The following is a 141851-nucleotide window of genomic DNA, read 5'->3' on the forward strand; positions in this document are numbered from 1 at the left end:
TACTGCCTCTTTTGCAACTATTTCACTCCGCTTTTGTGGCAGGAAAGCAACCATGTATCACATGTAGACAACAGGGCATGGCCGTGTTCCAGTAAAAGTTTATTAACAAAAAGAGGCAACCAGACCACACATAGTAGTTTCCCGACCCCTGTGTTAAATGTATGGATGAATACTTAAGTATGTACTGAGCACCTACTATGTGCAAGGCACTGGAGACACAGCTATGGACAGAGACAAAAATTCCCACCCTGACATTCCAGTGGGGGAAGTAGGCATTAAAGTAAATATATAAAAGCTATTATAGGTCAGAGGGCAGTGTGTGCTACAGAGAAAAACAAAGCAAAGCAGAGAGTGGGAAGCATGATGGGGTGCAGTTTTACATATGGAAACCAGAGAAGAGCTGCCTGATAAAAGACCTGAAGGAGGTAAGAAAACAATCCTGATGCATATATGGGAGGAGAAGGATCCATGGGGAGAGACAGTAAGTGCAAAGGCCCTGAGGCTGGACTGTGCCAGGTGAGTTCTAGGAACAGTGAGGAGGCTGGTGTGGCTACAGTAGAGTGAATGAGGTGGGGAGAGGGAGGAGATAAGGGCAGGGAGGGGGGCCAGATGCATGAGTCTGTGAGACAGCAGAGTAAAGTAAGTCTTCTTCTCCATGGGCAATGAGGAGCAAGAGAGCATCTTCTGAAAAAGCCCTGGAGGAAGCTTGGAAAGGAACATTTCTAGCAGAAATGTTCAGAACAGAAGGGGATGGAAAGGAAGGCACAGCATCAAATATTGACCTCCCAGACTTCCATCTCTGTTAGCTCTTCCTCATTGGTAGGCATGTCGAGGTGAGGTATTCCACCCAACCCTAACCGGCTTAGCTGAGATCTGCTCCCACCAGCCCTCCCCGTCCTAAGTGAATCTCTCCCTATATCCTTGATCCTGGCCCTCCATGTCCCAAGGACATTTTCCTCCAAGCCAGCTCCCTTCAGACCTGGCATTGGGTCCTGAAGTTCTGCGTTACTGACTGTTCTAAGTTCATCCTATCTGTTCCCTTTGCCAGCCCGTGGGTCTTTGTAAAGCAGAGCCATACCTCCATTCCCTGGTCCACCCAAACCAGGCTGTGATGTGAGCAAGAAGTACTCTCCTTGTCATTGAAGTGATGCTGTTTGTTACAGCAACTGACATCACACACCCTGACTGATACCATGTCTTACAGGCAACTCAGACTCCATGAAATCAGACGCACAAGCCCAATAACTCCTGTTCATTTATGACTTGCTCTATGTAATCAACACGATAGAAACTTAGCTTGTCATGTTTAAATCTCACGCAACACTGAAACTGCTATCGACAACCCCGTTTTACAGATAAGACACCAGGGCTCAGATAAGTTAAGTAATTTTTTTTTCTCCAAGATCACAAATCTAATAAGTACCCGACTCAAAATTCCAATGAACCTAATAGATAAAGAACTCCTAAAAGTCTATACAGACAAAGTCAACAATCCTAGAAGGAGGAAAAAAAACAGTGGACAAATGATCCGAACAGTTATTACTTCACAGAGAGAAAATCAAAATAGCTGACAAGCATAAAGAGGCTCAACCTCACTCAGAGTAAGATAAATGTAAATGAAGCCACCAGGAGCTCCATCCATCACCCATCCAGTTTGCAAATCTCCAAAGGTTTGACAACCCAACAGTCTGCTGGAAGCAGTGGAGAAACAAATGCTTCCCTGCATTGCTGGCTAAAGCATAATTGGAAAATCCATATGGGAATGTTCCCCAAAGGAGAACAATTGGCAATCTATCCAAAATCTATCTATAAGAAATATATCAATTGATCAAAATCACAAATGCACATCCACTTTGACCCAGCAATCCTATTTCTGAGATTTTCTTCTATGCACATACATGCTCATGTGCAAAAGAGTGATAATAAATATGATACCAATTGCCACACTTGCATGTAGCCAGGCACTATTCTAGGTTCTTTATTTTCATTAATTTGCCCTTCACCACATTAGTTTAAGATAGGAGTTTATGATTCCCGTTTTACAGATTAGGAAATTGTAAAAGCACAGAGAGGTTAAGTAATATATACAAGGTCACACAGTGGGGAGCCAAAAAAATATTTATGGACAAGGCGATTGCTTACAGAAAGCTTGTCATAACAAAAGCCTGGAGCACCCAAGGGTCTATCAGTAGAGGAGTGATAAACTAAATGATGGTCCAGTACACAATGGAACCAAGAAGGCAGTTTAGAATAATTATCGAGAGTGTGGACTCTGGGACCAAGCTACCTGTGTTCAAATCCCGACCCTTCCACTTAGGAGCTGGGTCACCTGGGGCAAGTTACTTAAGTTCTCTGTGTCTCAATTATAGGATCAACTTCATAGGTCATAATGGGGTTAAATGAACTGACATATAGAAAGCATTTAGACCAGTGATCAGTACATTTTTCTATATAAAGGTCCAGATAATAAATACGTTCAACGTCTCAGGCAGGTCAATCTCTGTAGCAACTACTCAATTCTGCAGATACCACAAAAACAGCCAAGGAAAATACATAAATGAATGGGCCTGTCTGTTTGCCAATAAAACCTTATTTACAGAAACAGACAGCAGCTGTATTTGACCCTCTGGCTATTAGTTTAACAAACCTCGGTTTAGACTAAGGCCTGGGACGTGGCACAATATAAATGCTTGCTAAATAAATGGAGTATCATGCAGCTATTTTTAAAAAAAAAAAGAAAGAGAGAGGAAAAAAAAATAAGGATGGAATCTATGTACAGGTTTGGAAAGATTCCCAATACGGTTATTAAGTGAGAATGCTGGAGTAGTGTGTGCCAGCGTCTGTGTTAAGGAAAGGTGGTGTGAAAAAGGACCTATATTCCTCTTTGCTTGTGTTTGCATAAAAGAAATTCTGGAAAGATAGATGGTGAACTTTAAAAGAAAAAAGCGGGGGCTAGCTATCTTTGGGGGGAGGTGGAAACTGGGTAGTTGAGGGATGGGATTAGGACTTAAATTTTTCTGTGGACACCTTTTTATATGTTTTTGTAATCGAGTCACAACGGATAAACATTGCAAAGACTCCACTTGGTTCTCTGATCCCCAGCCCAGGGTTTCCCACCCCAGCACGATTGAAATCTGGTATTGATTCATTCTCGGTGTGGTGGGAAGAGGGGGCATCTTGTGCATTGTAGGATGGCCTCCACCCACCAGACGCCAGGAGCACATCTCTCACTCCCCCCCACCCCAGTCCCCGTGTGACAACAAAAATGTCTCCAGACATTGTCAAGTGCCCCCTGGGGGGGGGCAGAATCACCGCAGCCGAGAACTACTTCCCTAGCACTAACTCCAATCTGCTGTGTATGCCACCCAACCTCCTGAAACCCACATCCTTCCTAAAAAGGCATTTTATAAGAGTTTATAAGGTGGCAGGCACTTGTGCTAAGCAGTATCGAAACAACACAACAGCCCTCCAAAGGGGCCTCTTACATCCATGGTTCACAGATGGGGAAACTGAGGCTCAGAGGGGTGAAGTTAGGAAGTGGGATTGCCCTATCCAAGCCAAAGCCTCACCCCATCCCATTCGACCCCCATTTCTCTAGCTATCCCACCTTCTCTCTTCTCTACCTCTGCCTCTGGTACCAATTCACTGGGACTGAGAACCCCAGCGCCGTTCCCTGCCCCACACCTAATCAGCCCCCACGTCCTAGCAAATGGTTCCCACAATGACTCTCACGTCATCCCTTCCTCTCCACCCTCATGGCCAGCTCTGAAGCCCAGTGTTTGGACTCCCAGACGGCCCTGGAGGGGAGCTGGGCATTTGAGCATTTGCTGGATGTTATCCTCTTTGCAAGGCCGCTCTCAGAGGGGCAGAGAGCTGCTCCTACCTCAGGGCCTTTGCAGCTACAGTCTCTCCTGCCAGCAGCACTTTCTCCAGATCCCCAAGGCTCATTCCCTGACTTTCCCTGGGTTTCTACTCAAATGTCACCTTATCAATCAGCAAAGCCTCCCTGGCACACCTGTTCAAAATGCTATCCACACACACACTTTCCAGATCCCCTTTCCTGCTGCGTTTTCTCCAAAGCATGTACTACCTCCTGACATTTTGTACATCATATTACCCAGCACCGAGCTCCCCTGCTACAATACAGGTGCCTTGACAGCAGGGCCAGGATGTGTCTTGGTCACACTGCCCTTCGCACCAAGAACAAGGCATGGCACATGTTAGATATGAATGAATGAAGTCCCAGGGAAAGTATGTATGAATGAATGAATATGCTCCTCCCACCCTGGGAGCAACTGAGCTTCCAGGAGAGCTTCTATGAAGATGGAACAAGAGAAACTGGAAGTGTTCTAATTCCGGCCTCCACTCTTGGCCCCTACACATCCAATGGGCGATTCTTGGCACAGCTTAGCTGTAGCTCACAGAAGTCATTCCTGTGGCCCCTCCCTTCTGGCTGATTGTGACAATCTTTTAGTTCCTTCATACATCCCCATTGTGGACACAGCATAAGACTAAGCTTCAAAGGGAGAGAAAAATGGGCAGGGCCAGGAAGGCACAGAGCTCCCAAATGGAAAGGGTTGATATACATCTCTGCCTAGCCTGGAACCTGACAAAGCTAGCCTCAGGAAATCAGAACAATGAGGAACCTCCTATGTATATGTCAAAACCCAGCAAAAATGTTCCCTCTTGCATAAAGGTTGACTCTCCCCAGCAATGGCCTGCCCATACCCAGGGGTTCCTCTCTCTGCCCCAGTCTTGACCAGGCAGGTTCTGCCTCCCCCAGCCTGGGAGCACCTCTCGGGAGTACAGCTGCTTCCCTGTACTGATGCACCCTTGCCGTCTGTCAGAGAAAAAGCTTTAGGCAAGACATACACAAGGGTGGAAGTTCATCCTTAAGTCTACCCGCTCTCCTTTTAGCAGCTGCTGTCTGTTGAAGCATCAGGGACCTGATTCTCTCTCATCTTCCAGCCCCTGCCCAGTCTGGAGCTGACAGATCCAACAACTACTTTCTCCTGCCAGAAGTTCCTGCAAATGTAGGGTGGCCTGGAATGGGGCTGTGGTCAGCAAGGCTGGCCAAGGGGCATAGGGGGAGATACTGGTCTCCCTGCCTCCTTACGGGAAGCAGCACCCAAGCCGAGGAGCGGGTAAGTCCTTGGGCGAGGGAACAAAAGAGAAGCCAAGAGCATACACCCACCTCTCCTGCTGAAGGCCCTGCCTTCTGGAAACCCCACCCCCACCCCAGACCCTCAGCAGATTAACTTTCTGGGCTGCAACTGCCCCTTCCCCTCATCATGATTGACATCTCGGGGGGCTTGGGTCAGCTGGCCCCCACCCATAGAAAGCCCTCCCCCACCAATCAGGGCTCCTGGGGATAAGGCCTGACCCCCAGGGCCGTGCCCCCTCAAACCCCCAGAACAGGCCTAGTCCACCAGCCCCCAGCCCCATCCTCTGTCCAGCCCAGCAGCTCCCACCACTTCCACCCTAGCACCCAGTACCAGAGACAGTACTGCAGAGAAAAGACCCAGCTGCACTACCTCCCCCACCCCACCACATTCAAATAGGGATTTGAATGTATTTCCTGAGCCGGGGGCGGCCACAGTCCGATCCACCTCCCCCTGCAGAGATCCCTGCAGAGAAAGAGCGGCTATTTCTAGGCCCCCAAGCCCCAGGGGCTCACTCTCAGGGCCCAGGCTCAGGCCCTGCCTCAATGTCCCCCCTAAATGGATGGACAGACACAAGGAGGAAGCCCAGAATGTGGGGGCTGCAGCCCCAACCCCACCCCACGCTGCCCCAGGCCCAAGCAGGAAGCTAAGGGGAAGGATGATGCGAGGGGAAGGAAGGGGCCCAGGAGGAGGAGACACATGTGCAGGAAGAAGGCGTTGGAGGCCCCTCCCCCAAAGCCTGAATCTTGTGTGTAGTGGGGGGAGGGTGGGGGGACATAGGAATCAAAAAGCTTGGGCAAACTGTGGGCCACCCAGGGGGTCTCCAGGAGCCCTCAGGACCCTCAGGGGATCCTATCTGGGGGTTGAACCCCACTAGAGTTGGCCCAAGGCTTGGGAGCATTAACCCCTGGTTTGCCAGTCTAGATGTGTGCTAACTCAGAGCCAACGTAGGGGTTTAGGGTGAGCCACCCCAGGGCCCATTAACCCCAGGAGGGCCAGCCCAGAATCTCTGAGTGCCACCAGCCCCCATGTGGTCATCCAGACTCGGAAGCACCCCCAGGCTTGGGAGCATCCCCAATTCTTTGCCCAACCAGAGGCACAGGGCACAAACCCTGTTTGTGTGTGCCCGCCCAGAGGCACAGAGCCCTGCCAGCAGCTCACCTGGGACATCTGGGGGCGCAGGTTGACCTCGCGCAGGTTGATGGCATGGGGCAGCAGGTTGTTGAGCAGCTGGCAGAGCAGGACACCGTCCCGGAGCGCCTGGGCCAGCTCGCACACCTGAGCCCCCTCCCAGGTGACGCGGTGGCTGGGGGGCAGCACGCGGCATTGGATTAGCCAGTGGGTGCATTGTCGCCACAGCTCCATGGCTGCCCCTCCACGAGCCAGCCAGCACAGCCTCGCGGCCTCTACCACCCGCCTGCCGGGGAGCCACAGCTAGTCCTACCACTTCCTCTTCTCTGCCTGTAACTGTCACCCCCAAGGGGGGGTGAAGGAGGAGGAGCTGTGGGGGCAGGGAGGGGGGGAGCACCTGCGGCCCAGCCCGGCCCTGCCCCTTGCACATGGGATCCTCTCTTTTCCCATCCTTTCCCCAGCCCTTCCGCACCTGCCGGGCAAGACCAATTAGACGGGGGGGTCCACTGGCCCCCTCCACATCCAACGCATTGGCAAAAGGATCCATGCCACCTCTGAAGCAGGCCCAGAATCTGCCCACTTCTCACCACCTCTGCTGCCCCTACTCCGGTCCAGCCCCCAGCATCACCTCCCACCCAGGTCACCCTCATCCCCTTTCCCACCCCATCTCCCAGTCTGTCCTCCCTGCAGCGTGAGAGGGTGCCTGTGACCACCTGAGTCATGGGCCCTCCTCTGCCGACAGCCCTCCATGGCTCCCATCTAACCCAGGAGTAGAATCCCAACTCCTCCCAGCAGCTCCCCCAAGCCCTGTCCACCCTGCCCCATCCCCTCCCTGCCCTCCCTTCCTCCAATCGCCCCCTCCCCTCGTTCCCTCTGCTGTAGCTACATGGGCCTCCTTGCTGCTCCTCCAACCCGCCAGGCCTACCTCAGGACCTTTGCACCAGCTGTGTGGCCTCTGCCTTGGGCAACTTTACGCTAGCTCAATTCTTTTACCGCCTACAAGTTGTTATTCAAATGTCAACTCCCCTTGAGGTCTTCCCAAATCTCCCCATTTCAGATCTCAGCTCCTTTTCCTACCCCATCACACGCTAACCCGCTTTCCTACTTTAAATCCAGGTTACCATCTGCCAAGCCTGATATTTTATTAGATTTATTTCATTATTGTCCATTTCTGACATCAGAATGTTAACCCCATGAGAGCAGGAATTTGAGGCTCTTTTATTCACTGCTGGCATCCGTGGAATAAATGAATAGATGACTGAAGATTTTATTGGCTCTATCTCTGACATTTATCCCCAATCCATCCATTTGTCACCATTGTCATGGCAAAGCTAAGCCACCATCTCTCCTATAGACCGCAATGTCATCTTTCATTCATTCATTCACTTAACAAGCATTAACTGTCTTGATAGCTTTTATCACTAACTGAGATCATGTTCCTGCTCTCTCTGTCTTCACCCCACCCCCACCCGGCCGTACCCCTCCACTTCATACCGCCCCCCTCCCCAGATTTTCTTTTTTTTAAGTCTTTTAACCACTAGAGGGCACTAGACAACTTCGCTGGCCATGCCCCTACCCTCTGACCATACCAAGATCAGACGGGTGGGGAGATCAAGGCAAAGGTAGGCTGCTACCCCTGAGTCTGGAAACTCTTCCACACTGGCGGGGGGGTGGTTGGGGATGGGAAGTGGGGGGTGGGGAGCCCAGCCTGGAAATCCCCAGCTTTGCAATCCTACAGACACCAAAACCTTTCATCCCCGAGCATCCGTGGCTCTCCGCACCTCAACGCCCCCTTCTATAAAGTAGGTGAGAGTGATCTTCACTGCGCAGAAAATTCTCCCGGAGCTCGGAGATTAAGGGCTGGTAAGATGCAAACGAGGCAGTCGGGACAGCCCTCTAGGACTCCGGGTTGGAATCCCATCTCTACCACTCACAAAGCAGGGTCAACTTGGGCAAACGGCTTAGTCGCCCCTTGCCTCCGTTTCTGCCTCTGTATCGAGTGATAGAAATATTACTTGCCTCCTAAGGCACCTACGGAAATGAAATGCAATGGGATAGATCAAGCAAGCACAAAAGCCCTGGTATACAGCAAATGCTCAATAAATGCAAGCTGCGGCGACTTCTTTCAAGACTATTATTAGGCCTGAATAAACGTGGCTGGAGCTTCCCCTCTCGTGCCTCAGTCCCCACCGTCTCCCCCCCACACACACCTTTCTCATTCCTATCTCCAGGAATTAGGATGGGAACCCCCCCACACACATACACACACATTCTTCTCAACAAGAAAACCACCTGAATGCTTCTTCCCAGGCCCCCCCCAAAGTCCAGCCCAACTCCGTGTTGCTGCCACTGGGGGAGGCTGTCGTGCTTTCCCGCATCTCTCTCCGCAGAACCTGGCACCCAACTGGGGCTCTGTTCCCGGAAACCCCAGGGGGCGGTCTGGGGGCAGCGCGCTCCTCTTAGGTCACAGCGGGCGCCAGCCTCCTGCCAGGCGTGAGAGCAGGTCCGGGAGGCTCGGCCCCCCACCCGGAGCCCTGGAGGGCGGGAAGAGAGACACGCGCTCCCTCGTCCAGGGCGGGGGATGCTTAAGGCCAGCCTGGGTGGGCGCGAAGGAAGGGCCTGGGTTCCTGCGGCCGGGCTGCTAAATTCAAGCTGGTTCTACTTGCCAAAGATACAGAGGGGAGGGAGGGGCTAAGAGAGGCGCGCTGAGTGGGCGGGACCCCTGGTGGGAAAACCTAGCGGAGTTCCCCAAAGGGCGGGTCTAAGGGGAAGGGCGTGGGGTGCAGTTTTTTTAAAAAAAAAAGATTTTAAAGGCGGAGGAGAGGAAACCAGGGGCGGGGTGAGAGCCTGGAGGGGGCGGGGCCGTCGGGGGCGGGGCCAGGTGCCCGGGCGCGGATCCCGCCAGGTGTGGCCGGAGGAGGCGGGGCTTGACCGCGACCCGGAGCGAGCCGCCCGGAACCGCACAGCCTAAGGCTTCGGCCTCGTGGAAGCCCCGCGGGGTCCACTCCAGGTGAGGGGGAAGGGAGAGGCCTGGAAGACCCAGGACCAGAGAATTACTGGGGAGGGCAGTCCTCTTTTTCCGGGTGGGGGCTCGGAGGGAGGATCTGAGTCTGTCCACGCGCGTCCGTGGACGTAGAAGTGGTCGCCGAGGGCGTGAGTGGGTGCCCACGCGTGTTCGCGTACCTGAGAGTGCCCCTCTAAGTACCTTAATTGTGTACCAGGGAAAGCCGCCTTTTTTTTTTTTTTTTCCGTTCTTGCCTGACTGATATTTTTCTACCACAAATCTGTTAGTGCCTCTTCCCCACTTAAAAACCTTTCCATGGCTCCCATTCCCCTGAGATTAAAATGCCGGGTTGCCCACTTCGGGCGTGGTCTCGCCCTTCCCTGCCTTCTTTACCCTCCATTCTGCTCCTTGCTCATTCCATTCCAGCCACACTGATGATCTAAAATGGAAAAAGAGCTCTGGCCCTTTGCACTTGCTGTACCCCCACACCTGGGCTGCTGTTAGTGCAAATCTTTGCATCCCCTGCTTCCTCCTCTTTGTTGAGATTTCAGCCCCAATGCCACTTGTGGGAGAGGACTTCCTGATTTAACGTAGCCTTCCCCCTCCCTCTTTCTCTGTGGCATCCCCCCCCCCCCCCCCCCCCCCCCCCCGTTTTATCACTCTCATCGGTGACTCTTGGAAATTATCTTTTCCAGCCATTGTTTTCCTATTTGTCATCTGTCTTCCCCACCGGGAGGTGAGCTCAGGGAGGGCAGGACGTTTGTCTCACTGTCTCATCACTGCATCTCCAGGATCTAGAACAGAGCCTGGCACCCAGCAATTGTGTGACATAGTCAGTGTTTGCTCAGCGCTGAGTGGGGTCCCAGTCTGTTTCCGTCCATGTGGTCTGGACAGGTAGCTGCTGCCTGCATAAATGTGCACAGACACGTTGTCTAACATGGGGATAAACAGACACGTCCCTTCTTCCTTCCCTTACCCTAGCCCTTCTCCAGATTCTGCCCCTTCCTCTCTCCCCTGCCCAAATATCCAGAAATGATCCCTAAGGACTCAGAGGCAGGGGGATGACTTAGTTGGCCTTTGGCTGATCTGTGCCCACAGATCAAACCTCCCAGAGCCCTACTGGTGACACACCTCTGCCCCCACGGAAAGTTGGGAGCCTAAGACAGGGGCCAGGCCCTGCTCAGGTGACAAAACAGTAAGTACATAGGCACCCAGGAGACACACCTGGTGTTCAGGTATGCAGCAGGCTGAAGCCAGCTCCCTGCCTAGTTCCCCACCCCTAAAGCCACTGTGGGCTGGTGTGGGAACTTCCTGCCCCTTCCAGGCCCTCAGCTGGGCTGACTCAGTAGGCAAGAATCCAACAGACCTGCCAGACTGCGAAAAGCTTTGGGGCAAAAGGGTGGGGAGAGCAAGTTAAGGGGGAAGCAGACCCTATCTTTCTGCCCTTCCAGAGCCATTTTCTCCACTAAACACTTTGGAAATACAAGGCCTAAGGCCTGTGAGCTAATCAGGGCACTACCAAAATGTATGAGACCTAAATTTGATCATCAGAATAATGCAATGTACGGCTTCCAAATATAAGAAGAATCTGCAGGCACAAAATTGTGTTTTACAGACACTTTATTTCTACAAAGTGTGGCCTTCTAACGTGCTTAAAAATGGCATTACATTCGAAAAGCAAAGTATAGGTTAGATTTTCTCATATTCTAAGAACACCTGAGTGTGCACAGAGACTGCTGAGAAACCATGGATATTGATAAATTAGATCCCTGCTGCCTGGAATGTTCTTTTATCCAAAGAGCTGCCTAGCTCATTCCCTCCATATCTTTTCAGTCTTTTATCAATGACCTTCCCTGGCCATCCCACCTAAAATTTTAACTCCATGATCTGTCCCTGTTTTAGTTTTTCCATTTAGCATTTACCCCCCCCCCAATCTACTCCAGCCTCTTATTTATTTCATCATGGTTTCCCCCACTAAAATGTCTGCTCCACAAGGGCATAGATTCTTTTGTTGATACAGTAGGCACACCAGAAATATTGGTTAAGTGTCTACAGAAACACGGTATTATTTCACCTTCATTCATTTTCTCACCGCATAAAAATCACACCTCATTGGAAAGCAATACCTCCGTTACATCTTTTTACTTTCCAAGATCCCAAATGCATGCATGGACAGTTGCCAAGAAATTGCAGCCAGTTCTAAATTATGCAAATTCCTCTTAGCCGGGGTTAGAGGATATAGCTGCATTTTAGGATGTGGGCTGGGAGCTCTGAACCTGAGGATCATGGAAGGGCCAATCCTGGCACTCAGGAAGCTCAGGAAAAAGGAATTATTCCCATTTTACAGATGTGGAAGACAGAGACCTGTTGAAAACACAGAGCTTGACCCTAGCCCTCTCTGCACCCAGGAGCTCCATGCAGGTGCCACAGGATGGAGAAGACCTTGCCCACCAGCCCTGGTACCATGGCCCCCTGTCCCGCCAGGTATTCCCTCCTGCTGAGCCTCTCGCATCCTTCTCCTAGGGATTGGGGCCAAGGTCTTTTGAAAAGTATGACTGGAGGATTTGGCACTGTCTCTCCTTATACTTAAATTCTCACTTACTTTGGGGTGGTATTGCGGATGGTGGCTGAAATGGAAGAGGAGCCTAATGCCTCCCACCAAAAAAAAAAAAAAAAAAAAAAAACCATCCCCTGGCCCTGCCCATCTCTGCCTCCTGGGTCCCTTCTCCCTCCAGGCATTTCCCTGCCAGTCCAAGGGCTCCCACTGCCATCTCCAATTCAGGTATCACCTTCAGGAGTCTTGGGCATTCAATCAAACCATGAGAGGCAGTTATGTCTCAGTGGTTAAAAATCCCAGACCCTGGAGCCAGGCTTCTGAATTCAAATCTCAGCCCTAGAACTTACATTCTCTGTGACCTTCTCTCTGGACCTCAGTTTCTCTGCCTGTAAAATGGGGATAATAGTACCTACAGTCCAACCTTGCTTCGAGGATCACATGAGTTAATACCTTTTACACTTCAAGCAGTGCCTGGCACATGGTGAGAGTTACAGATGTGTCTGCTACATTTATTATTCAATCCCCAGCTCCCATGCCTCTCTCCTGGGTGTCCTGACACAGCCACCACTGCTGGCATGAGTGCCCAAAAATATGTACAAAGGGTGGGTTTAGGGAACACCGTCTGTTTGGAATGATCCAGCTAATGGCTTTTCCTTGAAGCCACATTTGCACCGCAAGTCCAGTGTATTTGTTCAGATTGGACTTGCAGAGGTCAGGGTCAGGCGAGCAGCTGTAACAAACATTCCCAAGGTCTCTCCTGCAAAACACATTAGCCATTTATGGCATCTTCAAATCAGGGTCCCAAGTGTTGGAGGAGGTGGGGAAGCAGAGCTCTGCTCCCGAAACCAGTCAGGACCTGAACCCTTTCCACCTATGACCCCGCCATCCCCTGGGACTTTCGGGCCCCCCGCTGAGGTTATCTGGTCAGCAGCTAAGGGGAAGACCCTCTGAGCCCTGCAGCAGGGTTTGCAGCCCCTCCTGTTTCCCACGGCAAAGCTGTTCACACCCCATTGGCCAGACTTCTACACATGACCCTAACTGCAAGGGAGCCTGGAGATGTAGCCTGGCTGAGTGCCCATGAGGAAAAGGGAAATGGATTGGTGAAAAACCACCCAGGCTCTGCCACGGAAGTTTAAGGGGTGGCTCTTCTTGGGTGGGGCCGGCAGGGCCACCAACAGATAGCTCTGACCCCTCCCCTTAACCTCCTGTCCCCTGCCCCCCACCCCCAGAAGGCTGAGGCTCTCCTTCAGCAAGACGGTGACTTCCTCGTTCGTGCCTCCGGGTCCCGTGGGGGCCGCTCCGTGCTCTCCTGCCGCTGGGGGGGCTCAGCCCTGCACTTCGAGGTGTTCCGTGTTGTCCTGCGCCCCCGGCCCGGCAGGCCCCCGGCCCTCTTTCAGCTGGAAGATGAGCGCTTTCCCAGCCTGCCCGCCCTGGTTCGCAGCTATGTGGCCGGCCGACGCCCACTGTCCCAGGCCACCGGGGCCGTGGCCTCGAGGCCCGTGTCCCGTCAGGGGCCTCTGCGACGCAGCTTTAGTGAGGACACCATCATTGACAGCCCGGCTCAGCTGGAGTGGCCCAGGTACCTGCAGCTTCCTCCACCTCCTCCAGAATCACCACCAGGGTTTTTCAACTGGATAATTCTTTATGGTGGGGGCTGTCCTTGCATTGTAAGATTTTATCAGCACCCTTGGCCCCTGTCTACTAGATGCAAGTAGACTCTACCCACTTCTCCCAGTTATGACAACCAGAAATGTCTCCAGACACTGCCAAGTGTTACCGGGGGTGGGGGGCGGGCAGGTGGACGGCGCAGACGCATGTGATCCGTTGGTCTAGAGAGACTAGGTGCAGGTTTTGGGGGGCATACCCTGTGTGTGTATGGGGGAGCTGCCTTGTTTTTCCTGGGACTGCAGTTCTCCCCCACCTCTGCCCCCCAGGACTAGGAAACGGAGTGACAGCCAGCCTGCAGGACTGGAGCACTTGGGAAAGCCCAAAGAGGACATCTCTGGACAAGGTGAGAGCCTACGGGGAGAACACACATATCAGAGCTTGAACCTGCCACTCACTGCTTGAGTGACCTCGGTCAGTGTTCCAACCTCTCAGAGCCTCACCTTTTCCTTCTGTAAAATGGGGACAGATAGGCTCTCGAAGTTGTCACGGCGAAGTGCCATCACGTGGGAACTTTGCTGATGCTTTAAGAGGCCTTGTGTTTAAAGTCATCCCAAGAAGCCCTGCAGGTCTTGGCCCTATCTGACCTCTCTAACCACAACTATTGCCACATCCCCTCCTTGCTCCAGTCACACAGCCTTCCTCTTGGTTGCTGGAACCTTCCAGCCTTGTTCATGCCGCAGAGCCTTTGCACGTGCTGTTCCCTCTGTTGGAAATCCTGTTCCCCTAGTCTTTTTTTGAATGCCTCCTTTCCACCCAACATCAGTGCAGCTGACCTTGGTCCAGCCTCTTAAAGGAGGACTTCCCCTCCATTGTCCTCATGTCTGTCTTGCCCCCCACCCCCATTCAACAGGAGACCTCAGGTACTGTACTAAGTGCTGAGATAAATCAATCAACAAGAAAGGCAAAGATCTCTGCCTAAGTGGAGGCAACATTCTGATAGAGGAAAATAGTCCATAAATACAAAAATAAGTTATGTATACTATGCTGTAAAAATTAAAAATAAGTCAGAGTAAAGAAGATGTGGCATACAGGGGTGGGGGCAGGTATTACAATTTTAAATAGAGTGGTCAGAAAGGGCCCCACTGTGAAAGGTTTGAAGGAGCTGAGAGAGCAAACCTTAAGGATAACCAGGGGTGAAAGTGTCTGGGCAGGAGGGACAGCCCTGTGCAAAGGCCCTGAGGCCAGAACAAGTGATTAAACTGTTTACTCAACCAAAAGGAGGCCAAGTGTAGCTGAAGCAGGGGGAGCAAGGGGAAAGTCAGGGTGTTGTCCCAGAGCTCAGATTGCGAGTGTCGTGGCCCTTACTCAGTGAGCTGGGAACAGTTGGAAGGTTTTCACCGCCCCCCAGAAGTAAGCCTAACATGGAACAAATGCTCGGTAAATATAAAGGGTCTCGAAAGGATTGGTGACATTTTAAGCTCTAATAACTCCAGTTATAAATAGGCCACAAACTTAACAAAAAAAAGACATCCTCTGAAAGTTTAATAAGTTCAAATTCTTAGACACATGTAATTTTGTGAATTTTGATTAAGGGATTTTATGTATGTGTATATGTATATATTTTTATTAGAAAAGTTATAGGTTTACAGGATAATCATACAGAGAATACAGAGTTCCCATAAACCCCTTTGCATTATCAATAACTTGCATTAGTGCAGGACCTTTGCTATCACTGATGAAAGCATATTATTATAATTGTACTATTAACTGTAGTTCGTGGTTTATATTAGGGTTGTTTGTGTTGTACAGTCCTATGCTGTGGTTGTTTTAAATTGTTATTCTAGTAACATGTACAACCTAAAATTTCCCTTTTCAACCACAGTCAAATATATAATTCAGTGCTGTTAATTACATTCACGATGTCGGGCTACCATCACCACCAGCCATTACCAAAACTCTTCCATCACCCCAAATAGAAAGACTGTCCAATTTAAGCATTAACTCCTGATTCCCTACCCCTGCCTGAGCCTCTGGTGCCCTATATTCTAGTTTATGACTCAATGAATTTGCTTTGAATTATGCCTTTTTAAAATTTTAATTTTGTCATGTCACCGTTTGCCATCTTCAGTCAGAGGGTCACAAAGGTATTATTCAAAATCCATACCAAGTGTCAAAGAAGGTTAGATCGTTTACAAACCATTTGTAAGTGTGTAGTGTTTCTTCTGGCAGAGTTGTTGGAACTCAGAGTTGCACCCAGATTGTCAGGATACCAAAATACAACATCAGTTTCCTAAGGCATGTTGTAACAAAGTGCCACAAACTTGTATGGGGGTGGGGGGGTGGGGGTGGGGCGGAATGTCTTAAAACAACAGAAATTGATTGTCTCATCTTTCTGAAGGCTGGAAACCCAAAATCAAGGGGTCAGCAGGGCCACATTCCCTCTGGAACATGTAGGGAGAATGCTTCTGCCCTCTTCAAGCTTCTACTGGTTGCCAGCACGCCTTGGCATGGCTTGGCTTGTAGCTGCCACACTCTGATCCCTTCCTCCATCCCGTGCCTGAATGAATGGAGGCTGGAGGAGGGTGGTAACCACGACTCCCCCACCTCCCACAACCCTGCTATCTCCCGCTTATATGGCCCTCAGGACCAATGCCCGTATCCTCCCTGCTCCGGACCGGCAGTGACCCCACCCTACTGAAGGCCGGGGCTTCCATTCAGGCCACTGCTGATGGCCTCAGGGCCTCTGACGGGCAGCTGCATGCCAAGGCGCCAGACAAGCCTCCCCGGACACCCTCACTGGTGTTGCCAAATGCCTCTGGACGCCCTGCCACGTACTGTGAGCTGGTGCCCCGCATGCCCAGTGTCCAGGGAACACTTGCTGGCCGAGACTGCCCCGAGCTGGAGACCCCATGGTGGGAAACCCACGAAGAGGAAGACGGGGAGGACTGCAGTTTTAGAAGACCACAGGCTGAGGTCTCTTTCTGCCCCCCTGACAACCCCTCGGGCTTGCTGGGTCTACAGAACAGGCCCCTGGAACCCAGGGTCCTGAGCATTCTCCGCAGCCTGTTCCTGGAGCACCATCCTGGGAGCACGGCCCTCCACCTGCTGCTGGTGGACTGCCAGGTGGGTCTACCTGTATGGGCCTCCCCCACCCCCACCCCCACCCCAAGGCCTGGCCCAATGGCACCTCACCCCCGACATGCTCCCTCTGCTCACCTGACCCTCCCTCCAGGCCGCAGGTCTCCTGGGAGTGACCAGGGCTCAGCGGAAAGCCATGGGGTTCGTCTCGGGCCTGGAGCTGCTCACGCTTCCCCATGGGCATCGCTTGAGGTTGGAACTGCTGGAGAGGTGAGCCAGCTAGCCGCCTGGAACCTAGAGTCGCCAAATCTCTTTCGCCTTCATCACGCCCCCGGGAGGAGAGGTGATGGCAGCCCCACCTCTGATTCCTTCTTGCCCCCAAATTACAAGCCGCCCCACTACCCCCCCTCCCGACCCTTGCTGGCCCTCCACCTCTGCAGGCACGAGGCGCTGGCGCTGGCTGGGGCCCTGGCGGTGCTGGGTTGCGCGGGGCCGCTGGAGGAGCGAGCGGCGGCGCTGAGAGGCCTAGTGGAGCTGGCACTGGCGCTAGGACCAGGAGCGGTGGGGGACCTGCCGGGATTGGCCGCGGTCATGGACGCCCTGCTCATGCCCCAGGTGCGTGGGGAACCAGGATGGAGAGGCGGCCCGGGTGCAAGTGAGGCGGAGGCGGGGAGAGGAGGCAGGCACAGGGCTCCCTCCGCGTGCCCAGGTGTCCCGGTTGGAGCGCACGTGGCGCCAGTTCCGACGGAGCCACACGGAGGCCGCGCTGGTCTTCGAGCAGGAGCTGAAGCCGCTGATGCGGGCGCTGGACGAGGGCGCCAGTGAGTGAGGGTGAGGGACGTGGTAGCGCCGCGTCCCAACTGCGGTCAGGAACCTATTCCAGGCCTAGGCCCCGCCCTTGCTTCTGTCTCATGCCCCGCCCCTGCCACAGGCCCCACCCTCCACCCAAGCCCCGCCCCTGCTTCTGTCCCACGCCCCGCCCCTGCCCAAGGCCCCGCCCTCCACCCCAGGCCCCGTCCAGCCCCTCCCCTTCCGCAGGACCCTGCGAACCCGGCGAGGTGGCGCTGCCGCACGTGGCACCCGCCGTGCGTCTGCTGGAGGGCGAAGACCCACCGGGACCGCTGGGCGAGAGCTGTGAGCGGCTTCTGCGCACCCTACAAGGAGCGCGACAGGTGGCCCGGGACGCGCCCAAATTCCGCGAGGTGGCGGCGCGGCGCTTGCGAGGTGTGTTCCCCTCTGCATGCTCGCTTAGAGGGTCCCGACTTCAGGAACACCCCGCGTGCTCTCACCGAATGCCCCCTCTCCACCCCATCCTGGCCAGGAACCAGCACCTCCCAAACTGGGCCGGCTCCGCCCGCACGGAGAACCCAGCCTCCCCATCGCGGAGACATTTTCCCTTGCACCTGGTCGTCCCGAGCAACCACGAGAATTGACAGATCAGGGCCCTCCATCCCAAAAGGAGCAGCCCCGCCCTCGGGACTTTGTCCACGTAGTCTTACCCCACCTTCCCAGCCTAGTTAGCTCTGCCTTTAAAAGACCCGACTCTCCAAGAACGCCCAGATCCCTCCAAAATGACGCATTCCTTCAAGCCGGTAGACCCGCGCCCCTAGAGCGTTCAGAGCCACACCTCCCTTATGTCCAGTCTCCCCTCCTGCACAGGCAACCTTAGTATTCCCCTCCCTCCAGAGCCTAGCCCAGCTTGACCCCAAGTCATGCCCCTGCATGGGCAGGACAGTCGGGTCCCCCAAATCTCGCCCTCGGGGCAGCCCCACCCCCAGACACTTCCCCTAAGGTGGGGCCCCATTTTGCACCTGGAAAAGCCCGCCCCCACATACCCTGCCAGACACACCTCCAATGAGCCTCAGCCAGCCCTCACCCCCACCCCCCCAACTAACCCTGCTCATTAAGCCCTGCCTACCTAGGGCAGAGTGCCTTCAGATCCCTGTTGGGTCAAAGTCCTTAGAGGGAGGGCAGGTGCAGGCAGGAGCCAGGCGGCCTCCCAGGCTCTGCCGCCAGCCCCTCTGGTCCTTCCCCCAGGATTCCGGCCAAACCCATTGCTGAGGGAGGCCCTGACCACGTGCTTTGTGCAGAGGCTACTCTGGGGGAGTCGGGGTGCTGGGGCCCCACGGGCGGAGCGCCTCGAGAAGTTCCAGCATGTCCTCAGCGCCCTGTCGCAGCGCTTGGAGCCTGATGGCTGAAAATGCAGCCCCTTCACACCTGGGACACCCATGCGTCCAGGAACTCCAATGGGGACCAGGAAGTGGCCCCAGGCCCCTCACACAGCTACGTGTGGTGGGGACCCCACTAATGCCTCGCAAGTGGGGAGGCCAGGCTTGTCCCCTCTAAAAATGCCCAGGGATTCTGGTGAAGCATGAAGCCTCCTCCACCCTAGGAGACCTAGGTGCCTGGAGGCACTGGTTAGCAATACAGGCGTACACACACACACACCTGGGACACCTAAGAAAGCACAAATGGTGAACATGAGGCTTTTAGTGGTAAGAGGACTTGCGGATCTGGCATCAAAGGCCAGAGTTCAGTCTGCTCCCATCCCTTGAAAAGCTGTGTGATTTCTAATAGGTTGCTTGCCCTCTCTGGGCCTGCTTTCACCTTAACAGTGAAACTTTTACAGGTTGTTGTGGGGATTAAAGTTTATTGTTTAAATGAGATCATGAGAGTAGAAAATGCCTGGCACCCAGGAGGTACTCAGTCTGTACCTAACCCATTCTCAGTGAGATGTACCAACATGTCACAGATAAACCTCCACTGACCTTAAGCCAACTCCCAGGAAGGGGCATTGCCCAGGGGTCCAGAGCTGTCCAAACGCACCTCCCCTTCCTCCTTCCCTGTGTGGGCCTGTAGGGAGGGTGGCCACTTTAGCCCCAGTATCTAAATCCGATAATAAAGCACAGACTCCAAGGACTTTATATAATTTTTTTATATATATATATAAAACAAAATGGCCCGAGCCGAGCGGCAGGAAGAAAAGACTTGAAACATGAGTATGTACATCGGTGTTGGAAGGCACAGCGAGTCATTTAGGGTGAGGGGTGGGGGGCTGGGCGGGGGGCAGCAGGTTACACAGGTCTTAGCCGAAGCCACGGGGGCAGAAATAAAGTGCATAGGTCCTGGGGCCCCCCGTGGCCCAGAAGCAGCAGCCAACAGCCCCCAGCCCCCCAACCCTTCCGTCTCTGGCAGGGTTCAGTTGAGGGTGACGCGGAGGTAGGAGGTGGGGACGTAGCCTTCACCCCCCTGTTTCCGGCGGACCCGGGTCCAGCCGTCGCCCTTGTCTTCTTCCATGAGGCTGAGGCTTTCGCCCTCGGCCATGGAGATGGTGCCCTCGCTGGACCCTGCGTGGGGGGGTGGGGGGGTGGAGAGGTGGGATCAAGGTCTGCTTTTGTGAATTGAAGCAGAACCAAAGCAGCTTATGTGCTACCCGCCCCTCCCTGCCCAAACCATTCTCACCTTCAAAGTGATAGATTGCCACACAATGTCCTATGGGGGATGCTAGTTCTTCTTCAAAATCCTCATCAAACTCTGTATAGATGGGTGCTTCCTGACCCTCTTCTAGGGGGGGCTCTTCAGAACTGGATGGGAAGAATATGGCAGGTAAGCCTGACCTCCTGGGGTCCTGGCACCTGCCGCCGGCACCTCCCACTCACCTCTCTCTGTTATCCTGGGAGCTGTTGTCGCTGCTGTCTGGTGGGGCGCTGGCTGGGGGGTCTGGGGGCCTGGTATGCCGGCCCAGGCTGTCCCCCCGGTTGCTCAGTACCCGGCTCTCAGCTTCTGCCAGCCAAGCCTGGGAGTTGGGGGGACCAAACCACACACTCAGTTGCAGAGCAGGGCTCCAGGGTGAGCCCACTCGGGGCCCAGAGGTTTCCTGAGGTTACTCGTGCACACCCAAGGCTGTGATGGGAAACAGCTGGAGCCCTGACACCCCCGTCCCCCACCCCACCCCACACAGACACACACACCCACCAATGACTCAGCCTGGTCCGCTGGCCCCCACCCCTCCCCTGGGGCCCCCCACCGGGCCTCCCCTTACCTCATACTTCTGCACTTCCAATTTCAGCCGCTCGATGTTGCTCAGGGTTTCGGTGATCCGGGGCTCCAAGCTGGCAGGGTCTCCCATCTGGGGTGTCTTCTCGTACACGTCCTTCATTTTCTTTAGGGCTTCTCTAAGGAGTAGACAGGCAACCAAGAGAGAAAAGTCTCATGGGATTTAACAAGGCGAAAATAATGGGCTTCCCTCCATCCAAGCAGGCAAGCAAGGAGCAGGATAGTCGAGTGGCTAAGAGTTCAGAAAAATGCTAAAATGGCTCAAGCACAGACATTTGAATTACAGCAGACCTGGGCTCCACTTTCTTCCAGTCCTAATGCCCGATCCATGTTACGGCTGAGGAAACTGCAGCATGGGGCAAAGCAAGCTGCCTGGGACCACAGGGACAGAGCCGGAGTTAACTCCTACAAAACTGCCTCTGGAACTTTACACCGGTAGAAGCCGTTTGTACAAGAGATTTTATGCAAACGGCAAAATATAATTTGGCTGTCTGTTCACAAGTGGCAAACGTCATCCCTGTTATGTAACCAGACTGGGAAAAGGCTCTTGCTTGGAAAGAGTGAGGGATAAAAGATTTTCTTTTTTTTTTAATCTGGCAGGTTTCTTGTGTTTGATATTTTTAAGTGTTTTATTTAAATAAACAGGATCCCCCTCCCCTTTCTTTTAGCCACCTAATATGGTGAATTAGACATATAGTTTTTGATATTGAACTATCTTTGCATTACTGCGGTGACATCCAACTGATAGTGATACGTTATTTTGTAAAACACCATTAGATTTGCTTGGCTGAGATTTCGCATCCAAGATCGTAAATAAAATAAAACGAGCCCATCATTTTATTCTGTTGAATTCTTGTTAACTGATTTTGGAATCAAGAGTCTACCAGCCTCCTAAACAATCTGGGCAGCTTTCACTCTTTGTTTTCCATTTGCTGGGATGACTTGTCTGTATAAGATGGGAATTAACTCTTTTTTCAAAGTGTGGGAGGAATCACCTGTAAAACTGTCAGGACCTGGGCTTTTGCTGGGGAGAAGAGATCTTTGGGTCCCGTTTACATTTCATTAACTTATTATTCTGCTCTGTTCCTCGCCTGCCTCCCTGACTTTACCTCTGATCAACTTCCTTCTGGAGTTCCCGATTTCGGTCCTCTAGTTGTTGCTGAAGCCGCTTCTTCTGCTGCTCTGGGGGCAAGTGGCTGAAATCCTCGGTCACCACTGTCTGCAAGGTGGGAAGAAGACCCAGACTGGGATCATGGCGTCCAGGCTCTGCGTATTCCTAAGACACGCCAGGCCCACCGTCCTCCCCATCCAGGAGGGCCAGGCCATGCACAGAGCAAAGCAGGTCCAGGTCAGGCAGTGGGCATCAAGGGCCTGGCCGGCAGGCAGGAAGCGAGCCCAGGGTCCCGCCACCCAGCCGCTGGGCAGGCGAGGGCGGCCGCCTCCTCCTCGGAGGCCTCACTTACCCCACGGCTGCCTCGGAAGCTGCGGAAGGATGCTAGCCGCGGTTTGACCGACTTACTGATCTCGCTCAGTATGGACAAGGGGTCGCGGCCGGAGTGGGGGGACGGGGGTCCATTAGGCAATGCCGAGGGCAGGGGGCCCCCCAGCCAGGAGAGGGATAGGGGGCGTGGCTACCGGCGGAGGCCGGGGAGGGGGTGGGGCAGGGGGACGGGTAGGAGGACATAGAGAGAACAAGGACCGGTGGGCGGTCGCAAAGAGAGAGAAGAAAAAACAAAACGGAGAAAGGAAAAACAAAACAAACAACAACAACAAAAAAAACACAGTAAGAAAACCACAACTGGAGGTGCACAATCACACGCGGAGAATGCATGCCAGAGCAACACAAAAATCTAGGAGGGTCTGGGGAGGGTGCTAGACTGTGAGCGAGAAGGCCAGACCCTTCCCTATACCGAATCACCCAAATCCCGTGATTTTGCTATCCCATCCTCACCCCACCCCCACCCCCAGCTTTCTGGGCTCACAGCCTAGAAGGTAGAAGATGTAAATGCAGGAACCAGGGTCTTGCATAGGTGGGGGCACCGGTCAAAGGACAAGCCAAGAGAGGGGTGAAAGGCAGGAAATGAGAGATGTTACAGCTGGGGAGTCAAAGGTTTAAGCTAGGGGGTAGGTAGGATGTGTAAGTTGAGGACGGATATCAAAGTATAAATCGAGAGGGATCAAAAGTATAAACCAGGAACCAAGTAATAAACTGAGGGTGAGGGGCCTTGTCTAAAGTATCAACCCAGAGTGTCAAATGTATGCTCTGATTTTAAAAGCCAAAAAGTCCAAGAAAAAGGGGCCTGAGGATCGGGACCCAGAAACCCACTAATGGGATGGAGAAGAGACTTAGGATGGGGTGGAAGGAGGTTTCCCTGGGGCCAGTCTCTAACCCTCAGTCCAACCCCAAATTCTACAAGCAGGTCCTCTCCCAGTATCCCGTGAAGCAGCAGACAGACAACCGAGTTCCCCCCCTCCCCATCCCATCTCCCCTACCCGGGTCTCAGGGGACTTCCAGGCCAATCCGCCTGCCTGCCTTTTCCTCCAGCCTGGGCCAGCAGCCAAGAGAAAGATTCCTGCCTAGGGCTCAGCGTTCCAGTGGCTGCGGCTGACTCAGTGGGGGCCCCACTGTCCCCACGTACACCCCCCCACCCAAGGGCCCTGGTCCCCACCTTGTTCTTCTTGCCAAAGGGCCAGCGCTTGGCACGGCTGCTGCGTCCTGGGCCGCGGAGCTCAGGTCGTCCGTCCGAGGGGGTGCCCAGGCTGCTGTCCGATGGCACACGGTTCATGGGCTGGCTAAAGTCTTCAAATTCCACATCGCCCGGGCGGGCGAAGCCAGACTTGTGCAGCTCTATGAGGACCTGGGAGTCCTGAGGGAGGGGACAGTGGTGGGCAGTCAGGGGTGAGACCGGGCGCCCTGACTTCAGGGATACACCCACCCCTAGCCTGTGGACCAGGACCCAGCAAGCACGCACATTCTTGGCGTCCACCGCTTCCGCCGCCACCTTCATGCCTTCCAAGCACTTGGCAATAATGGGCACCACCTGCAGCTCAGCCTCTGACAGGAGCCCATATCCGGCTCCCAGGTGGGTCGCCCGACGTTCGTCCATGTCCTGCAGCTTCTGCAGGGTTGGGGGGGCAAAGGGAAAGTTCAGGGGTGCTAGTGGAGGGCACAACAGCGGAATGATTTACTCTGTAAACACCATGGCCGTCTACCGTGGACCCAGCCCCAAGCCCAATCTACTGGAAAAGACAAATGGAGACAGGCATTCCAGCCCATGTGCTTGGAGGAGAGATGCAGGGCTGGGGGATTAGGAAGTCAAGAAAGTCTTCTCAAAAGAGGGGACAATGTAAGCCAAGACTATGTAGACCCAGAACAGTCACTCTCAGCCCTAGGACTGGGACAGGGGATGGAGTATGAGGCTACTGATACAGAAGACGGGAAATTCGAGACTTTTTCAGCAGACAGGTTGTTCAACCGGGCTCAGAAGAATGAATAGGAGTTTCAAAAGAAAAGAAAGGCATCTCATGGAATAAAGAACAGCTTGAGCAAAGGCAGAGATCACTGTGTCGATACATTTCAAATTCCCTTTCAATCTAGGGATTGGGTCATTGCAGCTGGGGTTTTAACAGGTGTGTAGGAGTTGGCTGACTTTTGGGTTCTGGCTGGGAAAGGTGGGGCTGGGGACTTTGAGCACTCACATCAAGTATCTGGGGCATCTGGGAAAAATAGAAATGGGCCTGGTCTCGATTGAAGCGCTGGAGTTGGGCTGCGTACTCGTTTTTGCTTTCCTCTGCCATGTGACTCCGAAGGTGGGCTTGCTGCTTGGCCTGAGGAGTATTGGTCAGAACCAGGGTGGCTGTCAGGCTCTGGCCCTGCCCCACCCCAATCCCCAGGCCTGTCCCAGACCCCACACAAACCTTCTCCACATCCGCCTTGGTGGCATTGATGTCCTGGTCTAGTCGCTCAGCGGTCTGGGCTGCCTTCTCGGCCTCTCGGCAGTCCCGTTCAAACTTACGCTTGCTCTGTGTAGGAGAAAGAACCAGAATAAAGGGGCCCTTCCCCAAGAGAGGTGGGTAGGAAACCAAGATTCAGGGACTGGTGGGATGGTACCTAGCAAGTTGGGGGCAGTGGGCATATCAGGAGGCCACCAGGGAATGGGGGATCCAGGCCAGACATAGGGAGTGGCTCTGTGGATCAGCAAATTTCATGCTGCTCCTTTAGGCTAAAGCCACCCTCCATCCCTGAAAACTCACATTCTCCAGCTGTTTGAAGCCATTTTCCAGCTGCTGCTGGGCCCGGCGTCCTTCTTGGAAATGCTAGGGAAAGAGGGCAAATAAGGCTCAACCCAGTTCCAGCAGGAGCCCATGGGAAGACCCAGGGAGGGGCTCACTCACCATCTTCCTCTCCTGCTTCATCTCCTGCGAGTACTTGGCCAACTCAAGGCACACGCGGACACTGAGGTTCTCAGCCACCAGCTCCCGCTGCCCTGCAAAGTCGTTGACCTCCTGCAGAATCTGTACGAAGGACTGCTGCTGGCTGAACCTGGGGTGGGGTGGGGGCAGGGAGCCAGGAGTCACCCCCACCCCCCACCCCAGGACCCACATCCAAATGGGAAATGGGAAGCCCCAAAACATTCATCCCAGGAGCAATGATAACTCTGGTCCACAATCCCTGGATCAGATGCATTTTGAAACTCAGAATTTTTTTTGGATTTTGGATAGGGGATACGATGCTTTTACCATCTTTTATGGTATAAATGTAGGGTCAGGGGCAACGTCCTGTAATTGATTGCCGTAAATACCTTTGCATAAGAGGTACCATAGTCACACTAAATTGAGATAAAATCAAGAGTAACGGTCATATCAAGTCACTTCACACCAGAGTTTGCTGCCAAGCAAGTTACAAAAAACTCTGGATTTCTAGAGCTTTTTGAATTTCGGGATTGGGGACTCTATTGTAATAAAATCAAATGCTTGCAGAACACTTATTAAAGGCCAGGCAGTATTTTAAACACAAGCCCTTTGGGTTAGGTACGGTCATTCTCAGCCCTATTTCATAGATGAGAAAGACAGAGGCACGAAACTTAAACCACCTGCCCAAAGTCATTCATTAATTGCCTCCACCGTTAGCAAGTGAGCAAAACCGAAGCAGAGAGCATGAGTCACTTGCCCAAATTCCCTAGGCTACCAAGTAGTGGACCCAGAAGTCCATACCCAGCCATGGATTCAGCCTCCATGCCCTTGCCTCGAAGTGGAAACTGAGGGGAGAGGTTGAGTCTGGGGTGGCCCAGCTGACAAAGGAGAACTGACCCCCAAGTCAAGTTTCACATGCTCTCCCCATCCTTACTTGGATTCGGGGTCATCCTTGGCTGGTCTTTTGGGCAGGTATTTTTTCACCAGATTCCTAAAGAGAGAGAAGCAGGAAGGCTGAGCTCTCAGTCCCCACCCCCCACAAGTTCCCCCCCACCCCCAGGCCCAGAGCTGGTCAACCCTAGGTCTCACCGCAGCTGCTTGGCATAAGCCTGCTCCACCTCGGTCCGCTCCTTCACGAACTTCACGTATCTGTCCAGCAGGTCTAGTCCCCATTGCGTGTGACGCTCCAGCACCTCAAACTGATCCTGGCGGATTGGGTTGGGGTGTTCACGATCTTGGGGCCCCCGCGGCCAGGCTGCCAGGGGCCGCCAGAGCCCCAAGGCTCAGAGTTCCGAGGAGGAGTGGCTTCCCGGCCCCGCCCCGGCACGGCGCGGGGGGAGGCAGGAAACCGGCGGGAACCCCCTCCTCTTCCCGGGAAGGGCCGGGGAACAGGGGCGGGGCCCCAGCCGGACGACAGGGTAGTTGTCCCGGGACCGCCAAGAGGGGTGTGGAATGGCGCAGGGCCGCAACCCCTGCCCCGACTCCCCTAATCCCCCCCAGATTCCGGAAAATCCGGCCGGCCCGGCGTGAGTCAGGGCCAGCCGGGCAGGGCTCCTCGCAACTTGGGGGGCCCCAGAATAGCCAGGGAGCAAGCACAAGGTCCACGGGTCGCCATGTTTCTTGAAGACCTCCCCAATGCGTGACTCAGTTTCCCCTACGAACTCAAAAAAAAAAAATCCTAGTTCGGGGGTGGGTGGGCGAGCTGGCTACTCCATTGCATCCAGGAACCCAAGAACGCCACCGCCCCCAGAAAGGGGAGGGGTCAGAGGTCGGGGCCAGGATAGAGGGAAATTTCTGGGGCTTCCAAGGCTGAGGTTAGAGGCAGCCAAGTGACGGCCCCGCCCTGCGCCTGAGGCGGGCTGGGGGAGGGGGCTGGGGCCGAGACTCACAGCCCCTTCCCCCACTCCCCCCAAAGCACGTCCCCAAGCCTCCAGAGTGAATAAAGACGACAGAAAGGGCGGTCCGGACTTCTGGGTCCCACGTGGGGGAGAGGGCGGCCAGAGGGCCCCCTCCCCCGCCCCCAGCCGGACAGGCGGGCGGCGGGCAAGGACCCAGGGGCCGTAAGATAAGCCGCCCGCCGGGCCAGCGAGCTCAAAATAGGTGACCTCTCCCGGCCGCCCCGGCCTGGTCCCAGGACTTCATCTGGCCGCCTCACTGAACCCGGTGCCTCAGTTTCCCCACGCTGCTGCTACAAGATCGCCCGTCCCCCGCACTCCCGCCCCCGACGTCCTGAAGCTAAACTCGGAGAGTGGGCGCAGGGCGGGCACCCAGGGGTCAGTAGACGCGAAGGCGCGGAACCTCCCGCCCCGGCACGGCAGGGGCAAGGGGGGGCTCTAGGAAGGGGGAACTTGGGGCAGGGCCGATCGGACTCACCCACAGCTCGGTGCCCCAATCCATGCTGCTCCCGCCCCGGCCCAGCCGCCGCCTCGCCCGCTCCCCGTAGCCCGCCGCCCGCCGCCCGCCGCCGGGACACTCAGCCTAGGGCCGCTCGCCCGGCCCCGCCCCGCTCAGGCCCCGCCCACTCTAGGTCCGGCCCCGCCCCACCCGTCTCGGCCACGCCCACTGCCCGCGCGAAGCCGAAGCTCAGGCGCCCTGGGGGAGGAGCACCAAGGAGGCGTGGCCCAGCTGAATCCCCGCCCCCTCTTAAAGGAACGTGGCGGCTGAACGCCGTTGGGCCGACCCCTTAAAGCATCCCCACCGTTTTCAAGTCCCCAGGGCCCCTCACCTCCTCTCCCGCGCCCCCTGGCTGGACTGTTCTTTCCCCCTTCCCCCTCAATCATTCCTTAAGGGTCAAGACACCAAAACTCCCACCCAAGAGTTCCGCTCCCCCCACCCTGTTCGCAGGGAGAACCTGAGGTCACCCTACTCTTGCGGACCGGCCCGGCTCCAGAGTCTGCCCTCGTTCCACTAATAGTCTGGTCCCTCCGACCACAGGGCGGATGGGAGAGCTTCGATCCTGCCCGAGATGTGTCTTCGCCAAGGCCGGGTCCATTAGCGCCCCCACCGCATCCTGTCTTCCCTCCCCCAGAGTCTGCGCTGGGAAACTGAGGACGGGCCGTCCTTGGGGCGCCGGGCCCAGGCCTTCCCCGGCGCCTGTACAGCTCGCGCCCGCACCTGCCCGTTTCCAGTCTCATTCATTAAGACTCACGAAAACTTAATTGCCAGTCCTGATCCTGGGATTCCGGCTCCGCCCCTCCCCCAGACCTCCAAGCCTTGGGGCTTGAAAGTTTGTCGCCTCCCCCATAAAAGTCTGTTCACACCTTGTAAAGCCCTTTGAGGCTCTGGGATGAAAGGGGAGAGGCCCCAGAGGCTCCCGCCCCCATCCTCCCCGGCATTTGGCGCTTTTTCTGTATCTACTGAGGTGACAGATGCCCTGCTGGGGCTCGGGTGCTCAGGGAGTGGGGGGGGGGGGGGGTGGGCCCAAGGGGCAGGTCAGACTCGGAGCCGGCAGCTCGCAGTGAGAAGCGATCCCTGGCGCAGAGGAGGAAAGCTCTGGGAATCCGCCCAGGGACAGACGGCTCCGCTGGGACCTGGCCCCACCTGCTGGTAGCTCCTGGGCTAGGAAATCTCAGGTTGCAAACTGGGCTGGGGCGCCAGAACTTGGGGGATCAGACTGAGCTGAGAGGGGGGGAACCCTCCCCCCTTGAGAGAGGGGGAAACCCTCCCCCCCTCCCCCAGGCTGGGTTCTGGATTCAGTGGCTCAGTCCAGCGGAGTTCTGGTCTCAGCTCTATCTAGCCAGAGATTCAAACTGGAATTGGGGTTCAGTCCAGGTCAGCTACAGTTGGGGGCTGAGGACAGAGACTTAGCAGAGGGCTCAGCAGTTTAGTCAGGAGTCGGCAACTCCAACTATGCTCCAATCAGGCCAAGTGGGAGCTCTGCCAGAGAGTGGGGCTCCCTCGGTGTGTGTGTCGCGGGTCAGAAGCGGGGTCTGGGTTTCAGTCCGGAGTCGAGCTCAGCTGCAGTTAGAGGGCCTAGCCTGGGATCAGGATTCAACATACTATCAAGTCCAGCCTGGAAGCAGGGTGGGCTGAGGTTGCATCACTTTGGGGTGAGAGGCGGAGGACTCAGCCTGGGATCATCGGTCAACCGTAAGGTCATGATTTACCCTGGAGCCAGGTTCAGACCTCTTTGCGGACTCAAGGAGACTAGGAGAACTGGACAGGCCGCGGCAGACGCCTGTGTTTACAAGAGCCTGTGCCCTGGCTGGGATCCGCGTCCCGGGGGTAAGAAGGAAGGGGAAATCCGTGCTTGGGCTCCTGGGAAATGTAGTTCTTTTAGTTCCTTGTTGGGCCCGCTGCTCCCGTTGCATTCTGGGAAATGTAGTCTCGGTCTGTCAGTTAAGAGTGGGTGGAGGAATTCCGCTTCTCAGGACCTGCTATCAAGATCCATTACAGTTGGTTAGCTAAAGTGCTTATCAAATTACATCCGGGACAATGTTTCTAATGATTGGAGAATGTGGGGGCGGGGTTAAGTGGTATTAGCACTCCCATTCGGAGCTGGAGGAGTCCATCTAGTGTCCTATGCGGGCGGGTTTGCAAGGAGGCGATCGCTGAATGGTTGAGCAGGCGGGCGCTGCGGAAGGATCGGGCCCCACAGAGCGGCGATTGGCTCGCAGGTGGGCGGGGCTTACGCGTCAGAGGCGGAGTCAGAGGAGGCGGTGGCTCCAGAGATGGCAGTGAGCGACAGGAGGGGGCTCGGCTGCGGGAGCCCCGCGGAGTGGGGACAGCGGCTAGTTCTGCTGTTGCTGTTGAGCGGCTGCTCTGGGCGCATCCACCGGCTGGCGCTGACGGTGAGGCTCTCCGCTCGGCGGTCTGGGGCGGGGCGCAGCTTTGTCCCAGAGAAGCCCAGGGCTTGGAGTGGTCTCGTCCAGCCTCCCCCTCTCCTTGCGCGGGGTGGAGCGGTCCGACGCCCCCCGCTTCCAAGTCCGAAGTGGTCTCATCTCGTACCCCGTAGTCCTCCCGTTGGAATTGCCTGGCCGGCCACGCTGCGATCGGTCCCTCCCATTGGGGGCGGGGCCTCACCTCCAGGCACCCCTCTGAAATTCTCGGGGTACCTTGGGGCCGTCAAAGGGGAGGGGAAGTTGACCCTGGGGGTCCTGGAGCGGGGTCCTCTGGGCGTTCATTGGTATCCTGGGTGCTTATTTGAAATTTCAGCACGGTGGGGGCTCAAGTGACAAGTTTCGGGGAGGTCAGGACCGGATACCACAAGGCGAACAAATCAGCCTTCGGGGTGGGGTCCACTGGTGGAGGGACTTCCACGTGCTCCAGGATTTCTCTTCCTGGACTCGGAACAGTGGCCCGAGGGACCAGTCAGGGGACACAGACCCTTCTGTCACCCCCGTCACCCTCTAAGCCTGGCCTAAAGAACGGGGTCCCAGGGGGATCCTGAGGACCTCGGGGTGGCCTCGTGCCAGAGACCTGGGGTTGGGCTGGTGGGATGGAGAAGTCTGAGCGTCTCTGCCTCCTTGGTCTCCGGCAGGGGGAGAAGCGAGCAGACATCCAGCTGAACAGCTTCGGTTTCTACACCAATGGCTCGTTGGAGGTGGATTTAAGTCTCCTGCGGCTGGGCCTCCAGGGGAAGGAAGAGAAGCCCCCGCTGGTGAGGGGCTTTGAGGAGCTGGTTGGAGGAGGGCCGGGCAGGCAAGCTTCAGAGGCTGCCAGTTAGGGGTTCACATCCCAGTGCGGTCTCTCACCCAGGTCACCTTCAGCAAGTCCCTTGGCCTCTCTAAGGCTGAGTTTCCTCATCTGTAACCTGGGGGGAAACATATCTTGTGGAAAGTGTGCTAGGGGCTGCCTTTAAGAGCTGGAGACACACTGATGAACAAAACAGCCCCAGTTTCAGCGGTCAGAATGAATACCTCACATTAATTGAAGGAAGAACTGGGTACCATGCAAAGCAGTTTCCGTGGGTTCCTTCCCTAATAACCACTGCTCAGGGCTGCCGTGAAAAATCCGCAGAGCCCAGTTCTGCAGGGAAAGATACTGGCCGGGCAGTCTGTGACTTGCTCAGAGTCACACAACCTGGAAATGGTAGCACCTGGGTTCAAATCCAGATGTGCTGAGGTCCAGTGTACAAGCCAGGAAGGAGCACATCACCACTTTTAATGGGGGAGGGGGGCAGGGACAGACTGGGGTGGGTCTGCTTGGAGCAGGTCAGGTCTCCCTGAGGAAGTGACATCCGAATTGAGTGGCTCACAGGATGGTTAGAAGTTAAAGGAAGAGGATGGGGGATCAGGATGGGTTGTGGGAAAACTCAGTGAAAGAATGGGGGTCCTGGTTCATAGTAGGTGCTTCAGAGATGTGAGCTTTCATTTCTGATGCTAGTGGAAGTAGTGGTTGGGGGGTCCCTACTGGAGTCCTCATGTCCTCCCCTTTCTTTCCACCCACCAGGTGGGCTTCAGTCTGAGCCGGGTTCGATCTGGCAGTGCTCGATCCTACTCAGTGAGTGGAGGCCGGGGCGGGTGGGGAGGGGTTGTCTGTTCTCTGCATCCGGGACCTCAGGGCCACTGTTCTTTCCCAGGGGCAAGAAGCAGGGGGAGACCCCACTCTGGGGCAGGTGAATGGTGAGGGAGACGGGGCAAGGCTGGGCCCGTGAGAGAGGCTAATCAGAGCTCCCTCTTGCTGATGCCCAGAGCCGAGATCCCCATGAGTGCCCTCTTCGGAAAAACAGCAGCAACTTCCTGGTTCTCTTTCTCATCAATACCAAGGATCTGCAGTGAGTTGGGGGCCAGAGACTAAAGATCCATCATCCCAGTTTCTTTGGGATACCGGGATACTGTGTCTCTGAGGTGGTCTAAGGTGGGAGGAGAAGCCAGCTGAAAAGAACCCTGAAGCCTTCTGATTAGAGGAAGGGGGAAGAGAGAGGAGGGGTTTTCGGGTAGCATTGGGGGTCACATGGCGGAAACCTGGGTTGCAGAGGGTAGATACTTGTCGAATGCTTCCTCTGTGCCAGGCAGCGGGCCCAGCAGCCTTATGCGTATTAACGCACCTGCTCCTTATACTCCTATTATCCCCATTTTTCAAATGGAAAAACTGAGGCCCAAGAATGGGGATCCCAGCCTAAGCAACCTGGTGCCAGGGTCCACCGATACTCGGGGACTTCTTTCTGTGGAGAAAATATTCTCTTTTTAAGATAACATCCTTGAGTCGAACAAGTGAGCACACATAACAGGAAGGATAGATAGTGGCTAGCACAGGTGCGTAAATGTGGCTGCCATCTTGATGGTGGCAGCCAAATGATGAAATTTGGAGACCAGTAACTCGCCTTCCCTTGTGTGTATTGGGTGGGGGCTGTGGAGGGTGCCCCCAGAGGGCCCTGGGGGGTCCGAGTTCTTGGGCACAGGTTGTGTGCCCAGCCCCGGCCTCCAGCCTCTCACCCTCACCCAGGGTCCAGGTGAGAAAGTATGGGGAGCAAAAGAAACTGTACATCAGCCCCGGGCTCCTCCCTGAAACCCCTTCAAAGCCAGAGCACACAGCCATGCCCACGGTGGACCCCGGTGAGTCAGGCCACCCTTGCAGGCAGGAAGGGGTGAGGGGACAGGGTTGTCCCATGCCCCCTCCTGTTTTTCTTGCCATCCCTGTGTCTGTCCATCTCTGAACTTGTCTCCACCTGGCCTTGGTCTCATCCTACAGGGACCACCGCAGAGAACAAGGACAAGCATTCCGCGGTGTCTCAAGGAAGCCAGCAGGTGACAGGGAGCCAGAGTGGGGGAGTAAACCATATCCTGGGGTCAGCTGGGGACCCCAGCCCTGATGGAGGCGTCTCCCCCGCTCAGGGTGCCAGCGGGAAGGACAAGGAGCTGGTGCTGGGGCTGGGCCACCTCAATAACTCCTACAACTTCAGCGTGAGTGTCCGCAGTGCCCAGGCCCCACTTCCCCTCCCCTCCCCGAGCGGGGGACCCCAAGTTGAGCCCTCTTCTCTCCACCACTCAGTTCCACGTGGTGATCGGCTCGAGGGCCGAGGAAGGTCAGTACAACCTCAACTTCCACAACTGCTACAACTCGGTGCCGGGGCAGGAGCAGCCTTTCGATATCACTGTGAGTGGAACGGAGGGAGGTGGGCTGAGCGGTTGTCCCCGGGTACCCCACCCCAAGTTCAGCTCCTTAAAGTCCTCCCAGCAGCACTGTGAAGGGGGAAGTCTTATTACCCATTGAGGGGGTGGGGCGTGGGAAAGCCAGGGCTTGCCCGGTTAGGAAGTGGGAGGGCTGCAGACAGACTCACAGCTGCCCCGCATCCAGAAGCCAGGGCAGTGCGATCTCCACCTCCCACCAGTGCCCCCTCCCCAGGTAATGATCCGAGAGAAGAACCCCGAGGGCTTCCTGTCAGCGGCGGAAATTCCCCTTTTCAAGCTCTACATGGTCATGTCCGCCTGCTTCCTGGCTGCCGGCATCTTCTGGGTGTCCGTCCTCTGCAGGAACACGTAAGGCCCTGGCCCCTGAGAGACTCCACCTCCCCTCCTCAGTCTCTCCGATCCCTGTCCCCTGCTTGATGCATTACCCGTACCCCTTCTCTCCCCCAACCCACCTCCCAGGTACAGCGTCTTCAAGATCCACTGGCTCATGGCGGCCCTGGCTTTCACCAAGAGCATCTCCCTCCTTTTCCACAGTGTGAGAGCCTTGGGCCGCTGGGGAGCAGGCGGGGAGGGGATGCTGGGGCCTCAGTCCGGGAAGGAGAGATGGCGCAGACCACCCTACCCTCCCCCAGAGCTCTGCAGACCCTGGGCTGGGGAGTTCCATTTGCCTAACTGGCCACACGGCCATCCATTTTATTGTCTGTTACTGTCCCCTTGTGGCCAGCTGTCCGTCCATTCGTCTCACTGTGTGTGCTTCCATCCACCTGTGACTTCCATGGACCGAATGTCCAGCTGTCCATCCATCTATCTATGACTGTCTATCCAAGGTCCCGCTTCTGACTGTCCATCCCTCAGTCTGCCCATCTGTTGTTCCATCTCTGACCGAATTCCCCTTGACCTGTCTGTCCGTTTCTCACTCTGCCGTCCACCCCGGACCCAACTGTGACTGTCCATTTTTGAGTCCGGTGGCCATCCTTCCAATTATAACTGTCCGTCCATTCCCCTCCCTAACCTCCCATCTGGCAGTGATTGTCCCATTTCCCTATAGCACCCCCATCCACCCAGTTGTACCCACTGTCCACCCCCTCACCCATCTGTCTGACTGTCCGTCCATCCGTTCACCTCCAGATCAACTACTACTTCATCAACAGCCAGGGCCACCCCATCGAGGGCCTCGCCGTCATGCACTACATCACGCACCTGTAAGTGCCCTTCTCTGCGGGCAGGTGGCGGGCGGGCGGGGCAGTCGCACCCTCCCCTGACCCCACCCCCTCCCCCTCCCCAGGCTGAAGGGTGCCCTCCTCTTCATCACCATCGCCCTGATTGGCTCCGGCTGGGCCTTTGTCAAGTACGTGCTGTCAGACAAGGAGAAGAAAATCTTTGGGATTGTAATCCCCCTGCAGGTGTGTATAGGTCCCCCTGCCCCTCCAGCGGGTGGGTGGGAAGCCGGCACCCCAGGCAGTGCCCACCAACCCCACCCTACCCCGGCAGGTCCTGGCCAACGTGGCGTACATCGTCATTGAGTCCCGTGAGGAGGGCGCCAGCGACTACGGCCTCTGGAAGGAGATCCTTTTCCTGGTGGACCTCATCTGCTGCGGCGCCATCCTCTTCCCCGTTGTCTGGTGAGGGCTCCCCACCAGGAGGGGCGGGCCAGGCTGGCAAGACCCCCCCACACATGGGCCAAAGTCAGTTTGGCGCTGACCCCAGCTTGTGCCCCCTCCTCTCCTGCCCCAGGTCTATCCGGCATCTCCAGGATGCATCTGGCACCGATGGGAAGGGTGAGAGGCCCTGCTCCTTGGTCCCTGTCCTACTCCTGCTTTCTACCCTCTGGATGCCCCTCCTGGCCTCACTGCACACCCTTGGATACCTCTGTCCAGCCCCTCTGTCTCCCTGGGCCCTGATTCCCCACCACCTTCTCACTCCTTGGTCTCCTGCCCCTGACCCTCACTCTCTGTGTCCACCCTCAGTGGCGGTGAACCTCGCCAAGCTGAAGCTGTTTCGGCATTACTACGTCATGGTAGGAGCCTATGGACTTGGCCCTGGGGGATGGAGCAGGCAGGACACCCAGCCATTGGCACATGCACTCCAGCCCCTCCCTCCTCCACCCCATGCACCCTTCCCTCTGCTGGCGGCCTCTGGGCCCCACCCGGAGCCCCATAAGTCCCAGAGTCCCCACGGCCCTGTGCCCGTGCCCACCCTGTGCTCTGCAGGTCATCTGTTACGTCTACTTCACGCGCATCATCGCCATCCTGCTGCGGGTGGCCGTGCCCTTCCAGTGGCAGTGGCTGTACCAGGTGAGCTGGAGGCCCCAGGCGGGCAAGAGGAGGTGCCAGACCAGGAGGTGCACCTGACGCTTCGTTCTGCTCTCTCCACCCCCAGCTGTTGGTGGAAGGCTCCACCCTGGCCTTCTTCGTGCTCACGGGCTACAAGTTCCAGCCTGCAGGGGACAATCCATACCTGCAGCTGCCCCAGGAGGATGAGGAAGACGTGCAGATGGAGCAAGTGTGAGTGCTCAGGACCCAGGGCCAGGGGATCAGGGCGGTTCTTGGTTCAGGGTCAGGGCAGTTCTGAGCACAGGGTGGATGGGGTCTGGGCAGTTCTAGGGGTGGGAGTGGGCAGGGTCAGGGCAGCTCTCTGAGTATGGGGTAGGCGGGATTAGCGTAGCTCACTGGGTGTGGGTGGGCGGGGACAGGGCAGCTCTGGGGGTGGAGGTGGGCGGGGTCAGGGTAGCTCTGGGGCTGGAGGTGGGCGGGGTCAGGGCAGTCCTGGGACCCGCAGGGGGCAGGGCCAGGAGGTCTAAAGGGCGGGGTAGCTCTGGGATGGAGCCTGTGCTCCCTCCTAGTTCCTGAACGTCCCTCTTGCCGTCCGCCCCGCAGAATGACGGACACTGGGTTCCGGGAAGGCCTATCCAAAGTCAACAAAACATCCAGCGGGCGGGAGCTGTTGTGATCGTCTTTACATCTCCACCTTACCTCCTTTGCCCTCCTCCCTCTTGCCCTGACAAACTCCCCCTCCCTGCTGCTTCTCTTCCAAAGTCTGTGTGTGGGTTGGGGAGGAGAGGGCCGGTGCGGATAGGGCACCCAGCCCCCTGGAACCCAGCTTCCTGGAGCCCTTTCAGAAGCAGACAGAAACCCCTCCCCCTTCTTACCCCCAAGTACTGGACAGCCCTGTCCTCACTCCGGGACCAGCCTCCACTTCCAAGCTGTACAATAATGACCAGTCTGTTTTGCTACCCAGGTTTCTTGCCTTTTTGGAGAGGTTGGGATCTAATGCCAAGGTTACATTTACAATCTAGAAACTTGTATTCACTTGCGGGGGTGGGTGTGCAGTGTCCATTGCTTTTCACAATCAATAAATGTTAACTGAGCACCTGCTGTACGGTGGGCCCTATTCCAGGTCCTGGGGACACACCAGTGACCAAAACTGACCTGGCCTCAACCCTCAAGGGGCTTACAGTCCCCGGGAGGCAGGGAGCAGGAGAACAGGTCACAGGGCAGTTCGATCACAGGGCAGTCAGAGCTGTGAAGGGGGCCACACATACCCTGTCCCAGCCTGGGAGGTCAAAGAAGGTGAATAGAGATGTGAGGAAAGCACACTCCTTGTAGAAACAGCACAGGCTAAGACCAGAGGTGGGGAGGGGGAAATGGTGATTTCATGACCCACAAGTGGCTTAGGCTGAGGGTAAAAATAAGAATAGTAGTTACCAGTCAAGTAGTGTCTATATGCTATAACCTACTGTAAGATCTCTGTGGGCCCCAAGTCATTAAAAAGCCTGTGAGGCACAGAAAAGCTAAGTAACTTGCTCGAGGTCAATAGCTAATAAGTTAGTGGGAGACTCGGGGCTCAAACTTGGGCAGTCTTTTCCAGGGTTGCCCTTAAGCATTGCAGCTAGGCTCCCTGGGACCAAACTTCAACCTCCCCAACATTTGCTGAGTGACCTTGGATAAATGGCTTGAACTCTCTGTTTCCTTGCATGAAAAGTGGGCCCTCCTAGCATTGTTGAGCATCGCGTAACAACAGCCTGCACAATGCCCCAGCCAGACAGCCCCAGCTCTCAGGGATCTGCCCTCAACCTTGGGCTATAACCCAGATTAGAGACCCACCTGCACGCACATACCATGGGAAGGCTCCCAAGTCTACCCCTCCCTCACCTAGAACCCCTTTTGGATCTCTGAGAAACTCTTGAGGCCCCAAGCAGGGGACAGGGGCAGGGAGCTGGGCTTCGGGTAAGGTTTCCTGCAGGCGGAAGCAAGTGTGGCTGGGGCCCAATGAATTAATAAGACCTTTCAGACAAAGAAGGAAGTGAGGAGGCATTGCAGACCCAGGAAGTTGTGCGAGTCAGACAGGGAAGCCTAGAATAGCCTGGCTTGTGCAAATCCCACTGCAGGACTGGCTGGGGGCAGAGGAAGGGCAAGAGTAGCTGGCTGCAGCCTGAAGATTGGGGCAGACACACTTGAATTTCAAACTGGGGCCCACAAGACCCAGGGAGGGACATGGTCCTACAGGGGTTGAAGTTCTATGCCATATATATGCTGTGGTTGGCTGAATAAAGACGCCCCAAAGATGTTCACATCCTAATCTCCAAAACTTGTATATGGCACCTTACATGGCTAAAGGGACTTTGCAGGCTCGTGAGATGGGTGGTGGAGGGACCCTGGCGGGCTCATTACAATCACAAGCATTCTAATAAGAGGAAGCCTGTGGGTCAGAGAAGGAGATGTGACAAGAGAAGCAGGGGTCAGAGTGATGGAGGGCAGGGGCCACAAAGCCCAGGAATACAGGTGGACTCTAGAAGCTGGAAGTGGCAAGGAAACAGATTCTCCCCCAAAGCCTTCAAAAGAAATAGCCCTACCATCACCTTGATTCCAGAAATGCAAAATAGTAAGTTTGGGATGGTTGAACACCGAAGTTCATGGTCGTTCATTTCAGGAGCCATAAGAGATCCATCCAGTTTAGGAACACAAACTCTGGATTCAAGTCCAGCTCTTTACCGGCCAGAGGACCTTGGGCAAGTGACCAAAAGCCCTCTCTCCACTCTACCTTCTGTGACACAGAGATGGCTCTAGCACCTCTGGCATGTGAAATAAGTTCAAACCTGCACACTAGGTAAGATGCAGGATGCTGTCAGTAGCCCATGTTCAGATACATCATAAGGAAATGCAAAGTTTGTTCTAGAGAGTCCGTCCCACCCCCCAGCCACAGTGGAAAGGGACTGGAAGGAGTGAGGCTACAGGATGGGAGGCCGGGGGCACAGGATGGAGAGAAGGGATGGGTTGGGTGATCATATAAAAAATATATATATCGTTCAAGCCCATTGAGTGCTCACGATGTATAAGGCATGGGGCTAACTGTCCTGTTTGCATGCTGCCCTGGGGTGTCACCCCAAGGCGAGGAGGGACTTCTCTTCCTGTGCGTCTCGGATTTACAGACTAAGAACTGTGGCTGGCAGGGACCCTGGCAAAGCTGGGATCAAAACCGTGCCGAAGGGGAAAATGGCACAAAAAAGAAAAGAGCCTAAGGAGATGTATATATCCATCAGGGTGGTTGCAATGATATCAGATAAGGAAAGCATAACCTTTGAAGACCTGCATTATCTTTTACTGTTAAAAAAAAAGTTAACCCCGTGGCTCAGTATATACCTGGAGGAACTGAGTGTGGGGACAGTGTGGACATTTGCACACCGGTGTTTGTGGCGGCAGTGTTCTGGATTCACAGTGGATGCAAGTGGCCTAAGAGTACAGCGATGGGAGTGGAAGGGGGAACTCTGGTGTGTACATCCAATGGACCACTGAGCAGCTTCAAGAAGCTTCAAGAGCTGTGCAAGTAGGTGAATGAACTTTAAGGACTATGTTGAATGAAATATCAGAAACAAAAATACAAATATTATCATACCTCATTCGTATGGACTGACTACAATATAATAATAAAAACTCGGTGAAATGAAGTCAGGAACACGGGGTATCAGGTTGGGTCCAATTGGGAAGCCCAATGTAAGCTCTTACAGCAGTCGCATATATTCAGGAGTTGTAACTGTTATTTCTAAATTCTGAGCTACTGAGCTATTTGTATATAACCTGGTTGTTCCCAGAAACTTCAGGTATTTTTTAAATACCTGAGACAGAGTCAGAGCTCTGAAGCTGTGGAAGTCAGCACTACCCCTGTTCAAAAAGTTGGAAAAGGGATCAAGCTTCAATTAGAGATATGAATGACGCTGATCTGGATAGGACTGGGGTAGGTCAGAATACAGAGTAAAGGTTGATATCATTGCAGTTTAAAACTTCAACTTCTGTGAGAGACCAAAGGGAAAGATGTTTATTTGTTGTGAAATTTATATTTGAGTAGTGTGTTACATAATTTAACTTGTATTGTTAGTTTAGTTGAACACCATTAAGTACATGGAATCTTGAATAGAGTGTGAGGTTTTATTGGTTTTTACAGGTTAATGTGATGCCCCAGTATATTCCAGAGTAATTTGGGCAATGAATAAAGAAGTATTTGTGAAGTCCCCTTGAGGGACTGGGGAGACAGGGGGAAATAGTCAACTTCCCCATTTGGGGAATTCCTGATATTCTCGCGAGCAGTGGGGACAACCAAATCAATAGGCTGAGCCCTTGATCTTGGGGTTCACCCCTATGAAACCTATTCCTGCAAAGGAGAAGCTAAGCCTACTTAAAATTAGGCCTGAGAGTCACCTCCAGTGAACCTCTTTTTTTGCTCAGATGTGGCCTCTCAATCTCTAAGCAACTTGGCAAATGAACTCACTGCCCTCCCCCTACATGCGACATGATTCCCTGGCAACATGGAATAGAACTCCTGGGATGAGCCAGGACTCAGCATTGAGGGGTTGAGGAAACCTTCTTGATCGAAAAGGAGAAGAGAGAAATAAGACAAAACTAAATGTCATTGGCTGAGATTTCAGAGTTGAGAGGTTATCCTGGAGGTTATTCTTATGCGTTATATAGATATCTCTTTTCAGTTTATGATGTATCGGAGTGGCTTGAGGAAAGTACCTGGAACTGTTGACCTGTGTTCCAGTAGCTTTGATTCTTGAAGATGAGTGTATACTATACATCTTTTCAATGTGACTGTGTGGTTGTGAAAACCTTGTGTCTGATGCTCCTTTTATCCAGGGTATGGACAGATGAGTAAAAACTATGGCTAATAAATAAATAAATAAATAACAAGGGGGATAAAGCGTAAAATAAATTGGGTAAATGGAAATACTAGTGGTCAGTGAGAGGGAGGGGTAAGGGATATGGTATGCATGAGTTTTTTCTTTTCTCTTTTTATTTCTTTTTCTGCAGTGATGCAAATGTTCTAAAAATGATCATGGTGGTGAATACACAACTATGCGATGATATTGTGAGCTATGGACTATAAACCATGTATGGAATGTATGTATGTGAAGATCTGCCAATAAAAATATTTTAAAAATTAAAAAAAAAGTTGATTTGGATTCAGATAGATCTGTACTGATGAGAAAAATTCAAATCTATTAATAATTGCTGTCAACAAAGTCACAGAGCTGTGGCCATCACAATGTTGGATGATCATGTGTGTGTTATTACAAGCACCGTGTCAGTGACTTCAAACCAACCAAAAATGCAATATCACAAAAACAGAAAAGCAAGAAATTTGGAAGTATTATAAAAAGAACAAAACAGAGAACTTACATTAATTTTTTTTCACTTAATTCAGTTTCAGAATTTCTCAAGGACAGCATTCCATTTCTTTCACATGAAAATTACGTTCTTACGGCAGAAGAACTCCATGACTTCTCGTCCCCTCGTTGCAATAGATGTCCCCACCAAATTCCTCAAAAAAAAAAAAAAATTAACACTCAGAAATGTGCTTTCATTTTTGAAACTCACCGGCTATGCTTTCATGCTCTAATGGCTTTGAATTCTGCTCATTGTGTCGAGTCCCCTTCAATAAGGAAATGGATAAATGTTGACACCATAGGGGAAAAAGCAGCTTCAAATTCTCTTTATGAAGAATTTGGTACCCTGAATGTTAAAAACAAAAAAAAGCCCTCTACCCCCACCCCCATCCCACCCCTGGTGTCCTTGCCTCCGCTGAGGGGGTGGGGAGAAAGGCTAGTGTCCTAGGGCCCATCGATTCAGCCAGGTCAAGGTAACCTAGGAGTTAATGAGTAATGGGAGGTGGGGGTGGCCTGTTGGTCCTGGAGAGGAGTTCTTGGAAGGCAGTGTTGCCGGCACTCCTTCCTGGATCAGGGGGTGGGGGGTGGGGGACCCCACTGCCTCTGGGAAGAGGGATAGGAATGAAGAATGGGGTACCCCCGCCCCAGAAATATCCCACCTCCTTCCCCTCATTTTCTCCCTTCACCTCTGCTGGGGTTCCCAGGTAAAATGCAGGATGTCCAGTTAACTTTGAATTTCTGATAAACAGCGAGAAAAAAATTTTGGGTATGAGGTTAGCCCAAACATCCCACTTGCTGTGCACCCGGGCAGCCTCATTCTCTCTCCTTGGTGCTGGGAATGCAGGGTTGTGTGTGCAGCCTGCTAACTGGAATTCCACCCAGGCCTCCTTTATCCTTCCCCGACTATTGTGTGGGACATTCTACTACTAAAAAAAAAAAAAAAAAATTATCCACTATTTATTGGAATTTCAAATTTTACTGGGTGTCTTGCATTTCTGTTTCTAATTCTGGCAACTCTGACAGCTCAATTGCATTATACAGGGCAAAGCTCCATCCTGGGAAGGGTTCCTGGCATTCCCAGGGTCTTCTGGAGAGTCAAGGAATTGTTTATTGCCTTCCCTTCCCTTGCACCCTCTAGCCTCACCTGCACTGATCACACCGCCTGCATTCCCTGGCTTGCACCCTGTTGGCATGTCCCACGCACCACCTCCTTTCAGCCCCAGGACAAAACAAGAGTGACAGGTGGGGTCTATTCTTGTCTCCATCCTACAGGTGTGGAAACTGCGGCCAAGCAATGAAGACCCAAAATGCTGGGGTCAGGATTCAAACCTGAGGGTGTCTGGTTCCAGATTCTGGGCAACGAACTATTACACTGGACTGCATTTGGGGAGGAAAACTGGGCTGGGGTTGGGGTGGGGCCTGGGGGAGATGGAGCCAAGGGTCAACGACCCACCCAAGCTATCTCTTCTTGGCTGCACCACTCACCACCTACCATTCGGCTAAGCAGCCTCACTCTCCCTCCCACCGAGCCTGGAAAGCTGGGCTGGATGAGCCTGCTAAAGGGAATTGTTCCCACGCCTCCTCTCCAACCCTTGCTGGCGTCTCTTGCTCATCACCCCCCTTCCCAAGCTTCTGCACACAAATGCACACCCCCAGGACAAAGTCAGGACAGCTGAGGAGCTCCATCTCTTCTCCCCAGCCCAGGTCTTCCTTCTGGTACAGTGGGCCTTTTTCCACTCTCGCCTCCACCCCTCTCACTTTCCCTGCAGTCCCCCTGTAGTCACTTCCTAGAGTTCAGGTCCTAGATCCTTCCCAGACCTTGGCCACTATGGGCAACAGTGATGACAGCCACCTTTTTTTTTTTTTTTTTAACTTTTTTCTTTCTGTTTTTTTAATCCTTCCCTCCGCGCCAAGGACGTCCAGGCATCATCGCATTAATTGTCCCAACAGCCAGTGGTATATTCATTCCCATTGCTCAGAGGGGTAAACTGAGGCTTTGAGAAAGGAGGAAGGAAGCCATGCAGGAAGGCAGAGACGGAACAGGAATTCCTTTTCGAGGCTATTCTGCCACAGAGCCTGAATGCCCAAGGATGTAACCAAATTAGGAAAGAGGCTGGCTAGGGGTGGGGGTTGGAAGAAATTGAGGAAAGAAATGGAGGATTTGGGGACCCCAGCAGGCACCCCCACCCCAGTTTCAGCTTTCAGAAGGTGCAGCCAGAGTCAGGAGGGCCAGCAGGTGTTTGCACCCTCCCTCCTCCTGTTCTAAACGAGGATGTTGCAATCCCAGCAGACAGAGCCAGGTTTGTTCTGCTTCTCCACGCCAACAACCCCCCTCTCTGGACACAGCGTCACTTACAGGAAATCAGAGCAAGTTCCCCTTTGGCCCCAGCAAAGGGGCTCTGGAAACCAGCCCTCAGCGACCAGGATCCCCGCCCCACGCCGATCCCCAGCCTCTTATGGGGGTCTTCCCACCTCCACCCCCATCATGGGGGATGCTCAACCTTGTTCAGAATCAGAGAAAGGCAAATTAAAACAACATGGAACTTCTGGTTTTCACCCCCGAAGCCATGGCCCACAAAAATCCAAAAGCTTGCCAACAGGCTCTGATAGGAGGCAGTGGGGAAATCATTTCATACAGTGCTGGTGGTTGTGTAAACTGATACAACTCCATGGAGTGGAATTCAGCAACATGTGGCAAGATCACTAATGCACGTAGACTTTGACCTGGCCAGCCTGCTTACACACTTGCATGTGTGCAAAATTATAACATTCACGATGAAGACAGCAACAGACAACTTTAAAGCACTCACGACCCGGGCACTGTTCCTCCAAGTTAACTTCTCTAGTCCTAATATCAGCCCTATGTGGGAGGGGGCGTTGTCATAACCCCCATTTTGCAGATGGGGAAACTGAGGCACAGAGGGGTTATCAGTTACTGGTCCAAAGGTCACAGCTAATAAGTGTCAGAGCTGGAAAATAAGCCGGCTCAAGGAAACTCCCTGCAGGGCAAGTAACCTAAAGACGGGACAAAGACCATAGGTCTGCAGGAGGCTGGTTACTTTCCCATAAAGTAATGCTAACATTTGTCTGCCAAAATAAGGAAGTTTTTCGTGTGCTGATAAGGAAAATCTTCAAGGGATATTTTTATCAGGAAAAGCAAGGCATAAATTGGAAAACCAGGCAGAATGTTGCATAGGCTATGCTAACATATGTACACTAGTAATGCAAGATAATGCTAGAAAAAAAAAACAAAACAAGATTTAGCCACAGTGTTGCTTTTGGATGAAGGTCTGGATGACTGGCCACAGGGGTAGGGGAAGTCTGCCTTTTTGCTGCATGCCCACTTGTGTCTTTTAGATTTTGAACCATATAAATATATTACCTATTCACGGATTAAAAAATAAATGCAATGTAAAATAATAATATCGTAAAGGGAAGTTAATGTGAAACAGAACACAAACTTGACATGGCAGCTTTCTTCAACGAAGGCTTTTTTAAGTGCCATAACCACTCAGATGCTTGGAGTGCCGACACTCAGAGAGAACAGATGTCTAGGTGGGCGTTTGGAGATTCAGAGCCCTGGCAAGGAAGGATGAATGGAGTCCCAGGCCCCTCTTTCCACAGAAAACATGTTCACCTGGATGATGAACTCGGTTTAGGTTTAGTAATGCTGCTGGAATGCAATATACCAGAAAAGGAATGGCTTTCATAAAGGGAATTTATTAAGTTACAAGTTTACAATTCTAAGCCCACAAAAATGTCCAAACTTAGGCATCCAGAAAAAGATACCTTGATTCAAGGAAGGCCAATGTCTGTCACAAGGGAGGGCACTTGGCTGGTGTCTGCTGGTCCTCGTTCTCAGTTCCATCATCTCCAGCTTCTGATCCAGTGGTTTCCTCTCTAAGTATCTGTGGGCCTTCACGTAGCTCCTCTGGAGCAAAACTCTGAGTCCTGGCTTGGTTAGCATCTCGTGGGAAGGCACATGGCAACATCTGCTGGGCTCTGAATCTCCAAAAGACCTGTGTCTAGGCGTCTGCTCTCTCTGTCGGTACTCCAAGCATGTCCAAATGTCTGTGTCTCTGTGGGCTCTGAAGCAACTATTCTCCAAGTGTCTGCATCTGAAGTTTCTCCAGATGTTTCCCCTTTTAAAGGACTCCAGTAAACTAATCAAGACCAACCTTGAACGGGCAGAGTCAAATCTCCATCTAACCAAAAGGTCACACCCACAACTGGGTGTGTTATATCTCCATGGAAGTAATCTAATCAAAAGATCACACCCACAATTGAACGGGTCAAGCTCCATGGAAACCATCTCATCAAAGGTATGGACCCATAAGATTGGATCAGGATTAGAATATGGCTTTTCTAGGGTATATAATAGTTTCAAACCAGCACATTCCACCCTCTGGACCCCCAAAAGACATGTTCTTTCCATATAGAAAATACATTAATTTCATCACAATATCACAAAGTCTTAAACAATTTCAGAAACAATACTAATGCAATACAAAAGTCAAAAATAGTACAAAATCTCATCAAAGTCAGTTACAGGCATGGTCTGTCCTAAGGTAAAAAAATATCCCTCTGGCTGTTGACCTGTGAAACTCAGAACAAGTTATCCGCTTCCAATATACAAAGGAGGGACAGTCATGGGATAAATGATCCCATAGCCAGAGGGAGAAATTGGAAGGAAAAAGGGCTCACCACATCCAAACAGTTCTGAAAACCTGCAGGGCATACTCCATTGGATGTCAAAGTTAGAGAGTCATTTACTGAATAATGTTTCATCCTCTGAGTTTCAGACAGCAGCAGTCCCATCCTCTCTAAGGGTTTATGCAGCACCCCTATTGTCTCCAAATAGCAGTGTGAGGGCTGCAACATTGGGGTGCACTGAGGAAGCCACCTTTCTCTCAGCTCCTCCCTCTCCAAGCATCAGGGCAGCATCCAGCCTCTCTACCATCTCCAGGGCACACACTCAACCCCTCCAGAACAAAGGGATGATCACCAGACTCCCCTTAATGTGCTCCACCCTCTCTGAGGCCTGGAGCACCTAAACTATTTCTGAATTCGGGGCAGAAGACCCACCCTCTACTACTGGGGCAAACTCTCCCTCTCCACATGCATGGATGAGTCCACTCTCCTGGTCTGAGATTTTTTGCCTCCAGACCTTAGCGTCCAAGGATCTGTCTTTGAAGTCATTTTTCCCTTAATCTGTCCCTTTTCTCTCCCTTTAGTCCCTTTTAGCCATGGTTCCATTCATACAGATCTCATAAGAAATTTGTAGGTTTTCCATGCAGTACACAGGAATCATAGCCATCAGACAATAGGACTTTCCACAAATCCTTTCTAGATAACTCCATTTCCAATCCTGGCTGTTTCTGAAAAGACTGACTTATTCCGTGTTTGGTTAAATCTTCATGTGAGGCCATATTCTCTGGGGTCTCACTTTCTGGAAGCCCAGAATTTTACAGACCATCAATTTCTGATTTCTTGGCACTCAAGAGTGTAGTTCTCATCTTATTTCTTTCCTGCCATATTTCACATTTTAACTGCAAGGAGCAGCAAGGCTGCATTTTCTACAATTAGTTTGGAATTTTCTTCAGCTAAGTGCCCCGACTCATCACTTTTAAATTCTTCCTTCCATTCAACATTAGTAGCCAATTTTGCCCAATTCTCTGCCGCTTTAAAACAAGGGTGGCCTTCCTTCTAGTCTGCAATAACACATGCATTATTTCTGTCTAAGGCCTTATCTGAAATATCTTTAGAGTTCATGTAAACTAATTAAGGCCCACTCTGAATGGGCAGAGTTATATTTCCATCTAACCAAAAGGCTGCACCCAGAATTAGTTGTGCCACAACTCCATGAATGTAATCTAATCAAAAGGCCACACCCACAATTGAGTGGGTCAAGCTCTATGGAAACCATCTAGTCAAAGGTTCTACCCTAAACAGTAGATATGGCTCCACAAGATTGGATCAGGATTAGAGCATGCCTTTTCTGGGATACATAATAGTTTCAAACTGGCACAAACTCCTACACATCCTTCAAAGCCCAGCTGAAATGTCCTCTCCTTCAAGAAGCCTTCCCTGACCCTCTAAGAAGCAGAGTCCGTCTCCACTGGGAAAGACACTCCATGGGACAGGAGTATCTCTGTTGGACTCTGTCCCTCATCCCTCCACTCCCCACCCCAGGATGAAAGTTTATAGAAATGTGGCCTGGGGCTCTAGCTTCTAGCGCTAAAATGGACTCGTAGAAAGTGTTTCATTAATAAAATGCACGGCCAAAAGCAGAATGGGCACCAGGCCCAGAGATCCAAGGGAAGCCTTCTTTGGGCCTCAGTGTTTTTGTACTATCAAGTGGATATAACTAGGGAAGGTTCTTGTTCAAAAGCTTGTCCTGACCCACAGGGAGGTTAGAGCAGGGGGCAGGTTTACTCATGATAGAGAGGACATGACCTCCAGCTAGTGGTACTGGGAGGTGTTGGCACCAGGAATTGAAAATACCTAGGAAATGGTATTGAGAAATCTGGGGCAGTCCCAGGGAGGGAAGAGGCCAGAGGAGGAGCGGGGGAGAGGGGGGGTAGGAAGGGGGGCAGGAGCCAGATAAGAGGCAGCCTCCAGCAGCCTCCGCTCACTCCTCTCTGTCCTCTCCCTCTGTCCCTCAGTCCCTCTGTCCCTCTGTCCCTCCACTTTCCCTGCAACATGGGACCTACCTCAGGTTCCAGCCTGCTGCTGCTGCTGCTGACCAGCCTCCCCCTGGCCCTGGGGGATCCTTTGTGAGTAGTCATGGCAACCCTCCACCCCCCCTCAAAAAAAAACAGGCTGCCTCTAGGATTTGTGGATATAGGTTCCTGTAGAATTCAGGGTGCATTGAGCTGTTCATGGACACAGGGCTTAGTGGTTTGGAATCTTTATAAATTTTGGCTGCCCGTGGGTTTGGGTATTTGCAGAATTCAGGAATTGTGGGATTAGGCTGTTTGGGGGGTTGGATGGTTATAGAATTGGGGGCCTGTAGGTTTAGGAGATTAGGGATCTGGGTGGATATGAGGTTGAGGTGAGTGTGTGGTTGGGACAATTTGCAGGTTTAGGGGTGTGCAGGTTTGGACTTTACAGAATTTGAGTTTGCACTTTCAGGGTTTCAGGGTATGTAGGCTTAGGGGGTTGGTGCTTTGAGTTTATGTAGGCTTGGGTGTATAGATTCGGTTATTTATAGGAGTGGAGTCTTAGAGGCTTAGGTTTGGGGTATTCAGAGAGTTAGGAGTTTAGGGTTTGGGTGCATGTAGGGTTTGGAAGTCTCTAGACTTGGGAGGGTTGCTGGTCCTGGGGTTGAGGGTGTGCGGTTGGTTGATCCTGTCGTTCACAAGCAGGGCAGAGCTGGGTGAGGGTGACAGCCAAGGTGGTCCTGCTCAGGTGGGCGAGGAGGTGGCGGTTCTCAGGGAGGAAATGTGATCTGGAGGCTGGCGCTGGAGCCCCAGCAGTGCCATTGGATCTGCTCCAGGACTGGGAGCTGGTCCAGTATCCAGAAGTGGAGACCGGCTGGGCGCTGACCCCTGCAGCGAGCTGGAGTGTGGGGGCCCTGGCATGAGAGCCCCACCCCGGTGCCCCTCTCCGATAGGTACTCCGTCATCACCCCCAATGTCCTGCGGCTGGAGAACGAGGAGATGGTGGTGCTGGAAGCCCATGAGGTGAACGGAAACGTTCCCGTCACGGTCACCATCCACGACTTCCCTGGCAAGAAGCAGGTGCTGTCCAGCGAGAACACCGTGCTGACCGATGCCAACGGCCACCTGGCCACCGTCACCGTCAAGGTGGGCACAGAATGGAGTGGGGGGCTGCCAACATCCAGAGCCCCTCCCCCTTGTGGCCCATCTCCCCTCTAAGCCCCCCACATCTCTGAGCCCCCTTCTCCCTCTGGGCTCCCTTCCCCTCTCTGAGTCCCTTCCTTCTCTGCAAACCCCTCCACCTTCTCAGTGTCCTCACCTCTCTGAAAGCCTCTCCCTCGAGCCCCCTCCCCCTCTGAGTCCCTCTCTGGTCCCTGCCCCCCTCTGAACCCCTTGGAGACAGAGACCCAGAGTGCTGGGCAGGCTCTGCAGAGCTGAGGGGCAGGTGAGGGCCTAGAGGTTGGACGTGGGCATGGGGCCCTGAGGATATTTTTGCACCACACCTAGATCCCGGCCCACAAAGAGTTCCAGTCAGCGAAGGGGAAGAAGTTCGTGATCGTCCAGGCGTCCTTTGGTGGTGTCCAGGTGGAGAAGGTGATCTTGGTGAGCCTGCAGACCGGATACCTCTTCATCCAGACGGACAAGACCATTTACACGCCGAGCTCCACAGGTGAGGGGCGGGGGTGTCTGGAGACCGGCGCGCGGGGGTGCAGAGGGACCGCTCCCGGCAGCTTCTCACTTTCTCTTCCCACCTCCGCCCAGTCCTTTACCGCGTCTTCTCCGTGGACCAGAACCTGCTCCCCGTCGGCCGGACCGTTGTCGTCACCATCGAGGTACCTGGGGCCCCAGGGACAACTGGGCAGAGACTCGGGGAAGGCAAAGAGGTAGAGGGAGTCGGGGACACTGACCCCAGATGCAGGCTCCAGAAAGAGCTCAGAGGTGGAGACCCAGAGACAGCAACAGAGAGAGGCCCGGAGACGCAGGGAGATGTGTGGAGCGGGGCTGGTGCTGGATTCCGGCTGCAGACACCCCCCCCCCCCCCCGTGACTGTGTGACCCTGGACAGGTCATTTCACCTTGCTGAGCTGGGGCTACAGAGAGATAATAATTCTAGGTAGCCTGTCCTTCTCACGGCGGCCAGAGGGCGCCGGTGAGACCCGAGTCCACCGGCAGCCTTCGGGGCTCTCCCCGGGCTCATTTGGGACAGCCTGCTCTGTCCCTTCCCTGCCCTCCCCTCCTCCTTCTCTCTCCCTCCTTTACTTCCCCCAAGCACAAGGGCCTCCGCCTCTCGGGATAGACCACGTGAGGTCACAGGGAGGAGACAAGTCACATATTTGAAGGTGGAGAGCTGCTTTAGGGAGAGGAGGGGTCTATGGGGAAGAGAGAGCACAGACCTCAAAAGCACAGCCAGCGCCCTGCTTGGTACATGTACTGCTGTAGCAAATACCGTGGCACCATCCACAGAACTGCCCCATTTCCAAAGAAGCCAGAAAACCACTTTTGTATGATGCCATCTGATGTTTGACTGTTAGGAAATAATGAAATCACATGTGTATTAAGTTGAACCACCCACAATTGCTGTTCTTTGTAGGTAAAAAAGCAATAGGCAGATACCTGTGATTTAGTTTAATCAAATACTTAACCCAGGGTCTAGCACTAAAACAGTGTGTAACAAACGCAATTATAATTAATAGCCAGAGAGGCACTGCTGAGAATGAGCTCATGCTTATATTAACTCTGCTGCAAGCCAAGGAGGAAGGTGCTACTATTTTCTACTTTTTACAGAAAGGCAAACAGTACAGAGAGGGAAAGGAATTGGCTCAAGGCCACACAGCTTGTGAGGATTTGGACATGGGTTACCGAGGCAGGTCCATGCTCTCCCTACTGCCCCAGTAGATGTGGTGCAGAGAGGGGGTGCAGACACAAAGGGCCCCCTCATCTGACCTGCCTCCCTGTCTCCCACAGACCCCTGAAGGCATTCCCATCAAGCGGAACTCCCTATCTTCTCAAAATCAGTTGGGCATCTTGACCTTGTCCTGGAACATTCCGGAGCTGGTCAAGTACGTGAGGCCCTCCGGGAGGGGGTCCCTGGCTCCCTGATGCCAGGAGCTGATGTGGGTGGGGGGAGGGGGCCTGGCAGGGCCACTCACCGGGCCTTTCCCGCAGCATGGGGCAGTGGAAAATCCGAGCCCACTATGAAGATTCCCCGCAGCAGGTCTTCTCTTCCGAGTTTGAGGTGAAGGAGTACGGTAAGAGGGGGCGGGTCCCCCCGCCCTCTCCCGCCCTCCCCCGCCCTCCTGGAGCGCTGGCCCAGCGCCCGCCCCCAGCTGACACTGTCCCTCCTTGCAGTGCTGCCCAGCTTCGAGGTCCTGGTGGAGCCTGTAGAGAAATACTACTACGTCGATGACCCCAAGGGGCTGGCGGTCACCATCACAGCCAGGTGAGCTGGGGGAGGGGCCAGTGAGAGGTCGGGGGTGGAGCCCGGGGCGGGGCCAGAGAACAGGGCCTGGCTCTGGTTCCTTTGCCACAGCAAGTGGAAGGTGGGGGAGACTCAGCTTCCCAGGAGGGAGGGTCTGAGGCCCGCGACACCTCACAGGTTCTTATATGGGAAGAACGTGGATGGAACTGCCTTCGTCATCTTTGGCGTGCAGGATGGAGACCAGAGGATTTCGCTGTCCCAGTCCCTCACTCGCGTTGTGGTACCTGACGGAGGCCCCTCTCTCTGATCCCCTTGCCCCTCCCCTGCCTAAGCCCCTCTCCAGCTGAGCCCCTCCCCCTCTGAGACCCCTCCCCCTGAGCACCATGGCTAAGTCCCTTCCCAGCCCAGCCCGTCCCTCTCTGAGACCCCTCCCCCTGAGCGCCATGGCTTTGTCTCTTCCCAGCTGAGCCCCTCCCCTGAGACCCCTCCCCCTGAGCACCATGGCTAAGTCCCTTCCCAGCCCAGCCCGTCCCTCTCTGAGACCCCTCCCCTTGAGCGCCATGGCTAAGTCTCTTTCCAGTTGAGCCCCTCCCCCTCTGAGTCCCCTCTCCCAGAGCCCCTCCCCTGCCTAAGCCCCTCTTCAGCTGAGGCCTTCCCCTCTCTGGGTGCCCTTTCCTCTGAGACCCCTCCCCCTTGGAGACCTCTCCCCCCTGAACCCCCTTCGGCGAGCCCCGCCCCTTTCTGCACCCCTTCTCCTCCCCCAGGTGGAAGATGGCACCGCGGAGGCCCTGCTCCGCCGGCAGGTCCTTCTGGATGGGGTGCAGCCCTCCCGAGCCGAGGCCCTGGTTGGGAAGTCATTGTATGTGTCGGTCACCGTCATCCTGCACTCAGGTGAGCCGGAAGGAGCAGGCTGGTCCGAGGGCGGAGGCCCAATACCGCCACGTGGTCCAGTCTGAGAGCCGAGGCGCTGACAGAGGACGAAGCCCAGTCGGAGGGTCTGGCCTTGTCCCGGGGTTGGCCTGGTGAGGGGGGAGGACGGTACAGTGTGAGGGTGGAAGCCCCATGGAACTGGTGTCCGGTCTGATGGGGGAGGCCTGACCCTCCTGAATGGCCTCTTCAGGCAGCGACATGGTGGAGGCGGAGCGCAGCGGGATCCCCATCGTCACCTCCCCCTACCAGATCCACTTCACCAAGACGCCCAAGTACTTCAAACCAGCCATGCCCTTCGACCTCATGGTGAGACCCAGGCGGGGCTCCGCCATCACGAGCCCCTGCCCCCTAGTGCCGGCCACGCCTCTGAGCCTGTGTGAACCCCTCCGCCTGCCCTTGCCCCCACAGGTGTACGTGACCAATCCCGATGGCTCTCCGGCCCGCCGGGTCCCCGTCAGGAACCAGAACTCTGACGTGGAGTCTTTAACCCAGGATGACGGTGTGGCCAAATTGAGCATCAATACCCCTAACACCCGGCAGCCCCTCAGCATCACGGTGAGTCATGCCAGCCATCCGGAAGTTGGGACTTTGCACAGTGGGGTCCTGACCTTCACATAGAAGAGTCCTGCACTTGCATAGAGGGGTCCTAATGTTTGCATACTTAGATCCTTCCATGCAAATAGCATATAAATGTGTTCTGCGTTAGATAGAGATGTCTTCATGTTTTGGTTTGCTAAAGCTGCTGGGATGCAATATATCAGAAATGGAACAGCTTTTATAAAGAAAGGCTGATGCTGTGTGGAACACCTCTGTCAACTGGGAAGGCATGTGGCTGGCATCTGCTGGTCCTTGTTCCGGGTTCTGTTGTTTCCAGCTTCTGATGCCAGTGGTTTCCTCTCTAAGCATCTGTGGGCCTTCAGTTAGCTCCTCTGGGACACAACTCTGGGTTCTGGCTTTCTTAACACCTCATGTGAAGGCACATGGGGACGTCTGCTGGACTCTGCTCATGTCTAGACATCTGCTCTCTCTCTCACTGCTCCAAGCATTTCCAAACGTCTAAACCTCTGTCAGCTCTGAAGCAACTGTTCTCCAAAAGTCTGCAACTGAGGTTTCTCCAAAATGTTTCCCTTTTTAAAGGACTCTAGAAAACTAATCAGGACCCACCTTCAATGAGCTGAGTCACATCTCCATCTAATTAAAAGGTCACACCCACAATAGGGTCTGCCACATATCCATGGAAACAATTCCGTAAAAGGGTTTCCACTCAGTATTTAAAAAATGGCTGCACTTCATTTCCTGGTGCCTGCACCCCACCCCCCTCCAAAAAGGCTGCCCCCGCAAGATTGGATCAGGATTAAATATCACCTTTCATTTGCTTGGTGGCCTTATATTTGCACAGCAGGACCCCCGCATTTGCATAGAATAGTTCTCATTGCTCAATGGGATCCTACCATTTGCATGGAGGGATTCTTATTTGCACAGTGGGCTCCTTCATTTGCATAAAGGGGTACTTCTGTTTGAATAGTGATGTTTCCATTTGCATCAAGGGGCACTCCACTTGCTCAATGGGATCCTGCCATTTGCAAGTAAGGGTTCCCATTCGCACAGTGAGTTCCTGCTATTTGCATAGGAGGATTCTCTACTTGCAAAGTAGGTACCTGTCATTTGCACAGTGGGGTCACATATTTGCATACAGTGGTCCTGCATTGGCACAGTGGTCTCCTTCCATTTGCATGAAAGGGTCCCACCAGCTACCTAGAAAGGTTCACATTTAGATAAAGGGGCCTCTTTCAAGTACATGTCATAGTCCTCCATTGGCATGGAGAAATCTCACATGTAGTCCTACCTTTCAGATAGAGTGAATCTTACAAGGACAGTGTGATGGTTTGCTAAAGCTGCTAGAATCCAAAATACCAGAAATGGATTGGTTTGTTTTGTTTTGTTTTATCGCATGGGCAGACACCGGGGATCAAACCCGGGTCTCCGGCTGGATTGGTTTTTACAAAGGGGTTTATAAAGTTACAAGTTAAAATTCTAAGGCTATGAAAATGTCCACATTAAGGCACCAATAAGTGGTTAACTTCACTCAAGAAAGGTCAATCAAGTCCAGGGTTTCTCTGTCACATGGGAAGGCACATGGCATCGTCTGCGGTATTTCTCTCTGGCCTTCTGGTTTCAAACGGCTCTCTCAGCATCTCCAAGCACCTGTGTCTAGGTGTCGCTTCATTGTAGTGGCTCTGGGCTCTTTCTCTCTCCATGAGCTCCTTTAATAACTCCAGTAAACTAATTAAGACCCACCTTGAATGGACAGGGACACAACTCTACAGAAACAACCCGATCAAAAGGTCCCACCTGCACAATAGGTCTGCCCCCACAAGATTGGATTATGTTAAAAGAACATGGCTTTTCTGGGGTACATAACAGTTTCAAACCAGCACAGAGGGGCTCTCTCTGCAGTTTATGATTTGCATGATGGGATCTGTTCTCCTGGCTTCCATGTGGCACTTCATGATTTGCATGATGGGATCTGTTCTCCTGGCTTCCATGTGGCACTTCACATGTGGTCGGTACAGCCTGTGCACCTCTGCAGGTGTCCATGGGAATCCTTGTCCTGCACCTCGTCTTTTTTGGGGGGGAGGGGGAGAAGGGGTTAAACAATGGGAATTTATTCGCCCATGGTTTTGAGGCAATGCTTTCTTCCTGAAGACCTGTGCCAACGATCTTTGGCTCCTCTGCCACATGGCAAGGCACATGGTGGCCTCTGCTGGCCTCTCCCTTCTCTCCTCATTGCTTTCAGTGTCGTGCTTCTGTGGCTCTCTCTCTGTCTGAATTTCATTCTATTATTCCAGTAGTAGGATTATGACCTACCCTAACTGAGGTGGGATCCTCCTTAACCAAAGTAACCTCATGAAAAAGTCTTTCATACAATGAGTTTCCACCCTTGGGAATGGATTGGATTTAAGAACATATCTTTCTGGGGTACATGCAGCTTCAAGCCACCCTACTCCACCCTCTGGTCCCCCAAAAGAAGTGTTCTTTCCATATGCAAAATACAATTGTTCCATTACGATATGGGCAGCCCTTCTTGCTGGCAGACCTGCCTCAAAGTGCTTAATATATGAATTAGTCTTCTATTGCTGCTATAACAAATTACAAAAAAAAAAAATGGCAACCTAAAAAGAATTCAGATGTACTATCTTACAGTTCTGGTGGTCATAATTCCAAATCCGGACTCAATGGATTAAAATCAAGGTGTCAGTGGGGCAATGTTCCGTCTGGAGGCTCTAGGGTAGAAGTCATTCCCTTGCCTTCTCCAGCTTCCAGAAGCCACCTTGCATTCCTTGGCTCAGGGTTCCTTCATCCAGCTCCAAAACCCTCAGCTTGGCATCCTCAAATCTCTCTCCCTGACTCTCCTGCCTCCCTCACATAAGGCACCTGGTGATGCCATTGGGCCCACCTGCGTAATCCAGGATAATTTCCCCATCTCATGATCCTTACTTTAATTGCATCTGCAAAGCCCCTTTTGCCATGTCAAGGACCATATTCCCAAATTCAAGGGATTAGGACTTGGGCATCTTTGGGAACCACTGTTCAGCCCAGCTCAGCGTGCATCCCTCTGTCCTGCCCAGGTGATCACAAAGAAGGAGGGTATCCCGGAGGCACGGCAGGCCACCAGGACGATGCAGGCTATCCCCTATACCACCATGGGCAACTCCAACAACTACCTGCATCTCTCCGTGTCCCGCGTGGAGCTCAGGCCAGGGGAGAACCTCAATGTCAATTTGCACCTGCGAACCAATCCTGGCCTGGACGCCAAGATCCACTACTACACCTATCTGGTCCGTGGCCGTCCCCAGGCTCCTAGATCCCTCCAGCCCCTCCTCCTCATTTCTCCAGCACCACCCAGACCCTCCCCTAGCCCTGATTCCCCCTCCTCCCTCTCTGTCCCCCCAGATCATGAATAAGGGGAAGCTGTTGAAGGCAGGGCGCCAGGCACGAGAGCCAGGCCAGGACCTGGTGGTTCTGCCTTTGGCCATCACCTCGGATTTCATCCCTTCCTTCCGCTTGGTGGCCTATTACACACTGATGGGCAGCAACGGTCAGAGGGAGGTGGTGGCCGACTCCGTGTGGGTGGACGTCAAGGACTCGTGTGTGGGCACGGTGAGTTCCCTGGATCTCTTTGTGCCTGTCTTGGACATCTCAGCCCCTTCTCTACTCCCTCTGCCTCTGCCTCTACCTCTCTCCAGCCCTTTGAACCTGTGTTTCTCCAGCTCTCTGAACCCATTTCTCTCCAGCTTGCAGGATTCTTGCCCATCTCTTCATCGTGTCCATCTTGATCTTTCCCCTCCCCCATGTTTCAGGCTTCGTGTCTCTCCTGCACCCTCGTTCCTCTCTCCTTGCCTTTCTCTCTGCTGCTGCTGCTGTGGTCAACTCTGCCCACCACTCTCTTCTCCTGTCTCCACCTTTCTCTTGTCTTCAGTCCAGTTCAGGGCCTTCTCTGCCCTTGGCTGCCCGAGGCTGGGTCCTCACCAAGCTGACTTCTCCCTCGTGACTTTCATGGTCTCCACAGCTGGTGGTGAAAGGTGGTGGAAAGGAGGAGAAGCAGCATTTGCCAGGGCAGCAGATGACCCTCAAGATTGAAGGTGACCGTGGGGCCAGAGTGGGGCTGGTGGCCGTGGACAAGGGTGTGTTTGTGTTGAACAAGAAGAACCGGCTAACTCAGAGCAAGGTATGCACGTGGGTGACTGAGGGGGGAAGTCCATGGGGTGGTGACGGGATGGGGTTGTATTTGGGGCTGAACATGGATGGACAAGGTTTAAAGTTGGAATGTCATGGGAATGGGTAGTTTCACCTTATTGCACAATGGCAGTGGCCATACCAGCAGATTGTGGAATTGTCCAATGTGGGTGGCCTGAGGATGTGGACGAGGGCAGAGATGGGGTTAGAAATCTCTAACCCCAACAGAATGAGGAGAGGCGGAATGGGTTGGGAATGAGGATAGGAACGCAACGGGGTGCAGTTGGGGGTGGGGTTCTGGAAGGGATTCGGTGAGGGTGGGTGTTCTAGTTTGCTAGCTGCCGGAATGCAACACACCAGAGATGGATTGGCTTTTAATAAAAGGGGATTTATTTTGTTAGTTCTTCAGAGGAAAGACAGCCAACTTTCCACTGAGGTTCTTATGTGGGATCGCACAAGATGATCTCTGCTGGTCTTCTCTCCAGGCCTCTGGGTTCCAACAACTTTCCCCGGGGTGACTTCTTTCTGCATCTCCAAAGTCTGAGCTGTGAGTGCTGAGATGAGGAATGCCGAGCTGCTTGGGCTGTGCTGCGTTGTGCCCTCTCATTTAAGCACTAGCCAATTAAGTCAAATGTCATTCATTGCAGCAGGCATGCCTCCTAGCCGACTGCAGATGTAATCAGCAATAGATGAGGTTCACTTACCATTGGCTCATGTCTGCAGCAAAAAAACTAGGTGCCTTCACCTGGCCAAGTTGACAACTGAATCTAACTACTGAATCTAACTACCAAGGCGGGTTTGGTGGGGTGGGGGACAGGCAGGCAGACAAAGGTGGTAGTGGTTTGGCAGCAGCACTGCTGTCCTGGACTCACCCATCCTGGGCTCCCTCTTCCCACAGATCTGGGATGTGGTGGAGAAGGCAGACATCGGCTGCACTCCGGGCAGTGGAAAGGACTTTGCAGGTGTCTTTAAGGATGCAGGCCTGGTCTTCCAGACCAACAAGGATCTGCCGAGCACTGACAGGGCAGGTGAGGACGCAGCCCATGCCCCATCCAAGGAGGGAAGCTTCTCAGAGTCTCAGACGCAGGGTCAGGGGAGCTCAGTGGTTAAAGCAGGTGCCTGGACTCAGGAGGACCTGGCTTTGGGTCCTGCTTCCCCCACCGACTAGCAAATCACTTCTCTCTGGGCTCATTTTCCTCATCCGCCAAATGGGAACAATGATGCCAGGAACCTGCAGCAGGCCCCCCTAATCACCCTGTCCCCCTGCCCCTCAGAGCTCGAGTGCCCGAAGCCAGCCACCCGCCGCCGTCGCTCCGTGCAGCTCATGGAGAAGAGGATGGACAAAGGTGGGAACCCTCAGCTGACCCTTACCCACCCCCACGCCACGCCCGAGCTTCATCCGTGGGGGATCCCATCCTGACCCTTTAAAGAGTAAAAGAGGGAGAAGGGGAGGGCCTGTCCTTGGGGAAGTTCTCCCTGGAGTCTGCCCCGAGTCTGTCCTGCTTTGACACACGCTGATGAGGGTCTGATATGGCGGGCTCTGCTCCAACAGTGGGACAGTACACGGACAAGCTCCTACGTAAGTGCTGTGAAGGCGGCATGCGGGAGAACCCGATGAAGTTCTCGTGTGAGCACAGGATCAAGTATGTCTCGGACGAGGGGTGCAAGAAGGCTTTCCTCGACTGCTGCCTGTACATCACCCAGGAGCGGGTGAAGCACACCCGGGTCGGTCTTCTGGGCCTGGCCAGGAGTGAGTCTGATGGTGGGATCCCCGTGGTAGGTGCGGGCAGGCCTGGAGGAAAGTGTCTCTGAGAAAGAGGAATGTCCCTACCCGAAGGGGGAGGAGGAACTTTTAATATGTCTTACTTAGAGAAGGATGCTTCTGCCAGAATGGGCATCATCAAAACTGAAAGCACGGATACTACACTTCAAGTGACTCTGCCTTTTCTGCAGATCCACTCTGCAAATTCATAGTTCATTTTCACCTGTTCACATTTCCCTGTTTAATGATTTTATGTGGAGCAGTCACTACCCTGACAGTGGTTCTAACCACTGACAGTGGTTCTAACCACTGACAGTGGTTCTAACCACTTGAAATTTTATTTTGCATCTCTTGTCTTTTCTATGGGGGACTGGAAATCCAGTGATCTATGGGGTGGGGAGAGCAAAAGCCAGTGTGAATGGCTCTTGAAATTGTGGGAAACTGCTCTACATTAGTTGCATGATGCCAAGTAATGAAAGACAATACCTTTGCTTAAAATTTAAGGAAAAAGAAAATACATAGAGGTTCTCAATGTATCTTTTTGCAAATTACAGTAATCTGGACGACCTGGTCTCTATACCACCACCTTCGAGAGTTATGACCGAGGAAAAGGCTTTCTTTTGCAAAGAGGAGATAATCTGAAATTTACTAGGATATTAGACAGATCCCATTATCAACTGGGAAATTGTTTACTTGCACAGCGATGGTTTTTTCCCAGCATTATGTAATTTCTTTAGCCTATTGGGGATTGGACAGAAGATTGTTTAACCGTTCCTACGCCAAAAGCTCTGTGATGGATTATTCCAGGGTCTGGGTGGATGTAGACATCTGTGGAGTTCCACCTACTTTGTTGTTATGGGGACCCGGAGATGAATTGAAATCTGCACATCACTTTTTGTCTGTTTGTTTTTTCTTTTTTAAAAAATTTTACTTGTTTTTGTACTCCAATAAGACTTTAAAAGTTCTATCAGTATTTTTGAGGAAAGCCCAGCAGGGTTGATTTCTATGTCAGTCCAGTTTTATTTATTTGCTAGTGATGCCAAGCTGGCTTTTACAGGCCATCACTTCTTCCGTGGCTTTGGTTAGGTTTGGGAAGCAGTGTTGTATCCGTTGGGCACAATAGACAGTGCCCTGGGCCCACAGTAATTTCAGGGGTCCATGAAAATGTTTGCATTTCTTTGACACCCAGAAGGAATAAATGGCAATCCAGCTTGAATTATACTCATCTTTATGCCAACGCCATCATAAAATTTAATTTAGCAAAGCAGAAGTATGTTGGGTCCCTAAAAGTCATAATGGGGCCCTGAGTTGGTTTTGCTGCTGGGAATCTCTCCAGAACTGCAGGAACTGGGGATGAAAGGAGCAGGTTGCAGGGGGCGGGGGAGGGTCTGTTCTAATCCCAGATGGTCCATCAGGTGATTTGGATGAGGAAATAATCCCAGAAGAAGACATCATTTCCCGGAGCCAGTTCCCTGAGAGCTGGCTGTGGACCATCGAGGAGATGAAAGAACCAGAGAAAAACGGGTACGGCTGGGACCCCTCCACGTCAACCCCCAGCAGGGTCACATCAGACCCCTCCCCTTAACTTGGAGACCCCAACCCTTCACCCCCCTTCCCTTTCCTGGAGTCACAGCACAACCTGGAAAATCAGCATTTGGGCTGCCCACATGTGCCTTTCTCCCTGGAGACTTCTCAGCCCCCTCCAGTGGGTCCCTTAGGGCCCTGCCCACCAGCCCCCTCCCCATCCCCGTCTTCTCCTAATGCCCCTGCCTCCCCTGCACCCAGAATCTCCACGAAGACCGTGAACGTGTTCTTGAAGGACTCCATCACCACCTGGGAGATTCTGGCCGTGAGCTTGTCTGACAAGAAAGGTGAGCAGAGTGGCGGCCCCACCCTGGGGAGCCAGGGACCCCAGGACCCCTGGAGTCTCCTCATCCCATCCTGACACATCTGTCTTGGTGGCTCGCACCTGTGCCCTGGTTACTACAGAGGAGACACGGGTGGCCCATGGGGGATACGTGCTCTAAAGCCGGTGCTGTTGCAAGCACAGAAACCATTGAGGGGCAGTGTCGACACCACAGGGGGGAAGATGAGGAAGAAAAGAGGCACAGGGGAAGCAGTGTGAAATGCCTGATTGAAACATCGGTAGTCAGATGGTGACAGGGGACAAGGTGGACAGAGGGCGCTCTCTGGGCCTCACGCCTGCTCCTCCACCAACAAACTGCCCGTGTGGGCACCTGGCCAGCCCTGGCAAAGGGGGCTACTTTATGGCTGGGCTGGGACTAGGGCGAGGAGTGCAGGATTTAAGGCGGTGCCGAAATGGAGATAAATAACATCTTAATACACCTTTCTAAAAATCAGAATGGATGAAAGAAATCCATTTTGTACCAAAATATTAAAAATTTGGATAAAAACTCCTTCATGCAGAGCCAAATTGGAATCTGAGGCCAAAGGAAAAGTATGTGCTCCTTATGCAGGTTTTATGTATTTTTTAAGAGTATGCTTTTTTTCTCCCCAGAATAGAGCAGTTGAAAAAATAGTAAAACATTAAAATCGCATTAAAAAGTTCTCTGCATTAACTGTAACTATCTTATTTATTCCCAAATCAAAATTTGTTATAATTTTACTTTCCTGTTTCTAAGGAAAGCTATGACATCAATAATATTTTCAAATTCTGCTGCTTTGCTTTTTTCATCTTCAACTGAATTATCCTCTTTGGCAGTTTCTCCTGAACAAGGGGCACCCTCAAATAACAAGTATATCAGATGCATATTTTCTCTTTTGCCTCAAGCTCCAATATGGCTTGCCACGACCCTGGTTTCTAAGTCCATCCAGGAGTTAAATCAGAATATCTTTGCTTTACCTGTCATACATTTTCACATATCGAGGTCTTTTGTAAGACTTTGTTCTAATGTAAAGTTCCTGCAACTGGGAAACAAATGGAAAACTGCAGGTTGCATCCATGCTGCTCACAGTGGGACCCTGGCCCTGAGCCAGCAGCTTCTGCCTTTTCCAGGATCTGTTAGGAAGTTACCCGGATCCCCGGGGACCTGGAAGGGCATGAATATTTGAGCAGCTCTGCTTTAAATCCCGGTCCTCAGCCTCAGCAGTACTGACCTTCTGTGCTGGACAAATCTCTGAGTGGGGGGCCATCCCGTGCATTGCAGGGCATTGAGCCGCTTCCCTGCCCCCCACCCACTAGATGCCACGAGCATCCCCACCCCAGTGGTGACAAGCCAAACTGTCCCCAGACTTGCCAAGTGTCCCATAGAAGGGACTGTGACTCCCAGCGAGAACCACTGGGGGCTCTCCTGTGCCTCTGCTTAGGAGATCCTAGTAGCACTCCAGTTCCTTGTCATGTAAACCAAAAATGCCTGCAGACATTGCCAAAGGGCCCCTAGGGGCAGATTCCCAAAGAGTCCTGTGGTTTGTAGATTCCACTCTTCACATCACTGGGACATCAGAAGTTGTCATTCCCACCACCTTCCCAACGTCACTTTCTTACCGTGCTCCCAGCACAATTCTAAGGACTCTCCAAATTTCATCTCTTTGAATGCGCAACAACCCGATGAAGTTGGAACTATGAGTTCCCTATGAGTTATTCAGAATTAAAGTGTCAGTTGGGTTAAGCTTTTTGGAAATAGTTACCTAGGTTCAAATCCCAGGTCCCCCTCTCAGTAGCTGTGTGTCCTTAGGCAAGTTACTTAACTTCTCTGTTCCTAAATATTTTATTTAACAACATATTGAAAATATTATCATGTCAACATTTTGCAAAATTTACAAAACCAATATCATACTAATAATGTTACAATAATCTGTAAGATAAACATTAATTTATCACCTTATACATATTAATTAAATATTTTACACTTTTGTACTAAATTTTTGAAATCCATCTTACAGCACATCTCTATTGGACTGCTAAATACTTTGATCTAATACTTTGCATTTTAGATTTCATAAAATTTACCAAAGTAAATTTTTGTAAAAAGAATTTTTTTGTAAAATTTACAAAAGTAAATATTTGTCAAAAATAGTCAGTTCGCCTGCTAAAATTGTTCCAAACACACCTGAATGTTTTTCCAATCACCAAATCAAATATTCATATTTTTTTAAATTGAGAGAGAGTTCATTTATCATTAAATATGCCCTTTTAAAGTATACAATCCAGTGGGTTTTAATATGTTCACTGAAGGCATCTGTTCTTCAGTTTAAATCTAATTTAACTAAAATTATATGAGTAAAGATACAGTTCTCACTCTTGCTGGTCCCATTTCAAGTGCTCGGGTCTCGGTGGCCGCAGGGGGCTGGTGGCTACGTTTTGGACAGCACAGATATGGACGCTCCCGCCACCTTGCCTTCTTCCTTCCTACACCTCTATCTCTGAAAAGAACTACAAAGAAAATGGAAATTTTTAAATAAGAGTAACTCTGGAACTTCGCCGCTATTCATCCATATCTCTAACAGCCTCCCTTTAGCCCCTGGGATTCTATAAAGGCAGGTCGGGCTGGGGAGAACTCCAGGTGCTAATGGTGACTGATGCCCTGTGAGCGCAGAAACCCAGACGCGTCCCTGGCCCCCCGGGCCCTGCCCCGCCCTTCGCTCCAAGCGCTCTGCGGGGCCCCTGGCTCCGCGCGCCCTGGCCGGCCCTTCGCTCCGCGCGCGCGCCCTTCCCGACCTCTGCCTGAAGCTCTGTGCTCTGTCTCCTCCCCGACAGGGATCTGCGTGGCCGACCCCTACGAGGTCACGGTGATGCAGGATTTCTTCATCGACCTGCGGTTACCCTACTCCGTGGTGCGCAACGAGCAGGTGGAGATCCGAGCTGTCCTCTACAACTACCGCGAGAAGGAGGACCTCAAGGTGGGTTCCCAGAGGTGGGGGAGGCCTGAGCGGGTCCTGGGGGCGAGGTTCGGTGCCCTCGCCCCTGACCAGCTGCCCGCCCTCCCCTGGCAGGTGCGCGTGGAAATGCTCTACAACCCAGCCTTCTGCAGCCTCGCCACCGCCAAGAAGCGCCACCAACAGACCCTGATCGTTCCAGCCAAGTCCTCCCTGCCTGTGCCTTTTGTCATCGTGCCCCTAAAGGTCGGCCTGCATGAGGTCGAGGTCAAGGCCGCTGTCTACAACTTCTTCATCAGCGATGGTGTGAAGAAGACTCTGAAGGTCGTGGTGAGTCCTTGGGAGCCCTGCTCCCTCCTGTCCTTCATGGAAGGCTCCCTCTCTCTGTCCTGCCCCCGACCTCAGCTTGGAGACTGAGGCTCTTGAAACACTAAGAATCACAGTGCCCACACCTTAAGAACCTTAGTGGTACTCAAAATTGGAAGCTGGGTCAGGGTTAGGGTGAAGCAAGTGAGGCACTCATTTCAGGCACAGAATTTTAGTTTGCCACAGCTGCTATAACAAACGCCACAGAGAGACGGGCTTAAGCGACAAGACTTTACTGTCTCATCATTTTTGAGGCTCGAAGTCCAAAATCAAGTTGTCCAGAGGATCTTGCTTTCCCTGAAGTTTGTAGCATTCCAGTGGTGGACTGCCGGCAGCCCACAACTCAATCTCTGCCTATGTGACATGGCATCTCGCTTCTTCTGTCTTCTCCTCATTTCTATTCTGTCACATTGGATTAAAGCGATCCCGATTCTGCTGGAACCCATCTTAATAGGATCTTAGAAGAACCTTTTTTCAAATGAGCTCACATCCACAGGGCCAGGGCTTAGGCAACCTGCCTTTGTGTAGACATGAATCAACCCGCAACAGATACCAATACACGAGATGACTCACTTTTATGCAATATTTTAAGAAGTCCAAATTGATACTGTAATTCCATAAGGAATAAAATATCAAAATTTTATATTTTATATAAATGAAAAATCTGTTGTCGGTTGACGTGAATCAGTGAATCAACCCACAACAGATACCAATACATGAGATGACTCACTTTCATGCAATATTTTAAGAAGTCCAAATTGATACCCACAATTCCATAAGGGATAAAATATCAAAATTTTATATTTTATATAAATAAAAAATCTGTTGTGGGTTGACGTGAATCAGTGAATCAACCCACAACAGATATCAATACACGAGATGAGTCACTTTCATGCAATATTTTACGAAGTCCAAATTGATACCCGCAATTCCATAAGGAATAAAATATCAAAATTTTAAATAGAGAGAAGATCTGACAGCCTCAAGCTGAGCCATATTGAAGCCTAAGGCAAAAAGGAAAATGAGTGCCCCATATACATGGTTTCATGCTTTAAAAAAAAAGAAAAGCTTAACATTTTCCCCAGAATGTTAAAGAAGTTGAGAAATATGGAAACATTGAGAAATAGGTATATAAAAGCTGACAATGCTGTTTGGAGTTTAAATATTTTATTTATACCAAAAGCAGAAATGATTATAATTTTACTTTCCTTCCTTCAAAAGAAAGAAACTGGGGCGGGGGGGTGGGGAGCTATTGGGGTGCTGGGGCCTGCCTGGAACAGCGACGAAAGGTTGGTAGCTGGAAATTGATTATGGTGGGGATAATTACATCATGGAAATTGGAAATGCTACACATCAGGGACTTTTCTCATGAAGAGCTGGTTGTTAAACATGTATCAGTGTACCTTTGGAGAAAACTCGGTCTCCAATGGAAAATGTAGAGGTATTTAAGGAGAAAGAACGGATTTGGGGGAGGCAAATGCAGCAGCTGTCTACCAGGGACCAGTTTTCTGTAGACGCAGAAATGTGCTTATGCTGGTACTTTAATAGTAATTAAATTAGTGCCTATTTATTGAGCACCTGCTATGAGCCAAGCACCGTGTAAAGTCCTTTACACACGTTATTTTAGTTAAGAGATTTTGAAAAGCAACATGTAAAAACGCAGATTCTGGCAGAAAGTAGATTAGAGGTTGCCAAGGGATGGGGAAAAGGGAGCTGTTACTGGGTGGGTTAGAATATTTGTAAATTTTGGAAATTTTTAGGTAAAATTAATTTTTAAAAAATTGTAGAAAGAGAACCACAAATTATCCACAATTTTACCTATTGGAGTGAATTCAGGGTGTTTTAAAATTTTATTGACTTTAGGAACCATATTAGAATAATTATTCTCTTATATTAAAAAAAGAAAACAAAAACAGCACAGAGTTCAGAACCAGACTGTGTGGGTTCAAATCCCTGGTCTACTGTACTAGCTGCATGACCTTGAGTGAGTGGCCTTACCTCTCTGCACCTCTGTTTCCCTATCTGGAAAAGGGGGTGCTAATAGCAGTACCCACTCTATTGGGTTGTCATAGGATTAAATGGGTTAACCCATGTAAAATGTCCATGTGAAGATCCCAGAAGAGTTTATTATTTTGTTATTAATTGATAAATCTGCCATTAATTTGTACCACCACACTGTGAGGTAGGTGTTTGTGTTGCCTCCCATCAGGTAGGAAGCTGAGGCACAGAGAGGTTAAGTCACTGGCTCCCTGTCACACAGCTAGAAAGTGGCTGAGCCAGGTTTGAACGCCATCACACCTGTGATAGAACAGTACCCAGAAGGGGCCCAGCTGGTCACCTGTCTGTGTGTGTCTGTCCCTGTCTCTCTGTCCTTTTATTCATCTGACTCCTCCTGTCCTCCCCAACATTGTGCAGCCAGAAGGAATGAGAGTCAACAAAACTGTGGCTGTTCGCACGCTGGACCCAGAAAACCTTGGCCATAGTGAGTCAGCCATAGGAGAGGAGATGGGGGCCTGGCCAACATGGGGATGCAGGGTTGGGGTGAGAGGGGCGAACGCAATCTGATTTTCCCACTCCCTCTCCCCAGATGGTGTGCAGAGAGAGGAGGTCCATGCCCTCGATCTCAGCGACCGCGTTCCTGACACAGAGATGGAGACCAGGATCCTCCTGCAAGGTGAGGCCCCCTTGGCCCCAACCCCTTGAGCCCAGGAAGGTGGGGGGCTTGTGCTGTGATCCCCCAAAGGCAGCTGAGCTCCATCTAATTCTGGGGGCCTTCAACCCCTGCACCTCTCTCCTCCACTCGGCTAGAATAGCCTCTCCTTGATCTGTTGTATGGCAGGCTCCAGACACTATTTAATTCGGCAAGTAGCTTTTGCTGATTACAAGTTTAAATGAGAAGCCATGCAGTACAAAACCAGATATCTGGAGCTAATTGCCTGGACCTGGGTGAGAAGATGCTGGGAAGGGGCTTTGCAATCAGTGAGCTCTTAAGCTTTAGGCAAATGCCTCTCTCTACCTGGATTTCCTCACCTGAGGTGTGGAGTGAATAACAGTATCTACATCAAAGGGATGGTATGAAGATTAAATGAGATACTGTAGGGCGTTCTCTTAGCAAATAGAATTAATTACTATTAATTACTATATAAATACTATATAAATAAATAGTATTAATGACTCTGTTACTGTCACGACTTGACCACTCGTGTGAAATAAGAGAATCCATGTACCAGGTATCCCCTGGGGAGCACAAGTTGCCCCCAAATGCAGACCCCTCCTCCACTCCCAGTCACATCCCCCAGCTGCCCCTGGACCCCCTGGGCCCCACTGGTCTGAGGCTGAGATCTCTGGAGGCAGCTCTGGGCCCCCTTTCTCCACGGGGTCACGTGGCCTGAGTGCTGTCCACCTGCCCGGCCACAGGGACGCCCGTGGCCCAGATGGCGGAGGATGCCATAGATGGTGAGCGGCTGAAGCACCTCATCACGACGCCCTCGGGCTGTGGGGAGCAGAACATGATTGGCATGACGCCCACGGTCATCGCCGTACACTATCTGGACCACTCCCAGCAGTGGGAGAAGTACACCCTGGAGAAACGACAGGAAGCCTTGGACCTCATCAAGAAGGGTGGGTGCCCGGCCCTCCCTGGGATGCTGCCCCCCTCTGGGCCCTTTAATTCCTTCACTCTGACACCCTTCCCCTCCCCTCTCTGAGCCCTTTCTCGGAGCTTTCCCCACCACCACCCTCACCCCTCTCTCTAAAACTCCCTTCTTTTTTGAGACCTCCCCTGCTTCCCCTCTCTCCCTTACCCACGCCAGCCTCCCCTTACTTTCAGCACCCCCCAGTCCCCATCTCAGGTGACGCTGCCCCTTCTCTGCAGGGTACACCCAGCAGCTGGCCTTCAGACAGCCCAGCTCTGCCTTTGCCGCCTTCCTGGGCAGGGCACCCAGCACCTGGTGAGTCCCGGGACAGCCCAGGCCGGCCCAGCCTCACTCAGACTCTAGCCATGCGTGCCACTATCCTGGACTCTCCACGTGCAGACAGGCACTGGCTGACTGGGGGACCTCATTAAACACCAACTGCATGCAATGCTAGGTCCTGAGCTCTGGAGGGGAGAAAGGGAAAACTAGCCAGGTGCGATGGGCCTTGAGCCCGCCCTTTCAGGCTCCGCCCCTCCCTGGCTATTGGTAGGCTCAGGTGGCACTCTGGATCCTAGAGCAGATGGCCATGAGCCCGCCCTTCCAGGCTCCGCCCTTCCCTGGCTATTGGCTGGCTCGGGTGGCACTCTCTGCGTCGTGGAGCTGATGGGCTCACCAGCCCCGGCCTTGCTTTGTGCCCACCCACAGGCTTACCGCCTATGTAGTCAAGGTCTTCTCTCTGGCCGCCAACCTCATCGCCATCGACTCCCAGGTCCTCTGTGGAGCGGTCAAATGGCTGATCCTGGAGAAGCAGAGGCCTGATGGTGTCTTCCAAGAGGATGGGCCCGTGATACATCAAGAAATGATTGTAAGTAATTGAGATTCAGGGTCACTGAGTGTCACAGGATGGACAAGAGAAAGATACCCCCACCGCTTCCTGCCTGGTTCTCTCTGTTCATCTGGACAGGGGACAGGACGATGAATGAGCAGGGAGCCTCACTCCTTCCCTGCAACCAGAGACCTCTGGGACCCAGTGTGAAATGAAAAGGAGGGGCCCTTGCTCAAAAATTCAAACTTTTAGGAAACCAAGTGCAGGGTCCTTGTGAGCATGGGGTCCTACCTTGGAGTTCCCATCTCACATCCAAGGCATCTCCACGCCCCACTCATTCTGTCTCCTGGAAGTTTCTCCAAATTGGCTTCTTCTATCCAACCCCATGGCTACCCCTCCCGGGATCCAAGCACCCCATCTCTCACCTGGAGACTTGCAGAAGCCTCCTGGTCATTCTCCTGGCTGCCTCCCACTCTTAGGCCATGCAGCCAAGGCAATTATTTCAATCTGTTCAGGTCACTACTTAGAAGCTCCCATGACTCCCTGTTGCTCTAAAAATAAACATGAAACTCCTTAGAGCTGGGGTTCTCAAAGTGTGGTCCCTGAACCAGCAGCAGCAGCACCTGGGAACTTGTTAGAAATGCATATACTCAGGCCAATCCTGCAACCCACTGAATAAGGACATCTTATTCATTGAGATCTGCCCTTCCCCTGTCCATTCTCAATGCTGCACTCACTCTCCTTTACAGCATTTGTCATTATGTACTCCTATGTTGACTGATGAGCCTGTTGGGTCATGTCTGTGACACCTACTCGAGAGGGAGCTCCATGAGGGCTGGAGCCAATTTGGCTTCTGTACCCCATTGCGCCAGTGCACAGACCCTCCAAAATCACTTTAGAAGAAGGAATAAATGAAAGAATGAATGAATGTTAAAGGTTTTGGCTCTCTTGGGGAGGTCACTGGGGAGAGACCCAGCTCATCCCCTCGTTCTACCAGGCTGGGCATATGGGAAAACACTGGTCATGTTATTGTTGCTTCCTGCTCCTCACTCCAGGGTGGAATCAAGAATACCGGGGAGAAGGACATGTCCCTCACGGCCTTTGTTCTCATCGCACTGCAGGAGGCTAAAGATATCTGTGAAGGGCAGGTCAACGTAAGTGTCCCCCACTCCCACTCCTCCAACCCCCTTCTTTTACTGGTTAATGTAACATCAGGAATATAATGAAACAGAGTTACACTTTTCCACTTAGTCACATCCTTTGCTATGAGCCTGTGGCAGATGGTCAGAGCTACATAAATAGCCTCCTGGGAGCACAGTGAAAATCCTTTATTCTCCTTCCCAGGTGAGGGTGAAGACAAGTTGACTGGCCCTATTTAAGGAGATACTAGAGAATTGGGTGTTAATTCCTTGTAGTAATGAGGCAACCTTTGGAACTCCCTGCATACAAAAGTGGTGTCGTTCCACACTTTGCCTCCAAAACTTCTTTTTCACCCCTTCTCATCATCAGATAATGAATCTACAGGGTGTCAAGCCTTTGGATCCCAGTCAGGGGAAACAGGATATGCCCTCTTACTCTAGCATTCCAACATGCTAATATTTCTAAACTCTTATCTACATGGCATAGCCTGTCATTTAATGCATCCTTCAAATATGCTGATTTTTCTATCTTTCCAAGACCCTCTGCTGTAGCTGGCCATACTGCACACAACAATGGGCAACAGACTGTAGCACAATCAAACAAACTGGGCAACCACCCATCAAGGAAGCAGGCCACCATGGGATTACCTCCTAAGAATCTGCTTTCTCTAGATTCATACTCTCTATGGCCAGCAGTTCTTTGGTCTCCTGGCTGACTGGCCAAATGTTCCAGTCCAGCACAACCCCAAGACCAAAGTACACACCAGGCACACAATTACCCATGAGTATTGATTAGGGACTTCTGGACAGGAGAAAATTCTTCCCAGTGGTGGTTGATGGGGAAATGGAAGTCTTCACTCTGCCCCAAACCAAGAGATTATGGAATCCAAGGGGGCCACGTATAAGGTTCAGCAGACGCTTGTGAGATTTTGTTACAATTGACTCAAGATTTGGCAGCATCCTAAGAGAGTTGATTAACAACCGCAATGGGAGAGGGGAGTTTTATATTCTTTGACCTTTATTGTCTGTCCCTGTCATGTAGGTGGCTGTGTGACTTGTTCTCAAAATGGAGGAGGGGGGCAGGGCCCAGGCCTTGGGTCCTTACATTGACTCATTGCGTTTCCTCTGACTTTGGTCCCAAAGCAGAGAAGCTTAGACAGATGGTCTCCTACGAGCCTATAATCAGTTTGCCTGCTTTCTCCTCCAGTTTTGAGAGTGGGTCATTTGACCTTTATCTTCCCATGTAGAGAGCCCAGGATCCCAACCCGGCTGAAGTGATCTTCCCTCCTGAGGACCTCAAGGAGAGATGAAAGGGAGGGGGACAAGAGCAGAGAGGCACAAACACAGGGGTGTTACCTGTCACACCTAAGAGGGATCAGGCTTTTCTGGATCAGACCTTGCAAATTTGAGAGACTGCACTAAAGCTTCGGGGTCAAACAGGTCTGAGTTCAAATCCTAATTCTACCACTTAGTCCTTGAACGACTTTGGGCAAGCCACTCTCTCTCACTGAATTCACATATGCAAAATGCAGATAGTCATTTTTGTATTTTTTTAGGGTTCCCTGAGTTGTACTAGATGTGACACACATGTGACTTTCTGCAAAAATAGAAGGATTTATTTTAGAGATCCAGGATTGATCAAGGGGTGAGATGAAACTAGACCTCAGGGACTCTGCCAGGACACTTTACCCCTCTCCCCCATGGCCTTAATTCCCTCTTGCTCAGCAATTCAACTTTTCCTGTCTCTTAGCCTGCTGGGGAAGAATGTGGCTGTCTTCCATTGGGGAAAGGACTAAAACCAAGACTAGAGCCTTAAGATCCTCAGCAGGGACTCTGATTGGCTCACCTGGGGCAGTGGTCAACCCAGGACCAATCAGCTGAAGCCAGGAAGTGAGCAAACATGACTGCCTCCAAGGTAGCTGTGTGAATGGAAAGAAGCAGAGGCAATCCCTACAAAAGTGGGGGTTGGCATAGGAGCAGCAGCTAAGGACAAGCAAAAGGATTATTTCCTACTGCACTCCTATTAACAGCCGTGTTGCAACAGAGTATGTAGCACAGGCTGTGGAACCAGAATTCTTAGGCTCAAATCAAGGGTGTACTAGAACTAGTTAGTAACGGATAATTGTTAAATTTCCAAAACTTTGCAAAGTAGTTGTTAAAAAAAATCATTAAAAATTAAATTATATAAACTTACAATTAAATTTGTTACATTAAAAACGAAGGCAGTAAACACCCAAAATGTAGCATTCCATAATTATTTTACTACACTTTACCATTATCCATTTTTATATCTAACATACCTGTATGGTAGAAATACTATGTGATAATGTCCTGCTACACATCCCTCCCTGATTCTACATTCATTGGTAGCTTGAAATATGCCATGGTAGAAATATTGATACCATAAAGATCAGCAACAATACAGATCATGTTTTCCTCCACCACAGAGATCCAGATTTGGATTCTGGCTCTGCTACTTACTAACTTGGTGGTCTTGACAAAGTCACTACATCTCTCTGGGCAATGTAATTCTCAGTGGTGTGGTAGGGATGATGATGAAAATAATAAACACCTTATAGGATTTTCTGAAGTTAAATGAATAGATACATAGCTAGCACATGGTAAGGATAAGCAATGATGAAGGTGATGGTGATGGTGTTGATTGGAAGAATAAGAAGTGGTGTGCTGAACCTCATTCGTAGTAGCTCATGAGTGCCTGTTTGGAGCATCTCTTCCAACTCTGGGTTCATTGATATCACATGGACATGAATTGGGCCATAGAAATTGGTAATTGCTATCCACTAGCCCCCTTCCCAGCTGAGAGCTGATTGTTAAACTTTTACCAGCATGCCACTGGTGTGACTGCTGTAGGAAGATAGCAGGTATTCAGCCACAAGGCAACCCATGATGGCTAAAATGTCTAGGAAACCACCCAAAATAGATCAAAGATAAGATGTGTCCAAGCACAGAAATTGTTCTTGTGTGCAGAAAGCAGTGCTTGCATGACCCTTACCAGCTGTCTGACTGACCTGGAGTATCCGACCTTCTCCCTCATAGAGCTTGGGTGGCAGTATCACTAAGGCTGGAAACTACCTTGAAGCCAATTACGCGAATCTGCAGAGACCATACACCGTGGCGATGGCTGGCTATGCCCTGGCCCTATTGGGCAAGCTGGAAGGCCGCATTCTCAATAAATTTTTGAACACAGCTACAGGTGAGAGGCAGTCTGAAAAGGTAAAGGGGAAGGCATAGTTGAGGTTTGAGGGTGGCAAACCCAAGGTGGTATGGGTGGCTCCAAGTCAAGCTGGGAGGGGCAGCTCCAAGCTGATTTGGGATGGAGGGTTCTAAGTCAGGCTAGGATGAACAGTCTAAGCCAAGATGGCACGAACGGTTCTAAGTTGAGCTGAAATGGGCATCTCCAAGCCTAGCAAGGATGGATGGTTCTAAGGCAAAGTCCTCATTATAAGCAACACATGGTGGTCCATTGCATCATTCATTCAGCAAGTGTGTTGAGCACTTGCTATGATACAGTGGTGAGGAGTAGCTAAGGACATGGGCTACTCAGATAGACCTGAGTTCAAATCCCACTCTGTCATATTTTCACTGTGTGACCTTGTAAAAATCATTTAACATCTTTGGACCTCATATTCCTCTTCTTAAACTCATACCTACATCGTAGAAAGGTTGTGAAGATTAAAATGAATAATGCAGGTATAAGAGAGTTTACTGTAGACTGTCAGAGTGCTGGGATTGGAGAAGCACAGGATGTTTTGATAGACAGAAACAAGTGCCTAACTCAGTAAGGGGGTATCCCTGAGGTTGAATTGCCCAGGATGGGAAAGAATGAACTACAAGTGGATGGAGAAAAGGTGCTCCAAGGAGAGGGAGCAAATATATGCAAAGGCCCAGAGGTCAGAGTGAGCAGTGAGTATAAGGAATCTCCCTGTTCAGTGGGGGTGAAGTTCAGAATTCAGTGGTGAAGGTTGGTGAGGGAGGAGAGCAAGGCCAGCGGATTTAAGGCGTAGAAGGCCAAGCCGGGATGCCTGAGCACTGGGAGTCTGGTACAGGTCTGACAGCCACCAGGGTTACCCCACAACAGCTTCCTCTGAGCCATCCTCAGGCTGGACAGAGTAGTGAGCACTGGGGGATCCTCTCTACAGAAAAGAACCGCTGGGAGGAGCCCGGCCAACAGCTCTACAATTTGGAAGCCACATCCTATGCCCTCCTGGCCCTGCTGTATCTCAAAGATTTTGATTTTGTGCCTCCTGTTGTGCGCTGGCTCAATGAGCAGAGATACTACGGGGGTGGCTATGGCTCCACCCAGGTAAGTTGGCTCACTCCTCTGACACCTGCATCTCACCTCCTCTGGTTTCCCACTGGCCTCCTGGAGGCAACCCTGAAACCCAGAGAGGCAGTCCTTCTGTTTCACTAGCCAGGGCGATTGGAGTAGAGTTGAAAAATCCATTTTTTCTTACTTGGGAGTCCATCTGTAGATTCTAGACTATGTTCTTGATGCCCCAAGCTATGATCGGAGACTCCCTCTCCCTCCTGGTGTCTGGACCATGTTCTCAGGGACCAGGGTCATGTGATCCTTCTTCCCTCCCAGTGGGTTCTAGACCATGTTCCTAGTTTTATCAGACTCCAGTCTCACCCCATCCCACAAGGGGCTCTAGACTAGATTATTGATACTCTAGAGCCTTATATGAACCTCTCTTTTCCCCTGGTGTGTTCTAGACCATGTTCCCAATTCTACCAGGCTCCACTCTTACCCTGTCTTACTGGTAGGTTCTAGACCAGAAATTAGTTACTCTAGGGTCTCTTCTGAGCCTCTACCCCCACCCCCATGGTTTATTCTAGACTGTCCTCTCAGTTCTTCTGGGCTCTACCCTGTCTCCCTGGTGGGCTCTAGACCATGTTCACCGGCCTAACAGGCTCCAGTCTCACCATGTGTCACTACTGAGTTCTAGACCTGGCTCTTGGTTATTGCAGGGCCTTATTTAAACCTCCCTCTACTACCTTGTAGAGACATACCTAGACCATCATTGCAGCAACCTGAGGCTCCAGTTTTACTCTTTTTCTTTCTGATGAGCTTTCAATCATGTTCTAAGTATCCTCATGCTCTGGCCTGAGTCTCCACACGTTTGAATGCTATGTCATATGCCCAGTATCCCCAGGCTCCAATTATAATCTTTCATGACCATGTTTTACAAACATTCTCAGTGGCCTGAAACCCTGGTCTGAAACTCTCTCCTTTGAATGGTTCTACACCATGGCCTCAGTGATGCTAGACTCCCAATCTTACCCCTTCACCCTCTGAAAGCTTCTAGGCCACTGTCTTAGTGTCCTTAAGTCCTTGTCTGAATCTCTCTTTCTTGAAGAGTTCTAAAACATGTCCAGGACTCTTCTCAAAGACAAAATATTACACCTATCAGATTTCTGAAGTATTCCAGACCCTAGTCTCAGGGCCTGTTCTAGTTTGCTAGCTGCCGAAATGCAATATAACAGAAACAGAATGGCTTTTAAAAAGGAGAGTTTAATAAGTTGCTAGTTTGCAGTTCTAAGGCTGAGAAAATGTCCCAATTAAAATAAGTCTATGGAAATGTCCAATCTAAGGCATCGGGGAAAGATACTTTAGTTTAAGAAGGCCAATGACATTCAGCATTTCTCTCTGAGCTGGAAGGGCACATAGTGAACATGGCGGCGTCTGCCAGCTTTCTCTCCAGGCTGCTTGTTTGATGAAGTTCCCCTGTTGTTCCTTCTTCATCTCCAAAGTCTCTGGCTGGTGGACTCTGTGGTTCTCCCAGCCTCATGGCTCTGCTCAGCTCTGCTGTGTCTTTCTTGGGGCTCTATAAAAGGGACTTCTCTCCAAAATGTTTCCTCTTTTAAAGGATTCATGGGTGGAGTCACAACTCCGTGGAAGCTATGTGATCAAAAGTTTACCACTCACAATTGGGTGGGTCACTTGTCTATGGGGACAATCAAAATGCTCCCAGCCAGCCATATTGAATTAAAGGACATCATGGCTTTTCTGGGGTCCACCACAAGTTCAAACTGGCACAGTTTCCCAGTTCTGATCTGAGCCTTCTTATCCCTCAAGGAGTTCTAGTTACTTTCTCAGGTTCCTAGTCTCACTCTCTCTCTCTCTGGTGGGTTCTAGGCCACCTTCATGGTGTTCCAGGCTTTGGCCCAGTACCAGAAGGACGTCCCTGACCACAAGGACTTAAACCTTGATGTGTCCATCCATCTGCCCAGCCGCAGCAACGAGGTCAGGCACCGCATCATCTGGGAGTCTGCTAGCCTCCTGCGGTCAGAAGAGGTACAGCCGCCTGGCCAGCCATCCTCACTCTGTTTCACCCTCTCTACCCACCAGGGCATGCTGGGAGGAAACACGGACAGCAAAGGGTCTTTGGAGCCAGAACAAGGTTTGGTGCCCAACACACTCTCTTTTCTTTCCCTGCAGACCAAGGAAAATGAGGATTTCACATTAACAGCTACAGGAAAAGGACAAGGAACCCTGTCGGTAAGGGGCAGAGGCCCACGCTTGCCTAGCTGGCCACCTTCTCTCCATCTGTCCGCCCCCAGGGACCCTCCCCTTTCCGTCCTCAGCCTTCCCAAGTCATGGGTGCTGATACGTCGTCTGCTCTCCCATCTTGCTAGGTGGTGACTGTATACCATGCCAAGACTAAAATCAAACCCACCTGCAAGAAATTCAAACTTAGGGTCACCATACAGCCAGCCCCTGCTTCAGGTAAAATCAATAAAAGACCTTATTCTAGTCGACCTCATTATTTCCCTAGTCCCAATTCTGATATCTCTGTCCCTCCTGATTTGAGACCCAGGGAACACCATCCCATTTTCTGTTTTTCTGTGTTTCTAGTCAAGAGGCCTCAGGACGCCAAAAGCACCATGATTCTTGACATCTGTGTCAGGTAAGAGCTGACCATGGGTTCTTCTTGGCCAACACCCTTTCTCAAGCCTGGTTCTAACAAATAATGTCCTAACAGCTAATACATTCCAAGAGTTTACTGTGTGTCAAGTCCTAATCTAGGTGCCTCTGTGAGGCAGATAGCACACACAGTCCTTGCTTTGCCCAGTTATGCAGGACGGTTGCCACAACTGTGCAAACTGAAACTGTGCAAACGATTCTAGTAATCCATGGGGAAAATGATGATTGTTCCATGACCTTTAAAATATTTTGTCAAAACATTAAAAACTCTCTTAGTGAAGATTATAAAAGTGTAGGGAAATGAAAAGCACACAGAAATGAGTAATTGCATATTACATTGCAATTTAAAATGCTAGAACCATTGTGCTTAATGTTTTTTTTCTTTTTCTTTGCAAAACACACATCAAGAGTATTGCATTTTGGTACATGGGTGGTTTAGTGGTAGAATGCTTGCCTTTTATGTAGGAGACCCGGATTCAATTCCTGGATCATGCACCTAAAAAAAAAAAAGAAAAAAAGAATACTGTAGTTTGAACATTGGTTGCCTTCTTTCTTTCTTTCTTTTTTTTCCCACATGGGCAGGCCCCAGGAAACAAACACAGGTCTCCAGCATGGCAGGCGAGAACTCTGCCACTGAGCCACAGTTGCCTGCCCGGTTACCTTCTTGATAAGTCATATAACTTACGATGTGCAGCAAGCCTCTTTTCTATCCCTTGGAGAAAAGTCATGCCCCTTTCTGACTTTGGATCAGCTTCCAACATTTTACCCTTTGTGCTTTCAATGTTGTGAAATTTCTCCAAGCCTTCTGTAATGTAAAATTTTTGCCAGTTTCACCTTCTTTGATGCATCTTCATCCTTTTTGTCACAACACTTTTCATTTTATGTTGATAATTTTGCCTGCACAAGTTCCTCTGCCTGCACATCTGGAGTCTTATGTGGCAGCCATGTCTGCATTCCAAAAATCAGCTCTTTCTCCCATAGACTCATTTTGCTCTCTTCAAGTTTCCCTTCCAACATTATCTCTTTTCATTTCTTTGCTGCTCTTTCACCTTTGTTGATCCATTCCTGTAACGTGTCACTTGGGTTTGTCACTGGGAGACAAGGAGGCAACACAGCCTCATGCTTTGCTGTCTGTGCAAGTGAATGACAGATGCAAGTGACCAATCACAGGCTTTGAAAGAAGTGATGTGATTGGTTACTCATCTTGGTGCATAGCTGTTAGTTACATAGTAATTGGTGAAATGAAGATCTAGCAATAGAGTGTGTATTCCATGCAGCTGCTCACACTCAATATACCGAGGTACTGAAATTTGGAGGGGTCTGGTGTTATTTAACTAAACCATGACGATGGAATTGTGCAAAATGAGGACTGTCTAGGGGAACCATATTTTATAGACAAACTCAGGCTTAGAGAGGTTAAGTAAGTCAGCAAACATTATCGGAGCTAGGATTTGAATCCCTGCAGTTTGGCCCTAGAGTCTGAGCTCTTAATCACCTTGACCATGGCACTTCCTTCCTTTGTTCCTCTTGGGGAAGGGTCTCCGAAGAGCCAAAATCCCTCTCTGCTGCTCTGTGTGAACCAAAGCCCAAGTCCTGACCAGACCCCCTACGCAGGCATTGGTCTCTGGGGCTGACCCCACACTGGAACCCAATGCTCTGTCTTCCTGCCTCATCCAGGTACCTGGGAGATGTGGATGCCACCATGTCCATCCTGGATATATCCATGATGACTGGTTTCTTGCCTGACAATTGTGACCTTGATCAGGTATGAAGGTCTTGGACTTGGGGCTGGGATTGGCAAGAAGGGGCCTGACATCTGTAAAAGGCTGCAGCCAGGGAAGGAGGTCCAGGAAGGTGCTTCACAATCCCCTTCCTTTCACAGCTGAGCAAAGGTGTGGACAGATATATCTCTAAGTATGAGCTGGACAAGGCCTCCTCTAACAAGAACACCCTCATCATCTACCTGGACAAGGTAAGGCTGCATGCTCCCTGGGAGGTCCCCAAAGTTACCTTGGCCCTACCTAGATGGCCCTTTCTTCTCCCCCTGCCTTTGTCTCCAGGCCAGGTCAGCCCCAGGCTAGGAGAGACAGGGTCTGGGGGATGGGAAGAGGAGCATGTTAAACAAGGTGGCCAAGCCATGGCCATCGCATATCAGCATCTTGGTTCTTACCATTAATGTTCCAACCTCATATTTCACCTTCTTGTCATCCAAGCCTGAAAATAACCACTGTAAAAGAGTGATGCTAAGGACTCACCTTGCTTCCCACTCTCGACTTTGTTTCTGCTTTCTGTACTTTGGTTTCTCTCTCTTCTAATTTTCCCCTGCATCTGTCTTTTTCTTGCTTTGTTCAACTAAACATGATTTGAGTTTTCCCTCACCCCTCCCTATTTTTCTCAGTTTCCTTTTCCCATAGCCTCCCTGCTACTCCCCATACCCTCAGTACCCCTAACTCTCACATTAATCAGCATAAGTTACACTACTTCTACAACAAAATGCCTAACAGTGGTGTCTTCACACAGTAGACTTGACTTTTTCATGTAAAGTCATATAAGGGCAAGTTTCATCGGGTAAGGAAGGGGGGTCTCTCCTCCATGAGCTCCCTCAGGGATCCAGTGCTTAAATCCCGTGGTTCTTCCATTTCTACGATATTAGATTCCTCTGCCATATCTTTTATTTCTACAGAAAGAGAGATTATGCATGGGAGTCTTTAAATGGACATAGATAGCAACTTGTTGTTGAGAACTCAGTCAATGACCACAGCTAAGTGAAAGGGAGGTTGGGAAATAAAATCTAGCTGGGAGCTATGAGAACAATAAACGGATTTTCTGAACTTCTCGATACTCTCTGCCACATTTGCTGCCCCCCCATGTCTTTCCTCCTCCCTTCCATTTCTCCACCATCATTCCAAGTCCCAGTACCCAAGCTGGACTCGCTCCCATGTCACTCCACTGACCATCCTCCTGCTTCCCTCCAGATCTCACACACCGAGGAGGAATGTCTGTCCTTCAAGGTTCACCAGTACTTTAATGTTGGGCTCCTCCAGCCCGGGGCAGTCAAGGTCTACTCCTATTACAACCTGGGTGAGCAACCAATATGGTGGCTGGAACTGAGGGATCCAGGGAAATATGGATGGGGTCAGAGACGGGGGGTTCAAGGATCCCAGAGATCTGCAAGTTGGGGGTGTGAGGGTCCCAGTGGCCTGAGAGTTGGGGTCTAAGGGTCCCAGGGATATGAGATTCCCAAGAAGCTGGGAATGCAGGGTGGGGGTGTGGGATGGGTCTAGGGACCCCAGGAATCTATGAGTGGGGTCTACAGGTCAGGGCGTCTGAGTGCTGAGTGTCCCAAGGATATGAAAGTTGGGGATCTGAGGGTCCTAGGTATCTGAGGACCCCATGGGTTTGAAAGTTTGAGGCTAAGCATCCCAGGGATGTGAGGGATGGGCCCCTGGGTTCTCCTGGTCTGAGCATCTGAGAGTTGGGAATCTGGGCATCCCACGCATGGTCTTTTGTGGAGGCGCTAGTGCTCTGACCCCTTCTCCATCACCTCTGCCCACAGAGGAATCTTGCACCCAGTTCTATCACCCAGACAAGGAGGACGGAATGCTGAGCAAGTTGTGCCACAAGGACTTGTGCCGCTGTGCTGAGGGTGGGTGCAGAAGGGCCAGGAGAGTCTGGCCTAAGACAGCCACACTCACCCTGTCCCTGTGTGTATGTGTGTGTGTGGGGTGACCCAAGGGTCTGCACACCCCACCTTTGGGGGAAACCAAGAGTGAGAGGTCTGGGACAAGCCACACTCATGTGCATGGGGTTCCAGAAGGCATGTGAGACTTAGTCATGTCCCCACCCCCGATCCCCCACCCCGGCAGAGAACTGCTTCATGAAGGAGGAGGAAAAGGTCACAGCAGATGAGCGGCTGGATAAAGCCTGTGAGCCGGGAGTGGACTACGGTGAGTGGATGCCTATGGGGATGCTCAGTGACTGGGGATGGGTGGGTGCATGAGTGTGTGTGAGCAGCAGCATGCATAGGTATGAGTTTGTGTGTGCAACAGGGTGTATGTGTACCAGGCTGTGTGTGTGTGAGCAGTGGTGTGCATGGGTGTGTGTGAGCGAATGACAGTATGCATTGATGTGTGTGTGTGAAAGCATGGCAGTGTGCACAGGTATGTGTGTGAAAGCAATAGTGTGTGCAACTGTGGGTGTGTGTGAGAGCATGACAGTGTGCATGGGTGTGTGAGCAGCAATGTGCATTTGTTTGTGTGTGGGTGTGATAGTCCATGGGTGTGAGTGTTCAGGGGTCATGTGACTGTGAGCAATGTGTGTGACTGTGTGTGTGTGAGAACGGCAGCATTGACGGATTTGTGGGTGCTATGTATGCAAGTGTGTGCTGATGTGTAAAACAGTAACAGTGTGCATGTGGCAACTATGTAAGTGACAGTGTATGTGGGTGCAAGCGTCTATGAGGGAACCACAGTTTGCATGGGTAATTGTTGAGTGTGTCTGATGTTTGAGCAACAATATGCATGGGTGTGAAGTTGGATAGCCCAGGGAGTTCTCAGAGAGATCTAGACTTCAACCAAAGCCTGGTGCCCTGAGGGATCCTGACTTAGTCTCAGGAAAGAATTCAAGGTCTGGTCAGTGTGTACAGCCAAATAGTTTAATAAGGTCAATGCGGGAGAACCCCAGGAGTTCTAGGCTGGATGCCAGAGAGACCCGGCAATTCTCAGGGAAGTCTAGACCCCCAACCAGGGGCTGACACCGTGAAGGTTTTGACTCAACCGCAGGAAGCTCAGCTGCAGGAAAGAATTTGAGGACTAGTCAGTGTACAGAGGTTCAGCCAAAGAATCCAAAGACTAACCAGTGTGTACAGCGCAAAATTTTAATGTGTAGTGAAAGTACATGCCCGAAAGTGTGAAAGCGGATATTCTCCAAAGGAGAAGCGCTCTGAGGCCGGAATACTTGCATTATATAAGAACCTGCAGGGGCTCTTCCCTCTCTGGCTAAGCTGCACTTTTCACGGTCCTTTTCAGGTGCCTACGTGAGTGAGTGCTGGGTGTGCACGTACCAAAGGGACCTTCTTTTTATGGGGTTTATAGAGTCACTTCCCCCTCCCTCCTTCCCTATCTAACCTGCCGCATATGTGCGCGGCTGTGTTTGTGTGTGTGTGTGTGTGACTGTGAGGCCACATTGGTGCCCAGCCACATTTGTGCTAAAGATGATGTTTGTGGATATAAGCAGCTGTGGTTGCGTAGTTGACTGTAGTTGCGGACGGCTGTGAGTGTGTATACGGTGGTGTGTGAGTGGGACCGAGTGTGTCTCTACGTGTTCCTGGGTGCACTGTAGACGTGACCGGCTGTAGAAGTGCGTGTGTGCGGTTGGGGGGGGGCACCACCTGCCCGGCGTGCTCGTGGCCGAGGGTACCCAGAGCCAACGCAGCCCGGGACCCTCTGCGCCCCGCCCCCTCCCCCCGCAGTGTACAAGACCAAGCTGGTCAAGAAGGAGCTGTCCGATGACTTTGACGACTACATCATGGTCATCGAGGAGATCATCAAATCAGGTCAGCCCGGCAGGCCCTGCCTCCCCACCCCCACCCAGGGGACTCCCGCCTTCCTCCCCCTCGCTCAGCTTCCCCCTCCCCCCGCCCCAGGCACGGATGAGGTGAGGGCGGGACAGCAGCGCAGGTTCATCAGCCACATCAAGTGCAGAGAAGCCCTGAAGCTGAAGGAGGGGAGCCGCTACCTCATCTGGGGCGTCTCCTCCGACCTCTGGGGAGAGAAGCCCAAGTGAGTGCCTGCCCTGTACGCGCGTGCGCGGGTCGCCCCTCCCGCCGTCCCCGCCCCCTGCTGACCCCTGCTTCCCTCCTCCCCTCCCCCAGCACCAGCTACATCATCGGGAAGGACACCTGGGTGGAGCTGTGGCCCGAGGCAGAGGAATGCCAGGACGAAGAGTACCAGAAGCTGTGCCAGGACCTGGGCTCTTTCACCGAAAGCATGATCGTTTTTGGCTGCCCCAACTGAGCCCCATGACCCAGCCCCCAATAAAGCTTCACTGTCCCTTCTTGCATCTGCAAAGTCCGGAGGTCTCTGATGGAGGGAAAGGGGCAGCTGTGATCCTGCAGCTCAGCTCCCTCCTACCTGAAATCTCATCTGAGTCATACTCCACTCCCTCCTGCAGTTACCCTTCAATGTCACTAGGCTTCTCACCTCAAGTGGATATGCCTGCCCGCCTGGCCTGCACCTGCCCCAAAGGACATCTGCCTCTTCTGCAGCTCTCCTCCACCCTTGCCTGAATTCTCATTTGCATTCTTTGCCTCCACGCTCACCTGCATGGACATCTGCATCATTACCTGTGTTTTGTCCGCGTTCTCATCTGGGTCTTCACCTGAATCTTTATCTGCATCCTCTGTATCTCTTCCTATGTTCTTACCTGCATCTGTTTTTTACATTCTCACCTGTGTTCTTTTTTTAAACGTTTTTTTAAATTGTGAAATATAACATATATACAGAAAAAGCAATAAATTTCCAAGTACATTTTAACAAATAGTTAGAGAACAGATTTCAAAATTCAGTATGGGTTACAGTTCCATGATTTCAGATTTTTCCTTCCAGCTGTTCCAGGACACTGGAGACTAAAAGAAATATCAATATAATTTATTAACTAGGGTTCTCTAGAGAAACAGAACCAACCAGAGATACCTGTAAATATGAGATTTATGAAAGTGTCTCATGCAACTGTGGGAATTCAAGAGTTCAAAAAGTCATAGAGCAGGCTGTGAAGCTGGCAACTCTGATGAAGGATCTTTAATTTTTTTACTTTTTTAAAATAACAACATACAAACACAAGCATTCTTACCATATCATCATTCCATTCTTGGGGTATAATCAATAACTCACAATATCATTACATAGTTGTATATTCATCACCATGACCATTTTTTAGAACATTCGCATCAATTCAGAAAAAGAAATAAATAAAAAAAAGAAAAAAATTCATACGTACCATACCCCTTTCCCCTCCCTTTCATTGATTGCTAGCATTTCAATCTACTAATTTTATTTTAACATGTGTTCCCCCTATTATTTATTTATTTTTAGTCCATATGTTTTACTCATCTGTCCATACTGTAGATAAAAGGAACATCAGACACAAGGTTTTCACAGTCATACAGTCACATTGTGACAGCTGTATCTGCTGAAGGATCTTGACAAACTCCACAGAAGGGGCTTGCTGGCTGAAGAAGTGAAAATTCTCTCTTCTCCCTTAAAAGTTTTCAGCTGCTTGAATGAAATCCAACTGGTTGGATGATTTTGGTTGCAGGAAACGTGCCCTTAGTTGAAATCAGCCACAGCTTAATCAACTGACTGATGATTTAGTAAACCAGTCTTTTGGTTTGTCAACCAGCCATGAAATGTCCTTGCAGTAACGCTTAGGCCAGTGCTCCCCTGACCAACTGGGTACCATCACCTGGCCAAGATGACAACAGAACCTGACCATCAAAATAATGATTCAGATGTCATGCTCATTTGTTAAATCCTATCTTCTCTGTATAACTCCTCCTTTTCCTAATCATTAGGGATATGTGGGCTATGCCCGTTCTAATGTTTTCATATTGAAAGGGGTGTCTACAATTTAGGATAGGGGGATGGAATTAATTGATGTTTCTGGAGAGGCTGGCCTCTGTGGGTTTCAGGACTTATCTGGCCTAGGAAATATCTGGAGGCCATAGGTTTCTGGAAAGTAAACTTAATGTGTGAAAGTTGTAGAATCTCAGATAGAGCCCTAGGTGCCCTTTAGGTTTAACAAGAATGATATTGGTTGGGGTTTGACAAACCATGGCAATTAGCAATATCTAGCTGAAACTTGCATAGAATAGCCTCCAAAATAGCCTCTTGAATCTATTTGAACTCTCTTAGTGACTGATAACTTATCTATTAGTCAGGGTTTTCTAGAGGAACAGAACCAACAGGCGATATCTGTAAATACGAGATTTATAAAGGTGTCTCATGAAACCGTGGATGGAAAAGTTCAAAATTTTTAGGGCAGACTGTGACCTGGCAAGGTCTGGAAGAACTCCACTGGAGAGGCTCGCTGGCTGAAGAAGCAGTGAAAAAATCTCTCTTCTTCCATAAGTCTTCAACTGATTGGATTATGTTACTTGTGGAAGACACACCTTAATTGATTGTAGATGTTTTCAGCCACAGCTGCAACCAACTGACTGATGATTTAACACACCAGCCTTCTGGTTTATCAACCAGCCTTGAAATATACTTGCAGCAATGGTTAGGCCAGTGCTTGCCTAACCAGACAACTGGGAATCATCACTTGGCCAAGTTGACACCAGAACCTAACCATCACTGCTTATTTTGTTAACTTTATTTTCCTCCTTTGGGTCAGGAAGGCATTGTTAATCCCATGTTCCAGGGCCAGGCTCACCCCTGAGAGTCATGTCCCAGGTTGTCAGGGAGACATTTGCCCCTGGATGTCATATTCCATGTAGGGGGGAGGGTAATAATTTTACTTGCAGAGTTGGGCTTAGAGAGAGAGAAGACACATCTGAGCAACAAAAGAGGTTTTCTGGAAGTAACAGGCATAATTATAGGTAGGCTTAGCTTTTTGGCTACAGAAATAAGTTTCATAAGAACAAGCCTCAAGATCAAGGGCTTGGCCTATTAGCTTGGGGGTCTCTAATTTTGAGAGTGTATCAGGGGTTTCCCAGGTAGGAAGGCTTAATAGTTTCATATTTTTGTCTAGTCCTACAAGGGATTTTACTAATACTTTTAAATTATCTACCCAACATATTATGGGCTGTATCCAGGTATTACATTAAGCTATAGAGAATTATAAGCCCTTTTTCCCACTATGGGCTATATGTGTTTGGTTTGTTTAAATGAGCTATCCAGGCAGGTTGAGTTAGATTGTGTGCTACAGAAGATTTAGGTCATGGAAAAATAAACCTCTCTTCCTTTGGTCTTATATAGGAGGTGAAGCTCTAAAATACAGACAATGTCATCCTTTGCTCTTTATTCTAATGTACCTTAGTCCCAACCAGATTGGTTTCATTCTTATCTCTAACTGAAGCCTGATCTCTTTTTTATTTCTTTTCCCATTGTTATATGTAGCATTGCTGACTTTCAAAGCTATAGAACTCCATTTCAAGTCTTAGGTGTCACAGGTACCCAATTCCCAGGGAAATAGCAGCTTGTACACATATAGCAAGCACCCCAGAATATAGAAACAACACTTAAAACTCTAGACTAAACATGACTGCTATAAGAGCTTACAATCTGGGCCCCAATTTTCTTATAAATATTTTGTAAAGGAAACCATATAGTATCTGTTCTTTAGTTTCTGGCTTATTTTGCACAACATAACATCCCCAAGTTTCATGTACTTCGCTGCCCGCCTCCTGACTTTGTTCCTTTCTGTAGCCATACAATGTTCCATCATGTGTATACAGTACAATTCTCCTTTCCGCTTCTCTGTCAATGGATCCTTTGGCCACCTCCATCCATTAAGCATCATGGATAATATCCAAAATAAACAATCCAATTGAGTGGATTATGTCTCCATGGAAACAATCTAATCAAAGGTCACACCTGCAACTAGGTGCATCACATCTCCATGGAAACAATCTAGCCAAAGTTTTCCATCCCAGACAATCGTATTACAATTGAAACATGGCTTTTCTGAAGTACATAATAGTTTCAAACTGCCACACCCTCTATTCTTGACTGTTTGTATGAGATTCATAACTTTGAAGAAGTTCATGCAAGAATTTATTTATATTTGTGGCATCAATTGGTGGGATACGTGGCTCCATAACCCCTTTCAATTATGTTCACCATCAGTATGGGAATATTACAACCTCACTAATGAACTACCATCACTTCTTATCCCTTCTCTTACATTTAAGTTCAACCTCATTAAATAACTATTCATCTATCTCTAGCTTCTATGTATCTCTAGGTCCCCTATACTCTACATTATAAATATATAGAATACTTTTGCCACAGTCATAATGGTGAAATCATACAGTATTTATTCTTTTGTGTCTGACTTACTTCACTCAGCATTATGTTCTAAAGGCTCATCCATGTTTTCATATGCTCAAGACCTCATTTTATCTTTCTGTGGCATAATATGCCATCATATGTATATATTACATTTTCTTTATTCACTCTTCTGTTGATGGGCACTTGGATTGTTTCCATCTTTTTTATAATTATGGTCACTATGAGCATCAGTTGAAAATGTCTATTTATTTTATTGCTTTCAGCACTTTCTGGGTTTAGCAGTGGTATTGCCAGGTCATAACACAACTCGCTGTTTAGTTTTCCTAGGAACTGTCAGTTTTCCACATTACCTGTACCTGTACATTCCCACCAGCACTGCCAAAGTATTCCATTTTCTCCATGTCCTCTCCAATGTTTGCTGTTTCCTGTTTGTTTAATAGCAGCCATTCTTATAGGTGTGAGGTGGTATCTCATTGTAGTCTTGACCTGCATTTCCCTTGTAGCTAATGAAGATGAGCACCTCTTCATGTGCTTTTTAGCCATTTGTATTTGCTCCTTGGGACATGTCTATTCACATCTTTTGCCCATTGGGTTGTTTGTTCTGTTCTTGTTGAGTTATATGAGTTGTATGTATGTAGAATATCAAACCTATATCCAATATGTGGTTTCCAAATATTTTCCCCCCCTTGAGTTGACTGCCTCTCCACTTTTTGAGAAATCCTCTGAGGCACAGAAGCATTTGATTTTGAGGAGTACCCATTTATCTATTTTCTTCCCTCATTCCTGTGTTTGGATGTAAAGTTTAAGAAGCTACCTCCTATTACTAGGTCTTTAAGATGTTTCCCTGTATTTTCTTCTTGGAATTTTATGGTACTGGCTCTTATATTTACTTTGATTCACTTTGAGATAATTTTTGTATAGGGTGTAAAGTAGGGGTCCTCTTTCATTCCTTTGTTATTGATGTCCAGTTCTCCCATGCTCATTTATTGAGAAGTCTATTCTATCCAGGTCCAGTGGATTTGGAGGCCTTGTCGAAATTCAAATAACCATAGACCTGGTGGTCTATTTCCACACTCTTGATTCAATTCTGTTGGTCACTACTACTATCTTTGTGCCAGTACCATGTGCTTTGACCACTGTGAATTTACAAGAAGCTTTAAAGTCAGAAAGTGTTAGCAACCCCCTCACCACCGCATTTTGCTCTTCTTTTAAAGGATATTTTTAGCTATTCGAGGTCTCTGTCCTTTCCAAATAAATTTGACGACTAGCTTTTCCACATCTTCAAAGTAGGTTGTTGGAATTTTAATTGGTATTGCATTAAATTAGTAGACCAATTTGGGCAGAATTGATTTCCTGGCTACATTTAACCTTCCTGTCCATGAGCATGGAATGTCTTTCTACCTATTTAGATCTTTTATTTCTTTTAGCAATGTTTTGTAGTTTTTCTGTGTACCGGTTCTTTATACCATGGGTTAAGTTTAATCCTAGACACTTGATTATTTTAGTTGCTATTTTGAGTGGAATTCTTTCCTTAATTGTCTCCTCAGTTAGGTCATTACTTGTATATAGAAACATTACTGATTTTTGTACACTAATCTTGTACCCCATCAGTTTGCTGAATTCTTCAGTAGCTCAAGTAGCTTTATTATAGATTTTTCAGGTATAGAATGAAGTCATCTGCAAATAATGAAAGTTGTTCTTCTTCCTTTCTGATTTGGATGCCTTTTATTTATTTATGTATTTTTCCTACTTGATTGCTCTAGCTAGAATTTCTAGTACAATGTTGAATAATAGCGGTGACAATGGGCATCCTTGTCTCATTCCCAATCTTAGGGGGAATGCTTTCAATCTCTTACCATTAAATATGATACTGGCTATGGGTTTTTCTTATATGCCTTTTATGATATTGAGGAATTTTCCTCTGATTTTACCTCTTGAAGTGTTTTTATCAAAAAAGGATGCTGAATTTTATTGAATGCTTTTTCAACCTCAATTGAGATGATCATGTGATTTTTCCCTTTTCATTTGTTAATGTGCCATATTACATTGATTGATTTTCTTTTGTTGAACCATCCTTGCATTCCTGGTATAAACCCCGCTTGGTCCTGATGTATAATTTTTAAAGGTGTTGTTGGATTCTATTTGCTAGTATTTTGTTGAGAATTTTTGCATCTGTGTTCATTAGGGAGACTGGTCTGTAGTTTTCCTTTCTTGCAGCATCTTTATCCAGGCTTGGTATTACAGTGTTAGCTTCATAAAATGAGTTACATAGTATTCCTTTTTTCTCAGTGTTCGGGAAAAGTTTGAGCAGAATTGGTGTTAGTTCTTTTTGAAATGTTTGATAAAATTCCCCTGTGAAGCCATCTTGCCCTAGGCTCTTCTTTGTGGGAAGATTTTTGATGACTGATTGAATCTCTTTACTTGTGATTGGTTTGTTGAGATCTTATATTTCCTCTTGAGTTAGTGTAAGTTGTTCATATGTTTCTAGGAATTTTTCTATTTCATATGAATTTTCTAATTTGTCCATTTCATATAATGTCTAGTTTGTTGGCATACAGCTGTTCATAGTATCCTCTTATGATTTGTATTAGCTAAAGTTCTCTAGAGAAACAAAATTAGCAGGAAATATCCATAGATATAAAATTTATAAAAGTGACTCATGTAACCATGGGAACATAGAATCCAAAATCCGTAAGGCAGGCTGTGATGCTGACGACTCTGATGAAGGGTCTGGACAAACTCCACAGGAGAGGCTCACTGGCTGAAGCAGGAAGAGTGACTGTCTCTTGTGAATCCATCTCAGAAGACTTCCAGTGATTAGATTAAATGTCACTCATTAAAAAAGACACTCCCCTTGGCTGATTAAAAATGCAATAAGCTGTGGATGCAGCTGATGTGATCATGATTAATTTTATGTGATGTCCTCATAGCAACAGACAGGCCAGCATTTGCCCAACCAGACAAACCACCTGGCCAAGTTGACACATGAAACTGACCATGACATGATTTTTTGTATTTCTTTAAGGTCTATGGTTACAACCCACCTCTTACTTCTGAGTTTTTGTTTATTTGTACCCTCTCTATTTTTTTTCTCTGTCAGCCTAGCCTAGAGTCCATCAATTTTATTAATTTTCTCAAAGATGCAATTTTTGGTTTTATTCATTCTTTTTATTGTTTTTTGTTCTCCAATTCACTTATTTCTGCTTCAATCTTTGTTATTTCTCTTCGTCTATTTGCTTTGGGATTAGTTGCTGTTCTTTCTCCAGTTCCTCCAGTTGAGCAGCTAAGTTCTTGATTTTTATTATTTTTTTAAACGCAAGCATGTAGTGCAATACATTTCCTTCTCAGTACTGACTTTGCCACATAAGTTCTGATATGTTGCATTTTCATTTTCATTCACCTCTAGATATCTAGCAATTTCTTTTTTGACCTATTTATTGTATGACAGGGTGTTATTTAATCTCCATATATTTGTGAGAGTTCTGGTTCTTTTGTGGTTAATTGATTTCCAGCTTCATTCCACTGTTATCAGAGAAAGTGCCTTGAATATTTTCAATCTTTTTAATGTAAAAAGATCTGTTTTGTGCCCCAATATATGATCTACCCTGCAGAACATTCCATGAGCACTAGAGAAGAATGTATATCCTGGTGTTTTGTGATGCAACTTTTGGTATATATCTCTTAGGTCTAATTTATTTATAACATTCTTTAAGTTCTCTATTTTCTTGTTGCTCCACTGTCTCATTGTTCAATCTATAGAGGAGTCTGGTGTATTGAAGTCTCCCATTGTTATTGTTGAAACTTCTACTGCCCCCTTCAGTTTTCCAATGTTTGCCTCATATACTTTGGAGCTCCTTGATTGGAAGCATATCTATTTCTGATTGTTATTTCTTCTTGAGGAATTGTCCCTTTGATTAATGGATAGTGTTCTTCTTTGTCTCTTTTGACTTTTTACATTTAAAGTCTAATTTTGTCTGATATGTTAGCTACTCCTGCTTTCTTTTGGTTACAGCTTGCATGTGACATCTATTTCCATCCTTTCACTTTTAATCTGTTTGTATCCTTGGGTTTAAGAAAAGTCTCTTGTAAGGAGCATATAGATGGATCACATTTTAAAATCCATTTTGCCAATCTGTATCTTTTAATTGGTGAGTTTAGTCCATTATCATTAAAAGTTATTGCTGTAAAGGCAGTTCTTAGAATCTACCATCTTATCCTTTGGTTTTTATTTGTGAGATCTATATATTCTTTTAATACACTCTCTCTTGCTTAGCTTTTTTATTGTATAACATAAATACAAAGAAAAACAGAAAAAAACAATAGTTTTCAAAGCACTCTTCAGCAAGTGGTTACAGGATAGATCCCAGAGTTTGTCATGGCCTACGTTACCAACATCTCAGACTTTACCTTCTGGCTGTCCAGAATATTGTACCTCTTTCTATTTTTATCTTTTAAATTATGCTTATTGATACTTTTCAATTCTGTACCCTCCTCCAGATCTTGCTCTCCTGTCCTTTTTTTTTCAGCCAAAAAAACCTCTCTTTAATATTTCTTGTAGGGCAGGTGTCTTATTGATAAATTCTCTCAGACTTTGTCTGTCTGAGAAAATGTTAGTCTCTCCCTCACTTTTGCAGGACAACTTAGCTGGATAAGGAATTATTGACTGGAAGTCTTTCTCTTTCAGTATCTTAAATACTTTTCAATTCTGTACCCTCTTCCAGTCCTCTCTCTCCTGTCTTTTTTTTTTTCAGCCAAAAGAACTCTCTTTAATATTTCTTGTAGGGCAGGTATCTTGTTGATAAATTCTCTCAGACTTTGTCTGTCTGTGAAAATGTTGCTCTCTCCCTCACTTTTGAAGGACAACTTAGCTGGATAAGGAATTATTATTATTGTTATTATTTTAAATTTTAAAATGATTAAGGTCACAAATGAAACGCCCACAAGTGACATCCTTACTGGTAAAACACAGAAGTTTACCTCTAAAAATCAACAACAGAACAAAGACGTCTATTGTTACATCACTATTACTCAGCTTTGGTTCTTACCAGAGCAATTAAGCTAAAAACAACACAAAACAAAGAGCATGTAACCAATTACAGTAGGAAGATCTGAAATTCCCTGTACATGCAAGGAATACAAGTATAAAAATCTTACAGAACTTTTCTTTAACAACTTTGCTAGCCCTGCTAAAACAAGGCCTCAAAAAATTTGTGTAAAACTCAGACTTAGTTTCTCTCCATGGAAATCTTTAGTAAAAAGCGAAAGATTTATTCGATTTGAAGAGAAACCAGAGTATGGATAAGGAATTATCGACTGGAACTCTTTCTCTTTCAGTATCTTAAATACCACTGCCTCCTCCCCTTCATGGTGCCTGTTGAGTAGTCTGAACTCAGTCTTATGTTGTTTGTCTTGTGTGTGATGAATCACTTTTCTTTTGCTGATCAGAACTTTCTGCTTCTCAAACATTTGACAGTCTGAATAGCATGTGTCTTAGACTAGACCTATTTTGAGTCATTCTATTTTGGGTTCATTGGGGCTTCTTTGATTTGCATATTTACATCTTTTATGAGGGTTGGGAAGTTTTCCCTATTATCTCTTCAACTAATCTTCTTAGTCCTTTACTCTTCTTCTTCTAGGATACCAATTGTTCTTACATTTGTGTACTTCATGTTGTCCATCATTTCCCTGAGATCCAATCCCAATTTTTCCATCTTTCTTGCCATTTGTTCTTTTGTACACCCAATTTCAGTTATCCTGTCCCCTACTTTGCTTATTCTTTCTTCTGCCTCTTCACATCTTCTATGGTGTGTTTCTAGTGTATTTTTAATTTGTTCTACAGTATCTTTCATCTCTGTGAGATCTGCCATTTCTCTGTTCTTTAAAATTCTTCGTTATGCTTTTCCTGTGCCTTCTTGATATCTTTTGCATCATTAGCCCACTGATTGAATTTATTTAGGAGAGTTGTATGAACATGTTTGATTTGTTGTTCCAAAGTCTGTCTCCTCTAGTGTTTTAATTTGGTTGTTTGTCTGGGTCACATCTGCCTGTGTCTTCATGTGTTTTGTAATTTTATGTTGCTTTCAAGGCATTTGACTATCTTGATAAGGTTATTTTGAAACTTTATTTCCTTCACTCATCTAAGGTTTTGCATTTGTTTGGTTTGTGTTGAAGTTCTTCTTTTGCACTTGTTTTGTCAGTAATTCCTTGCCTGGACCTCATGCAGAGGATGCAACTCTACCTGAGGCGCTGTTAAAAGCAAGGCAGATAGGCAGTTTGCCAGACTTCACTTTCTGCTTCTTCCCAGCAGATGGTGTTCTTGGGCCATATCTTACCCTCATGCCCACCTTTTCCTGACTGCAGCAACCAGCTAAGCCGGATAGCGGCCCAGTTGAGTTCCAGCCAGGTCTCTTGGTCTTGCTGCATGCTAAAAGTTGCCAACCGTGAAGTTAGGGGGTGGCAGTGTGTACCTTTACAGAAATTCTGCTTATGGGCCCAATGGGTCTTGTAGCCCCTAGGCTCCCATCTGTAATGACCTTGGGATGCAGACTGGGTACTTCAGCTCCCCTGCCCACAGCCAATCCGGAAATGCCTGATGGCTCATGGCTCCATGCAGCTAATGACTCAGCATGGCTTGTGATTTTCTGTGACTCATTGCTCAGCATGCTTCCTCATTCCTGCCTCTCCGTTCATGCATGCCTGAGGTCTCCAGGCCTCCATGGGGGAAGGAGAGCATTATTGGGACTCAACAAGTCTTTTGCTGGCCAGTTGTTAGGCTTGCTCCACTCTGCATCTCTCCTTCTCCCATGGGAAGACCCCTCAGGCTCTGCCATAAAGCAAGCATTCACAGTGTCCTGTCTCAGGGGTCAGGAGCAAGCACTGTGCATTCACGGGCTGGTCTATGTGCACAGAGAAAGCAAGTCTGCTGGATTCTGGGTTCCCCACAGAAACTTCTGGCTGCAGAGCTATGAGGAAGATCTCCCAGGCTAGCTACAGGGGTAGGCTAGAGTGCAGGGTTGCTACATTCCTGCAGGTTGTGCACTTCCCTGTGCACCATTGCTTGTCCCTGGTGGGGTCACTGAGCACACTCACCCCATTCTCTTCATGCCGATTTCTCTGGTTTGTCACCAGAACCTCCCTATATGGTGTAGAAGACCCTCTTTCATCTGCAGTCCTGGTTGTTTTTCTGTCACTTCTCTCATTCCTCAGAGCAGGGGGGATCTCAGCCTGTCCTATTCTGCCTCACCTGCTCCTGTCCTCAAGTGTATCTGCATCTTCTCCCCGCAGCTTACCTCCATCCTTACATCAACTCTTACTTGCACCCTTCACTTCCACCCTCACCTGCATCCTCATCAATAGCTTATCTGCTCTTTCACCTGAGATCTCACCTACTCACTCACCTGCTTCCTTACTGCCTCCTTACCTGTGCTTTTACCAGTAGTCTCATTTGACCAGTAGTCTATTCTCTCTCCTGAGCTGTCCATTGTATCCAACTGCATTTTTAATGGTGCTAATCCTAGTCAGAGTTAATAACAGCATAAGAAAGGAAAGGAAAAATCACAGCCCATTTCTCTCATGAGTAAAAAAATCCTAAATAAACTCCTAACCTGACTTCATCAATATGTGAAAACAGGATACTTGGTGAAATTGGGCTTACATCAGAAATACAATATTATTTAACAATAGAAATCTGTTAACTCAGTCACCATAATAGAAGACTAATGGAAGAAAACTGAGAGATACACTGCACTGATAGAAAACAAGGATTTGATAAAAAAAAATTTAAGGAAAAAACTTTTTTAAAGAAAAAACTAAACACCCAACTTAAACAGTTGGAAAGTGAACAATAAAGCAAATCCACAGAAATAAGAACAAAAAAATAAAAATTATGGATCAGAATCAACTAAATGGATGGGGATAAAAAAGATTAACAAAAGCAAAAACTACTGTAGTTTTTGAAAAGTTATTTGACTGGCTGTTGGCCAAGCTGATTAAAAGAAGAGACAGATAGGCTTCACATAAAATGCAAACTGTAAAAGGGTTAATCATTATAGCCAAAACAGATACAAAAAGTTATTGAATATTATTATGATTTATTATGTGTTAACATCTTTTTATTAAAGGAATTTTATCCCTACACCATATTATTCATCCAGTGTGTACAATCAATGGCTGTCAGTATAATCATAGAGCAGTGCTTTCATTACTACAATCAATTATAGAACATTTTCATTGTTCCAAAAAGGAAAATCCCATTCTCCTTATAATCCTTAAATGTTGACACAACATCAGTGTGCGTAATAGCCAGGATTCTCCATGGAATAGAGCAGACAGGAGATATCTGTAAATATAATGAGATATCATAAAATTATCTCATGTAACTGTGGAGATGCACAACTCCAAAGGGCAGGCTGCAAGCTGGGAACTCTGATGAAGGTTTGGCAAATTCCCCAGAAGAAGCTGGCCAGATGAAGTAGAGATGAAAATTCTCTCTTCTAATTGCTGAAGTCATCACTTCTTTTAAAGCCATCAACTGAGCGGATGAAACATCTCTTACTCCTGCAGGCAATCTCAATTGATTGTAGATGAAACCAGCCATAGATGCAATAAATGTACTGATGATTTGATGTCCTCACAGTAAAAATTAGGCCAGTATAGCTTGACCAAAGAAATAGGCACCAATATGTGGCCAGGTGGACACATGAGACTAACCATCATGGAGTGGCACCTTTGTTACAGTTTATATTTAGCTAGGGTTCTCTAGAGAACCAGAACCAGCAGGAGACATCTGTAAATATAAAATTTATAAAAGTGTCTCACCTAGCCATGGGGATGTAGAGTCCAGGTTCTGTAGGGAAGGCCACAAGCTGGTAGCTCTGAAGTAGGTCCTCAATGAACAATCAGGAGAGGCTGGCTGGCTGAAGCAGGAAGAGAGACTTTTTCTTCTGAATCCTCCTTAACAGCCTTCCAGTGTTTTGATTAAGCATCATTCATTGCAGAAGGCACTTCCCTTAGCTGATTACAAATGCAATCAGCTGTGGATGCAGCCAACATTATGATTTAAGTCCATGAAATGTCCTCATAGCAACAGATAGGGTAGTGCTTGCCTGACCAGACATCTGGGCACCACCACCTGGCCAAGTTGACACATGAACCTGACCATGACACAGTTTATGGAAGAATGTTTTATTACTTCTAACTATATAGCCCGTAGTTTGCATTAGGTGCACTTTTCCATATGCCACTTTATTTTTTTTAATTAAAGAAAAAAAAGAAATTAACCCAGCATTTAGAAATCATTCCATTCTACATATGCAATCAGTAATTCTCAACATCATCACATAGATGCATGATCATCATTTCTTAGTACATTTGCATTGATTTAGAAGAAGAACTAGCAAAAGAACAGAAAAAGGTATAGAATGTTAATATAGAGAAAAAAATAAAAATAATAATAATAGTACAAAAAAAAAAAAACAGACAGACAGACAAAAAAAACCTATAGCTCAGATGCAGCTTCATTCAGTGTTTTAACATGATTAGGTATTATTTTGCTGTCCATTTTTGAGTTTTTGTATCTAGTCCTGTTGCACAGTCTGTATCCCTTCAGCTCCAATTACCCATTATCTTACCCTGTTTCTAACTCCTGCTGGACTCTGTTACCAATGACATATTCCAAATTTATTCTTGAATGTTGGTTCACATCAGTGGGACCATACAGTATTTGTCCTTTAGTTTTTGGCTAGACTTATTCAGCATAATGTTCTCTAGGTCCATCCATGCTTCATAAGTTTATTCTGTTTTAAAGCTGCATAATATTCCATCGTATGTATATACCACAGTTTGTTTAGCCACTCGTCTGTTGATGGACATTTTGGCTGTTTCCATCTCTTTGCAATTGTAAATAACGCTGCTATAAACATTGGTGTGCAAATGTCCATTTGTGTCTTTGCCCTTAAGTCCTTTGAGTAGATACCCAGCAATGGTATTGCTGGGTCGTATGGCAATTCTATATTCAGCTTTTTGAGGAACCGCCAAACTGCCTTCCACAGTGGTTGCACCATTTGACATTCCCACCAACAGTGGATAAGTGTGCCTCTTTCTCCGCATCCTCTCCAGCACTTGTCATTTTCTGTTTTGTTGATAATGGCCATTCTGGTGGGTGTGAGATGATATCTCATTGTAGTTTTGATTTGCATTTCTCTAATGGCCAGGGACATTGAGCATCTCTTCATGTGCCTTTTGGCCATTTGTATTTCCTCTTCTGAGAGGTGTCTGTTCAAGTCTTTTTCCCATTTTGTAATTGGGTTGGCTGTCTTTTTGTTGTTGAGTTGGACAATCACTTTATAAATTCTGGATACTAGACCTTTATCTGATATGTCATTTCCAAATATTGTCTTCCATTGTGTAGGCTGTCTTTCTACTTTCTTGATGAAGTTCTTTGATGCACAAAAGTGTTTAATTTTGAGGAGCTCCCATTTATTTATTTCCTTCTTCAGTGTTCTTGCTTTAGGTGTAAGGTCCATAAAACCACCTCCAGTAGTAAGATTCATAAGATATCTCCCAACATTTCCTCTAACTGTTTTATGGTCTTAGACCTAATGTTTAGATCTTTGATCCATTTTGAGTTAACTTTTGTATAGGGTGTGAGAGATGGGTCTTCTTTCATTTTTTTGCATATGGATATCCAGTTCTCTAGGCACCATTTATTGAAGAGACTGTTCTGTCCCAGGTGAGTTGGCTTGACTGCCTTATCAAAGATCAAATGTCCATAGATGAGAGGGTCTATATCTGAGCACTCTATTCGATTCCATTGGTCGATATATCTATCTTTATGCCAATACCATGCTGTTTTGACCACTGTGGCTTCATAATATGCCTTAAAGTCAGGCAGCGCGAGACCTCCAGCTTCGTTTTTTTTCCTCAAGATGTTTTTACCAATTCGGGGCACCCTGCCCTTCCAGATAAATTTGCTTATTGGTTTTTCTATTTCTGAAAAATAAGTTGTTGGGATTTTGATTGGTATTGCATTGAATCTGTAAATCAATTTAGGTAGGATTGACATCTTAACTATATTTAGTCTTCCAATCCATGAACACAGTATGCCCTTCCATCTATTTAGGTATTCTGTGATTTCTTTTAACAGTTTTTTGTAGTTTTCTTTATATAGGTTTTTTGTCTCTTTAGTTAAATTTATTCCTAGGTATTTTATTCTTTTAGTTGCAATTGGAAATGGGATTCGTTTCTTGATTTCCCCCTCAGCTTGTTCATTACTAGTGTATAGAAATGCTACAGATTTTTGAATGTTGATCTTGTAACCTGCTACTTTGCTGTACTCATTTATTAGCTCTAGTAGTTTTGTTGTGGATTTTTCCGGGTTTTCGACGTATAGTATCATATCGTCTGCAAACAGTGATAGTTTTACTTCTTCCTTTCCAATTTTGATGCCTTGTATTCCTTTTTCTTGTCTAATTGCTCTGGCTAGAACCTCCAACACAATGTTGAATAATAGTGGTGATAGTGGACATCCTTGTCTTGTTCCTGATCTTAGGGGGAAAGTTTTCAATTTTTCCCCATTGAGGATGATATTAGCTGTGGGTTTTTCATATATTCCCTCTGTCATTTTAAGGAATTTCCCTTGTATTCCTATCTTTTGAAGTGTTTTCAACAGGAAAGGATGTTGAATCTTGTCAAATGCCTTCTCTGCATCAATTGAGATGATCATGTGATTTTTCTGCTTTGATTTGTTGATATGGTGTATTACATTAATTGATTTTCTTATGTTGAACCATCCTTGCATACCTGGGATGAATCCTACTTGGTCATGATGTATAATTCTTTTAATGAGTTGTTGGATATGATTTGCTAGAATTTTATTGAGGATTTTTGCATCTATATTCATTAGAGAGATTGGTCTGTAGTTTTCTTTTTTTGTAATATCTTTGCCTGGTTTTGGTATGAGGGTGATGTTGGCTTCATAGCATGAATTAGGTAGTTTTCCCTCCACTTCGATTTTTTTGAAGAGTTTGAGGAGAGTTGGTACTAATTCTTTCTGGAATGTTTGATAGAATTCACATGTGAAGCCGTCTTGTCCTGGACTTTTCTTTTTGGGAAGCTTTTGAATGACTGATTCAATTTCTTTAGTTGTGATTGGTTTGTTGAGGTCATCTATTTCTTCTTGAGTCAAAGTTCGTTGTTCATGTCTTTCCAGGAACCCGTCCATTTCATCTAAATTGTTGTATTTATTAGCGTAAAGTTGTTCATAGTATCCTGTTATTACCTCCTTTATTTCTGTGAGGTCAGTAGTTATGTCTCCTCTTCCATTTCTGATCTTATTTATTTGCATCCTCTCTCTTCTTCTTTTTGTCAATCTTGCTAAGGGCCCATCAATCTTATTGATTTTCTCATAGAACCAACTTCTGGTCTTATTGATTTTCTCTATTGTTTTCATGTTTTCAATTTCATTTATTTCTGCTCTAATCTTTGTTATTTCTTTCCTTTTGCTTGCTTTGGAATTAGTTTGCTGTTCTTTCTCCAGTTCTTCCAAGTGGACAGTTACTTTCCGAATTTTTGCCTTTTCTTCTTTTCTGATAAGGCATTTAGGGCAATAAATTTCCCTCCTAGCACTGCCTTTGCTGCGTCCCATAAGTTTTGATATGTTGTATTTTCGTTTTCATTCGCCTCAAGGTATTTAGTAATTTCTCTTGCAATTTCTTCTTTGACCCACTCGTTGTTTAAGACTGTGTTGTTGAGCCTCCACGTATTTGTGAATTTTCTGGCACTCTGCCTATTATTGATTTCCAACTTCATTCCTTTATGATCCGAGAAAGTGTTGTGTATACACTCTATTATTAAGTGATACATATTTGTTCAACTAAGAGAAAGACACTTGTATATTTGTACTATTAACCATTTTCTTCACCCATAGCAGGGTTCACTATATGATACAGTCCCACAAATCATCCTCTAGCTTTATTTCTAGTGTCATACATGACCATAAACTTCCCTTTCAATCACAATCTTACATAAAATTCAGTGCTGTTAATTACACTCACAATAATGTGCTACCATCACCTCAATCCATTTCCAAACAGTTGCAATCATACAAAAAAAAACATTTAAATTTGCATGAAAATTCCGTACAAATTAAGCATAAGTTACCCATTATCTATCCTCATTCTACTTCTTGGTAACTTGTAGATATTAATTCCATGAGTTTGTTCATTATAATTACTTCATTTTAGTGAGATCATACAATATCCGTCCTTTCATGTGGGCTTATTAAACTCAACACAATGTCCTTCATGTTGTTGTCTCCATTATATGTTTTATTTATCCATTTATCAGTTGATGGACACTTGGGTTGTTTCTCTTTTGTCAATTGTGAATAATGCCCTTATGAACATTGGTGTGCAAATGTCTGTTCACGTCCCTGTTTCAATTCTTTTGCATTATATACCTAGCTGGCAATTCTATACTCAGCTTCCTGGAGAACTGCAAATTGTCTTCCACAGCAAATTTACCAATTTACATCCCCACCATCAGTGAATAAGAGTTTCTATTTCTCCACATCCTCTCCAACACTTGTAGCTCTCTGTTTTTTAGACACTGTCTACTCTAGTAGGTGTGAAATGATATCTTATTGTGGTTTTGATTTATGTGTCCCTAATAGTTAGGGATGTCGAGTATATTCTCACAATGCTTTTTAGCCATTTGTATTTCCTCTTTGGAAAAATGTCTATTCAAGTCTTTTGCCCATTTTTAGATTGCATTTATTGTCTTTTTGTTGTTGAGTTGTAGGATTTATTTATATATTCTGGATATTAAACCCTTATTGGATAAGTGTCTTCAAAATATTCTCACCCATTGAGTTGGCTGCCTTTTCACCTTTTCATCCTTTGAAGCACAAAAGCCTTTACCTTTGAAGTTTCATTTATCTATTTGTTTCTTTCATTGCTTGTACTTTGGATGTAAAATCTAAGAAGCTACAGCCTACCAGAAGATCTTGAAGATTTTTCCTTATGTTTTCTTTTAGGAGTTTTATAGTTCTGTTTCTTATATTTAGGCCTTTGATCCATTTTGAGTTAATTTTGTATAAGCTATGAGATAGGGGTCTTCTTTCATTCTTTTGGATATCCAGTTCTCCATGCACCATTTGTTGAAGAAGCTATTAATCTGAGTTAAGTGGACTTGGCATATTCTGGTCAAAAATCAATTGACCATACATGGGAGAGTCTTTTCTGAATGCTCAATTTGATTCCAATAATCAATATGTCTACTTTTATGTGAGTATCATGCTGTTTGGACAACTGTGGCTTTGTAATATGCTTTGAAGTCAGGAAATGTGAGCCCTCCAACATCATTCGTCTCTTTCAAGACGTTTTTGGTTATATGGGACAACTTACCATTCCAGATAAATTCGATAATTGGCTTTTCCACTTCTCCAAAGTAAGCCATTGGAATTTTGATTTGGATTGTGTTGCTATTGTAAATTAATTTGGGTAGAATCGACATCTTAACAACAATTAGCCCTCCAGTCCATGAATGTGGAATGTCTTTCCATTTATTTAGGTCTTCTTTATTTCTTTTAGCAATGCTTTGTAGTTTTCAGAATACAGGTCCTTCATTTCCTTGGTTAAATTTATTTCTAGACATTTGATTTTTTACTTGTGATTGTAAATGGAATTTTTCCTGGATTTCTTCCTCACATTGCTCAATACTAGTGTATAGAAACATTACTAATTTTTTTCATGTTGATATTGTATCCTGCCACTTTGTTGAGCCCATGTATTAGCTCTAGAAGTTTCATTGTGGTTTTTGAGACATTCTAAATACCAGATCATATCATCTGTAAGTAGTGATACTTTTACTTCTTCTTTTCCAATTTGGATGCTTTTATTTATTTATTTTTTCTTGTCTGATTGTTCTAGCTACAACTTCTAGTACAATGCTGAATAGCAGTAGGGATAGGGCCTTCATTGTCTTGTTCCAGATCTTAGAGGGAAAGATTTTCCCATTGAATTTGATGTTAGCTGTGGGATTTTCACAGAGGCCCTTTATCATGTTGAATAGATTTCCTTCTATTCTATCTTTCAAAATGTTTTTTTTTATCAAGAAAGAATGCTGGATTTTGTGAAATGGATTTTCTGCATCAATTGATATGATCATGTGGGTTTTCCCCTTTGATTTGTAATGTGGTAGTTATTAATTGATTTTCTTGTGTTAAACCACCTTTGCATACCTGGAATAAAACCCACTTGAACATAGTGTGTAAGTATTAATGTGCTGTTGGATTCGATTTGCTAGTATTTTGTTGAGGATTTTTTCATCTATATTCATTAGAAGGATTGGTCTGTAATTTTCTTTTCTTGTAGTATCTTTTTTAGGCTTTTGTATTAGGGTAATTTAGCTTTATAGAATTACTTAGGTAGTGTTCCTCTTCAATTTTCTTAAAGAGTTTAGGCAGAATTGACATTAATTGTTTTTGGAATGCTTGGTAAAATTCACCTATGAAGACACCTGGTTCTGAGCTTTTCTTTGTTCATGGTTTTGATAATTGATTCATCTCATTAATTGTAATTGGTTTATTGGGTCAATTTAAGCCATTCTTGTGTTTCTAGGAAACTGTCTATTTCGTCTAAGTTGTCTAATTTATTGTCACACAGTTGTTCATAGGATCATCTTACGATATTTTAAATTTCTATCGGTGTCAGTATTTATGTTCCTCCTCTCACTTCTGATTTTATTTGCTTTTTCTCTAAATTTTTTCTTCATCAATCCAGCTAAAGATTTGTCAATTTTATTAATCTTCTCAATGAACAAGCTTTTGACTTTGTTGGTCCTCTCTATTGTTTTGTTGTCATTGTTCTCAATTTCATGTATTTCTGCTCTAATCTGCTATTTATTTATTTATTTATTTATTTATTTATTTATTCCGTGTGATGGCTAGGTTCATGAGTCAACTTGACCAGGTGATGGTGTCCAATTGTCTGGTCAAGCAAGTAGTGACCTATATTTTGCTGTGAGGACATTTTGTGGACTTAAATCACGAGCACATTGATTGCATCCATGGTTGACTACATCTACAGTCAACTAAGAGAAATATCTTCTGCAATGAGTGACAATCTAATCACCCAAAGGCTTTTAAAGAGAATTTAGAAGAGAGAATTTCCCTCTCCACTTCAGCCAGCCAGCTTCTCCTGGAGAGTTCTTTGGGGACCTTCCTTGGAGCTGCTGGCTCATGGACTGCCCTACAGATTTTGGACTCTGGCAATCCCGTGATTGCATGAGACACTCTTATAAATCTCATATTTACAGATATCTCCTTTTGGTTCTGTTTCTCTAGAGAACCCTAACTAATAGATCTCAGTAGTGGGAGTGTAGTCTTGAGAAACAGAATCTTAACAGTGGGCTTTTACAATTGGATTTTTACTCTAATTAGATTCAGAGGCACTGATGACTGTATTTCTGATAATCAAGAAGGCACTGACAGTCCATGACATGAAATGGCAATAGAGATATGCAAAATTTCAACATTTGATTCTGCGAATTGTACACTTGTATGAGGCAAGGCTTTGAGTGAAACTATTTTTTTACTTCTTAGTGAAGTTTTGTGGTGTTAAGAGGTATTATGATGTTAGTTGGGTGTTCTTAGATACAACAGATAAAGTTATGAGAGAAAGGGGTGAGTTGAAGTCTTCAAATTTGCCATTTAAATGCTGCATGAAAGACGTAAAAGTCTCCATGTTTGCCCTGAAAGAAAATCTTATTTCTATGCTCACAGACTTGAGATCTCTGAAAACCAGACCCAGGGTGTGGTAGTTAGATTCAGTTGTCAACTTGGCCAGGTGAAGGCACCTGGTTCTGTTGCTGTGGACATGAACTAATGGTACGTGAACCTCATCTGTTGCTGATTACATCTGCAGTCGGCTAGGAGGCAGGCCTGCTGTAATGAATGACGTTTGATTTAATTGGCTGGTGCTTAAATGAGAGCACTCAACGTAGCACAGCTTAAGCAGCTCAGCATTCCTCATCTCAGTACTCGCAGCTCAGCCCAGGCCTTTGGAGATGCAGAAAGGAATCACCCTGGGGAAAGTTGTTGGAACCCAGAGGCCTGGAGAGAAGGCCAGCAGAGATCACCCTGTGCCTTCCCATGTAAGAAAGAACCTCAGTTGAAAGTTAGCTGCCTTTCCTCTGAAGAACTAACAAAATAAATCCCCTTTTATTAAAAGCCAATCCATCTTTGGTGTGTTGCATTCCAGCAGCTAACAAATTAGAACACAGGGTTTCCTTGTGTGAGTAGCAGATTTACTTTGTAAACTAAAATCTCACACTTGCAGGTGTCTGCTGAAGGCATTGATTGGAAAAGAAAGATCCTGAAAATTGGGATGGGGACATACAGATTGATAATGATGGCAATGGGAACATTGAAACCTTAGATTCTTCTGAGTCTTTTCTAGATAAACCCATCATGATCTGCCCTAAGGAAACAGCTGCCCCACCTCCAGCCTGCCCTAAGGAAGCAACCACCCAATCTCCAGGCTACTCTGAGGAAAGAACTATCCAATGTGCATCCTGCCTTAAGGAAACAGCTTCCAGACCCCAGTCTGCCCTGAGGAGTTTGCCACCACCCTCCACCTGAAGAGATTAACCCTTCAGTGTCTGTTAGTCTGCCAGACATTACCTCCCCTGGAAGTAATCCTGTTTCACCAGATGAAACTGCAAAGGAATACAATGAGGTAAATTGCTTGAAAGACACTTCTAATTCTTTTCATAACCCTCCCCATCACCCCTCTTTTCTTCCAGACCATGCCTGTAGCTAACTTTGATGAGATTTTGTACTGTTTCTGACTTTGTGTTGTAGTTGTATTGTTAATGAAATGGTTTAAGGACTTGTGATATTGTGATGGAAAGAAGGTATTTTGCATTTGGAAGAACATGCCTTTTGGGGGGTCCAGAGCATCAGATATGTTGGTTTGAAAACATTGTGTACTCAGAAAAGCCATGTTCTTTAATTTCTGTTTTGGCTTGCTGAAACTTCCAGAATGCAATATACCAGAAATGGAATGGCTTTTAAAGAGGAATTTATGTTGTTGCATGTTTACAATTCTAAAACTATGAAAACGTCCAAACTAAGGCATCCAGAGTTAGATAACTTCACTCAAGGAAGGGCCCATGATGTTTAGGGTTTCTCTTTCAGCTGGAAAGGCACACGGTAACTTCTGCTAGATTCCTCTCTTGCTTCTTCAAACGGCTTTCCTAGGGGTGTTTTCTTTCTGAGTCTCCAAAGGTCGCTGGCTGTGTGGACTCTGAAGTTTTTCCAAAAAATGATTCCCTCTTAAAGAACTCCAGTAAGTGACCTCACCGTGAATGGGTGGAGATTCTTCTCCACAGACACAATGTAATTAAAAAGATCCCACCCAGAAATATTGAATGAGGATTAAAGAACATGGCTTTTCCGGGGTACACAACAGTTTCAAACCAGCACATCCCACCCTCTGGACCCCAAGAAAAAGACATGATATTTCCATATACAGAATATATTCATTCCATTACAATACCACAAGTCCTTAAACCATTTCAGTAACAATAAGAATACAATAGAAAGTCAGAAACAGTACAAAAGCTCATCAAAGTCAGCTACAGGTATGGTCTATCCTAAGGCAAAATATTCTGCTCAGGCTGTGAACCTGTGGAACTCAGAACAAGTTATCACCTGCCAATATACAAAGGAGGGTACAGTCATAGGATACATGTTTCCATTTCCATGGAGGAAATTTGAAAGAAAAACAGGGGTCACTGGACACATACTCTTCGGAAAACATGCAAGGCAAATTCCATTAGATTTCAAAGTCTGAGAGTCATTTATAGAATGATATTTCATCCTTGGGGCCTTAGAAAGTGGTAGTCCCACCCTTGCCAGGGGCCTAAGAAGTGGCCCTATGCTCTCTACAAATGCTGCGGAGTGTATTCCAACACTGGAGATCATAGGGAGAACAACCTTTTTCTTGGCTCCACCCTCTCCAAGCTTCAGAGCAGCACCTGAGATCTCTGCCATCTCTGGGGCATATTCTCAACCCCTCCAGAATAATTAAGTGGCAGCCAGGCTCCCCTCAATCTCTGGTTTATGTGCTCCACTCTCTCCGAGGCCTGGGGCACTGAAACTCTGCCAGAACATTGAAGCAGAAGGCCCATCCTCTGCCTTCAGGGCACACTCACCCCCTCCAAGGGCATGGGTAGGTCTGTTCTCCTGACCCGAGGTTTCTTGGCTTCAGATCTTAGCTTCCATGGATCTGCCTTTGAAGCTATTTTTCCTTCAGTTGTTCCCTTTTCTGTCCCTTTCAGTCCAGACTAGTAGTGGTTCTGTTTACACAGATCCTACAACACTTTATATATATATATATATGTATAATTTTTTTTTTCTTTGCATGGGCAGGCACTGGGAAACAAACCCAGGTCTCCAGCATGGCAGGTGAGAACTCTGCCTGCTGAGCCACTGTGGCCACTGTGGCCCAATCCTGGCTTGCCTTGTAATGGCTGACTTGTTCTCATATTTAAAGATACCTCCTGTTGGTTCTGTTTCTCTAGATAACCTTGACTAATACATGCTGCTTTGGAATTAGTTTGTTGCTCTTTTTCTAGTTCCTCCAGGTTTGCAGTTAGTTCATTGATTTTAGCTCTTTCTTCCTTCTTAATGTAGGAGTTTTGGGCTCTAAATTTCCCTGTCAACACTGCCTTAACTGCATCCCATTAGTTTTGATGTGTTGTGTTCTCATTTTCATTAATCCATAATATTTTATGATTTCTCATGCAATTTATTCCTTGACCCACTGATTGTTTAAGAATGTGTTCTTTAACTTCCATATATTTGTGAATTTTCCAGCCTTCTGCCTGTTATTGATTTCCAGCTTCATTCCATTGTGGTCAGAGAAAGTGCTTTGTATAATTCAATCTTTTAAAATGTATTGAGACTTTTTTTGTGACCCAACATTGGTCTATCCTAGAGAATAATCCATGAGCACTTGAGAAGAATGTATATCCTTCTGTTTCAGGGTGCAATGTTCTGTATATATCTGTAGGTCTACTTCATTTATCATATTATTCAGGATGTCTGTTTACTTATTGAACCTGTGTCTCGATATTCTATCTATTGATTAGAATGGTGTATTGAAACCTCTAACTATTATTTTAGAGACATCCATTACTCTCTTTAGTTTTGCTAGTGTTTGCCACATGTATTTTCAATGCATATGTATTTATGATTGTTATTTCTTTTTGGTGTATTGCTCATTTTATTAATATAAATATCCTTCTTTGTCCTTGTAATATTTTTGCATTTAAGTTCTGTTTTTTCTGATATTAGTATAACTACCCAATGTATTCTGGGTTTTTTGGGGGGGTTGCTATTTGTGCAGAATATTTTTTCCAACCTTTCACTTACAACATGTTTGTAACCTTGGGCCTAAGGTAGGTCTTTTGTAGGCAGCATATAGATGAATCATATTTTGATCCATTTTGCCAACAGTTGTCTTTTGATTGTGGGAGATTTAAGCTGTTAACATGCAATGCTATTACTCTAAAGGCAGTACTTCCTTCAACCATTAGATGTCATACCTTAATGTATGGTATAACATATATACAAAGCAAAGAAATAATAGTTTTCAAAGCACTCTTTAAAAAGTAGTTACAGGATAGATTCCAGAGTTTGTCATGGGCTACCATATGATCCTCTCATATTTTTCCTTCTAGCTGCACCATAATATAGGAGGCCAGAAGGCTTAAATAATTTTTTATCATCACAATCAACTTTATTTTCCTTCTTTTTGGGGGAACAATAACGTATGTACAAAAAAGCTATAAATTTCCAAGCACAGCACCACAATTAGTTGTAGAACATATTTCAGACATTGACACGGGTTGTAATTCCACAATTTTAGGTTTCTACTTCTAGTTGCTCTAAAATATTGGAGACTGAAAGAGATCTCATTTTAATGATCCAGTATTCATATTCATTTGTTAAGTCCTATCTTCTTTGTATAATTCCACATCACCTTTGATCTTTCCATACCTCTCTTTGGGGTTATTTAGGCTATAGCAATTCTGAATTTTTGCTGTTGGAAGGGTATGTCACTAATATGGGGTAGGGAGATGGAACTATCTGATGTTCTGGAGAGGCTGGGCTAGGTTTCAGGACTTATCTGGACAGGGACCCATCTGGAGGTTGTCGGTTTCAGGAAAGTTACTCTAGCACCTGGAACCCTGGTGGAATCTTATATATTGCCCTAGGTGTTCTTTAGGATTGGCTGGGATGGTCCTGATTGGGGGTTGGCAGGTTATGATAGGTAGCAACATCTACCTGAAGCTTATGTAAGCGCAACCTCCAGAGCAGCCTCTTGACTCTATTTGATCTCTCTCTGCCACTGATACTTTTTTAAACTTTTTTATTAATTAAAATAATTAACAAACAAGACATTAAGATATCATTCCATTCTACATATAAATCAGTAATTCTTAATATCATCACATAGTTGCATATTCATCATTTCTTAGAGCATTTGCATCGATATAGAAAAAGAAATAAAAAGACAACAGAAAAAGAAATAAAACAATAATAGAGAAAAAAAAAGATTATACATACCATACCCCTTACCCCTCGCTTTCATTTACCACTAGCATTTCAAACTAAATTTATTTTAACATTTGTTCCCCCTATTATTTATTTTTATTCCATATGGTCTACTCTTCTGTTGATATAGTAGCTAAAAGGAGCATCAGACACAAGGTTTTCACATTCACAGAGTCTCATTGTGAAAGCTATATCATTGTTCAATCATCATCAAGAAACATGGCTACTGGAACACAGCTCTACATTTTCAGGCAGTTCCCTCCAGCCTCTCCACTACATCTTGAACAACAAGGTGATATCTACTTAATGCATAAGAATAACCTCCAGGATAACCTCTCGACTTTGTTTGGAATCTCTCAGCCATTGACACTTAGTCTCATTTCACTCTTCCCCCTTTGGTCGAGAAGGTTCTCTCAATCCCTTGATGTTAATTCTCAGCTCATTCTAGGGTTTTTCTTAGTCCCTTGATGCTGAGTCTCAGCTCATTCCAGGATCTCTGTCCCACATTGCCAGGAAGGTCCACACCCCTGGGAGTCATGTCCCATGCAGAGAGGGGGAGGGTGGTGAGACTGCTCGTCATGTTGGCTGGAGAGAGAGGCCACATCTGAGCAACAACAGAGTCCTCCAGAAGTAACTCTTAGGCATGCCTATAAGTAGTCTAAGCTTCTCACTACCTATAGAAGTTTCACAAGAGTAAGCCTCATGATTGAGGGCATGGTCTATTGATTTCAGTGTCCCTAAAGTTTGACACAGTATCAGGGGATTCACTGATGGTACGGTTTAGTAGTTCCATAGTCTTCCTCCCATCCCTCAGGGAACTTTGCCAATACTTTTTGATTATCTGGTTAATATACTCTAGGATGTTTCCAGGCATTATAATAATCTATACAGAATTAAAGGACCTCTTTCTCATTCTGTGTTCTCTGTGCTTCATTGTTCAAATGAGCTATACAGATAGGTTGAATTAGATTATCCACTACAGAGAATTTCAGTTCCAGATCAAATAAACCTTTCTTCCATTGGTTCTAAAATATAGACACTGTCTTCCTTACCCCATGTTCTGAATTACTTTAACCCCAGCCTGTTCTGTTTCATTCTTATCTCTAAATATCAGGTTATATGTATAAAACAGCCTCTCAAAATCCAGAAATAATAATCACCACTCTGGACTTCATGTGTCTGCTCTGAAAGCTTACAATCTAGGCCCCTGTTTTCTTATAAGCATTTTCTAAAAGTGACCATACCATTCTTGTTATTTCGTTCTTGGCTTATTTTGTCTCACCAAATGTCCCACATGTTCATCACATCGTTGCATGCCTCACGACTTTGTTCCTTTTTGTAGCAGCACAACCTCTGTTCATAAGTATACACTATCGTTCGCCAATCTACTTCTCCGTCAGTGCATCCTTTAGCCATCTGCATTCATTGGACATCATGTAGGGGGCCCAAAGTCCACAGTCCATCAACATTCTCAATTTTAGATAATTTCATTGTTCCCAAGAGACAGAAAAACCAATAAACACACCCTTACCAAATAGGAGATCTAAACCTCCTCTTAACTCTTGTCCCTTGCCCCATTATTTACCTCTGCTGTGGCCGTGGTAGTGCTGATGGTTTCCTTTTGAACATAGCTCATAGCATGCAATAGCAGTTTCCCCTCTGTACCCCATACTTAAACACTCTTTATACAAGAATCATATCTTTGAAGTAATTCTTACAAGAACTCATTCATGTTTCTAGCATGAATCATGGGACACGTAAGTCTATACAACCCCTTTCAATCTTGTTCATCTTCAATATGGTACTATTACTTCTAGACCCGCTAGAGAATCACCTTCACTCCTATCTACTCCCTTACATTGGAGTTCAACCTCATTAGCTAATGAGTCACCCATCTCTAGCTTCTATGTATCTCTAAGCCCCTTATATTCGGTATTATAAGTCTCTGATTATAACTTTATGCTGGTCATAAAAGTGGAATCATACAGTATCTGTCATTTTGTGTCTGGCTAATTTCACTCAGCATTATGTCCTCAAGGCTCATCCATCTTGTCATGTGCTTCGGGATGTCATTTTGACTTACTGTTGCATAATATTCCATCATATGTATATACCACATTTTGTGGATCCACTCATCTGTTGATGGGCATTTGGTTTGTTTCTATCTTTTGGCAACTGTGAATAATGCTGCTATGAACATCTGTAAGCAAATGTCTGTTTGTGTCATTGCTTTCAACTCTTCTGGGTGTATACCAAATAGTGCTATTGCTGGGTCATAGGGTAGCTTGATATTTAGTTTCCTAAGGAACCACCAAACAGTCTTCCATAGTGGCAGCACCATTATACATTCTCACCAACAGTGCATAAGTGTCCCAGTTTCTCCACATCCTCTCCAACATTTATAGTTTCCTGATTGTTTAATAGCACCATTCTTATAGCATACCTTGTTTCTGACTCTCATTTTATCCTTTAGTTACCCTTAGTGATAATCACTTCTACACTCTCCTCCAAGCCTCTTTCTCATCTTTTTTTTTTTTTTTTTTTTTGGAATCCAAAATTCTCTTTAGTATTTCTTGTAGAGCATGTCTTTTGTTAATGAATGCTTTCAACTTCTGTTTATCTGGGAATATTTTAAGCTCTCCCACATTTTTGAAGGTCAGCTTTGCTGGATAAGGAATTCTCGGCTGGCAGTTTTTCTATTTCAACATCTTAACTGTATTATACCACTGCCTTCTCACCTCCATGGTTTGATAAAAAATTGAGCATCCCTTGCATGTGATGGATCATTTTTCTCTTGCTGCTTTCAGAATTCTGTCTTTAACTTGGTAGTTGAGAGTCTGATTAGTACGTGTCTTGGACTATGTCCGTTCCAGTTTATTCTGTTGGAGTATGTTGCACTGCTTGGATATGTATACCTATGCTTTTCATAAGGGTTTGGAAGTTTTGGGCCATTATTTCCTCAAATATTCTTTCTGCCCCTTTCCCCTTCTCTTCCCCATCTTGTATACACATGGCACATATATTTGCGTGCTTCATGCTTTCATTCAATTCTCTGAGATACTGTTCTATTTTTTCCATTCTTCTCTATCTGTTCAATTTCAGATGCCCTGCTTCTACATTGCTGAGCCTTTCTTCTTCCTGTTCAAATCTGCTGTTGATAGCCTCTAGCATATTTTTAATCTTAGCAATTGCACCTTCCATTCCCATAAGTTCTGTTATTTTTCTTTGCATGCTTTCAGATTCTTCTTTATGCTCATCCAATGTCTTCTTAAGATCCTTAATTCTTTAGCCATATTTTTCTTCATTCCTGGAATTAAGGAGATTTGTTTGAACATCTTTTACTAGTTGATCTAAATTCTGCATCTCCTCTGCATTTTTCATTGTTCCTTTGATCGGGCCATGTTTTCCTCTTTCTTAGTGTGGCTCATAATTTTTTGCTGTTATCTGGGCATCTGAGTATCTGATGAGGTTATTCTGAAGGTCAGTTTCTCTCTTTTGTATAGGATTTTGTTGTTGATTGTGTTTGTTCAAAGGCTCATCTTTGATGGTTGATTCATATTTCCAAGGAAAAACACTGCTAGGGGCCACACTTGGGGTTCAGACTGGTTCCAAAGCACCCTAGGGAGGTCAGGAAAGATTCCAGAAAGACTTTTTAACTGCACTTTCCTGGTCTGCCCAGCAGATGGTGCTCTTCTGCAACCTACTTCCCACAGCTCTAAGAAGGCAAGGCAGTTTAAGCACCCTAGTAGCTCTACCTCTGACACAGGTTGAAACAATATCCCAAAGACGCCTGTCTGGGACAGGCCGAAATACGGGGACTCAGTGGTCTTAATGCACTAGCCAATAGCTGGGTCAGTGGTTGGTCTTGCCCACTCTGTTCTTGGGAAGGTGATCTTTGGCTCCTCCCCCAGTCCACAGTATCCTGCCAGGCAGGAATTGATTGGGCCAACGGTGGGGGATGTGTGCCAGGAGTCTCGGCCAAGCAGGTTACTCAGTTTTTCACCACAGTTTCTCAATCTCTTCTTGCTCTTCCCTGGTTGCTGTGTGGTACTCCCTTGGCTTCTAGAGCCCCAGAACAGTTATATCAGACACTTTCTGATGGACCCTAGGTATTTTTGGAAGAGGAGTGAGCCCTGAAACTCTTTATTCTGCCATCTTTCTGGAAGTCCTTCCAACTGTATTTTTTTTATCATTCTTCCCTTGCCCCCATCAACATCTCTATTTGAGAAGTCACATCTTTACCTCATCAACATTCTTACTTATATCTTCACCTGTTTTATCACCTGCATCCTTGCCTGCATCATTACCTTGATCTTTTCTGCACTCTCATCTGGGCTCTCACCTTCCTCTTTACCTGCATCCCCCTTTGGATTTCATCCTGAGTTCTTACCAGAATCCTTGCTTCCATTCTCACCTGTCTTCTTTCTGAAATCTTACCTGCTTCCTTACCAGCATCCTCACCTCTTTATTCCCTGAATCCTCACCTGTCTCACTTGCACCTCATTTGCCTGTCTGTAGTTTACTTTCACCCCATTTCTGATCTCACCTGTATTCCATTTGCCCTTCTCTGAGCTCACTCCACCCTCCTAGTCCTGAGTTTCTAGATGGGTCTGAACAGGTTAGTCAATGTATCAGGTTGAGTTGTATCGCGTGGCTGGGCCGAGCAGGGTCGATAAGGGGCAGGCATGGTGAATTTCTAGCTGAGCCTTGCACAGGAGTGGCATGACACTGGTCGGGAAAGGGGCATGGGGCTTCTAGTGACAATGTCACAAGCACTGTGGGAGTGTTCCCTGGCTGCTATGGCAACTGGGACCCTCAGGTGCTCCTTCTAACTGTATCTCTAGTCCATTGGGGACAAAAAGTGGGTTTTCAGGGATGGAATCCAGGCACCTGGTCTTGGGCCAGGTCATTATGAAAACCCCCAGGTATGGGAAAACTTCACTTTCCACCTCCAGTAAGGGTGCAGGAATAGATTCACAGCCCATCCCCGTTCCCTTGAGTCTTCAGTTGCCAGAGACCCCTGTCAAGAGGAGACTCAAACTGCCTCATTACTCAATGGACATCTCAGCAGACATCTGTCAGGCCCACAACCTTACTTTTCACACCCCAATTCTCCTTTCTTTCCTTACTTATTTCCCCTTTCTTCTGTTAGCATTTCATTTATTCATTTCTCTAACACATATATTTTTGAGCACATGTTGTTATAAATGCTGGAGTTAGAGCTGTGAACAGCACAGGCAGGATCTGGTGAATCTTGCATTCTAAAAAGAGAAGCAGAGCCCACAGTTAACATTATATTCAATGGTGAAAAACACAAAAGCTTCCCCCCTGAGGTCAGGAACAAGACAAGAATACCCTCTGTCACGGATGCATTGTACTGGAAGTTTTTGCCAGAGGAATTAGGCAAGAAAAAATATAAATGTTATCCAAATAATAAAGGAAGAAGTGAAACTATCTCTGTTTACAGATGATATGGTCCTATATATAGAAGATCCCACTGAATCCCCAAGAAAATTGCTAGAGCTAATAAACAAATCAGCAAAGTTACAGCTGCAAGATTTATGCCCCTAAATCAGTTTTATTTCTGAACAGGATATTCTGAAATGGAAATTTCAAAATAAACAATAATTCCATTCACAATGGGTTCTGAAATAATAAATGACCTAGGAATAAATTTTACTGAAGAGGTGAAGGACTTACACACTGAGTACTACAAAACACTGCTGAAAGAAATTAAAGAACTCCCAAATAAATTGCAAGACATCCATGTTCATGGGTAACAAGATGTAATGTTAAGTTTTCAATTCTACCCAAAGTGATGTGTAGAATCAATGCAATATCTATCAAAATCTCATCAGCCTCTCTTTTTTTGTAGAAATATAAAAGTTGATCCTCAAATTCATATGTAATTGCCAGAGGCCCAAATAGCCACATCAATATTTCAAAAGAAGAAAAAAGTTATAAGGCTAACATTCTTCATTTCAAAACTAATTACAAAGCCACAGTAATCAGAGCAATATGGTACTGGCATTAAGATAAACATACATATAAAAGGAAAATAATTGAAAGTTCAGAAATAAACCTAATGATTTTCAATAACAGTGCCAGATATATTAATTAGGGAATAAATGGCCTCTTTAACACATGGTGCTAGAAAAATTGAGTATCCACATGCAAAATAATGATGTTCAGTCCTTAGCCCAAACTACAAACAAAAATTAACTGTAAATGAATCAAGGACATAAACATAAAAGCTAAAATCATAAAGTTCCTAGAACACAACGTAAGTGTAAACATTCATATCCTTGGATTTGGAAGAGATTTCTTAGATATGACACCAAAAGCATGAGTGACAGAAAGAAAACAGATAAAAACAGACTTAACCATTGTTTAAAATATTTGTACATTAAAAGACATTATCAAGAAAGTGAAAATACAACCTACAGAAAGGGAAAAAGTAATTGCGAACCATATATCTGATAGGGGCTCAAAACCCAGAATGTATAAAGAACTGCTGCCATTCAACTACATAAAGACAAATAATGCAGTTTTTAAATGGGCAAAAATGTGAATACACATTTCTCCAAAGAAGACATAAGAATGATTAATACATATGTGAAAAGATGTGCAACATCCTTGATCATGAGAGAATTAAAACCAAAGCCACCATGAGACCTACAAATTAGACAACATAGATAAAATGGACAATTTCCTAGAAACATAGGGAAAACCTACATTGACTCTATAAGACACAGAAGACCTCAACAAAGCAGTCACAAGAAAAGAGAGGAATCATTCATTGAAAACCTACTAGCAAAGAAAATTCCAGGTCCAGGTGGCTTCACAGGTGAATTCTACCAATCATTCTGAGAAAAAATAATACCAATCCTGCTCAAACTCTTCCCAAAAAATGAGGAGGAGGAAAAACCACCTAACTCATTCCGTGAAGCCAACATTACCCTAATACCAGATCAAGATACTGTGAGAAAAGAAAATTACAGACCAATCTCTCTAATGAATATATATGCAAAAATCTTCAACAAAATATTTGCACATCAAATCTAACAGCACCATAAGAGAATTATGCACCACGATGAAGTGGGTTTTATCACAGGTATGCAAGGGTGGTTTAACGTAAGAAAATCAGCTATTATAATACATCATATTAACAAATCAAATGGAAAAAACCAGATGATCATATCAGTTGACATAGAAAAGGGATTTGACAAAATCTGGCATCCTTTCTTGATAAAAACATTCAGAAGATAGGAAGAGAAAGAAACTTCCTCAATATGATAAAGGACATATATGAAAAATGTACAGGGAACATTGTACTCAATGGTGAAAGCCTGAAAGCTTTCCTTCTAAAGTTGGGAACAAAACAAGGATGCCCACTGTCACCATTGCTATTCAACATTGTGCTAGAAGTTCTAACTGGAGGAATTAGAAAAGAAAAATAAAAAAATCACCCAGATTGGAAAGGAAGAAGTAAAACTTTCATTATTTGCACATGGCATGATCCCATATTTAGAAAGTCCTGAAAAAATCTACAAGAAAGCTAGTAGAATTAATAAAAGAGTCCAGCAAAGTTACAGAATACAAGCTTAACAGAAGAAATATCAGTAGTTTTCCTATACTAGTGATGAGTAATATGAGGAGGAAATCAAGAAAAAATTATATAATAACAACTAAAAGAATCAATTACATAGGGTTAAATTTGTTAACCAAGGAAGTGTACCTGTACGCAGAAAACGATAAATGTTGCTAAAAGAAATCAAAGAAGACCTAAATAAATGGAAGAACATTCTGTGTTCATGAACTGGAAGGTTAAATATCATTAGTATGGAAATTTTACCCAAACTGATTTGCAGAATCAACACAATCCCAATCCAAATTCCAATGGCCTGGGTCAGCAATGGTAGCTCAGTGGCAGAATTCTCACCTGCCATGCTGGAGACCTGGGTTCGATTCCAAGAGCCTGCCCATGCCAAAAAAAAACCTCCAATGGCCTACTTTGAAGTAGTGTAAAAGCCAATTATCAAATTCATTTGAAAGGGAAAGGGGCCCCAAATAGCTGAAAGCATCTTGAAAAAGAAAAGTGATGTCAGAGAACTCACTCCTTGGCTTTAAAGCACATTGCAAAGTTACAGGGGCCAAAGCAACATGGACCTCACATAAAGATACACATATTGATCAATGAAATCAAATCAAGACTTTAGAAAAAAGACCTTCGTATCTATGGCCAACTCATTTCTGACAAGGCTGCCAAGTCCACTCAATGGGGGTCTGTTATATTTGGGTTCAGGTGTCAACTTGGCCAGGTGATGGTGCCCAGTTGTCTGGCAGGCAAACACTGGCCTAACCATTATTGCAAGTATATTTCATGGCTGGTTAATAAACCAGAAGGCTGGTTTATTGAATCATCAGTCAGTTGATTGCTTCTGAGACTGATTACATCTATGACCAACCAAGACTGTGTCTTCCACAAACAAGAGAGTCCAATCAAATTGCATTTGATCCAATCAGTAAAGGTTTTTAAGGGAAAACAGAGAATGTTCACTGTTTTTTTAAGCCATAAGCCTCTTCTGCAGAATCTGTCTACACCCCGCATTGGAGATGCCAGCCCTGCAGCCTGCCCAACAGATTTTGAACTCTTGCATTCTGACAGTTGCCTGAGACACTTTTATAAATCTCAAATTTACAAGTATCTCCTATTGGTTCTGTTTCTCTAGAGAACCTTGACTAATATATCTTGGTAAAGGGAGTGATTCTTCAGAAAAATAATCTTAAAAATGAGTTTTTCAAATTAGTTTTTTACTCTGACTAGATTCAAATCCACTAATGACTCTATTTCCAATAGTCAAGATGGCACTGGCAGTCCATGACATGAATTGTCAATGGAGATACACAAAATATCACCATCTGATCCTGCCAATTGTACACTTATATGAGGCAAGGCTTTGGATGAGAGTGTTTTTGACATCTTCATGGAGTTTTGTGAAGTTAAGAGGTATAATGATGTTGGATGGCTGCTTGTTCTTAGATACACTAGATACAGTTATGAGGGAAAGGGATGAGCTAAAGGCTTCAAATTTACAATCTAAACACCATATGAAAGGTGTAAAATTTCTATGTGTACCCTGAAAGAAAATCTTATTTCCTGTGGTTGCAGATTTAAGGTCTCTGAAAACCAGACCCAGAGTCTCATTGTGTGAGTAGCAGATTTACAATATAAATGAAATTCTCAACCTTGCAGGGATTCTGATGCTAAAATAAGGGCTTTGATTGGAAAAGAATAGGATCCTGAAACTTAGGATAGGGACATATGTGTTCAAAATGATGGCAGTGGAGATGTGGAAACCTTGGATTCTGCTGAGTCTTTGATAGATTGAACTGCTATGATCTATCTTGAAGATAAAGCTGCCCGTCTCCAGCCTACCCTGAGGAACGAGCTTCCTGAACCCCAGCCTGCTTTAAGGAAAGATTCCTGGCCACTAGTCCATCCTGGGAAGTCTGCCATCCAACCTCCACCTAACAAAGTTAACCCTTCAGGGTCTGCTAACCCTGTTACCACCACCAGCCCTGGGGAAACAGCCCTTACTCCTCTGTCTAGAGCAACTGATCCTGTTTCACCAGGTGAAATTGCAATGGAATGCCCTGAGGTAATTGGCTTAAAAAATACCCCTAATTCTTTTCATGACCCACACCCACCACCCATCTTTTCTTCAAGACTTATAACTACATTAGGTCACAACAGGCCCCAAAAGGTGAGGTGCAAAGTGTGACCCATGAGGAGGTACAATACACTCCAAAAGAACTGCATGAGTTTTCCAATCTGTATAGGCAGAAATCATGGGAATATGTGTGGGAATGGATATAAGGGTGTGGGATAATGGTGAAAGGAATATAAAGTGGGATCAAGCTGAATTCATTGATATGGGACCACTAAACAGAGATTCTGCATTCAATGTTGTAGATCAAGGGGTTAGAAAGGGTGTTAACAGTTTGCTTTGTTGACTAGCCAAAATAAAGGATCAAAAGGTGGCTGACATTACCTGAGGTTGAAATACCAGAGCTTCCATGGTATAATGTAGATAAGGGGATCCAAAAGCTTAAAGAGACTGGGATATTAGAGTGGATTTATCATGGAAGATCTGCTCACACAAACCAGGAATGCCCAGAGGACACACCTTTTACCAGGACTTTCAGGAAAAAAGTTGTAAGACTAGCTCCAGCATCCCTGAAGAGCTCTGCAGTTGACCTTCTCTGTAAGTCAGGCATGATCGTGGAAACTGCTGTTACTGAGCTGGAATCCTTAAACACAATGGGGATGACTGGATCCCCAGTTGACAGAAGCTATGTGGCAACAGTTAGTCACAATACACAAAATAGGCATAGTCACCATAATGGACAGCGGACTGAAAGCAGAAGTCACCATAATTTGACTTCTAGAGACTTACTGCCTTGGCTAGTAGACCATGGGGTACCTAGAAGTACAAGAGATGGACAATCTACTAAATTCTTGTTTGAGCTGCATAAGCAGAAGAGTTCTAGGTTAAGTGAACAGAAGTCTAACCTGAATTACAAAAACAGAGAATCATGGCCCCTTAATTAATTCCAAGACGCGAGGTAGTTTACAAACCCAGAGCCCCAGGAATGAGGGGGAGACCAGGTCCTCTTTGGGAAGCCCCTGTTACACTGCCCAACATTTACACTGTTAACCTTACTCCCAGCCTTCCTTAAGGAGACGTTGGCCTTTCACCAGGGTAACCGTGCACTGGGGAAAAGGATATGATTAGATATCTTATGGATTACTAGACAGTGGTTTAGAAGTGACACTAATTCCAGAAGACCCTAAATGTCACTCTGGCCCACCACTCAGAGTAGGGGCTTATGAAGGTCAGGTAATTGATGGAGTTTTAGCCCAGGTCCATCTCACAGTGGATCCATTCTGTGGTTATTTCCCCAGTTCCAGAATGCATAATTCTCAGCAACTGGCAGAATCCCTACATAGATTCCCTGACTTGTAGAGTGAGGGTTATTATGGTAGGAAAACCCAAGTGAAAGCCACTAGAACTGCTCCTAACCAGGAAAATAGTCAACCAGAAGCAATACCAGACTCCTGGAGGGATTGAGGAGATTAGTGCTACTCTTTAGGACTTGAAGGATGTAGGGATAGTGAGTCCCATCACATCCTCATTCAACTCTTCCATTTGGCCTGGTGGAAAACAGATGGCTCTTGGAGGCTGAGAGTGGATTATTGTAAACCTAGCCAGCTGGTGACTCCAATTGCTGCTGCTGTTCCAAATGTAGCACCATTGCTTGAGCAAGTCAACACATTGCCTGGTACCTGGTATGCAGCAACTGATCTGGCAAATGCTTTTTTTCTCAATAGCTCTGAATAAGTACCATCGGGAACAGTTTGCATTCATCTGGCAAGACCAGGAGTATCCCTTTTCTCTCCTACCTCAGGGGCATATCAACACTCCAACCCTATATCATATCCTTGTCCACAGGGACCTTGATCATTTCTCCCTCCGAGAACACTTCACACTGGTCCATTACATTGATGACATCATGTTGGTTAGACTTAGTGAGCAAGAAGTAGCACTATTCTAGACTTATCAGTAAGGCATTTTCATGTCTGGGGATGGGAGTTGAATTCAACAAAAATATGGGGGCCTTTCACCATAGTGAAATTTCTAGGTGTCCAGTGGTGTGGGGGATGTTGAGTTATCCCTTCTAGGGTAAAGGATAAGTTGTTGCATTTGGCTCTTCCTACAACCAAAAAGAGGCAAAATGCCTGGTTGGCCTCTTTGGATTTTGAAGACAACATATTCTTCATTCAGGTGTACTATTCCAGCCATTTCCTGAATGACTAAAAAAACGGTTAGTCTGAGTAGGGACAAGAAGAAGAGGAGTTTCTGTGTCAGGTCCAGGCTGCTGTACAAGCTGCTCCAATGGGGCCCTATGATCCAGCAGATCCAATGGTGCTGGAAGTGTCAGTGGCAAATAGAGATGCTGTCTGGAGCTTTGGCAGGCCCCTATAGGAGAATCACAATGCAAACCCTTAGGATTTTGGAGTAAAACCTTACCATTCTCTGCAGATTACTTTCCTTTTGAAAAACAGCCTTTGGCCTACTACTGGGCCTTAGTAAAGACTGAAGGTTAACAATGGACCACCAAGTTACCACAAGACATGAGTTGTCTGACCCACTAAACCATAAATTTGGGCATGCACAGCAGCACTCCATCATAAAATGGAAAAAGTATATAAGAGATATGGTTTGAGGGTGGGCCATGGTGGCTCAACAGGTAGAGTTCTCGCCTGCCATGCTGGAGAACCAAGTTCGATTCCTAGCACCTGTCCATGAAAAAAAAAAGAGAGAGAGAGATAGGGTTTGAGCAGGTCCTGAAGGTATAAGTAAGTTATATAAGGAAGTGGCTCAGATGCCCACTTCTGCCACATTACCTTTTCTTTCATAGCCCAGACCTATGGCCTCTTGGGGTGTTCCTTAAAGTCAGTTGACTGAGGAAGAGAAAACACAGGCTTGGTTTATAGATAGTTCTGCATGATATACAAGTACTACCCAAAAGTGGACAGCTTCAGCTCTACAGCCCCTTTCTGGGAAGTCCTCGAAGGACAGTGTTGAGGGGAAATCCTCCCAATTGTCAGAACTTCGAGCAGTGCATCTGGTTTTTCATTTTGCTTGGAAAGAGAATTGGCCAGAGGTGCATTTGTATACTGACTCATGGGCTGTTGTTAGTGTTTGGGTGGATAGTCAGGGACTTGGAAGGAGCATGATTGGAAAACTAATGATAAAGAGGTCTGGGGAAGAGGTATGTGGATAGGCATTTTTGAGTAGGCAAAAACATGAAGATATTTTTGTCCTATGTGAATGCTCACCAGAGGGTGACTTCAGCAGAGGAAGGTTTTAATAATCAAGTGGATAAGATGATCTGTTCTGTGGATACAAGTCATCTTCTTTCTCCAACCACTCCTACCATTGCCCAGTAGATTCATAAATAAGGTGGGTATGGTGGTAGGTTTTGAGGTCATGCATGGGTTTAGCAACAGACACTTCAATTCACCAAAGCTGACCTGGCTACAGCCTCTATTGAGTACCCAATCTGCCAGCAGCAGAGAACCACACTCAGTCCCCAATATGACACCATTCCCTGAATTCATCCAACTAGTAACAGGTGGCAGGTTGATTACACTGGACCACTTCCATCATGGTAGGGACAGTGATTTGTTTTAACTGGAATAGATACATATCCAAATGTAGGTTTGCCATCCCTGCACACAATGCTTACACCAAAAATGCCATATGTGGACTTACAGAATGCCTTATCCACCATAATGGTATTCCACAGAGCATTGCTTCTGATCAAGAAACCCACTTCACAATAAATGACATGTGGGAATGGGCACATGCTCATGGAATTTTCTGTTCTTACCATGTTCGCCATCATCCAGAGGCAGCTGGGTTGATAGAACAATGGACTGACCTTTTGAAGACCCAATTACAGTACCAATTGGTGGCAATACCTTGCAGGGCTGGGAGAATGTTCTCCAGGATTCTGTGTATGCCCTGAATCAGTGTCAACTCTATGGTGCTGCTTCTCCCATAGTAAGGATTCACAGGTCCAGGAATCAAGGGGTGGAGACAGGAGAAGCACCACTCACTATCAGCCCAAAGTTTTTGCTTCTTGTCCCTGAAGCCTTAAGATCTACTGGTACACAGGTTTTAGTTCCAAAAGGAGGAGTGCTTCTACCAGGAGACACAGCAATGATTCCACTGAGCTGGAAGTTAAGACTGCCACCTGGCCACTTTGGGCTTCTCATGCCTCTGAATCAACAGGCAAGGAGGGGATTACTGTATTGGCCAGGGTGATCGACCCTGATCATCAGCAACCCAACTGCAATAACCCAATTGAGGCAGGGCTACCAATGACCCAGAAACTTCAGAAACGAAGGTTTGTATAACCCTACCAGGCAAAGAACCATGGCCAGCTGAAGTGCCTGCTGAGAGTAAAGAGAATATGGGGTGGATAGTGGAAAAAAGTAATGATAAACATGAGCTACAACCACACGGCCAGTTACAGAAATGAGAACTGTGATGGTATGAATATTTCCGCCTTGTCTTGTTACGAGTATGTTTGCATTCATACATAAATCAAATATCTTGTTTTCTTGTTATCCTGTGACATATGTTGTATTGCTCACATTATAGTATTTGAGTTATAGAATATCAAGTTTAAGAGTGGATGTCACCTAAGGAAATGCACCCTATTGTGGAGAGATTTAGTGCATTTCCAGTTTTACACAGGACAATTGAGTATTGGTTAGGTGAAACATATGCCTGCTATTGTATTTTATTTAGAGATTCAGTGGTTTAAGGTGATGTGTATAGCTGCCAAGTTGACAAAGGGTGGACTGTGATGGTTAGTTTCAGGTGCCAACTTGGCCATGTGATAATGCCCAGCTGTCTGGTCAGCAAGCAGTAGCCCAATCATTACTTCAAGGATATTTCATGGCTGGTTAATAAACCAGAAGGCTGGTTTATTAAGTCATCAATCAGTTGATTGCGTCTGTGACTGATTACATCTATGATCAACTAAGGGCATCTCTTCCACAAATAAGAGAATCTGATCAGTTGGTTTTCATCCAATCAGTTGAAGGCTTTTAAGGAAAAAGAGAGAACTTTCACTGTTTCTTCTGTCAGTGATCTCTCCTATGGAGTTCGACTTGACCCTTCATTGGAGTTGCCAGCCTCAAGGCCTGCCCTATGGATTTTGGACTCTTGCGTCCCCATGGTTGCATGAGACACTTTTATAAATCTCATATTTACAGATATCTCCTGTTGGTTCTGTTTCTCTAGAGAATCTTGACTAATACATAATATAATAATCTCTTCAACAAGAATGCTGGGAGAATTGGCTATCCATATCAAATAGAATAAACGAGGACCTCTATCTCACAGCTTATACAAAAATTAATTCAAAATGGATTAAAGAACTTAATATAATGATTAGGACCATAAAACTGCTAGAATAAAGTGGAGGGAAATATCTTCAAGATCTTCTGGTAGGCAGTGATTTCTTAGATTTTATATACAAAGCACAAGCAACAAAACAAGCAATGGATAAATGGGATCTCCTCAAAATTGAAGAGTTTTGTGCTTCAAAAGACTTTGTCATAAGGGTGAAAAAGTAATCTAACGAAGGAAAATATTTGTAAACCACATATCTGATAAGGGTTTAATATCCAGAATTTATAAAGAAATCCTGCAACTCAACAATAAAAAGACAAAAACACAACTTAAAAATGGGCAAATGAACAGACATTTTCCAAAAAGGAAACACAAATCACTAAAAAACATATGAAAAGATGTTCAACATCACTATTAGGAAAATGCAAATCAAACCACAGTGAGATATCATTTCACACCTACTAGAATGGTCACTGTTTTAGTTTGCTAAAGCTGCTGGAATGCAAGACACCAGAGATGGATCAACTTTTGATAAGAGGATTTATTTAGTTACAGATTTACTAATTTGGGAAGGCATATGGTGATGTCTGCAGGCCTTCCCTCCTCCCTTCTGAGTTCAATGGCCTTCCTTGGGGTATATCCTTTCTGCATTTCCAAATATCTGGGACTGAGCTGCTAAGCTGTCTTCTGACCTTTCCTTTTAAGCCTCACTCATTGAAGAAGGCACTCCCATTAGCTGACTGCAGATGTATTCAGCCATAGATGAAATTCACATGGTGATTATTTAAGTCCATAGTTACAGAACAGCTGGCCACCATGATCTGGCCAAGTCTACACCTGAACCTAACTCTTACAGTCACTATTACTTTTAAAAAACTACAAGTGTTGGAGGCGATATGGAGAAATAGGATCACTTATTCACTGCTGGTGGGAATGTAATATGTTACAGTCATGGTGGAATACAATTTGGCAGTTCCTCAAGAAATTAATATAGAATTTTAATATGATCTGACAATTCCACTTCTAGGTATATGCACAGTAGAACTGAAACAGGGACACAAACAACATTTTTGAACTGATATTCACAGCAGCATTAGTCACATTTGCTAAACAATGGAAACAACCCAAGTGTCCATCCAACCAATCAATGGATAAACAAAATGTGAATATTATTCAGCTCTAGGAAGGGATGAAGTCCTGAACATGTGAGAACACTGATGAGTCTTAAGGACATCATGTTGAGTGAACTAAATCAGACACAAAAGAACAAACATTGTATGGTCTCAGTAATATGAAATAGTTATAATGAAAAAATTTATGGAATTAAAATCTAGAGTATATACTACCAGGAAATAGGATGAGGGTACAGAATGGGGAGTTGAGACTTAATCTGGCAGAATTTTTAATAAGGTTGATTTTAAATGTTTGTAAATGGATAGAGGTGGTAGTAGTACATTATTTTGAGTATAATTAACAGGGCTGAATTATGGGTGTGATTGTAGTTGAAAGAGGAAGCTTAGCGTTGTTTATGCACTAAAAGGAGAGCTAGAAGATAAAACATGGGACTATATAACATAGTGAACCCTATTGGGGGTGATGAATGTAGATAACAGTACAAATATAACAATGTTCTTCCATGTATTAGAACAAATATGCATCACTATTACAAGGTGTAACTAATAGGGTGGTATATTACAAATATTATCCTAATGAAACTTTGGACTGGAGTTAACAGGAATACTGTAATATTCTTTCATTGATTGTAACAAAGGTACCATGCCAATGCTAAATGTCAATAATAGGGGGGTATATGGGATAGGGATTTTTCTTTTGGAGCAATGAATACATTCCAAATTGACTGTGGTGATGACGTCACACACTATGATTATAGGAAAGCCACTAATTGTACACTTTGGTCAAATTCATGCTGTGTGAATAAAACTGGGTTTTAAAATGTGGTATATACATACAATGGAATATTATTCAGCTGTAAAAAGAAATGAAGACCTGATGCATGTGACAAAAAGACACAGATTGTATGATCTCACTTATACAACTTTGATAGGAATATGCAAATTCATAGAGACAGTAGATTACAGGTTATTAGGCAGGGGGTGAGGGGAAGGGAATTTATTGGTCAGTGGGTACAGATCTTCTATCTGAGGCAATAAAAGAGTTGGGGTAACAGATGCTGGTGAAGGTAGGATGCTATTGTGACTATAATTAATACCACTTAATTCACTACTGGAAAGTGTTTAAATAGTAAATTTTGGCTTTTATATAGCAAATACAATAACATGTTTTTTAAAAGTGGGGGAAAAGGAAAGACACTTTAAAAATTTATCAAGTTGATTTCAGAAGTGATGGTAAATATTTTAGGCTTTGTAGGTCAAGAGGCAAAATTGAGGATATTCCAAAAATAAACAAGAGAAAAATCTGCACTGGTCTGTTTCTCGGGGTGGGCCATCTGGGGTGGTGCACACACTTTCACCCAACTGCTGGAGACAGCCTTGAGACAAAGAGTAAAAGGTCCTAAGGAGGTCCCAGCAGGTGGAAAGTGGTTGCCCAGGTCAGTTTCGCTCTCTGCCAACTGATACCCAGATCCCAGAACATCTTTCTCTTAAGACAACCCAGCTATGACATCTTGAGCAGTTGGCCAGACGTGGGGTGACTTGCTGGAAATCCCAGATATGAATTGCACTATTCAGTGCATGGAAGTTGCCAGCAGTGGCAACTCCAACAGGTGGGTGGTGATGGGTACAGGCTCTGGACGGTGCCAAATCTTTGGTCATTGAGAGCAGAGTAGAGGATAAGAGCCAGAGGGGAATGTCCATGCTTGGGGTGTGCAGCTCACTATGACAGCCCAATGGAACTGTGTTTTGAGGGCTGCACAGAAATAGGTGGCTGGCTGATTGGACCTGTGGGCTATAAATTCCAATTACCTTAAGCTCAATAGGAAGACATTGGAAGATTTTAGGTGTGGGAATCAACAGAACCCAGAAAAGAAGGGAGAGGCCAGGAGATGCCACCATATGCCTTGCCATATGTGCTGGTTTGAAACTGTGATGTACCCCAACAAAGCCATGTTCTTTAATCCAGTCTTGTGGAGGCAGATCCATTGTTGGGTGGGACCTTTTGATTAGGTTGTTTCCATGGAGATGTGATTCTGCCCATCAAAGTGGGTCTTAATCCACTTGCTGGAGTCCTTTAAGAGGGACACATTTTGAAGAAGGCAAAGATGCTCAGAGAAATAAAATGCCCCCAGCAGAAGCCAGAAGGACCCACAGGACCTGAGAGCCATTTTAAAAGCAACCCAGGAGAGAAGGGCCAGTAGACACCTTCCCATGTGACAGTGGAACTCCAAATGCCATCAGCCTTTCTTTAGTGAAGGTATCCTCTTGTTGATGCCTTAATTTGGACATTTCCATGACCTTAGAATTGTACCTTGTAGCTTAATAAATCCCCTTAATGAAAGCCAATCCAGTTCTGGTATATCGCGTTTTTGAAGCTTCAGCAAACTGGAACATCATGTGATAGACCAAGGACCAAGTATCTCCAGCATCCAGCTCCAGGACACCGTTTGGGGAGAAAGCATTACCTCGATGATGCCTTGATTTGAAGTTTTTTCCTAACCTCAAAATTGTGAGTAAATACATTCCCATTATTGAACCTGACCCATTTCATTGTATTTGCTTCAGCAGCCCAGGAAGCTAAAACATAACAACATGGGAAAATGTAACTGCCAGTACTATTGCATTTTTGGTTTGTTCTAGTTTGCTAGCTGCCAGAATGCAACACACCAGAGATGGATTGGCTTTTAATAAAAGGGGATTTATTTTGTTAGTTCTTCAGAGGAAAGGCAGCTAACTTTCATCTGAGGTTCTTTCTTATGTGAGAAGCACAGGGTAATCAGTGATGACCTTCTCTCCAAGCCTCTGGGTTCCAACAAATTTCCCTGGGGTTATTCCTTTCTGCATCTCCAAAGGCCTGGGCTGAGCTGCGAGTGCTGAGATGAAGTATACTGAGCTGCTTGGGCTGTGCTACATTGAGCTCTCTCATTTAAGCACCAACCAATTCAATCAAACATCATTCATTGCAACAGACACACACCTCCTAGCCAACTGCAGGTATAATCAGCAACAGATGAGGTTCACATACCATTGGCTCATGTCCACAGTAACAGAACTAGGCACCTTCACCTGGCCAAGTTGACAACTGAATCTAACTACAACATTTGTAAATTTACTTTTTATTTCCTACTGGATCGAAAAGACAAATATATAAAATATAATTATACAACAGTGATTTTGGACTCATAATATATAAACATGCAATTTGTGACAAGAACTGCATAAAGATGAGGGATGGAGGAGTGTAGGAATATAGTTTGTGTATACTATTGAAATTAAGTTGGTATCAAAGCAAACAGGACTGTTATCAATTTAGGATGATAAATGTAATCCCCAGGGTAACTACAGAGAGAGAAATTAAAGAGGTAAAGGGAATGGGAAGCTAATGCATAATGGATGTAAGGTTTCTATTTTGGATTTGGGAAAACTTTAGTAATGGAAGGTGGTGAGGGGACCACAACATCGTGAATGGAAATAATCCCACCGAATGGTATGTTTTGGAGTGGTTGAAATAGGCAATTTTGTCATGTATATATATTTCCACAATAAAAAAAAAAGAAAGAGCAACTAAAGAGACAATGATAATTAAATGCAATATGGATTCTTGATGGAATACAACGAAGGAGAAAAGTTTCAATAGGACACGATTGGGACATATGAATAATTAGAATATAAATATAAGATTAATAACCATGTTAAATTTCTTGAACTTGGTAACTGCACTTAAGGCAGTATTTTAGTTTCCTAGCTGCTAAAACAACCAAACAAGGGGTTGGTTTAGCAACAGGAATTTCTTGGTTTATGTTTTCAAAGGCTAGAAGACTTGTTTCCACTTGTGCTGGATATCTTTTGGCTGCCCAGCAATCTTTGGAATTCCTTGACTTTTCCTTCACATAGAGATGTCCATGGAAGTTTCCTCTCCTTTCTTTTCAGGGTTGCATTGACTTCCAACTCTGGCTGCTCCCAGTGGCTTCTCTCTTTTTTTGCATCCAATTTTCTTTGTTTACAGCAGCTGGGAGATGGGTGCACCAGCTGGTAAAGTGTAGCTGGGAGGCCCCCCTACAGGAAGTTTCAATTAGTCTGAGATGAGTAGGGCATTGGGTGGAGCGGGGAGCAGTGAGTTCAGAGGGGGAAGAAGGAGTAAAACTAGGCAGGACTTTTTTTTTTAACAGCTTCATTCACATAACATGCAATCCCACTGAAGTGTACAATCAGTGGCTCTGGTATAATCACAGAGTCGTGCATTCACTTTATTGAAATAAGGCCTGCCCTCAATCAGTTTGCGTACTCTTGAACTAATAAGGTCCTATTTACAAATGTTTTTACACCCAGAGAACCAAGGTTTAGGACCTGAACATACGTTTTGTGGGTGACATAATTCAATCCCTCATGGTGGTTCCATAAATGAATGCCCTTATTTTAGGAAATAAACATGGAAGCATTAAGTATTCAAGGAGTATGACATATACAACCTAAACTCAAGTTTTGTGAAAATGAATAAATAGATGGATAGACAGATGGATTGACAGATTGATAGATAGACAGATGTAATGATACAAATGTGGCAAAATGTTAAAATTCGTGGATCTGTGTATCTGGGGAGGAAAAAAGAGTGTGTTGGAGTTCCCTGTATGAAGTTTGTATTATTTTTGTAACTATTTTATGTGTTTGAAAATATTTCAAAACAAAAACTTAAAAAACACAAATTCTTGCTAGCACAGTCCAAATCATCTTGAAAAAGAATGAAGTTGGCAGACTCACACTTTCCAATTTCCAAACTTATTTCGAAGCTACAGTCATCAATAAAAATATGGAGTTGATATAGAGAGACAGGCCAATGGAATAGAATTTGGTATGCATAAATAAACCCACATATCTATGGTCAATTGATTTTTTTTTTTTGGATGCTGTGCAGCGGGGGTCACATTTCATCCTTTTCCATGTGAATATCTCATGATCACAGCACCATTTTTTGAATTTTATTTATTTATTTTTTGGGAGTACATGGGCAAGGAATCCAATCCTGGTCTCCTACATGGCAGGCTGGGATTCTGCCACAGAACTTACCCATGCACCCCAATTGATTTTTCTTTTTAATTAATTAAAAAAAATAACTAACAACATTTAGAAATCATTCCATTCTACATATGCTATCAGTAATTCTTAATATCATCACATAGATGTATGATCATCATTTCTTAGTACATTTGCATCGATTTAGAAAAAGAAATAGCAAGACAACAGAAAAAGAAATAAAATGATAATATAGAGAAAAAAATAAAAATAAAAAATACAAAATATATATATATAAAACAAACAAACAAACAAAAAAAAAACTATAGCTCATATGCAGCTTCATTCAGTGTTTTAACATAATTACATTACAATTAGGTAGTATTGTGCTGTCCATTTTTGAGTTTTTGTATCTAGTCCTGTTGCACAGTCTGTATCCCTTCAGCTCCAATTACCCATTATCTTACCCTGTTTCTAACTCCTGATGGTCTCTGTTACCAATGACATATTCCAAGCTTATTCTCTAATGTCGGTTCACATCAGTGGGACCATACAGTATTTGTCCTTTAGTTTTTGGCTAGTCTCACTCAGCATAATGTTCTCTAGGTCCATCCATGTTATTACATGCTTCATAAGTTTATTGTCTTAAAGCTGCATAATATTCCATCGTATGTATATACCACAGTTTGTTTAGCCCTCGTCTGTTGATGGACATTTTGGCTGTTTCCATCTCTTTGCAATTGTAAATAATGCTGCTATAAACATTGGTGTGCAAATGTCCGTTTGTGTCTTTGCCCTTAAGTCCTTTGAGTAGATACCCAGCAATGGTATTGCTGGGTCGTATGGCAATTCTATATTCAGTTTTTTGAGGAACTGCCAACCTGCCTTCCATAGTGGTTGCACCATTTGACATTCCCACCAACAGTGGATAAGTGTGCCTCTTTCTCCGCATCCTCTCCAGCACTTGTCATTTTTTGTTTTGTTGATAATGGCCATTCTGGTGGGTATGAGATGATATCTCATTATGGTTTTGATTTGCATTTCTCTAATGGCCAGGGACATTGAGCATCTCTTCATGTGCCTTTTGGCCATTTGTATTTCCTCTTCTGAGAGGTGTCTGTTCAAGTCTTTTTCCATTTTGTAATTGGGTTGGCTGTCTTTTTGTGGCTGAGTTGAACAATCTCTTTATAAATTGTGGATACTAGACCTTTATCTGATATGTCATTTCCAAATATTGTCTCCCATTGTGTAGGCTGTCTTTCTACTTTATTGATGAAGTTCTTTGATGCACAAAAGTGTTTAATTTTGAGGAGCTCCCATTTATTTCTTTCTTTCTTCAGTGCTCTTGCTTTAGGTTTAAGGACCATAAAACCGCCTCCAATTGTAAGTTTCATAAGATATCTCCCTACATTTTCCTCTAACTGTTTTATGGTCTTAGACCTAATGTTTTTGATCTTTGATCCATTTTGAGTTAACTTTTGTATAGGGTGTGAGATACGGGTCCTCTTTCATTCTTTTGCATATGGATATCCAGTTCTCTAGGCACCATTTATTGAAGAGACTGTTCTGTCCCTGGTGAATTGGCTTGACTGCTTATCAAAGATCAAATGTCCATAGAGGAGAGGGTCTATATCTGAGCACTCTATTCGATTCCATTGGTCGATATATCTATCTTTATGCCAATACCATGCTGTTTGACAACTGTGGCTTCATAATATGCCTTAAAGTCCGGCAGTGTGAGACCTCCAGCTTCGTTTTTTTTCCTCAAGATACTTTTAGCAATTTGGGGCACCCTGCCCTTCCAGATAAATTTGCTTATTGGTTTTTCTAGTTCCGAAAAATAAGTTTTTGGGATTTTGATTGGTATTGCATTGAATCTGTAAATCAATTTGGGTAGGATTGACATCTTAACTATATTTAGTCTTCCAATCCATGAACACGGTATGCCCTTCCATCCTTCCATCTATTTAGGTCTTCTGTGATTTCTTTTAACAGTTTTTTGTAGTTTTCTTTGTATAGGTCTTTTGTCTCTTTAGTTAAATTTATTCCTAGGTATTTTATTCTTTTAGTTGCAATTGTAAATGGAATTCGCTTTTGATTTCCCCCTCAGCTTGTTCATTGCTAGTGTATAGAAACGCTACAGATTTTTGAATGTTGACCTTGTAACCTGCTACTTTGCTGTACACATTTCTTAGCTCTAGTAGTTTTGTTGTGGATTTTTCCGGGTTTTCAACGTATAGTATCATGTCATCTGCAAACAGTGAGAGTTTTACTTCTTCCTTTCCAATTTTGATGCCTTGTATTTCTTTTTCTTGTCTAATTGCTCTGGCTAGAACCTCCAACATGATGTTGAATAATAGTGGTGATAATGTACATCCTTTTCTTGTTCCTGATCTTAGGGGGAAAGTTTTCAATTTTTCCCCATTGAGGATGATATTAGCTGTGGGTTTTTCATATATTCCCTCTATCATTTTAAGGAAGTTCCCTTGTATTCCTATCCTTTGAAGTGTTTTCAAAAGGAAAGGATCTTGAATCTTGTCAAATGCCTTCTCTGCATCAATTGAGATGATCATGTGATTTTTCTGCTTTGATTTGTTGATATGGTGTATTACATTAATTGATTTTCTTATGTTGAACCATCCTTGCATACCTGGGATGAATCCTACTTGGTCATGATGTATAATTCTTTTAATGTGCTGCTGGATTCGATTTGCTAGAATTTTATTGAGGATTTTTGCATCTATATTCATTAGAGAGATTGGCTGTAGTTTTCCTTTTTTGTAATATCTTTGCCTGATTTTGGTATGAGGGTGATGTTGGCTTCATAGAATGAATTGGGTAGCTTTCCCTCCACTTTGATTTTTTTGAAGAGTTTGAGCAGAGTCGGTACTAATTCTTTCTGGAATGTTTGGTAGAATTCACATGTGAAGCCGTCTGGTCCTGGATTTTTCTTTTTGGGAAGCTTTTGAATGACTGATTCAATTTCTTTAGTTGTGATTGGTTTGTTGAGGTCATCTATTTCTTCTTGAGTCAAAGTTGGTTGTTCATGCCTTTCTAGAAACTTGTCCATTTCATCTACATTGTTGTATTTATTAGCATAAAGTTCTTCATAGTATCCTGTTATTACCTCCTTTATTTCTGTGAGGTCATTGGTTATGTCTCCTGTTCCATTTCTGATCTTATTTATTTGCATCCACTATCTTCTTCTTTTTGTCAATCTTGTTAAGGGCCCATCAATCTTATTGATTTTCTCATAGAACCAACTTCTGGTCTTATTGATTTTCTCTATTGTTTTCATGTTCTCAATTTCATTTATTTCTGCTTTAATCTTTGTTATTTCTTTCCTTTTGCTTGCTTTGGGGTCAGTTTGCTATTCTTTCTCCAGTTCTTCCAAGTGGACAGTTAATTCCCGAATTTTTGCCTTTTCTTCTTTTCTGATATAGGCATTTAGGGCAATAAATTTCCCTCTTAGCACTGCCTTTGCTGCGTCCCAAAGGTTTTGATATGTTGTGTTTTCATTTTCATTCACCTCAAGATATTTACTAATTTCTCTTGTAATTTCTTCCTTGACCCATTCGTTGTTTAAGAGTGTGTTGTTGAGCCTCCACGTATTTGTGGATTTTTCTGGCACTCTGCTTATTATTGATTTCCAACTTCATTCCTTTATGATCTGAGAAAGTGTTGTGTATGATTTCAATCTTTTTAAATTTGTTAAGACTTGCTTTGTGACCCAGCATATGGTCTGTCTTTGAGAATGATCCATGAGCACTTGAGAAAAAGGTGTATCCTGCTGTTGTGGGGTGTAATGTCCTATAAATGTATGTTAAATCTAGCTCATTTATTGTAATATTCAAGTTCTCTGTTTCTTTATTGATCCTCTGTCTAGATGTTCTGTCCATTGATGAGAGTGGCGAATTGAAGTCTCCAACTATTATGGTAGATGTGTCTATTTCCCTTTTCAGTGATTGCAGTGTATTCCTCACGTATTTTGGGGCATTTTGATTCGGTACATAAATATTTATGATTGTTATGTCTTCTTGTTTAATTGTTCCTTTTATTAGTAGATAGTATCCTTCTTTGTCTCTTTTAACTGTTTTACATTTGAAGTCTGATTTGTTGGATATTAGTATAGCTACTCCTGCTCTTTTCTGGTTGTTATTTGCATGAAATATCTTTTCCCAACCTTTCACTTTCAACCTATGTTTATCTTTGGGTGTAAGATGTGTTTCCTGTAGACAGCATATAGAAGGATCCTGTTTTTTAATCCATTCTGCCAATCTATGTCTTTTGATTGGGGAATTCAGTCCATTAACATTTAGTGTTATTACTGTTTGTGTAATACTTTCCTTTACCATTTTGTCTTTTGTATTATATGTGTCATTTCTGATTTTCCTTCTCTCTACACTCTTCTCCATACCTCTCTCTTCTGTCTTTTAGTATCTGACTCTAGTGCTCCCTTTAGTATTTCTTGCAGAGCTGGTCTCTTGGTCACAAATTCTCTCAGTGACTTTTTGTCTGAAAATGTTTTAATTTCTCCCTCATTTTTGAAGGACAATTTTGCTGGATATAGAAGTCTTAGTTGGCAGTTTTTCTCTTTTAGTAATTTAAATATATCATCCCACTGTCTTCTAGCTTCCATGGTTTCTGCTGAGAAATCTACACATAGTCTTATTGAGTTTCCTTTGTATGTGATGGATTGTTTTTCTCTTGCTGCTTTCAATATCTTCTCTTTCTCTTTGAACTCTGACATTCTATCTAGTAAGTATCTTGGAGAACGCCTATTTGGGTCTATTCTCTTTGGGGTGTGCTGCACTTCTTGGATCTGTAATTTTAGGTCTTTCATAAGAGTTGGGAAATTTTCAGTGATAATTTCTTCCATTAGTTTTTCTCCCCCTTTTCCCTTCTCTTCTCCTTCTGGGACACCCACAACACGTATATTTGTGTGCGTCATATTATCATTCAATTCCCTGAGCCCCTGCTCAAATTTTTCAATTCTTTTCCCTATAGTTTCTGTTTCTTTTTGGATTTCAGATGTTCCATCCTCCAGTTCACTAATTCTATCCTCTGTCTCTTTAAATCTATCATTGTAGGTTTCCATTGTTCTTTTCATCTCTTCTACTGTGTTTTTCAATCCCATAAATTCTGTGATTTGTTTTTTCAGACTTTCCATTTCTTCTTTTTGTTCATCCCATGCCTTCTTCATGTCCTCCCTCAATTTATCGATTTGGTTTTTGAAGAGGTTTTCCATTTCTGTTCGTATATTCAGAATTAGTTGTCTCAGCTCCTGTGTCTCATTTGAGCTATTGATTTGTTCCTTTGACTGGGCCATATCTTTGATTTTCCTGGTGTGATTTGTTATTTTTTGCTGGTGTCTGGGCATTTAATTAGATTTCCCTGAGTGTGGGACCCAGGAGGTTGAAAGACTTTCCTGTGAAGTCTCTGGGCTCTGTTTTTCTTATCCTGCCCAGTATGTGGTGCTTGTCTGCCTGCGGGTCCCACCAGCAAAAGATGTTGTGGCTCCTTTAACTTTGGAAGACTCTCGCTGCTGGGTGTGTGGTGGAGACAGAGGAAAGGTTGTAGGTTGGTTTTAATGGCTTCAAATTGTGAAGTCCTGGGATCTGAATTCCTTGAGAGAGGGATTCCACCTGAGTTGCATTTCACCCCTCCCACAGGGAAGGTTCAGGTGGTAGAGAGCCCTAGAAGCAGACTGTTTCTGCATTTGGTCAGTTGTAACCTAAGTAGTCCCAGCGCTGAGCCCAGAGGCAATGAAGCCTCCATGAAACAGCCGCAGAAGGCTCTGTTTTGCCCCCTTTCCTCTTTTTCAGTTAGCCCAATTGGCAACTTCCACCTTGATCAGTTTTGTCTGAGCTGAGGGCCAATTTTTTGTAGTCAGAAGTTGATCCTTAATGCCACTATGGTGTTAGGTTGGGCTCAGTCTCTACTACTGTTGGAGACTCTTTCTTTTCCCTCCGGTAAGTCACCTTTGGGGAAGGGGCACCAGCCACCGCGGCTTGGGGAACCGCTGTTCTGATGCTCCCAGCCGGCCCGGGTAGCCGTGTGTGTGGAAGGGGCTTTGGTCGCCGGCCTCCGTGGCTTGGGGGACCGCTGTTCCGAGGCTACCAACTGGCCCGGGAAGCCGCGCATAGGGGAGGGTCACCGGCCGCCGCGGCTTGGGGGACCGTCGATCCAAGGTTCCCAGCCGACCCGGGAAGCCACGTGTGTGGAAGGGGCTCTGGTCACCGCGGCTTGGGAAACCTGATCCAAAGTTTCCAGCCGGCCCGGGAAGCCACGTGTGGGAGGGCCGCCACGGCTTGGGGAACTGCCGAGTCAAAGCTCCCAGCCAGCCCGGGAAGGAGGGAGGGAGGGGCTCCAGCCGCCAGCCGCCACGGCCTGGGGAAGTGCGCGCCTCTTGGGGACCTCACCACAGCGGAGTCTTTTAGCCGGTCCAGCTGTTCCGGAATAGGGTACGCTGTGTGTCTGATCTCTGTCATGGCTCCGGGAGCTGTTCTGTATTGTTTCTAGTTCTTTAGTAGTTGTTCTGGAGGAGGAACTAAGACCCACGTGTCTTACTAAGCCGCCATCTTCTCCGGAAGTTCCAATTGATTTTTTTTTTTTTTTTTTTAAGGAAAGACAGAGAGAAGGAAGGAAGGAAGGAAGAAAGGGAAACATTTTTAAACATTTTCTTGTTTTATTGTATTCTGTTTCTCCGTTTTTGTTACATGGGCTGGGGCCGGGAATCGAACCGAGGTCCTCCGGCATAGCAGGCAAGCACTTTGCCCGCTGAGCCACCGCGGCCCACCCCCAATTGATTTTTGAAAAGAGTAAAAAGTCCATCCAGTGGAGAAAATAATCTTACCAAACACACACAAACACCCCCGCCACTCCCTTACTTCACTCTTGCATATTCCACTGCACCCGTCCCCTTTTAAAACACTGTATATTATTTTCTTGTGTATCAGGCTCATTGTTTTTCTTGCTGCACCTGAATGTAGGCTTCACGAATGCAGGGACTTTCCCGTCTCACGCGCGGCACGTCTCCCAAGCCCAGAAGCCACCCAGCCCCCAGGAGCCTCTCCTCAATCAATATTTGGTGACAGAGAGAACGACCAGAAGAAACCAGAAGGGAAGCTGGGGCCTCCCCTCCCTGTTCTCCACCTTAGTCACATTTTCAGATGTTTTTGTAAAGTGTGAGCAGCTGTGTGAATGAGCAAGCGGGAGCTAGGGCTGGAGGTGGGGGCTCCGTGGGGGTTGGTGGGCGTCCTAATGGGAATTCCCCATGCACACTTCCTCCCCAGATGGTTTTACACACCCATGCCCCTTTCCAAGCTTCTGCACACAAATCCCCCAGGACGAAGTCAGGACAGCTGAGGAGTTTCGCCTCTCACCTCCTCCCAGCCCAGGTCTGCCTTCCCTCCTGGGAGGTCTTGTTCCACTCTCCCCTCCACCCTTCTCACTTTCCTGGCAGTCCCCTGTGGTCACTTGCTAGAGTTCAGGGTGCAGACCCTTCTCACACCTTAGCCACCGTGGGCAGGCATATGATGGCCACCTTTTTATGAGTCCTTTCCTCTGTGCCAAGGACTTCATAGCATACTCTCCATTATTTTTCACAGGGACCAGAGATATTATCACCCCCGTTGCTCAGATGGGTGAACTGAGGCTCAGAGAAAGGAGGAAGAAAGCCATGTAGGAAGGAAGAGATGGGACAGAAATTCCTCCTAGAGTCCATCAAGCTGCAGAGCCTGAATGACGAAGGACGTAATAAAACCAGGTGTATTCGTTTGCAGGGTTGCTATGACAAACACCACAAAATTATTTCATCTAACAAAAATGTATTGTCTCATGGTTTTCATTGTCAGGAGCTTGCTCTGCTGAGATTTTTAAAGAATGGCATGATTGCTTTTGGCAGTATTGAAAACAAACTTCCAAAGTAGCACATACTGATTAGAAGGAATTCCACCAATGCACAGGAATATAAAGTTAAAAAAAGAAAAGAAAAGAAAACCATGCTTCCTACCTACATACCTCTCAGAAGGGCTACTGGCTCACTATTTAACAATAAACCTGTCTAGACTTTTCCTATTGCAGCTGCATTTTAGTGGAGGATAACTCCATTAAGAGAGTGAGGGGAAGCGTTCCTATCTTTAGGGAGAAGCACAAATAAAGGCATTGGTCATCAGTTAAAGAAGGCTTTTAATATCTTTTATTGCCACTGACAAACAAATCCAGCACCAGCCTGCATACAGTTTCCTTCCTTATCCATCAATTCCCCATTTTCTCCTTCCTACCATCATCTCACAGTAACACAGAGACCCAAATCCCTGAGTTCAGACAATCACGTAATTTACAGAGAACGGTTTGAAATCCAGTCCCTATCCACCCACTACTCTGCCTCAACAATCATCATCTTTGTCAATCTCTTAACTGTTAGACACACAAATTCTTATATCATTGGATGCATGTAATGACAAGAGAGTTGTGGTTGAAACAAAAACTCTGAAAAAAGCACAGCCTATCTATAAACCCCCTCAGTTGAGGCCAAATCAATTTTGGCCGAATTTTTCTTGTGGTTGGAGAAATTGCTGTTGTTTCCCCCCCATAGTTTGGGTTTGAGAGGCAGACTGTAGATGGAACAGATTCATACATGGGCCTCTGTGCTTAACCAAAGAGACTCTGGAATAATTTTGTTCCAACAAATAAGACTTCTTTCCACTTTCCCAGAACAGGCAGGTGTTGATGTCAAACAAGTTGGAACTTCAGATGAAAAAGCACTAGCAGGATAAAGGTGGGGCAAGGTGATAATGAGCAGATGTATGCTATAAACTTGAATGTTTCAAGCAAATGGCAGTTAAACCCATAAAGGAAAAGCTATTATAAATGAAGTTGAATTTGATCAAAATACAGTCATAGTGAAATTGGTTGAAAAACTTCTCCCAGACTTGAAGAGAGCTAATAGATAAAATTTAATTAGAACAAAGAGGTCTTAAATAATAAAACCAATACATTTAAATTACTTGAAAAGCAAGTATGAAATATTTTCATAGACCTGGGGGATACTTACAAAATAGTAATAAATATAAAGAACACCTAGACTAAGTTTAAAAGTAAAGATTTTTATGGGCAAAAGTCTCTGATCATAATCAATATAATCATTTAAAAATATATAGAAGTGGCTATAAAATTTAAGTACTAGGAAATAAAGAAATATTGCTAGATAATCCTTGGACCAAGAAGAAAATCAAAAGAAAAAAGTTACAAATGCTCTAAAAATTAATGAAAGGAGATTATTATATACCCCAAACCATGTACCACAGTAAAAAAATTATCAGTGCAAAATTCTAGCTTTAGCTGCTTTCACTAATAAAGAAGACAAATGAAAAGTAAAATAATTAAAAGTTAGGAGTTTAGAGACAGGACAACAAAAGAAACCAAGAGAAACATCAAAAATGATGTTAATAAGTGTAAAAATGTTAATGAAATTTGAACCAAAAGCAATAGAAAGGATAAAACCAAAATCTTTGTTTTTGGAAAGATGAATTAATTAGGTAAACTTTTTTGAAATCCCGATGAAGGAAAAGAGAGTGGGTGTGCTGGTTTGTAAATGTTATGTACCCCAGAAAAGCTATGTTCTTCTAAACCAATCTTGTAAGTGCAGACCTATTGTGGGTGGGACTTTTGATTAGGTTGTTTCCATGGGGGTGTGACTCACCCAATTGTGGGTGAGACATTTTGATTAGATTGTTCTCATGGAGATATGACCATGCCCATTCAAGGTGGGTGTGCTGATCTGAATCTGTGGTGGCCCCCAGAAAAGCCATACCTTTTGATCCTCATTCAATATTGCTGGGTGGGAGCATTTTGATTGTTTCCATGAAGATGTGACCCACCCAATTGTGGGTCGTAACTTTTGATTAATTATTTCTGTGGAGGTGTGTCTCCACCCACTGAAGGTGGAGTTGCTTGCTGGAATCCTTTAAAGGAGGAAACATTTTGGAGAGAGTCCCTTTTTTGGTAGAGCCACGAGAAAGCCAGCAGACACCGCCATGTTCGCCACGTGCCCTTCCAGCTGAGAGAGAAACGTTGAACGTCATCGGCCTTCTTGAACCAAGGTATCTTTCTCCAGATGCCTTTGATTGGACATTTCTATAGACTTGTTGTAATTCAGACATTTTCTCAGCCTTGGAACTTGTAAACTAGCAACTCATTAAATTCCCCTTGTTAAAATCCTTTCCGTTTCTGGTATATTGCATTCTGGCAGCTAGCAAACTAGAACAGTGGGTCTTAATCCACTTACTGGAATCATTTAAGAGAGCTGAAACAGAGAGCAGAGAGACGAAACCAAGTGACAGATGTTTGGTGATGCAGAAGGAAAGTACCTCAGGAAATGTCAGAAGCTGAGAGAGCCATTTGAAAGCAGAAGCCAGGAGTAATGGACAGCAGGAGATATGTGCCTTCTCGGATGACAGAGAAACCATGGATGCCAGCTGCCTTCCCTTGGAGAATGTATCCTGTTCTTGGTGCCTTCATTTGGACATTTTCACAGCCTTAGAATTGTAATTGTAATTGAATAAATCCCCTTTATAAAAGCCAGTCCATTTCTGGTATATTGTATTCTGGCAGCTTTAGCAAACAAACAGTGGGCAAAAGTCAATACAATTAGGAACAAAAAAGGAGATACAACAACCACAGAATGCAAAAATTTTAAAGTTTGTGGGAAAATGGCAGAATAGGGAGAGAGCTGCAGGGCCCACTTCTCTCCACTGAATAGTGAGTGAACAGGCAGAAACCATCCAAGCCAACTGTTCTGGGGCTCCAGAGATGAGGGGACTAGTCTGCAGCACCCAGGGAAGTGTGGGATGAGAAGACTGAGAAACAATGGTGAGAGACTGTGAGTCATTCTGGCCATGGCTCCTGGCACTCATCTTCTAACATTGAGGCAAACAGCTTCAGGGGGTCCAATCCCTGCCTGGGGTGCAGCGGCAGGCTGAGATGGCCACAGGATTCCTTCACCCCAAGAACAGAGAGTAATCCAACTAATGTCAGGCAAATTTAGACTGCTGGAGCCAACTGTTCTAGCCTGACCCAACCAGGAGCTGCCATGCCATTGTTTTGACTGCAGCAGAGGTGACAAAAATCTTAAAATATCCTGCCTTCTAGGGCTTAGGGGAATAAGTTGCCAAAGTGCACAATCAGCTGGACAGGTCAGGAAAGCACATTTTCAGGAAAATATAAAAGAAAGGAGTTTTAGTGAAGAGCATCATCTGCTGGGTAGGTCAGAAAAGCACAGCCTTGTGAAGATGAATTTTTTTAAAAAGCTTTTTAGAGTTTTTCCTGACTTTGTCCCCAGGGTCATTTGGATCTGGTCTGCACCCACTGCATGGTATCTAGCCTTGTGTTGTCTGGGTAATATTGATGAACCAACTGTCAAAGAAGAGCCTTACCACAAACCAAATCAACAGCAAAATCCTAGACAAGAGAGAAACTGAACTTCAGAATAAACCCATCAAGATAGCCTGATGCCTAGACATAAGCAAAATTTACATGCCACACTAAGAAACAGGAAGATATGGCCTAGTCAAAAGAATAAATTAAAAAGTTAACAGTGGGTGATGTGGTGGTGGCTCAGTGGCAGAATACTTGCCTGCTATGCCAGAGACCCAGGTTTGATTCCCAGTGCCTGCCCGTGAAAAACAACAACAACAACCAAAAAAAGTTAGCAGAGATAGAGAATTTGGAACAACTCATCAAAGATGTTCATAAAACAAATCTCCTGATCAATAAATAAAGGATAAGAGGAAGACATGTTGATGAGCATAAAAAAGAATTTTAAAGCATGCAAAGAAAGCTAGCAGTTCTTATGAGAATGAAAGGCATATTAGATGAGACTAAAAATACACTAGAGGCAAACAATAGCCTCTTTGAACAGGCAGAAGAAAGGATCAGTGAGCTAGAAAACAGGCTATCCAAAATTGAACAGACAAAAGAAAAAACTGAGAAAAGAAAGGAAAAAAATTGAGCAGGGCTTCAAGGTATTGAATAGCAGCATGAAGCCACCATCACATGTAACATGGATTTCCCAGAAGAGGAAAGAAAGGAAAAGGAGCACAGTATCACTTTTCTCTTGAAAGCAGCAAGAGAAAAGTGATTCACAACAAACAAGGGACACCCAATATTGTAGTAGCATTTTATTACCAGAAACCATGGAGGTGAGAAGGCAGTCATACGATATATTAAAGATTCTGAAAGAGAAAAATTGTCAGCCAAGAATAATTTATCCAGCAAAACTATCCTTTAAATATGAGGGACAGCTTAAAATATTCACAGATAAACAGAGACTGAGTTTGTTTGTCCTACAGGAAATACTGAAGGGAGTTCTGCACTTTGAAAAGAAAAGACAGGAGAGAGAAGCTTGAAGATGAGTGTAGAAATGAAAATTATTAGTAATGGTAACTGAAAGGATAAAAAGAAAGAAAAAGCAAGATATGACAAAAGCCAAATGATAAAATAGTTGAATTGAGTACTGCTTTTACAGTAACAACATTGAATCTTAATGAGATTTGCAGAATGGATAAAATAGTATGGCCCATCTATATGTAGTCTCCAATAGACTAATTTTACACCCAAAGATACAAATAGGTTGAAAGTGAAGGATTAGAAAAAGATATTCCGCACAAGCATTAACCAAAAAAGAGCTGGGGTAGCTGTAAATACATCAGATAAAAATAGATTTCAAATGAAAAGATGTAATGATATAAAAAGGATATTAAGTGTTAGTAAAAGGGGCAATCCACCAAGAATAAAATAATCATAAACATCTATGCACCTAACCGAGGTGCCCCAAAGTAGATGAGGCGAACACTGGAAAAATTGAAGGGAGCAGTAGACACATTTACAATAATTCTTGGAGACTTATATACACCACCCACATCTAAAGAGAGGATCAATAAGAAACCAGAACCAAAATAATATGATACTAGACCTAACAGACATTTATCTACAATCTGGTATATAGAGATAAGAATGAAGACAGTCAGGTCAAGATCAAGGTAATTCAGAACACAGGGGTAAGGAAGACATTGTCTATAT

The 141851-nt window shown here is 46.5% G+C and overlaps 5 protein-coding genes and 1 non-coding gene across 15 annotated transcripts in view; 3 read left to right on the forward strand and 3 right to left on the reverse strand.

Moving 5' to 3' along the window:
• Nucleotides 1-6607, reverse strand: part of VAV1 (vav guanine nucleotide exchange factor 1) — a 79330-nt gene extending 72723 nt beyond the window's left edge. For both annotated transcript variants that reach the window (XM_077120919.1, XM_077120918.1), the window contains exon 1: nt 6324-6607. In XM_077120919.1, coding sequence (XP_076977034.1) covers nt 6324-6527 — 204 coding nt within the window. In that variant the 5' untranslated portion in view covers nt 6528-6607. The remainder of the gene's footprint in view (nt 1-6323) is intronic.
• Nucleotides 6608-9219: 2612 nt separating this feature from the next.
• Nucleotides 9220-19880, forward strand: SH2D3A (SH2 domain containing 3A). Its single transcript, XM_077120930.1, is given in 10 exon segments — nt 9220-9303; nt 11706-11781; nt 13084-13433; nt 13789-13865; nt 16107-16585; nt 16695-16810; nt 16981-17176; nt 17178-17361; nt 17579-17764; nt 18578-19880. Coding segments are annotated over 9 exon segments (1818 nt in total). The 5' UTR covers nt 9220-9303; nt 11706-11712; the 3' UTR covers nt 18739-19880.
• TRIP10 (thyroid hormone receptor interactor 10) lies at nt 19458-29421 on the reverse strand. 7 transcript variants are annotated; one of them, XM_077120925.1, is made up of 15 exons: nt 29116-29421; nt 26099-26214; nt 25944-26000; nt 24992-25139; nt 24851-24913; nt 24515-24619; nt 24296-24424; nt 23569-23715; nt 23266-23463; nt 22060-22227; nt 21706-21815; nt 20583-20715; nt 20200-20336; nt 20003-20124; nt 19614-19887 (listed from the first exon to the last, which is right to left on the reverse strand). In XM_077120925.1, exons 1-15 carry the CDS (start codon nt 29317-29319, stop codon nt 19739-19741), a joined length of 1986 nt encoding a protein of 661 aa, XP_076977040.1. In that variant the 5' UTR covers nt 29320-29421; the 3' UTR covers nt 19614-19738. The 7 variants fall into 7 exon arrangements, with proteins under 7 accessions (XP_076977044.1, XP_076977040.1, XP_076977036.1 ...); XM_077120921.1 differs by lacking the exon at nt 29116-29421 and adding an exon at nt 27871-28360; XM_077120924.1 differs by lacking the exon at nt 29116-29421 and adding an exon at nt 27886-28358.
• Nucleotides 29422-29622: 201 nt separating this feature from the next.
• On the forward strand, nt 29623-36448 carry GPR108 (G protein-coupled receptor 108). 3 transcript variants are annotated; one of them, XM_077120931.1, is made up of 17 exons: nt 29623-29799; nt 30489-30608; nt 31400-31450; nt 31642-31724; nt 32396-32505; nt 32642-32853; nt 32942-33046; nt 33296-33429; nt 33541-33616; nt 34210-34283; nt 34367-34484; nt 34573-34703; nt 34816-34859; nt 35049-35098; nt 35292-35375; nt 35461-35585; nt 35958-36448. In XM_077120931.1, the coding sequence occupies exons 1-17, from the start codon at nt 29680-29682 to the stop codon at nt 36028-36030; spliced, it is 1710 nt and encodes a 569-aa protein (XP_076977046.1). In that variant the 5' UTR covers nt 29623-29679; the 3' UTR covers nt 36031-36448. The 3 variants fall into 3 exon arrangements, with proteins under 3 accessions (XP_076977046.1, XP_076977049.1, XP_076977047.1); XM_077120934.1 differs by lacking the exons at nt 29623-29799; nt 32396-32505 and adding an exon at nt 29929-30059 and having other exon boundaries at nt 32642-32697; nt 32785-32853; XM_077120932.1 differs by lacking the exons at nt 29623-29799; nt 32396-32505 and adding an exon at nt 29929-30059.
• Nucleotides 36449-47365: 10917 nt separating this feature from the next.
• Nucleotides 47366-82057, forward strand: LOC143650309 (complement C3-like). The gene is made up of 41 exons (XM_077120935.1): nt 47366-47517; nt 48357-48549; nt 48910-49072; nt 49165-49235; nt 50367-50461; nt 50568-50650; nt 50751-50841; nt 50998-51100; nt 51585-51711; nt 51941-52056; nt 52159-52305; nt 55380-55589; nt 55705-55911; nt 56321-56479; nt 57386-57515; nt 57762-57833; nt 58040-58237; nt 59665-59773; nt 60035-60120; nt 62967-63109; nt 63203-63415; nt 65867-65933; nt 66039-66125; nt 66869-67072; nt 67326-67401; nt 67792-67951; nt 68968-69066; nt 72109-72265; nt 73212-73375; nt 75209-75367; nt 75512-75571; nt 75709-75799; nt 75929-75980; nt 77675-77762; nt 77880-77969; nt 78973-79078; nt 79554-79643; nt 79864-79944; nt 81468-81551; nt 81642-81777; nt 81870-82057. The coding sequence occupies exons 1-41, from the start codon at nt 47444-47446 to the stop codon at nt 82009-82011; spliced, it is 4983 nt and encodes a 1660-aa protein (XP_076977050.1). The 5' UTR covers nt 47366-47443; the 3' UTR covers nt 82012-82057.
• A 9129-nt stretch (nt 82058-91186) lies between these two features.
• LOC143651140 (U5 spliceosomal RNA) lies at nt 91187-91303 on the reverse strand. Its single transcript, XR_013159874.1, has one exon. It is a non-coding gene; the product is annotated as a U5 spliceosomal RNA (small nuclear RNA).
• Nucleotides 91304-141851: the final 50548 nt, after the last annotated feature.

The sequence above is a fragment of the Tamandua tetradactyla genome, chromosome 11 (genome assembly GCF_023851605.1).
Source record: "Tamandua tetradactyla isolate mTamTet1 chromosome 11, mTamTet1.pri, whole genome shotgun sequence".
Taxonomy (NCBI): domain Eukaryota; kingdom Metazoa; phylum Chordata; class Mammalia; order Pilosa; family Myrmecophagidae; genus Tamandua; species Tamandua tetradactyla.

Coding starts and splice junctions, on each gene's coding strand:
- LOC143650309 (XM_077120935.1), top strand. CDS start 47,444: ATGGGACCTACCTCAGGTTCCAGCCTGCTGCTGCTGCTGCTGACCAGC. Junction 51,101..51,584: donor AGTCCCTCACTCGCGTTGTG/GTACCTGACGGA, acceptor CTCCTCCCCCAG/GTGGAAGATGGCACCGCGGA. Junction 63,416..65,866: donor AGAAGACTCTGAAGGTCGTG/GTGAGTCCTTGG, acceptor AACATTGTGCAG/CCAGAAGGAATGAGAGTCAA.
- GPR108 (XM_077120931.1), top strand. CDS start 29,680: ATGGCAGTGAGCGACAGGAGGGGGCTCGGCTGCGGGAGCCCCGCGGAG. Junction 33,047..33,295: donor AGCAGCCTTTCGATATCACT/GTGAGTGGAACG, acceptor CCCCCTCCCCAG/GTAATGATCCGAGAGAAGAA. Junction 34,284..34,366: donor ATGCACTACATCACGCACCT/GTAAGTGCCCTT, acceptor CCCCCTCCCCAG/GCTGAAGGGTGCCCTCCTCT.
- TRIP10 (XM_077120921.1), bottom strand. CDS start 28,143: ATGAGACTGGAAACGGGCAGGTGCGGGCGCGAGCTGTACAGGCGCCGG. Junction 26,001..26,098: donor GCTTATGCCAAGCAGCTGCG/GTGAGACCTAGG, acceptor CTCTCTCTTTAG/GAATCTGGTGAAAAAATACC. Junction 23,716..24,295: donor AGATGCCCCAGATACTTGAT/GTGAGTGCTCAA, acceptor CCAACCCTGCAG/AAGCTGCAGGACATGGACGA.